This window comes from Esox lucius, chromosome 19 (genome assembly GCF_011004845.1).
Source record: "Esox lucius isolate fEsoLuc1 chromosome 19, fEsoLuc1.pri, whole genome shotgun sequence".
In the NCBI taxonomy this organism is placed as follows: domain Eukaryota; kingdom Metazoa; phylum Chordata; class Actinopteri; order Esociformes; family Esocidae; genus Esox; species Esox lucius.
This window is the reverse complement of record NC_047587.1, coordinates 42,567,398-42,688,779: the sequence shown is the minus strand read 5'-3', so window position 1 is coordinate 42,688,779 and position 121,382 is coordinate 42,567,398. Positions and strand designations below refer to the sequence as shown.

Sequence of the window (121,382 nt, the reverse complement as noted above, 5' to 3'; positions counted from 1 at the left end):
TGCAACTCGATTTGCATTCGCCAGAGAACACCAGAATTGGCAGGTCTGCCATCGGCTTCCTGTTGTCTTCACATATGAGAGCAGGTTCACACTGAACACGTGAAAGACATTAAAGAATATGGAGATGCCAGGAAGGGAAAAGTGTGGTAGGAAAAGATGCACAAGCATCACAGATGTCCGCAGCTATGAGAGGAATGTCAACTAAGGCAGATTCAAGTACTTGGGGGAGCTTCACAAGGATTGGACTGAGGCTTGAGTCAGTGCATCAAGAGCCACCACACACAGACGTGTCCAGGAAATGAGCTACAAGTGTTGCATTCCTAGTGTCAAGCCACTCCCGAACTAGAGACAACATCAGAAGAGTCTTACCTGGTTGAAGGAGAAAAAGAACTGGACAGTTGCTTAGTGGCCCAACGTCCTCTCTTCAGATGAAAGTAAATGTTGCATTTTATTTGAAAATCCCAAAGTCTGGAGGAAGAGTGGAGAGGCACAGAATCAAGTTGCTTGAAGTCCAGTGTGAAGTTTCCACAGTCAGTGATGATTTGGGCTGCCATGTTATCTGCTGGTGTTGGTCCACTGTGTTTTATCAAGTCCAGCATCAATGTAGCCATCTACCAGGAGATTGTAGAGCACTTCATGCTTACATCCACTGAAGCTTTATGGAGATGCTGATTTCCTTTTCCAGCAGGACACCTGCCCACAGTGCCAAAACAACTGGAAACTGGTTTGCTGCCCATTACTGTGCTTGATTGGCCAGCCAACTCACCTGACCTGGTATAGTCAAGAGAGAAATAAGATACAACAGATCAAACAACACAGATGAGATGAATGCCGCTATCAAAGCAACCTGGGCTTCCATATAACACCTCAGCAGTGCCACAGGCTGATTGTCTCCATGCCACGCCGTATTGATGCAGTAATTTGTGCGATAGGAACCCCGACCAAGTATTGAGTGCATAAATAACATACTTAGGAAAACTTAGCAGGTGTTTTGTGTTAATTTGCTGATTAAAGATCTTCTCAGGTCAACATTTCTGTATTATAAATTTTTTATTCTAATATTTTGAGATACTGGATTTTTGATTTCCATGAGCTGTAAGACATAATTAGCAAGATTGAAACAAAAAGTATTGAAATGTTTCATGTTTTATGTTTTAAGTATAATTAATCTATAATATATGAAGGTGTCCCTTTTTGCTCTGAACTTTTCCACAATATTGAAATTTTTGGAGATGCACCTGTATATGTACACTATCTGTCATATCTATATACATTACTTGTCAAAAGTTTAAGAACAACCCATTTTTTCCAGTTTTTATTGAAGTTTAAGCTGTTCAGGGATAAGAGACATAAGTCCAGGGAATAACCTGAAATGGTACAAAGATACACGATAAACTGCCAGAGGTTTTTCAGGGAACAAGTAATAGGTTAACAAATTACAGCTGTTCTGAAGCATTGAAAGTAAATTACACATTGAAAGTTCATGTTAAAAATTCCTACCGGCGTCCCAACTTTTGTTGATCACATACAAACACTGTCTGTATAAAAGCAGAGTTAGAACAAACTGTGTTACTACGCCCTCTTAAGCATTATTTGGACAGTATTGTACTGCAGGAAATAGTATATTTCTATTATAATGGAAAGAAAATGGCATTTAACAAAGGAAGAAAGGCAGACCATAATAACGATTAAAAGTGTAGATCTTTCCTTCAGGGAAATTGCAAAGAAAGAAAGTGTCAGTGAGTACAGTCTCCTACACTGTGAAAAGGCACTTGGAAATTTGGAGAAACTCTGACAGGAAGACCTCTGGAAGACCCAAGGCCACAACAGAATCAGAAATCAAGTTTCGGGGAGTTAACAGCTTGCATGCTAGGTGGCACACAGGACAACAGATTCAAGTGCAGCTGGTCGACACTGGTCGAAGTGAGCAAGTCTCAGTTTCAACTGTGAAGAAAATACTTTGAGCTACAGGTTTGACAGTAAGAAAGCCATTGCTAAAATCACAAAATAAGAAAAAGAAGCTTGCATGTGCCGTGAAGCACCGCCAGTGAACTGCTGAAGACAGGAAGATGGTCTTATGGACTGATTAAATTCTTTTTAAATCTGGTTCATCACACAGGGTTTTTGTAAACCGTCTAGTAGGCGAAAGGATGGTTTGTCTGTGTGTGATAACAACTGCCAAACACAGAGAAGGAACCGTGATGTATGGGGCTCTTTTGTTGTATCCTTCACAGAGTTGATGGCACCCTGAACCAAAACGTCTACCACAGCATTTTGCAGCACCATGCAATACAGTCTGTTGTACGTGTAGATGGTTAGGGGTTAATCCTACAGCAAAATAATGAACCAGAATATACCTGCTAAACTTAGAAGAAAAGTAAGGCTTCAAATTATGGAACTGCTAGCACAGTCTCAAGACTTAAACCGATCAAGCTGGTTTGCAATGAACTTGGCTGAAGTGTGAAAGCATAGCAACCTTTTTGCATTTGTGGGAACTTCTGCAAGTGTGGAGAAGAACTTTCCAAATAAGATTTGACTACTTTTGTAGAAAGAATGCCACAAGTACATTTGTGCTCAAAAGTTTGCATAGGCTTGGTGAATTGGTAATAATATGTACCATTTGGAAAGAAAGTGAGCAGGCAAAACACATCTTTTAGTTCTTATGGGATTCACATTCAACTGTAGGTCATAACAAAATGGCACAATCATAAAACAAAACATGGCAACAAAGAAACAAGGCAAGCCTAGATCAGCCAGCCCGCAATAAAAAGTGTTGCCCTCATGAGATTCAAACCCATGTCACCCACACAAAGGGCTGTGTCATTAACCACTACACCACAGAGCTATACATTTTCTGAGTGTCAGTATAGCCTCTTGTGTCTATCCTGAACATATCCTCTTTTGCATCTGGCCATTTTAACAGTAAATTGGCCATTTGTGAATTACATTGATGCAGTTTCTAACTTAATTTACCTCCACCACAAACAGCGTCTATGCACTGTATGGCGTTTGCCACTGGCCGTTTTAACAGCATATTAGCCAGTAATAAGCTTTACCGGTATCTACTAACTTACTGGAATAGTCATAAGAATTGAGCAATTGCTAGCGAGTCTGCCTAAGCTATTTCATTTTATGGCATAAGAACATATTTCTTTCCATCATGGCATAACAACATACTTTTTTCTTTCATTCGTGAATGACATTGATACAAAAACGATCAATAAAGTTGATGATAACTAACTTTTTCATCAAGTGAAAAGACGAGAGAATCATGAAATCTACCAGAAATAATGTATAAATGTCGTTGCTCTCAATAGATACAAATTTGGGTCTTCCACGTGAGAAGCACTGTCTTTAACCACTACGCCACGGCATTACACGTTTCAGCAGTCACTAGACACCATTGAGGATTGTGTTAAACTGACTAACGTTTCTTCTTAAGTTTACCTCCACCATAGCCTCTATGAACTGTATGGCTTTTACGTTTTAACAGCTTATTAGCCAGTAATAGGCTTACTAGTATCTACTAACTTCTTAGGAATAATCATAAGAATTTAACAATTGCTAACGAGACTGAAGATGAACTTTTCCAGGCCAGAAACAGTCGCAATATAAACGTATACAGTTTCAGTTAAGGCTTACTTTAACATAACTACTGTAGGTGGTAGCCAGCACATGTGTTTGTCTATCCTGACCAAAAACGCATGCGTACTTCGAAAATGCACCAGAAACAGTCACAATATAACCGTAAAATGTTTTATTTAAGGCTTACTATTATGTAGATTTTGAAAGTTTTAGCCAGCGAAGTTTTCGTCTATATGGAATAATTCATAATGCGTACTTCGCTTCACCTGCAAGCAGATACAAACTCAGGACTTATAGTTTACAGGTCCACTTCTTTAACCACTACGCTATTTAACAAGGGGTACTCAGTCAGTCAGTCACTCATTCACTCACTAACTCACTCAATACGAGACATTCGTTTTTCTTGGCCGGCTCCGCTTACGCGGTCCGGCAAACATTTTACTGACCTTTGTTCCAAAGTCAGCATACCCATAGTTTTTACTACCTTGTAATGCCCTCTTTAGCATCAATGACAGCGTGCAGTCTTTTGTAATAGTTGTCTATGAGGCCCTGAATTCTTGCAGGTGGCATAGCTGCCCATTTGTGTTGGCAAAGTCACTCTAGATCATGCAAAGTCATTGGTGATCTTGCATGAACTGCACGTTTGAAATCTCCCCAGAGTGGCTCGATGATATTAAGGTTAGAAGACTGTGATGGCCATTCCAGAACCTTCACCTTTTTCTGCTGTAACCACCTCATGCTGGATTGTCTTTCGTGCCAAATAATGCAAATTGTCTGCCATTATGTTTTGATAACATGCTGCAAGATTCCCCGTGCCTTTAGAGCTCACACACCACCAAAACATCAGTGAGCCACCACCATGCTTCACAGTGGGGATGGTGCAGTAAAGGCTTCTTTCTGGCAACTCGACCATGCAGCAATTTTTTTTTCAAGTATCGTTGTATTGTGCTCCTTGAAACAACCACACTTTCTTTTTCCAGCCTGTATTTCTCCTTAGGTTACCTGTGGGTTTTTCTTTGTATCCCAAACAATTCTTCTGGCAGTTTTGGCTGAAAACTTTCTTGGTGTACCTGAACTTGGCTTGGCTCAGTGCATCCATGCACTCATTGACTATTCAGACACTAATTGGAATTTGAAAACCACAGGTGTGGGAAATTCACCTTTAGTTGCCATTTTTACCTGTGTGTATCACCTTGTGTGTCTATCACAAGGCCAAAAATTCAAGGATATGTAAACTTTGGATCAGGGCCATTTGCGTGATTTCTGTTATCATTATGATTTTAAAAGGAGCCAAACAACTATGTGATAATAAATGGCTTCATATGATCACTATCCTTAAATACAAGTATTTTTTTGCATGATCAGTAATATTTTCAAAATCAATGCCAAATTTCTCAATTTCTGCCAGGGTATGCAAACTTATGAGCACAACTATATTTCAGACAGAAAACACCACTTATGAGTTTAACCATTTATTAGAGAACTTATGTACAGCGCTGTACATGCAAGTCTTGGCATTAGGTTCTGCTCCTTTAGGATAACTCATTGCAATCACATGATCATGTATACAATACTACCACAATAACAAACCTTGTTATAACATTGCAAAACCACAGCCAGACACTACATCGTACAGCGGTGCGCCATCTGATACCCTGTAGATACCGACTGCGCCCGACACTCAGACTTGCGTTCCACTGAGTATTTATTCCCACATGAACCACACAGGGTGCCTCGCAGGGGCAAAATGGACCAGCCATTTTGTCAAGTGAGACATAAACCAACTTAGTGGCGCATCACCCATACAACGCTCTCAGACTGAGTATTTATTCCCACATGAAACACTGTAAGGTGCCTCGCAGGAGCAAAATGGAACAGCCATCGTGTCAGGTGAGAATAAACCTACTGGGCGGCGCATCACTCATGCGAACGCTCACAGACCGAGTATTCATTCTCACATAACACACCGCAAGGTGCCTCGCTGGAGCAAGATGGACCAGCCATCTTGTTAGGGGAGAATAAACCTACTCGGTGGCGCGTCACCCATACATCGCCCTCAGAAACAACACTACCACCTGATGCCACCAAGTGAGAGCCAGAGCAGATGCACCAGCCATCTTGGTAGAATACCCTACTTGATGACCCCGACTGAGTCGGTCCCCCAACACCAGACAAGACCAAACCCTTGCACACGACCTGTCACCACAAGCAACAAACAACCCGGAACAATCAACACACTCCCGCCACCCAATGTAGTCACAGAATGATTCCCACCACAAGGACACAACACAACAGCACATCCGACATAGTGGTCCCAGCATGAGAGATAAAGAAATTGAGCCACTGGGCCCTGAAATCAGCAGTGCACACATTTTTACATACACCCAGACCAAAACCCAGAAGAGAAAGCACAACAAACATGATGCACAGTGGCTAGGAAACACCCTAGGAGTTCAACCTAGGAAGAAACCTAGAGAGGACCTGGACTCCAAGGGGTGGCTAGACCTCCTCAAGCCGTGCTAGGTGATGAGTAGAGAGAACACGCTTTCGGCCACAGCAACAGGGAGCTTGGATGACAATCAGCAGGTTAAGACATGCAGACAGGCATGGCCAGAGTCTTTAGCAGGAATCCAGACTGCACCACCAGCAGATAAACAATAGTATGACCAGGCGGGTCGAAGCGACATAGGAATCGAGCAGCAACCAGCGGAAACGTGAGCCGAACATGGAGTATGAACACGAAGACAACTCCTGACGTCAGCGGAGCAGGAAGATCGGGGATGACAACCAGAACGTGTCATCGGCTTGCCAGCAACAGAGTAGGACAGCGGATCCTGGCCACCAGCCAATGCAATCATTGCAGGGAGAGACATGGAACCAAAAGAACAAAAGCATCAACCAGTAACAGGGAAAGGACTAAATGTGAAATGCAGAAAAGAACGACATGCAGAGCAAGGATAGACCACGATTGCAATAACATCTGTGCAGCCGACAACACCGACACAAACCCAACCTGGATAAGAAGATGAATTCGATCAAGCCAGCATGATGCAACCCCTGCATGATGCAACTTGCATACCATACCGCACGATAACGCAAACCGTGGTAGCAAGACCACCACTTGCAGTAAGTCAATTCCGGAGTAACATGACCCTGGTTCCTGATCGAAACTCCCATCCCTGCAACGTCATAACGTGTCATGAAGTTAGATGTGCCTCAGTATTCGTAAATATATATAGAAAATCTGTGCTTATATTCATCACAACTCACAAATGAGAATAGGATTTGAAAATGTGAAAAAATATCTGTAAATTATCTGTAAATTTGTAATCATGTTTCACAAATATAAATACATTTGTGTTACGGGGGGAGCCGTGTGTGGGCCCAAGGGCGAGGTAGACAGGACACTGGGTAGGCAGAGCAGGTGGCTGACAGGCGGACAGGTGGAAGTGTTTGGAGGCTGGGTAAGGTGGAATCTTGGGAACGATGATAAACAGGATTAGCAGGAAGGAACAACTACAATGTGTACTCAAACTATGGTTTGGAGTGGCCGTGAACATTACTACGTAGTAATGAATAACAACGGTCTAGCGCCGGACGGACGGAAACAAGGGTATTTGAAGGCAGGCTGATGAGGGAATAAATAGCAGGTGCAGAGACTTGAGGGGCAGTGGGGGGAAAGCCCCACATGGACATACAGGAGAGAGAGAAAGCCTGGCCCGGACATTAAGGAGGTGGATGCGGAGGGCCATCCAAAACATGTTTCACAAATAAAAGAGAAATCTGTAAAACATTTACAACTGTTGCTTACATTTACAAACCTTAAGTTTATTTACGGATCTGAATTTTAGATTTACACATTTTAGAAATGTTCCTTTGGTCAACAAGTTCTCGTGTGCATGGTTTCAGTCAGAGGGATTCTGGTAGATTGGAGTCTATAGGTAGCTAGTTTTCGGTTGGGCGGAGCAGAAATCTCCGGGGTCTGGACGTGTTGGTGTGGTCAGACAACTGCACGGCGGTCGCTCACGTGAACAGGCAGGGTGGGGTCAGGTCTCTGCCCCTCCACCTGTTGACGGTGCATATTTAGGAATGGGTGCACCTGCACCTCAGGTCCTTGAGGGCCCTTCACATTCCCGGAGAACTCAATGTGGGTGCGGACTTGCTGTCCCGGGGAGGGCCCTGGGACGACGAGTGGAGTCTTCATCCCGACATTGTGGCCGAAGTCTGGAGACGCTTCGGGAAGGCGCGGTTGGATCTGTTCGCGTCCCGGGGGGATGCGCACCTTCCCCTGTGATATTCTCTTCGAGCGCAAGACAGGCCCCCGTTGCGGGTGGACACAATGGCTCACCGGCCATGGCCGAGAGTACTGTTGTACGCATTTCCCCCTCTACAGTGCATTCTCCCTGTCATGTCTCGGGTGCGATCGGAGGTGCTGTCGCTTATACGGATTGCCCCTTTTCGCCCGGGTGCCCTCTGGTTTGCAGATGCGGTGGACGCCGTGGCCAATCCCTTACCGCCACGGGGCGTTGTCACAGACGAACAGCTTGATAGAGGCGTTCCCCTTTGCTGGGTCAGCCGCTGCGGGCCTGGCTCCTGAGAGGGCGATACTAGCCGTTGGGGTATCTTTGCTCGATGGTGTGAGGACGCGGGGGTTGACCCTCTCTGTTGTGAGGTGGGCAGTGTCCTGTCATTACTGCAGAGTCTATTTGAGCAGCAAAGGTCCCCTGGCATGCTCAAGGTGTACGCATTTGCGATCTCAACGAGTCATGTGGGGTTCAATGGAGTGTCTGTGTTTAGTCACCCCTTGGTTAAACGGTTTCTGGCTGGTGGCTTGACGGACGTTGCCTCAGTGGGATTTTCCTTTGGTTCTGGAGGCGCGGTGTGACCCGCCATTCGAACCGATTGATCAGATACCGTTGAAGATGCTGTCCCTTAAAACTGCGCTTTTGTTGGCTCTGACCTCTTTGTGCGCCATCGACGCAGCCTGGCTGTCTTGCCATCAATGGCGATGGTAGCAGGGCTGTGTTGTTCCCTAACCCGGCCTTTCTGCCCAAGGTGATCAAGGCGTTGTTTCGTTCCATGAAGATGGTGTTGTGGGCGTTTTCTCCTCTTCCCCATGCGGGTGTGAGGGAGGAGAGGTTGCATCGTTTGTCTCCAGTCTGCGCTTTGGCAAAGTATTGGGACCGCACCCCAGCTCTTTGTGTGTCATGGTGGCCCCAAGGCGGGCCAGCCGTTGTTGAAACAGCGTCTGTCTCACTGGTTGTGTGAGGCGATTGATCTTGCCTAGAAGTCACGTGGCACTCCTACACCTAGTGGGTTTGGGGCCCACTCCATGTGTGGGGTGGTGGCCTCGGCCGCCCTGTTTAGGGGCGTGGGGGTGGAGGACATTTGTGCTGCCGCATCTTGGGGGACACCGTCGCCATTTGTCCGGTTTTACTTGCGTGACATAGCTGCAGGCACGTTGGCTCACTCTGTGCTCAGTGCGGCTGAGTCTGGGGTGTGAGTTGGGTCCATTGAGCTACTGGGACGGCGCATTTGACATGGGTCCATCCAGTGCTCCGGTGTGCCCGTGCGATTTTGTGTGTGACGCTCACATTGTATTTGCTTGAGCATCTACTTGTGCGCCGATGTCCGGGTTTCGGCGTGTTCTCTGGGCTGGCCTCGGACGCTCTGATTCAATCGAGACTGATTGAGGTGCCGTGAGTGCATTCGTTTGGGGGCTGTGGGTCAGCGCGCAACCGTATGTGCTTAGTGTGAACCGGATGGAAGTGGCTCTGTGTTGTGGGTTTCCACGCCTGGGCAGTCCTGTTTGGCACTCTTTGGTGAGGTGGGTGAACAGCAGGGAGTACATCTTGGGCCCGCTCACTTTGCCCTAAACCAGTAGGAGCAAAGCCCTTATGGGCAAAGCTTCAGACAATGGTTACTTTCATAACCCCCATAAGGGTCATGCCCTGACCAGTCACTGACTGCTTTTCTGGTGAAGAAAGGTACCAGGAGACAGATTGGGGTGTGACGACCTCTTTTATAGCCATGGGCATAGATGGCCATGAGAGATGTGATTTGCATATTTCAATTTTCAGCGCCTGCCTATTGGCAGAGGGGTAAACCAATAGGAGCGAAGCCCCTATGGGCACGCTCCACTCATAGAACTGGGGTTATGAAAGTAACCATCGATGTAGGCTGACAACTAACTGTGCTTAAGTTAATTGCCTGAAGTCGAAAACACGCTCGGCTTTGTATTACCCATTGATTATGCAGTCAAATATTTTTATACTTACGTTTCAGGAAAAACGTGTCCTGGCTACCTATAGACTCCAATCTACCAGGATCCAGTCCGGATATTCCATAAGTCCCACCAAGCGAAGCTCTGACTGAAACCACGCACACGAGAACTTGTCAACCGAAGGAAAATGTGTCTCAAAATTGTGTAAATATAAAATTCTGATCCGAACTTCCATGTTTTTGGTTAGTTTTATTTGATCTGCTTCTGTTCATTTGCAAGAGTAAATGGTAGACTGTTCTCAGTGAAAAACGATATGAAACAGACAAAACCTTTTGCAACAGAATCGGACTAATGAATACGCCCATTCTACAGCTACTGCTTACACACAAAGGAAATCCTCCTAAATAAATACTAGGCACGAAAGTCAACATATTCATTCATGAACTCATCATGAACTGGGTGCATTGTCAGTTTTTCCTGACCATTGTCTTCTAACCAGGAAACATTTACAAACGTTGTTGTTATTCCCTGTGATAAAAGGAAACTTTATGGAGTACTAAAATGTATACACATGTCTAAATATCCCAAATAGCGTTTTAGATAACGTTTTAGAACGCTGTGCTATCATTTTTATTGGTCATTGTTTTAAACATATATTTCATAATCTCTTTCTATGCAATTATTTCTTTATAGGGCCCTTGGGGTGGGAATTCCCAGTTTATATTGGTGTCTTGCAATTACGATCATTTTAGTTGGTTGTTCGCAAGGTGGTTGTTTGTTATATGTAATTTAATATTCAATATTTCAGAATGGGATTGTGATGTAATATTAGTTGGTGTTTTTGTGCATTTCATTACATGCTTTAGAATTTTTTCATAGTGCATTGTAGTTTATGCAAACTTTTGGCTCCGCCTAAACGTTTTGCAAGATAAGAGAAGTCTCGCATCAGAATCCGAACAAATCCGAGGCTACTAAAGACTTCATTTCCCAGAAGACGCTAGTCTTTGTTGATCACATGACTCATATTTTCACGTGAAAATACAACATGGCTGCAATTTCCGATAAACATTTTTCTGCCTTGCAATTTCTTTTAAAGGTAAGCTATTTCTTTCTAAGGTTAGCAATCGGTCGATTTTTTTAAATGATTAGATTGCATCTAGTTTGCAGATTGGAATAGCCTTGATAAAACTATTCTGATGTTCGCACTAGTTCAGATCTCTAATGGATATGTTCCAGGGATCTAAGTTAGATTTTTCTGATTTAACTATCCTCTAACGTATGTCAACTGTGATATTTTGGGGGAGTCTTTTGACTGATTTACCCATCCATTTTCTTGTCGACTTACAACTGAATGGGTTAAAAGGCTCCATCGAAAGATGCGGTGCGTCTACTGTGTGCCGATAGTTTCCCTGCTGGAGCCCCTGAGTCGCGGCGGCTCGCGGAAAGCACGGCAGGGAACCTGTCTGTATCTGCAATCGAGGCAAAAGAGGTAAGTGATCCGTGGCTGTGAAAAAGGAAAATTATAGTGCTGTTTGTTCAAAATAGCACTCATCTATGCATATCCTGGAACAAAAGAGTTTAGTGGCTTCTACACATTGCAGCCCCCTAACACAACACAACACTGAACTGTCATCAGAGGGCATCCGGTGGAAAGTCAATCCAGTCAGTTTTCAACAACAAACCAGGAGGCAGATACCTCATTCATGTAGACCTAATGTATAGACAGTGGGCACTCATGTATGTTAAAAACCCACATTATACAAGTGCTGTAATTGGCAAAGCTCTGAGTTACAGTCAGTTTTCAGAGTTGTAACAAACCTGTTGCAACACCAAGAAGTATTTTAGTCGTTTTAATGATAATTTTCTGCAATAAGAAATACACCTCACATTTCCTTACTGCACCAATAAGACAGTTTTTGTTATACCAGAAAAAGACACCAATTGATCCTGTTCTCTACTCTTCCAGCTAATCTGTGCTCTGCACAATCTATCACACCACATCCTTTTCCATAACCTGAACGTGCCCGAACAGATCCTTGCACTTTTCCCTGAGTCATTCCACTCCAGCCTCAAGAACCTCATCACTAAGATTATGCTTGAACACAGGTCTGTAGCCATCATTATCACACGTAACCAATGACTTTATGATATTTTTACAATGTGCATATCCTATTTTAGGATATAAAATTGGGTTATTTCTTTGTAAAATAAAAAAAGATGTGTATTTCCTTCCTAGTCCCACATGGAGAAATGAGGTCCTGTCTAATCAAAGTAAGCATATAAATTTACATTCCAATTCCATTTTCCGATGTGTGTCTGCGTGTGTACAAACTCTTACTGTTGGTTGGCTGTATTCTCCAGTCTCGCTTCCGCAGCTAGTGGAGATGGACTGGAGAGTGGACATGAAGACGGCCTCTGACTCAGTCAGTCGCATGGCTGTGCCTACCTGTCTAGTGAACATGAAGGTATGCCATTGTAGGTCATGCACTGTTTACTACTTTTCCCAGGTTTCTTTGTCATGTGCAGACATAGAGACATCATAAGCATTGTATCACCTTTATGAGTAATAACATGTGCACATTGCATTTACACTACAGTTGAGGTTTGGCTTTTGACTTCAGACTGGGATTCTATCACAGGTGGAGGACTCCAGCTGTCCAGGGGTCAATGGTGCTGTCTCGTCAGTCACGGTGGAGTTGAGCAAGGAGACTCTGGACACCATGTTGGATGGCCTGGGTCGAATCCGTGACCAATTGTCAGTGGTGGCAGGAAAATGAGACATAGCCAGAGTAACTACACCTGAGGCCTTGAATGAATACTCTCAATACTCTACAGTGATTATCACTTATTTTTTTAGTTAAACTGCACAAGTAAAATGGTTAAACTGTCTGATATTTACTATTCTGTTGCGGTTTTAGCGTGATTCTCAACCCACTGAGATAGAACTAATACGATTAACATTTTCTCCTACTCAAAACAAGTCTGAAATGATGAAGACAACCACAAGGAAACAACCAACAGTGTAGCAGCCATGAAAATGAAGCCTGACAGAATTGTACATTCCGTTGCATGTGTTTGTGTCAGTTGCATTGAAGAAAAGGAGTAGAAGTCATTTCTTTCGACTCGACTAAAAGATGGAAAATGTAAACTTGCACTCTACCAGAAATCCCAGGAGAGGGAGGGAGACATGCACATAAAAGGAGTGTCACTACATTCCTCATAGGCCTGTCCGTTTTTCTGTCATTTGAGTAAAAAGGGTCTTCGTTCATTTGACTATGTCAATACATTTAGAGATGAGTGTGTTGTCATTTAAATCCAGTGCTAGGACTGGGCAAGTGATGAATTACACGTATCGGGACAAATAGAGTATTGGAGGGGGCTATTGTTATGAGTATGCTTCATTTGGTTAACAATTCAGGAATATAGAATACAAATGTATTGCTATTCTACAGTTGATGTATAACCATGCATTTGTAGACATTCGTATTTGAAAATAGTATTAATCCCTAATTGACAAAGAACTGCATTTTTGGAGAACATTAAAAAAATTAAATAAAAATAGAAGATTTATTATGAAACAGCCAGGTTAAAACAATGGAGGAATCAATAATGGATATTGTGCTGGCAAAATTGATATGGCAATTTAGTGTGAAAGAGAGAAATTCTAATGAAGTAGCTACAATTCAGAGAGTGTAAGTGTTACATGTTCTCATACAATCAGAAGGAAAATAACTGGTTTGCTTTGTTCATCACATTCAGATGATACCCACATCTTTAGACCATTGCAAATGCTTACAATGTATATTATGATCAGATTGTTAATACATTTTTATAGGTGTAAACAGATAAGATCAGGCAGAAGGACACATTGAAGGCATGTAGTGCATTCTACACATTGCCTTTAAAACGGTCCCTCCCTTTAGTGTTCTCTAACCAGTGAATGGAGGTTTGGCAGGAAAGGTGATTTGATGTGAAACATCTTTGTCATCTACTTGGGTGTCTTGGAAACCACATGTCTTGTGTAACAACACTTTATCGTTACAATGTATCTTTTTCTTCAAGTAGTATGCTAAAGCCCCATTTGCTTTATTCAGTTGCAACCATCAAGTACAGCAATGCAGGATACAATCCCTCTCACAGTTTTCCTCCATTGGTTTGGCTCATTTCTTGAAACATAAATTACATTCTCAAAACAACATGGACAAACCTCCAAACCACTTGGCAATTGTTCACAACAGAATTGAATTTCTCATTCATTTCATCAAATTGCAAATGTCTAAGTACATGTCTCAATGTCTCAGTACATATTTGCAAATGATTAAGTACAGGTAGCCTACATTTAGCACAATTTCCAAGTGAATAGATCTTGTTGATCTCAACTGATTGTTGATTCTCAGTCTAATGGTTGTTCGCTCCAAAACGTGTCAGTGTCATTTCATGCACAATAGTCTGTTCAATTGTCAAAATTAGTCAAGAACATAATACCATGAATCCCTTTGGACATTTGATACATTTATTACAGCAATTGAAAGTCAAACTAGAACTTGAATAACAAAGGAGGAGTTTCACACATCTCAGATGACCAATCAAACAGTATATATAGTTACCTGACAGGTGCTGTCCATGACTGTGCATGCTGCCAAACATGCATGGAAAGAGCTTGACCATGCAGGACCAGTACAGTTTCTGAACATGGAGGCACCTGGCCAAGTAAATGAACAAGGGCAACTGCCTGCTCGAGGAAGAGGAGTAAGAAGAAGAGGAGGAGGAGTAAGGGAGCGTGGTGGTGTAATTGGGGGAAGAGGCAGAGGAGCAAGAAGACACCATGCTGTCCCGGATGAAATTCGGCCCACAATTCTAGACCATGTCATCAACCATGGCCTCACAGTGGCGGAGGCAGGTCGCAGAGTGCAGCCTAATGTGCCTCATTCTACGGTCTCCTCCATCAGCAAACCTTTCCCAGGGAAAACAGGTATGTAGTCAGTCAATGATGGAATTATATGTTGTATAGGACAGGACACTGTGCATAGAGCAAGAAATATATTTATTTACTTATTTGCCTATTCATTGTGTGTGTGTGTGTGTGTGTGTGTGTGTGTGTGTGTGTGTGTGTGTGTGTGTGTGTCTCTCTTACCTCAATGGGATGTTATGATACTAAAAATGACAAGAAAAACATTTGAGAAAATTAACTTTGGAATAGTTTATTTTCTACAGTATTGATGATACAGTTTACAGTAGTATTCCAGTCACTGCACAGTGATGCATTAGGATTGTGGTAAAGTTACTGTAAGTAAAACAACAATACAATTACATAGGTAACTCATTCTGTAAGGATTACATAAGGTATACATTACGAATGGAGTGTTGTCCTTTGAATTCTATGTCTAGTATTGGATGACAACCTTGCACGGGTGGCAAAAACAATAGATCTGTAACATGGTGATGGCAAATAATGCCATCACATTGAGACAGATCCGCGCTGCAATCCTACAAGACAATGCCATATTCCAAAATGTCAACTCTATAAGCATCTCCACAATAGACCGGATATTTTACAGGGTACCATTTGAGAGGAACTCTGATAGAGTGAAAAAGCTGCTGTACCAGTATGTACATGTAAGTCAGTTACTGGTTGTCCATCATTATAACCGTTTTACAATTAAGCAATGGTTCCCAAACCTTTTTGGCTTCAGTACCCACTTTACCTGATTTGTGTATCCAGGTAATCCAGGTATGAATGTATTTGATTTATCTGACTTCAACATTTGCCTAAAAACTGCAGCTTACTGTATGATGCAATTATCATTATAATCCTTATTTTGAAGAATATAACATACAATAAGAAAAGGGGTCAAAGAGCTGCAATTAGTGCCTCCCATGTAAATCTATCTAATACTGTGGGTTTCAGTGTAACATTTCAGTAAGTCTAGTCATTGATGATTTTCCCCCTCCCCTTTCTGTCAAATACCCCCTGTAGTACCTCTGCATAGGGGTACATGTACCCCAGGTTTGGAACCACTGGAGTAGTGGCCAGTAGTATATTGAACTTGTGGAGAACATAGAACATTCCTATGTGATTGTCTGTAACTCTAGTGTATGACTCTTCTTTTTTACGCTATTGTAGAGAACAATGGCATTGGAAGGAAACAAGACCCATCACATCCTCGTGTTTGTGGATGAAGCTGGCTTCAACCTGGCCAAGGGCCAAAGACGTGGCCGTAATATTATTGGCCACCGGGCCACGGTGGATGTCCCAGGCCAGCAAGGGGGCAATATAACTATGTGTGCTGCCATATCTGAGAACGGTGTGGCTACTCACATCCCCAGTCTTGAAAATACACAGAAGCTCCTCATCTTCTTGGACCGCCTTCATTTTGATTTGATCCCTGAAAATGAGAGAGATCTCGTAGGGCCTCACCTACCACAATATGTCATTGTATGGGACAATGGGAATTTCCACCGTGGCCCGCTCATCAGGGCCTGGTTCACTACTCATCCAAGGATGGTCACGGTGTTCCTACCACCTTACTCTCCTCAATCCTGTTGAGGAGAATTTCTCCGCTTGGAGGTGGAGAGTGTATGAGCATCGGGCTCAAGATCAGAGGTCCCTGCTCCATGCAATGCGTGCAAGGATATTACAGGAGATCATTGTAGGGGATGGTTCCGTCATGCACGCCGTTTCTTCCCTCGTTGCATCGCAAGGGAGAATATACGCTGTGATGTGGATGAGAATCTGTGGCCAGACAGACAGCAGCGTGTGGATGGCCAGGAGGGTGAGGACGGTGGCCAGGAGAAGGAGGGTGAGGACATTGGCCAGGAGAGGGAGGGTGAGGACGGTGGCCAGGAGAAGGAGGGTGAGGACATTGGCCAGGAGAGGGAGGGTGAGGACAGTGGCCAGGAGAGGGAGGGTGAGGACAGCGACCAGTGAAGAACTGTTAGTTGTGAAACTCCAACTTTATTTACAGCACTGTAGGCTGCAAATCATTTTCATTGTTTTTGTTTGTGTGTTTATATTACAGCATATTAGGCTGTATACATTTTCTTTTTACTCTGATGTATGGAAGTTACTTTATGTGTGTGAATGATAATGGCTACAATTTCCTTGGCACTATGAGTGCAATGAGTGATGTCAAACCTTGGAGGCCACTCTTACCCTGAAATCCTATTTATTTTTTTCAGTTTTATACACAATTGTATTCTGTTAGCTAGACAAAAAACAGTTCAGTAACCATTGTCAATGAAGGACTGGGCTAAGACTGAAAGGTGGACATGAGGGATATTTCAATGGTCCTCTGCCATAGTGACAAAACATCTAAACATTTTGTCTTGCAGTGCTTACACAATGTCAAAGGGACGAAGCATTTTGGGGGCACTGCCTTTTTAAATGAGAAGGAAATGTAGTTTTGACACATGAGTGAACTGTTTTGGGAGATATATGAGCTTTTGCAAGTGAGCTATAGTGTTGTACTGAACTGTAAGACTTTTTGACAAATGAACATTCAACAGCCTGCATCTTAACAATCTTCATCTATTGAGTGTTAGCACACAGTTATTTTTGTAAATGAATAATTCTCAAATACTTGAAAATTCCATACACATATTTTGATCAAGACTGTTGATGAATCTGTTGCATAGGGAGTACCAGTTAGTAGTTTTAAATGAGTGAAAACATGTTTTAGGGTCCAGAAGTTCATCTGTCCGTCTCAGGAATACTTGAGTACTGAGATGCCCTCCATGTCCAGCTCAACTGAATGGACACTAAAGTCTCTGAGTCCCTGTGACACAAAAGCAATTAAGCATAATTTTAATTCTGATTTAAAAAGTGTCCTTTTGGGGAAATCAAAACATTTCAGCAATAGCTAACATTATGGCTCGCACAATTGTTCAATGTGCCAATAAATCAGAATTTTCTTTAGCAAATTGCTGCCATCTTGGAGGTGGAATAGGGATTATCTACAGCTCATACTGAGTGTTGGAGAGCAATTTATAACAAGTCAAACCATTGAAAATTAGGCACCTGTGGTAAATATTTATGTACCATATCCATTACAGTTTTAAACACAAAGGGCTAATTGACCTTCTTTATTCCCCTCCGTTTGAACTAGCCTCCAACCTATCACTACATTCTATTCTGCTCAGTAATGTGGTGCTACAACAAAATGGAGGGTGAACTGTAATCTGCATGAAAAAAGACTCCTTATATCCTCCATAAAAAGAAATCCAACTTACTGGTGTGTTGTCGAGGACCTGACGCACCGCCCCCCCCTGCAGCGGCTGGCGGGTCAGCAGGTAGAGGAAGCCCCCCCCTCCCGCCCCAGCCAGAGTTTGTCCCAGTGCCAATGGCCGCAGGGCATCCATCATAGTCCGGACTGCTGCTGGCTCGCATCCCGGCGCCATCACCTTCTTTTGACCCCAGTAACGCTCCAGACAGGCCCCCAGCCTTGAGAGAGAGCCTGGGGGGTGATGGACAGAAAATGATGAGAGGGGAGGGAGAAATAAAGCAAAGCGTTCGCGACCTTGGTTTAGGTGTGGCAGCAACTGTCATGTGAGCTCAAGATCATAAAAAAAAAAAAGCTTAACTCAAGATTTTAAAAGAGTGAACACTTTGAAGATGCATCTGCACCACTCTTCTCCCTCACCTTCTTTACATGCAAGGGCACACTCCTCAGCGTTCTCCACCAGCTTACCAGCATTCTCCACAATGGAAGGCACGCGGCTATACCAGCGCCGCACTGTGTCCTGAGTAAAAACATTGCATCCATTTTTCAGATGAGACAGTTTTTGAGTCTTCTGTGCTAGTAAATGTAAAATGTACCATAATGTTTATGATGCATATGAAATGAAATAATCCCTGCAGCACTAACAGTAATTGTTCTAGCAGAACTGTAAACAGGAAGTGCTGTGATCTATTAATGTAGAAACAGTAAGTAGAAACAAGAACTGTACTAAATCCCCCAAAATATGTTTTGAACCCTAAACTTTTAGTTTGGAATGTATCTCAGTCTGTCTCGTTATGACCAAGTAGCCCTGCTTTATGGCAACAACTCCATAGCAGGCTCTGGAAAGTTGAAGATTGAGTCATGTGACCTCCGATGCACATCTCGCCAAGCTGTTCAACGTTCTTCTCATCATGAGTTTCGTACAAGGAGCCGCTAGAGTGCCACGAGACAAGGCAGCTCTGTCTGACATCCACCCATCCTGGGTGGCACTGAGACAAGTTCTGTGAGGCCGTCTTGCTAACCTGCAGCAGGTTTCGTGCAAGCCGCGTCTTGCCGGTGTAGACCAACAGAAGGTGCTGTTGCAGTGAAAGAAGAAAGTCTTCAGATAGCGGGAGACACTCCACTTCCACCCGGAGTGGGAGACAAGCTTTGGAGCGCCCTAACTTCACTCCCCCGACCAAGCCTCCGACCTGGTCCTGCCAACCACCACCTGTAGAAGGAGAGAAGCAGAGAGGCATAACAAATAACATCAAATGTTTCAGAAAAGTCCTATGATTAACAAGGAATCAACAGTGATGTCAGTATTTGTGTTTGTAAACTTGTAGAAGCAACCATGTAAAAAATGGAAAATGGCACCATGCAAAAAACACTATGTAAATAAGCACAGAGAAAAGAGGAAACCCAGACAAATCACAGGATTAAGAAATAGAACAAGAAATAGAACATTTTTAATAAAACATTTAAAATCGGAAGGAAGTGTTTAAAGCTTCCAACTTAGTTACAGTAACCAAAGTTACAGTTAAGCCCAGTGGTGGTAGGAAGATGGCGCTAAATAAAACTTGGCTGAAAATCTGCTAATAATCTTATAAATAAAACATTTGATTTCAATACAGTTCTCTTGTCCTCAAACTACAATCTGCAAACATCAATGTGAACCACTTGAAAATAGTATACATTGCTTAGAAGCACTGCAAAGATGAATGGAGTTACTTTGCAAAAATAGGCAAAACAAGATGAAATGCACCAAAAGGATCCCAGTAACTTGACTCTGCCCGCCCTCTTTACTTGTTCTGCCCAACATGCTTAATTTGTTCCCGTTGAAAATGAGACCAATGGCACATCTTGGGTCAGCCAGCCAGTATCTTAACAGTTTGTGTGATCTCACCAGTAGTCAGCATCTGCTCCAAGTGGAGGACAGCGTGGATGAGGGAGTCAGTGTCGTAGGTTTGCCCTGTGCATCTGTAGACTGCTGCCAGTACTGCTCCTGCTAAGATACTGCTGGTACCTGCAGGTGCAATGACACACTGAGAGAGAGAAGGAGAAAGATGGGGGAAACGGGTGAGGGCAAGGAAATTAAGGGGAATGGGAGAGGACGGCTCCTCTTACCCAGTCCTGAACCGTGAGGCAATAGGGACCAGGTCTGGATTTCCACACCTCCTCCCCAGCGCTGCAGGAGCTGCTCCTTCAGGGACTGCTGAGAAGGGTAGGTGACCAGGCCGCTGCAGACACACACCGCTTTCAACAGGGCACCTGGGACACACACATGCACACACACACATGCACACACACACAGAAAACATCTACATTCCATTGAGTTGGATAGCATTGTGTTGGCATTTGCATGTTTTACCACTACATCCTTGATCTTCAAGTCTGTCTGTAATTATTTAGAAAGACAAATGGGATTAAACTGAAGGGAATGAAAAACTGAATCACTCATTAGCGGTTAACATCATCAAGGAGATTCATTATCATGATCATTTTAAATCCAAATGTGAGTAGGCCACACAAGATATGACATTTAACTAAGATAGAGCAGTAGGATGGACTTATGCTTATAGAGCAGTAGGACGGACTCAAACACATGCCAAAGCCGTATATTTGCAATGAAGGCAATTAAAGGGGTTTCTTAAGCAAAAAAAAAAAAGGGGGGGCAGGAAAATTGTCCCCTCTCTCAATTTTCTCACACACACACACATGCTAACAATATTTATAACCATTTCCTACCAGGTGCATGCGGCACACAGTGGTCTTTCAAATCCTCTAGCCTCTCGCAAACCGTCTCCGTGGCAACAGCACCCTCCTGCTCCCCGTTGGAGCTGACCAATAGCAGACGGGGCTCTTTGATGCGACGAGCTCGAGCGCCGATGGGACGCCTCCCATCAACCTTCACTGCCACGTTTACCACTGCACCGCCATGTTCAAAAGCAATGGGTGGTGTGTCGCTCCAGCCACCTGCAGGATGAAGCTGGTTTTGAAGATTATGGGAGCCAAGTGCTCTTTCAGGCGTTTTGGTAGGAGATGACAAACTGATTGGAGAACAGACTAATGACTGCCCATTAGATTACATGTTTAACTTAGTCGCTCCATGATATATATCCTTTTGGTAGTGGTTATGTTCTTCAGAGGTTTTCTGGGCCTTTCTTCCTAGGGGCTAAAGGTCCCGCAGCTTTTACGCATGTGCCTACTTTACCCAAAATGTTTGATCTACTTGTAGGCTACTCTGGCAAATGGTGCTTGTTTAAAAAAGTTAGATTAAAGCTGACTCATTACAGATTGAGAGCAAATGGCTGGCATTTACTTGATGCCGCACAGGCATTTCACCAGTTAATCATGAATCGTTTTTGTTCATGATTAACAGAAATGTTTCGGGAGCTTATTAAAGAAACAGATCTTGATCTTCAAATAATGCGAAGAAGGTCTGTGTTTGTTCCAAGCTAAATGGGTGGGGGTTAACTTATGAAAATAGCTTAGAAATGAGGACCATAGGTGCTAAAATGGAACAGGGCCACTAACTCACCTGAGAAATCCAATCTAGCAGGACACTCCACGTCTTGCCACTCCTCAAGGGGCGGGACCTTGCCTTGACCAATGGAAATAAATCTCTGTGATGACATCACAGCCTGTCGCAGCAGCACCTGCCCAGCCCCTTCATAGTGCCGAGCAGCACGCACCAGCAGATCTGGCCTGAAGGGGGCAGTTATGTAAAAAACATAACTACATACTAGTTAAAGGACTTAAGGATTATGTTTTATTACGGAGATTTATATTGTACAATAATATGAACAAAAACAAGCATTACATGTAACCATCTGTTATTGTAAAGTGTTTCTTACAGTTGCAAAGACCAGGGATACGAATGCCACCACAACTGAACAACGCACTTACATTTGAACCATTTATTGTGAATGACTTGAATGACAATAGTGAGTGCATGCATTTTCATACTGGGCCCCAGTGGGAATCGAACCCACAATCCTTGCATCACACGGGCCTTGCTTTACCAACTGAGCCACACAGGACCTGGGATACAGACCTGCTGAGCCAGTTAGTTCTCTCGGTGGCCAGGGCCTGGACGCCGCCTGACAGGTTCCCCTGTTCCAGCAGGGAGAACGCATGTCGCCAGGAGGGGTTAGCAGCCGGGCCGCTCCTCAAGCCTCCTCTTCCCTCACCAGCCAAGCATCCCAGAACGTCAGCTATACAAGCCAGGCACCGGGCAGCCACTCCCAGGTTCTCCTGGCTGCCAGCTGCAACTGGAGTGCAGGAGACGCCAATGTTGTTTTGGTACACAGTTTACAGTAAGTAAAATGTATGCACTCAAGCACCTCCATGAATTCACGCAAACAGTTAGTAAAATAAACAACAATTCATTCATAATACTGTGAATATATAGTTTCACAGACATACTGTTGCATCTAGTAAGCCATCACTAAATTAAATTAAATTGGGATCGATGCACAATGCACAAAGTGACATGTTATTAAATGCATTGTAGCCTAACTAGACAATATGCTAACCAGGGAGCAAGAGGCCAAAAAAATTCACTTGTGCAACAGATTACACGTGCACACAGTTTTTTCTTCCTGCCTGCTCCTCTCCATAGCGTTTGCTTGCAGGCTTGTTCTCTTGAATAACACACGTTTATTCTTTCCTCTGTTGCAACGCCCTCGAATTTGCTAGAAAATATATTGATGATAGATCCTGTTTTACTAAAGTGGTGATACGTGTAGGCCAAGAAATAGCGAGATACAATATTCCATTGCAAGACAGACTAGCACATGTGACCAACAACCACTAAAACGCCTCAGTGACTGCTGTGGATTAAGGTTTTCTTGAGCCTGTTGCTATCATTCTTAAGTTGTTCATTATTTAGAAATGTTGACGGGACAAAGTTCTGTGTTGCCCAATTGATGGTTCAGCCTTCAGTAAGTTGTAGTGGAGCCTATTTTTGTTGAAGTAAAGTTAATGAGTACTATTAATGTAGATTATCTGCTGGCCTTAAACAAGTCATTGCTCAGTCCCAGTATTTCCTCTAATTTGACCCTCTCTTGTTAACTTGGCAATCTACATTTGTGGAAACAATAGCAATAGGTGTGTTTGTAAATGGGATTTCATGATTATTATCATTTTAACCACAAGAATAGCGACAACTGTGTAAAAAGTGTAAGTTTGATGTTAAGCCCAAATTGCTAATAGTAACATGCTTAAAAGATATCTAACTCCTTTAGCATGCGACTCCTTGTGTAAATACCAATGTGTTCCTACTCTTTCCTACGCTTTCCATCAGCAAATAAAGGGAGATCAACACTCACTGGAGTCCAGTGTGTGGAGGAGCTCCGTATGCTGGCCTCCCAGCACGGCTGCCCTGAAAATGGGCAACATCCCACTGTTGCTCTGGCTCTTCAGGTTGTCCAACACTCTCCTCCTCCCCGCTTGGAAAAACAGCACTTCCTTCCAGCGCAGCTCCCCCTCCTGGTCAGTAAGGTAAAGTACCTCCCGGAGGGATAACCTCCAGGCAGCCCTCCAGTGCTCCAATTCCCCTGCCCCGCCTAGCAGCCAGCATACTCCCATCTCCAGCCCCACAGATCCCCCTCGTGGCCGGAATACCGGGAACAAACGGGCTTCCATGAGGGACTGGGACCTCCCAGAGCCCCACAGATCGTCAGGCCTGGAGAAGGACATAGGGACCAAGTAAAAAAACAAGAAGGGGACAGGTAGGCTATCATTTACAGCACCTGACTAGTAACCATAAGGTTGTTGGGTAAAATCCCTGAAACCGACAACGTGAAAAACTTTTGTTCTCTCTCTGAGCAAGTCAGTCAGCTCCATGTCGTTGCTTTAAACAAGAATGTTCTCAGTTAACACAAATGCCAAAATATGGGTAAGAAATTTGGTACCAAATCATAAGCAAAGCAAGTTCGAAGTACTCAAGTTGGACAACACATACTGTATTCCTGTGCGGCTATAGAGGTCACTCCAACTGTGGTTCAGGAAGGTGGCCCCATCGCCATCGCAGGAAACCTTTGTGACAACAGACATTCCAGTAAGTTTTTTTATTTTTTCATTTCTATGTCAGGCGTTTATAGAGGGTTTTTGCTCAAAGAGCAGCAGACCGGTTTCAAACCCATGTTGTAATGGAAAAGGTGCACAGAGGTGGCGGCTTTGAAAACTGGAACATAAACCCAAACATATTCTAAACAGCCTCTGTCAACAGACAATCGGGGGGGGGGGGGGGGGGGGGGGGTCATCTTGAAAGAAGGTGCAAGGGATGAGTGAGTGACAGATTGAGTGAGTAAGTGACAGATTGAGTGAGTGAATGACAGATTGAGTGAGTGAGTGAAAAGAAAGCCTTGTCACCTTCAGATCATCGTGAGCCCCCAGCACTGTATTAACTGTAATCTTCATCTCTCCCAGTTGTATGCGGTGACTTTGGAGGATGACATCATTGGTTAAGGACAGATGCTGGATCTGCGAAGAGTTCAGTTCTAGGCCTGATAACAGACAACCTGAGTACACCTCCAAAGTGCCCTAAGAGTAAGGTCAAACACGAGGTCATTCATTTGCCGTCTGACATGATAAACCAAAGCATAGTGCCACAGGAAAAGCATTGAAGTTCCACCAGACCTGAAGGCGGCAGTGCTGGATCACTGCTCCTGATGCAACACTGATATCCCCCTCCAGAACGCTGTTGATCACTCTGCTGCCATCACTCACACCCTGGGCATTCTGAGACAACACCAAGAGAGGAAATGGCCAGATATTAGTCACACACATGGAAAATACACATGACTTAGTCCATAGATTGGGTCTACCATTAGGACTGTTTTCCTGACAGGTTTAATATGTGGTTGTATGTGGTTTTATAAGGGTTCACTATACCTGTATGTGTGACAGAGTGTCTCTTGTGCCCATCTTTGTCAGGCGGTTGATGTGCTCTTTACCTAACAGAGTCAGGTAGTCGTAGTGCCCGCCGGGAACGTCAACTGTGAGGAGAAGACCAAGCAGACATCATGTCCTTCTGTCGCATGTAATAACATAGTGAATTTGGAATGTGCATAAAGTGATTTAAAGTGTAATTTAAAGTTCTGTGCTAGATTCTATGAGACATTTTGGATTCTACAGCTAGTAAGTCAGATTCCATAGCCACTCAATTTATTTTTGGATGGATTTAGGTTAACTGTGTGGTCAAGGTTAGGCTTAAGATTAGGGTCAGGTTTAAATTTGAATTTTAAGAACTCAAATTGTGGAAGCAGGTGGGGTTTACGTCTCCGTGGGTATAGACACTAGGGAGCACTTTGTGAGAAAGGGAGAGAGAGATTTACCCATATGGAGAGTGGTGCCTCTGAGTATCCTCCATAACAAAGTCCGTGCGCTTCTCACTACTGCTCCCTGTGGACCGACTGGGGAACTACTGCCCGACCTCTCCCCATTCACAAATTGAGACTCAGTCAGGTCTGAGCAAAGGCACATCAACAAGTCCAGGAAGAGGGAGATCTGCAGAGATTAAATAACCAGAGAATAAAAGTATCGAGTGAGAAGACAATGTTGTACAGCAAAAAAATATATAAAAATAGCATTTTTATTGGGTACAAATTAGAAACATTTGGGTGGCAGTGAAGGCCAGGGGCCTCGATGGACCAGACCCGGGCGGCAGGGGCTGGCTCTGGGGACGTGGAACGTCACCTCTCTGTGAGGGAAGGAGCCAGAACTTGTGAGGGAGGTGGAGCGCTATCAGTTAGATCGCTTACATCCACTCACAGTCTCGGTTCTGGAACCGTACTCCTGGATAGGGGATGGACTTTATTCTTCTCTGGAGTTGCCCAGGGTGTGAGGCGCCGGGCGGGGGTTGGGATACTCACAAGCCCCCGGCTGAGTGCCGCTATGTTGGAGTTTACCCCAGTGGATGAGAGGGTCACCTCCCTACGCCTACGGGTTGTGGGGGGGAATCTCTGACTGTTGTTTGTGCATATGCCCCGAACAGCAGTTCGGAGTATTTGGCCTTCTTGGAGACCCTGAATGGAGTCCTGTATGGGGCTCCAGTAGGGGACTCCATAATTCTGCTGGGGGACACACACGTGGGCAATGATGGAGACACCTGGAGAGGCGTGATAGGGAGGAACGGCCTTCCTGATCTGAACTTGAGTGGTCGTTTGTTGTTAGAGTTCTGTGCTAGTCATGGATTATCTATAACGAACACCATGTTCGAACATAAGGATGCTCATAAGTGTACGTGGTACCAGAGCACCCTAGGCCAAAGGTCGATTATTGATTTTGTGATCCTGTCATCGGACCTGAGACTGCATGTTTTGGACACTCGGGTAAAGAGAGGGGCGGAGCTGTCAACCGATCACCATCTGGTGGTAAGTTAGGTCAGGGGGTGGGGGAAGAGTCTGGACAGACCGGGAGAACCCAAACAGGTAGTGCGGGTGAACTGGGAACGTCTGGAGGAGGCCCCCGTCCAAAAGATCTTCAACTCACACCTCCGGCTGAGATTTTCTGGCATCCCTGTGGAGGTTGGGGGCATTGAACCTGAGTGGTCGATGTTCAAAGCCTCCATTGCTGAAGCTGCTGTGGGGAGCTTTGGTCTAAAGGTCTTAGGTGCATCAAGGGGCGGTAACCCTCGAACACCCTGGTGGACACCGGTGGTCAGGGAAGCCATTCGACTGAAGAAGGAGGCCTTCCGGGATTTGTTATCCTGGAGGACTCCAGAGACGGTTGCAGTGTACCGACAGACCCGAAGGGCTGCGACCTCTGCTGTGAAAGAGGCAAAACAGCAGGTGTTGGAGGAGTTTGGGGAAGCCATGGAGAAGGACTTTTGCTCGGCACCAAGGTGTTTCTGGAAAACCGTCCGCCACCTCAGGAGGGGAAAACGGGGAACTATCCAAGCTGTGTACAGTAAGGATGGGACACTGTTGACCTCAACTGAGGAGGTAATTGGGAGATGGAAGGAACACTTTGAGGAACTCCTAAATCCCACTAACACACCCTCTATAGTGGAGGCAGAGCTGGAGGCTGATGGGGAAGCATCGTCAATCTCCATGGCAGAAGTCACTGAGGTAGTCAAACAACTCCACAGTGGCAAAGCTCCGGGGATTGACGAGATCCGTCCAGAAATGTTGAAAGCTTTGGGTGTGGAGGGGATGTCTTGGATGACACGCCTCTTCAACACTCCGTGGGAGTCGGGAAAAGTGCCTAAGGAGTGGCGGACCGGGGTGGTGGTTCCCCTGTTCAAAAAGGGGGACCAGAGGGTGTGTGCCAATTACAGGGGTATCACACTTCTCAGCCTCCCTGGGAAAGTCTACTCAAAGGTACTGGAAAGGAGGGTTCGGCAGATAGTCAAACCTCAGATTGAAGAGGAACAATGCGGATTCCGTCCTGGTCGTGGAACAACCGACCAGCTCTTTACCCTTGCAAGGATCCTGGAGGGGGCCTGAGAATATGCCCATCCTGTCTACATGTGTTTTGTGGATCTGGAGAAGGCGTATGACCGGGTCCCCCGGGAGATACTGTGGGAGTATGGGGTGAGGAGGTCCCTTCTGAGGGCTATCCAATCCCTGTACGTCCAAAGTGAGAGCTGTGTTTGGGTTCTCGGTAGTAAGTCGGACTCGTTCCAGGTGGGGGTCGGCCTCCGCCAGGGCTGCGCTTTTCACTAATCCTGTTTGTAACTTTTATGGACAGGATATCGAGGCGTAGTCGGGGTGGGGAGGGGTTGCAGTTCAGTGGGCCGGGGATCTCATCGCAGCTTTTTGCGGATGATGTGGTCCTGATGGCATTATTGGTCTGTGACCTTCAGCACTCACTGGACCGGTTCGCAGCCGAGTGCGAAGCGGTTGGGATGAGGATTAGCACCTCTAAATCTGAGGCCATGGTTCTCAGCAGGAAACCGATGGAGTGCCAACTCCGGGTACGGAATGAGGCATTACCCCAAGTAAAGGAGTTCAAGTATCTCAGTGTCTTGTTCGCGAGTGAGGAGACAATGGAGTGGGAGATAGGCCGGAGAATCGGAGCAGCGGGGGCGGTATTGCATTCGCTTTACCGCACCGCTGTGATGAAAAGAGAGCTGAGCCGGAAGGCAAAGCTCTCGATATACCGGTCAATTATCCTTCCTACCCTCACATATGGTCATGAAGGCTGGGTCATGACCGAAAGAACTAGATCGGGAGTACAAGCGGCTGAAATGGGTTTTCTCAGAAGGGTGGCAGGCTTCTCCCTTAGGGATAGGGTGAAAAGCTCAGCCATCCGTGAGGAACTCGGAGTAGAGCCGCTGCTCCTTTTCGTCGAAAGGAGCCAGCTGAGGTGGTTCGGGCATCTGGTAAGGATGCCCCCAGGACGTCTACCTAGGGAGGTGTTCCAGGCACGTCCAGCTGGGAGGAGACCTCGGGGTAGGCCCAGGACTAGGTGGAGAGATTATATTTCGACACTGGCCAGGGAACGCCTGGGGATCCCCCAGCCAGAGCTGGCTAATGTGGCTCGGGAAAGGAAAGTTTGGGGTCCCCTGCTGGAGCTGCTGCCCCCGCGACCCGATACCGGATAAGCGGATGAAGATGAGTGACAAATTAGAAAAAACAGTAGCAGCATTCGAGGACGTATGTTGCAAAAATGTGTAGAGAGCAAATGTCACCCAGAGGTCCAAAAAGAAAGGAGGGGGACAGGAAAAAGAAAAGGACAGATGTCTTTAAATCTTTTGTCCTTTACCTCTGCCTTTTCCCCATTCCCCGCCCTTTCCACTTGATGAAGACTGGATACCTGAAGTGGAGGAGCACCCGAGTCAATGCCCATGTAGGTGCAGCCGTCCAGGGGCGGGGTAACATGGGCCTTCAGCAGTCGTTCTAGAACTCTCCTGCAGAAGAAAACTGGCCCTGACACCTGCGTGGAGATCAATGTGTGATTCGTCACAAACCAACTGTCCCAAAATGGCAGAACCATTTCTGAAATAACTGCCTTCATGTCTTACGGGCATAGCTCTGTAATACGATAAGACATTGGAATATTTGTGACATCTTGGCACCATCTTCTTTTTTAGACTTTTGGACTTACCAGCGGCACCTTCCCATCAGGCTTGGCAGCTTGGCGAATCCTCTCTTCTGACCCCTTGTATATTATGTCACGTACTCTACCCTACATGCAGAGAGAACCCATCATGTGTCTGTGGTCTAGTGGTCTCTGGGAATGTGTCCTGCTCCCTGCTGGAGACCGAGGTTCAAGCCCTGGCCTCACCTTTCATGCAGTGTCTCCCATCTCTCTGTAATCCCTTATGTCTCCTCTAACTCATTACCTGTCAGAATGAAGCAGCCCACCCCCTAAAAAACATTAATTGTTTTTATGACCATCATATGGTTCTATTTGTAAACCTGCATCTTCATGCAGACATGTTCTTACAACACAGAAAGAACATGTGAAGGGTTTCCTGTTTCTCTCTGTCAGTGTTAGATCCTTTGTACCTGATCGTCAGCCAGGTAGACCCCGTGATTGGTGGCGTAAGACACATCACCTGGTAGGGCCAAAACACGGACCCCAAAAAAACCCTCCCATTTCATTTCTGAAAAGCAGCAGGTAAAGAATAAGACAGCAGGAAAACATTATTTCTGTGTGGTTAAAGGGATAGTTCTATGTTTTACAATAAGTCAGTAATACAAAATTTTCCTGTCTCTGCATGCAGTTTAGAGGAAAATGTTGAATGTTATTTGCTCAGTTGCTAAATAGAGTTCACTTAATGACTGGAAGTCCATGGGACCCCTAGACTTTCAGTCATTTTTCTTTTTTCTGATGCAGAGACATGAAAATATATTTGTTTTCACAGTATCAGTGAATGCAGGTGTTAAGAAGATCTTACCGAAGGTAGTTGGGATGGTCAGGATCATGTCAGTGCTGCACAGCCAGACACCAGGGGGAGAGCCAGGACAAACCTGAAAATGGACAACAACAGGACTGAGAAAACAAGCAAATGTGAAGGAGAAAAAAGTTCAGACAACAAGTATAATACAAGTCTATTGTTCAGACCCACTTTCATATGGTGAAAAGCTTTGTGTGATTCGTCACAAACCAACTGTCCCAAAATGGCAGAACCATTTCTGAAATAACAGCGTTTCCTCTTATTGGGGACCCTATAAGTTGACCTTTTTTTTGCCTGAGTTTGTGGATAATTGTTTGTGCTTTGTGTCTCAGTTCATAGGGTACCTTTCCTTTTGTTGATTTTGTTTCTGGAAAAGCACATTAAAGGAGTGATCCCATCCAGGTTCCAGGGTGGCGGCCACGTCGGCAACCCCACGGACAAGCCCAGAAGAACCCCATATGTTTTTTGGCAGGGCTATGTGGATCCTTGCAGGTGCCAGAGATAGAGCCCCTGCTGCCACACACGTGGGGGCTCGTTGGAGAGCCCCTGTACCTCCGGGAGCAGGAGACAGTGGAGGAGATGATGGCCAGCTGGGCCTCCCATTCCTCGCAGTCCCATTCCTCTCTGCTCCAAAGCCCCGTTCTGCTTGAGGGCAGAGCCTTGCTCTTCTCCGGCGCCCTGTCCTGCTTTGGTGGCGGAGCCTCCCTTTTCTGTGGCGCCCCGAACTGCTTCGGGGGCGGAGCCTCCTCACTCCACTCCAGCGTCCAGGCATTTCCCTGTTCTGGGGGCGGAGCATTCACCTGTCCCGGCGCCGTATCCTGCTCTGATGGCCCTGTCCTCCTCCCTTTGGCTGTTTTGGGTCTTGCGGTCGGGAGCCAGTGGGCCGGCGGGGGGGGGATGTGCTGTCATGTCCTGGCTAGGGGCTGTGATGGTAATTCCATCGATTATAACTCTTTAGGATGTAGGTACAGAGACAAAATTCTATTGGCTCAATAAGCAGTTTATTTGCAAATACACTTAGATGCAAGGTCAGTGGTATCACTAAGGCAACTACAGAATCATCAATACTTATACAACAAAGGGGTGGGTATAAAAATCTACATATTCCTCCTGTTAAGAAAACATTGTTCCTTATCCCTTCCCGGAGGGTTGTGTGTTAACTCATCCTGTCCCTAATGTTTACCCAAAGGGGCAAATTGCCCCTACTTCCCCCAAGGGGATAGGGGAACATTGTACAGTGGGGAGAAAAAGTATTTGATACTCTGACGATTTTGCAGGTTTTCCCACTTACAATGCATGTAGAAGTCTGTAATTTTTATCATAGGTACTCTTCAACTGTAAGTGACGGAATCTAAAACAAAGTAATTAATTTGCATTTTATTTCATGACACAAGTATTTGATACATCAAAAAAGCAGAACTAAATATTTGGTACAGAAACCTTTGTTTGCAATTACAGAGATCATACGTTTCCTGTAGTTCTTGACCAGGTTTGCACACACTGCAGCAGGAATTTTGGCCCACTCCTCCATACAGATCTTCTCCAGATCCTTCAGGTTTCGGGGCTGTTGCTGGGCAATATGGACTTTCAGCTCCCTCCAAAGATATTCTATTGGGTTCAGGTCTGGAGACTGGCTAGGCCACTCCAGGACCTTGAGATGCTTCTTACGGAGCCACTCCTTAGTTGCCCTGGCTGTGTGTTTCGGGTCCTTGTCATGCTGGAAGACCCAGCCACGACCCATCTTCAATGCTCTTACTGAGGGAAGGAGGTTGTTGGCCAAGTTCTCGCCATACATGGCCCCATCCATCCTCCCCTCAATACAATGCAGTTGTCCTGTCCCCTTTGCAGAAAAGCATCCCCAAAGAATGATGTTTCCACCTCCATGCTTCACGGTTGGGATGGTGTTCTTGGGGTTGTACTCATCCTTCTTCCTCCAAACACGGCGAGTGGAGTTTAGACCAAAAAGCTCTATTTTTGTCTCATCAGACCACATGACCTTCTCCCATTCCTCCTCTGGATCATCTAGATGGTCATTGGCTGTGTAGCCTGCTGTGTAGTTCTGAGCTGATCCCTCACCTTCCTCACGATCATTGATGCCCCACGAGGTGAGATCTTGCATGGAGCCACAGAGCAAGGGAGACTGGCCGTCATCTTGAACTTCTTCCATTTTCTAATAATTGGGCCAGCAGTTGTTGCCTTCTCACCAAGCTGCTTGCCTATTGTCCTGTAGCCCATCCCAGCCTTGTGCAGGTCTACAATTGTATCCATGATGTCCTTACACAGGTCTCTGGTCTTGGCCATTGTGGAGAGGTTGGAGTCTGTTTGATTGAGTGTGTGGACAGGTGTATTTTATACAGGTAACGAGGTCAAACAGGTGCAGTTAATACAGGTAATGAGTGGAGAACAGGAGGGCTTCTTAAAGAAAAACTAACAGGTCTGTGAGAGCCAGAATTCTTACTGGTTGGTAGGTGATCAAATACTTATGTCATGCAATAAAATGCATATTAATTATTTAAAAATCATACAATATGATTTTCTGGATTTTTGTTTTAGATTCAGTCTCTCACATTTGAAGTTTACCTATGATAAAAATGACAGACCTCTACATGCTTTGTAAGTAGGAAAACCTGCAAACCTGTTCTCCCCACTGTAAATGACAGCCGGCCACATTCCTGAAGAAAAAAGGACAGATACCCTTACTGGTTTAGCCAGATTAACAAATGGTCAGAGGACCCAATGACCTACTGATATCATTGAGACGTGTGTCCTAAAGACCAGGGTCACAAAGACCAGAGTTACATACCAGGGAACAGAAAAGCAAACAATTTCAAAATGTACATTAGTTCAAGAAACTTCCAAATCTGGGCCTCTAGGCATTTCTATGAGCCTGGAGGTAACAGCCTGCGCCTGCCCCCAAAGGTGCCTCCAGGCATCTCTGCGCACCTGTTTTGGATTGTCACCAATTAGAGGCAGCTGGGCTCGTGTTACCTCTAATTGGGGACCCTAATAAAGTTGCGTTTTTTTGCCTGAGTATGTGTAGCATTGTTTGTGCTGTGTGCCTCAGTTTGTGATGTACGGCCCCTTTTGTTGTTTTTGTTTCTGGAAAAACACATTCAAAGGAATGATTCCCTTTACTCACTCTGTGCCTTGTGTCCTGCCTTCACCATGACAGAAAATATTATTCCACGGCTGTTTTGAATGGTTTCATAAAGAATGAGTACTGAGTTACTTTGCTTTGTTGTGAGTGTTCAATGAGTGCTTGTGAAAATACACTGCTAAAAAAAAACACTTAAATCACACATGGGGTTTCCATGAAGGAAATATATTGAAGATCAAAATCTTTACTGTACAATGTGTAATTATTTCACAAAATTACGTAACAACGGCCAATGGAAACCAAAATCACCAACCAATTGAGGTCTGGATTCAAACTCACACTGAAAATCTAAGTAAACTATTGAAATCACAGGCTGTTCAAACCTGTGTGAATTTCATCATGGCAACTTATAATGATACAGACCATCAACTGACCCACTGCCAAACTGGTCATGCTGGGTGATGTTGCAGGCAGCATAATGTTCACCATGGCGTCTCCAGATTCTTTAATGTCTGTCACTGTCACATGTGTTCAGTATGAACCTGCTCTCATCTGTGAAAAGAATGGGGCACCAACGGTGCTGGGCTGTGAGCACAGGTCCCACTTGTAGACGTCGGGCCCTCATGCCACCCACATGGAGTCTGTTTCTGACAGTTTGGTCAGAAGCATGCACACAAGTTGCCCACTGGAGTTCATTTTGAAGGGCTCTGGCAGTGCTCCTCCTGTTCCTCCTCGCACAAAGGAGCAGATACCGGTCCTGCTGCTGGGTTGATACCCATCTACGGCCATGCCCAGCTCTTCTCGTGTAACAGCCCATCTCCTCCTATCTCCTCCATGATCTTGAGACTGTACTGGGAGACACAGCAAACCTTCTTGCAACAGCATGTATGGATGTGCCATCCGGGAGGAGCTGGACTGCCTGTGCCACCTGAATGGGCTGCAGGTACCACCTCAAAAATGCAACTGAAAGAAATGTCTGTCCTCTGTGATTGCCAACAAGGGTTTTGCCAACAACTATTAAATCATGTTTTGCAGAGGGGTCGAATACTTATTTCACTCATTAAAATGCAAATCAATTTATAAAATTTTTGACATGCGTTTTTCTGGATTTTTGTTGTTGTTATTCTATCTCTCACTGTTCCAATAAACCTACCATTAAAATTATAGACTTTGTCAGTGGGCAAACGTACAAAATCAGCAGGGGATAAAAATAATTCACTCACTGTATGAGTATTCCTATATGTAGTGTATGAGTTACTTGCAACTAGGTTACTTGTCAAATTGTAAGTGCTATTATAAAAACATTGATTTTGGTATGTTACTATACATGTTCAAGTGATGGTATTTCATTATTCATTAAAACCTTTCCACTAAATATATAATGCATTGCATTTAGCAGATAAACATTATTACATTACCGTGTTTTGTTAAAAAAGATATCAACACTTTCTCTTATTTAGAGAGTTATTAAATGACCAGTTTCATTACATTAATCGTTGGTTCAAGACTCTACTAAATGTAACACTCAGTTTTTATATTTCTCTTCCTTCCTGGAATTAAGCACTGGCTGGATACCATTGAGATCTAAAATGATTGAAAAAGGTAGGGAAACATGAATGTGTATGTCTTCATTGAGATGGCAGGTAGCCAAGCAGAACAACTGACCAGTAACTGAAAGGTTGCTAGATCATATCTCAGACCAGGCAAGCTGAGCATTTTGCTGCAATCTTCCTGAGCAAGGAAGTTAACCCAAATTGCTCCTACGTTGTTGCTGTAAATGACAATGTGTCCTCATTCAATTTTCCTGGTAATTTTGGGTAAAAACACATACTCATTGAGTGATCTCAAGCAATTTTTTACGAACAACAGTTTTAACGAAAAGTAAAAGTGAGACAAATAAACAGGATTATGGCAAACCTGATTGGAAAGGCTGTCGAGCAGCACATCTAGGCAGCAGACTGGTCCCTGCACAGTTTGAGCACGTTTTTCAATAGGCAGCCAGCAGAAGGCCCGGCCACAGCTATCCCAGGGGAAGTCTCGTCCCTTTAGACAGTCAGGTAAGGGGAGTCAGGGAAAAGAGAAAGAAAATGACAGAAATACATGAAAGAATCTAAACTTTAATATGTCCACGTTAACAATATCTCCCATTTTCATTTCCTATACATTCTGTATATCTGTCCCACATTCTCCTTCTACATTTACACTTGTTCCATTTGAGTACAGAACGACTTACTGCTGCAGTCTTACCATGTGTAGGATCAGGATATGGGCATTGTCCAGGACATCTGCTGTAACTACCTGCAAATAACATTGGATCAGTGCATTGTCCTTAGTCCGGTTAGTCAAAGGGCTTAAATTCATTGTTAAAGCCTTTGTGGGAGCATCATCGGTAAATCTCAGAACTGTTTACTACAACCACAATTTCTTGATGTTTTACTTGAAAAAGTTATTTCCAAAGCTTGCAACCACTTGTAGAAGTGCTACGAGCATTGTTAGATGCTTTCTTCCCCATCTGCATTTCCTTCTACGTATAAGATATTGGCCTTACATAGAATAAATTGTTTTATTCATCCCTCTATGAACAAGCATTGCTGACTACAAACACAGAGTTGCCAATGCCATTGATATTGGGAAAAACTAAAGACGGATACAAATATTCTTCCATAAATGAGATTCTTGAGGCCTACAGGCTACAAACGCTTTTAAGCTAAACTAAATTGTAATCATACTGAAAAATATTTAATATTCAATCAAAAGAGTTCTACTGCTAATGGTAGACAGTCAGTAATGTTGGCATCAACAGGCTTTATTTCATGATAATGATGGGTGTACCATGATTGGTTAAATCTGTGAGTTAGGAGGGTGGTTATGAAATCAGACTTTGCAACACTTGAATACATATGGGTAATACTCCTAGTTCTTCCTCTGTCCAGTGTGTATCTTCTTTTGTTCATCTTAATCTTTTCTTTTTATTGGCTAGATATATGGCTTTTTCTTTGCAACTCTACTTAGAAAGCCATCATCCCAGGGTTGCCTCTTCACTGTTGACATTGAGACTGGTGTTTTGCGGGTACAATTTAATGAAGCTGCCAGTTGAGGACCTTTGAGGTGTCTGTTTCTCAAACTGGACACTCTAATGTATTTGTCCTCTTGCTCAGTTGTGCACTTGGGCCTAATACTTCTCTTTCTATTCCCATTAGAGACAGTTTGCACTCTTCTGTGAACGGAGTACTACACATCATTGTACGAGATCTTCAGTTTCTTGGAAATTTCTTGTGTGGAATAGCCTTCATTTCTCAGAACAAAAACAAAGAAAGTTATTTGTTTCTGGCCATTTTGAGCCTGTAATTTAACCCACAAACACTGATGCTGAAGATACCGAACTAGTTTAACGAAGGACAGTTTCATTGCTTATTTATTGAGCAATTTATTATTATTCTATCTCTCACTGTTCAAATAAACCTAAATAAATTGACTGATCATTTCTTTGTCAGTGGGTTAACGTACAAAATCAGCAGGAGATCAAATACCTTTTTCCCTCACTGTAGATATTCCATAAACAATCTGCCGTTTCCATTAACAATGTCTGCACATGTATTTCTGATCAATTTGATATTATTTTAATAGACAAGTGACCAAACTTTTGAACAATAGAGTACATACTAGTGAGTTTTATTATACACTTGTGCTTATAGGTTTGCATACCCTGGCAGAAATTGGGAAATTTTTACATTGATTTTGAAAATATGACTAATCATGCAAAAAAAAACGGTTTTTTATTGAAGGATAGTGATCATATGAAGCCATTTATTATCACATAGTTGTTTGGCTCCTTTTTAAATCATAATGATAACAGAAATCACCCAAATGGCCCGGATCAAAAGTTTTCACACCTTTGAATGTTTGGCCTTACACACAAGGTGACACACACAGGTTAAAATGGCAATGAAAGGTGAATTTCCCACACCTTTGGCTTTTTAAATTGCAAATTAGCGTCTGTGTATAAATAGTCAATGAGTTTGTTAACTCTCACGTGGATGCACTGAGCAGGCTAGATACTGAGCCATGGGGAGCAGAAAAGAACTGTCAAAAGAGTAACAAGATAACAGAACTTTATAAAGATGGAAAAGGATATAAAACGATATTCAAAGCCTTGCAAATGCCAGTCAGTAATGTTCAATCACTTATTACGTGGATAATTCTGGGATCTCTTGATACCAAGCTAAGGTCATGTAGACCAAGAAGGATTTCAGCCAAAACTGCCAGAAGAATTGTTCGGGATACAAAGAAAAACCCACTGCCTGGAGAAAGACCATGTGGTTGTTTTAAGGAGCAATATATGATGATACATGAACAAAAATGGGCTGCATGGTCAAGTTGCCAGAAAGAAGACTTTACTGCACCAATGCCACGAAAAAGCCTGGTTACAATATCCCGACAACATCTTGACATGCCTCACAGCCTCTGGCACACTGTAATTTGGAGTGATGAGATAGAGCTTTATGGTCATAACCATAAGTGCTATGTTTGGAGAGGGGTCAACAAGGCCTATATTGAACAGAATAACATCCCCACTATGAAGCATGGTGGTGGCTCACTGATGCTTTTGGGGGGTGTGTGAGCTCTAAAGGCACGGGGAATCTTGATGGCATGTTATCAGAAAATACTTGCAGACAATTTGCATTCTTCTGCACGAAAGCTACACATGGGACGCTCTTGGACTTTCCAGCACCACAATGACCCTAAGCACAAGGCCAAGTTGACCCTCCAGTGGTTACAACAGAAAAATGTGAAGGTTCTGGAGTGGCCATCACAGTCTCCTGACTTTAATATCATCAAGCCACCCTGGGGAGATCTCAAATGTGCAGTTCATGCAATATTACCAAAGACTTTGCATGACCTGGAGGCATTTTGCCAAGACGATTGGGCAGCTAAACCACCTGCAAGAATTTGGGGCCTCATAGACAACTATTACGAAAGACTGCACGCTGTCCTTGATGCTAAAGGGGGCAATACACAGTATTTAGAACAAATGTTATGCAGACTTTTGAACAGGGGTCAGTTCATTGTTTTCTTTGTTGCCATGTTTTGTTTTATGATTGTAACATTCTGTTATAACCTACAGTTGAATATGAATCCCATAAGAAATAAGAGTTTTGCCTGCTCACTCATGTTTTCTTTACAAATGGTACATATACAGTCCCTGACAAAAGTCGTGTCGCTTGTGTACAAATTGACCTGAAGTGCCGCTGAAATATATTTCTAATCAAGATGTCTTTACAAGAAATGGCTCATTTTAATCCCAACAGCTTTTGTAATAATGTTTCAGTGCAAAACGAAACTGTCAAAAAGTATTCTAATATTCACAGCTTGGTAAAGCCCATTGAGTCAATTTTTGCAAAGACATAAGTGTTGTCGCCTTGTCATATGAGCTTCACCTGTGACTAATAATGGATCAATTAGGTCTCAGGTGTGTATAAAAACAACCCCAGTACAATAGACCTTCACATCAACTGCAACTAGACCTCTGCAAACATGCCTAAGATTCAACCTGAGACTAAAGTTTTGATTATCAAGAGGCTGAAGATCAGATCCACTGCTGATGTGGCAGACACCTTCAATGTGTCTCAGCGTCAAGTACAGAGGATAAAAAAAACATTTGAAGACACTGGAGACGTTTTTGACAAGCCCAGGTCAGGCAGACCCCGCAAGACAACTGCTCGAGAGGACCGTTTGTTGGCTCGAAAATCCAAGGCCAGCCCCTTTTCCACTGCAGCAGAGCTCCACGAGACCTGGTCACCTGAAGTCCCTGTGTCAACCAGAACAGTTTGTCGGATTCTGTCTCGAAATGGCCTCCATGGTCGAATCAGTGCCCAGAAGCCAGCACTAAACAAAAGACAATTGAAAAACCGTGTGGCATTTGCCAAGGCCCACAGGCTGCTAAAAGCATGGATGCTGGAAAAGTGGAAGAAGGTGGATTTTTCAGATGAATCTTCTGTTGAATTACACCACAGTCGCCGCAAATATTGCAGGAGACCTACTGGAGCCCGCATGGATCCGAGATTCACCCAGAAAACAGTGAAATCTGGTGGTGGAAAAATCATGGTCTGGGGTTACATCCAGTATGGGGGTGTGCGAGAGATCTGCAGGGTGGAAGGCAACATCAATAGTCTAAAATACCAAGAAATCTTAGCTACTTCTTATATTCCCAACCATAAAAGAGGCCAAATTCTGCAGCAGGATGGTGCTCCATCGCATACTTCCATCTCCACATCAAAGTTCCTCAAGGCGAAGAAGATCAAGATGCTCCAGGATTGGCCAGCCCAGTCACCAGACATGAACATCATTGAGCATATGTGGGGTAGGATGAAAGAGGAAGCATGGAAGACAAAACCAAAGAATATTGATGAACTCTGGGAGGCATGCAAGACTGCTTTCTTTGCTATTCCTGATGACTTCATCAATAAATTGTATGAATCCTTGCCAAACCGCATGAATACAGTCCTTCAAGCTCATGGAAGATATTACATTTGGATCTCACAGCACCACTACTTAATTTGCTGACATATTTTTGTATTTGCAGTAAATCTGTTCAATTTCTGTATAGGCGACTAAACTTTTGTCTTGCCAAAATTTGACCTTTCTGTCTTGATTAAATTATAAATCTTTTTTCAGTGAAACTAATTTCAGTGCATTAAACATCATTTGGGAGGGTTTTAGCTTTTCATATGAGCTATTTCTAACACCAATTGATTAATTAAAAGTCAGGTTAATAGCAGGTGTTTCTACAAAATAGATAAGCGACAAGACTTTTGTCAGGGACTGTAGTATCTCCAAGGGGATGCAAACTTTTGAGTACAACTGTAAGTGAGTTGGACAGAATAACATTTATGAATTGAGATCTAATTATTATTTCGGCAATGTTTCATGAATGCTTGTTTCTTTTTCCTCATATTGCACTGTTGTGAAAGAGCTTTGGCAAACAAGTAAAACTGGTGTACATGGCTAGATAGTTTTATTTTCATGTTTACTTTTAGCCAACCAAACCAATGGTGGGTTTGGCGAAGAAAGGACCATGGGACTGGGGAAAAAAATGGTTGTTCTTGGTTTTGTACAGTATTACTATTTTGCCAATTCCTGGTTCTTTCTTAAGGTCAACAAAATCATAAAGCTGAGATTCAAAATGAAGAGGGCAGTCAATGTAAACAGGATCAGAATAGATCTTGCATAAAAAAATGATGTTTTAAAAATAATTATCAGTTTGAAATAATTTGTAAATAATTCAGAATCCTATAATTTGAGGCATAAAATAATGACTTGTTGAATAAAATATATTTCCCAAAGCAATTTTGTTAGTTTAAAATGATATAGCTACAGTATATTTCAACAGGCTATTTTGTCTCACATGCAAAAACAAACTTGCAACACATGCAGTTCAATGTATCTCTTTGAATGATCTCTATATCTCAGATTTAAGGACATTTAATGGGCATAATGTGTGTGTTGGTTTCTTACAGTAAATCCAGCTCTGGCACTCAGATGTTCGGCAGCCACCAACAGTGCATTGAGAGTGGCTCCCCCACTGCCCAGGCCAGGCTCCTGAGGGTCTGATACAGTGAGCAGTAGCGTCCCCTGTAAAAGACCTCCACGCTGCTGCCGGATCTCCAGCTCTGATGTATCCAAGTGCATATACATACGGGTAGACACAAACAGACACACACAAAGACACATTTTCTAATAAAAAGTAACTCAATCTAAAGTCAGTTCTGAATCATATTCTGGATAATGTTTCTATTAAAGATTGAAGTATGGAATAATGGGATAGGAGATTAAACGTTTTTGCAGACATTATCCAGAATCAGATTGAAATGTAATTTTTCAAGTATTTCAAAACATGCTGAGACATGTTATGATAATGTGTTGTAGTCAATGAAAAGTGAAGTGACAAATATTTTTTTTCTAAAACAAAACACAAAAAACGTCTGGAATGCAAAATTATTCCATGGAATTATCAAATGGCAAGGACTTAACATGTAACCCTGAAGAATCTAACAGCGATTATTTGTCGTTGTTTTTGCTACACAACACATGGGTACCCAAATAGTTCAACCATAATATTGTGAACTTGCGTCAGCCGTAAGATTTAGAAACTAAACAAGACATTTCTGTTTAAGACGGAATTACGTCATAATATATAGGCGGGATAGGCCACTAGCAGTGGTGGGCGGATACAGTGATTTATTATCTTAGTAGAATTTTACCACACCACTCATCCCTTTGCATTTAACCCTTAATATATACTCACTGTATAACATACCCCACAATAATCTTTGTTGTATTTATGCTGTATTTTATGTATGACCTGGGTCTATACTTGTTCTTCAAGTGCACCAGTTCACTCATTCAAATACAGATTATTTGTGAATGTATTCTAAGTAGGCTAAGTCGATTGTTGTGATTCTGATTTAGAAGAGGTGCATTAATATCCTTATGCCTCGAGTGCGACTTCAATTTTACACGAATAACAAGAAAGGGCACTTACCTCTTTGAAACGCATAAACACTATCTTTATGTTGACAAGTCAGAACAATGATGGTCCAGCTGAATGCGTGATCGCTCGACATATTCTAATATTTTAAAATGTATTCAAGGTATGCCGGTAAAACGGAACACTGCATTCCAAGCAAATAGTACGTGATTTGTCTATGCAAATAATATAAAACCGTTAGCTACACAAGGCACCCGAGTGACTGTCCTGTGCTGCGCTATTGCAACATTGTCGCTATAGTGAAACTCGCGGAAGAATTGATTGTTTGGAGACAGCCAGCCCGTATTATTAGGCAAAAGTTTATAGACAAGCCTCGTTCTATCATACTTTATAAACTTTACCATACTAAACCATTTTTGGTTTTACTATTGGCTGTGTTATGAATGCTAATTAAGTCTACGTCAAAGATAAAGGATATGATAAGATTTGTATCATTCCTAGATCACAGTAGACGTCGTCCCGGCAGAAAGGTCTGTTTAAAGCCATATTAACGCATTGGGCTTATTATGAACAGATAATGGCGCAAGAAAATACTCTCGTTTCCACCTTAACGTCTCCGATTGCAGGATGTGGGAAATGTTCCTCGTATGCTTCCGTATAGTAGGACGTAACCCCCGCCCCTTCCCCCGGTTCTACAGACATAGATTATGCATAATCCTGGAGTCAACATTATTCCATTTTCCAGATTCCTCGCACTTTGTGGTGTTGGCTTTTCTTTGATTATAATACATATTGACACAAGAGTGTTAAAATAGGAACATGCTGATTTTTCAGTTCGTTATCTCTTCTTTTGATCAATAATAAACACATTTGTAAATGTTGCATGCAGTCAGATGCCATTTGAGCTTGGGTTAAATAAGCAGTAATGTGTATACTTCAGACTTTACTAGCCTAAATTAGTTGTCTCATTGTCATTGTAAAAGAACCCAACCTTTCTGTCTAAACGTTATGATTATTATTATTTTTACAGATAATGTATTACAGTGTCATAACTAGGGTTCTTATAACTCAACAGACAACATATCTGGAAAAACTCTGGGACCCAGGAAAACAATTCTTCCTACCACACACTTCCCATCTAATGCATGTCCTATGAAAACCAATTTAAAATAAATGTTTGAGATTAATTTCCACACAAACTTGTAACACCCACCTCTGTTCAAATCCAGAACAAAAATATTTTTGAGTCATTTGAGTTGAAAGCTTGAATGGGTATGTAAAGCAGTGGATATTAGTTATTTCCACGAAAGCTTATCCAGATATTTCTGTCAGACTCCAAATGAACATTTTCATAAATATTATTATAGAGTCTATGGTATTTATGAACTTAATGATTCAATCACACAAACCATCTCTCCAGTTTTAAGGGTTAAATGTAGAAGTCAAATATCAACTGGATCTAATGTTCAAAGTGACAAATATCTTTGAACATTTTCTTTTAAAAAGAAGACTAGGAAATAAAAGAAGCCTAGGAAGGCCTAAAATTGCCTAGGAAGGCCTAACATTTTTAAGTGTTCCCAGACACTAGATCTATTTCTTTACTTCACAGTACCAACAAGAACTTGGAGGGCCCATACAAGTGACACAATCCCAATACCAACATCAGCAGGTGGCAGTGATCATTTCCTGTAACATCCCTCATCAAAGACCAAAACAGTTCTCAACAAACTAAACGTGTTAAATTGGGCACCTGTGTGTTCTATATGGGAGATCTGTTTGTTGATAATTGTGATCCAAAGACTTCTCCAAAGTCAGTTCCCCAAACAAGGTGTACAGATTTTAAAACATCTAGCCAGTACACAAAAGTTTATATACCTTGGTCATGACTCTGAGTTAACCATGATTGGACCTTGTATTCAAGCAGAACTGGTTAATTTAATCGTCTCTGTTGTTTCTCTTTATCTGCTATCTTAAGTCAGCTGACCTTGGTTTGTGGTGCACCACCTCACGTTTGACAGTCACAAATTCCAGGCCGAAAAATGTTTTATTGGATTTTATTGAAAACATTATAAAATACCATGTGCTACAGCAGCATTTCATTTTTTTTGTTCACCATCCTTTACATCATTCACATTTATTTAAACTGAGTAAAAAATATCTAGCACAGCCCTCTCAGACCAACCTCACAGGTAGTCTGTGACAGAAGAGATCTGCTGCCTCCTTGTGGCTAAAAATGGGAGTTCACTGACCCCACATAATTAAACAAGTCAGCAAAACAAAGATTAATTATTGTAATTCACAAGACTATTATATTGAGAAGATAGAGTGGCCACTCTAACAATGGAAATACATCTCAAAAACAAAAAAGGCAGACGGGAGGAGCTGGGAACAACATTTATATAGTTTGTAGTTGTTTTATAGTTGCCAAAACACCATGCGTCCACTTGTATCAGTGCATTCATAACAACTGAACAATTACGATACGTTCATTTGATCAAATCAGCCTCACACAACAGCACTTAAATTTTTTAACAATCAAATTTCACTCTTCATGGACCGGATACAAAAATGTGTTACTTCATGTGACCTTTATTTCTCGTGGACAAATTTTTGCAGAGTAAAACTTTGCCTCTTCCTCTCTTGGGTTAGGCAACCCTGTTCCCGGGAATACTTAAGCAGGTATGTAGGGTACTGTAGTGGTTCTCAAACCTCTCATAGGGATTCCCAAAATGTCTCACCTGTATATAGGGTTTGATAATTAGTTGAAAAAGTTATTTAGGGGACTATGCTCCCCTAAATTACACCTTATTCGTGGAGGGGCTGGAGAGGTTTAACAACCAGATGCATGATTTGGTCCCAAATAGACATCACACTGAGTTACAGAGCCAATTGATCAGGTCAGTGATTGCCTAACATAACAAACCTGATCTTCCAGATCAGTTAAATAAAAATCACTATGGCACTCCAGGACAGTATTGCCTACCACTTCAGGTTTGCCCATCAATTCCCTTTCATTACTGGCTGCTTGGGAAAACCCATAATTTACAACTGAAATTTACTTCAGGTTCCTGAATTGAAATAAAACCTTCATTTAGTCCTCAAAAGATCCAACCACATTATACAGTAAAAGAAAACTGGTACAGACTTCGATATTTCTAAGGTGAAACTATACTTAATACTAGTTAGTCTACCCCTTCACAATCTTACCATTTTGCTATCTTAAATGTAATATATTTTCTATCAACTGATCTACACAACCTACAACATGTAATGATTGTGTGTACCGCCACACTATAGAGTTAATCATCGGTGAAGTCCCATTTGGCAGCCATTATAGAAAATGATTCTGCCAACCTTGCACAACTCATGGGAGAACAAGTGTGCTAAATCTCAGTGAATCTGGTATAGAATTCACTGGGCGCTCTTTGGGCAAAAAGGCAGCTGAAGGAATGTGTAGACTTTCACTGGGCGCTGTTTGTTGAGACAGTCTAAACATTCAAAGGGGGTCAAATATGGTCAAACCAATTCAAATCCATAATTTGGATACATAAATACCTTCATTATTTCCAGACACAATTCTGCCAGGAAAGGGAAAAATAATTCAATAAAAAAAGGAACCTAAAGCAAAATATATGGTGATGGCAATCAACCCCTCTGCTGTGTTGCTAACACAGCTGTAACCAGCACATAACATGTTAAATCATTGGCATCTAAAGGGAAGCCCTCTACTTTTAAGGTTCTTTGCTGTTGGTTTACATTCACAATAGATTAGAATGTCACTACGCATACTCTATGTCACATCAGGCAATTTGGAGATAGTTCGCACAAGTCTTCTACTCTTCAGCCAGAAACAGACACATCAATACCTTTTCAGACACAAAATGAGTTACTTTACGTTGCATGTTGCTTATAATTACACATGGAATAAAGGTGCCAAAGTTCATGTCCCAGTAGTCAACACTGAGCCCTGAGCAATGCAAAGCAGACGATTTTCTCCTTATCTTTAGGGATGTGCCCTTTTCTCCCTTACAAATTCAGAAGGTAATAACCAACATACATGGGATACATTTTGGTCCCAGCTATCCGTAATGTGGATAGCAACAAAAGTCGTCCCTTCATGGTTGAAGTGCCAACATACTACACATTGTGATGAGGTGCTTTTTTTTTGGAAAGCCCAGACTAATTGTTACTTGACAATTGGATTTTGTCTATTCTGAGACTCATTACCTATGAATACATCAGTGTCATTTATTCACAAGGCTAATTAGAAGGGCTTTTAGGCAAGTTTAAAATGCATACTTTGGATAATTGGACAGTTCATTATGTATGTAAAGCTTCTGCTGAAGTAAAACATAGCTTCACAGCACATCAAATCCTTCATGTAATTTTACAACTGTGATGACCACATTATGGAATCTTATTTTGACAGCATTGACGCTAACGATTTTTGCGGTGCCCAAAAAGCTTGGATTTATTGATGGCATTGCATCTCTATAGTTTTGGGACAGCACAGTCTTTTGTTTTTCTCCTTTGCAACTTGCTTAATTTACAGCAATTAATGAACATTATTCTGTAAGTCAAAGTTATTCTGCAGAGAAGAAAACTAATTTGGATATGTCAAAGCTCAATAATCATAGTAATGCCACTTCTGAGTAAGCAAGTGTGACTGTCCTTCCTCTTCAGTAGGTTAAGTCTGTCTGCCTGACCGTCTGCCCACCCTTGTCTGCCTCCATGTTGGAACACCTACGGTATATGAGTGACAATCATGCATTTATCTCTAAAACTAATTGTGAATAACCACAACATTTGTTTAAAGTTCTTCTCTGTAGAGTTCTTATACTAGTGTTTTTTTTCCCTCAAATGTTTTATAGAACAGATATTTCAACATCCAATTCGGACTGACTGCATATAAAACAGCATATATAACTGCTTACCGTGAGTGTTGCTCTTGAGAAAGCTGCATAGTGGGGGACAGGTTAGCTAGGACTGAGAGGAAATTATCCTCTGACCTAATGCAGGACAACACGAAATAGGTTTTTCGATACGTTTGAAATAGAGAATGAACATGCATTAGGTCGCTTTGTTCCAACTGACAGAAATGTCCCACATCTCCATAAAGGACTTCTATCCCAGTTTTCTGACATGCTGCAATCGGCTGAAAACATGTCACCAGCCATTTTATTGTACATCGTCAATGGACCGTTTCCCAATGAAAACCCCACCCCCGGTCCCTCATATCAGTCTTCCCCTTGCTTCAGTGGCCAATCTGTCTCACCGGTCAGTTCTGATTCATCAGTTTTATTTATTTAGCCACGCCCACCCCGTCTGCCAAGTGCAAGAGTGACCCCTTTGATCTAATTAAATTAACATGACAACAGAAATTTTAAGTCGGCCCTGTAAAGTTCCCAGCCCAATAACACAAATTAGGTAAATCCCTGTAGTATGAGATAGCTAGCGGACACACCAACCCAGAATCCCTGTGAGGAGTTGTGTTCAGTGATTAGTGTTAACAGTGAAAAGCCAGCATTGGAATGAATGTTCAAGTAGGCACAAGAACAACATCCCCCTTTCTCCAAGACACACTATCCTAACACCGCTACACCGGTAACCCAGGTGACTGAGCGTGTGCGGTGCTGCAGCGCTTATAGCGGCTCTCATTTTTTGTCCCTCCCCCCACTCCCTACTGGCAACTTGACTGCAGCCTCCCGACCCCCCATGCCCCACAACTCCTCAGGACTTCCTGTGTCGGAGTGTCTCGGAGCTGCCATTGAGTTTGCTTCGTCCCGACGAGGTTGCCGTGCTACCGTTGCCATGGGGACGGTTGCTGTCCCCCGTGACCTCCTGCTTCCGCCGGCGAGCGTCTTTGTAGCGAAGAGTGATGTCACTGCAGGAAGAGCAGAAGAGGAGAGTCAAGGGGGCCAGTCAGGGAACACACACATGCACGCACACGCACAGACCTTCACCAACCAATATACAAACGACCACAATTCCTTCGAAACTTTGATGTAAAGGCAGCCCTCAAATGATTGGGAATACGATTGATCACCCAATCTTCTCTAAAGAGCGGTGTAAACTTACACAAGATACTGTTTTTATGATTGCACACAAGTGCTTAAAGATAACAAACAGCAGATATAAAAAGTCTACACACCCCTGTTAAAATGCCAGGTTTTTGTAAACAAAAAACCTTACAATAACCTGGTTGCATATGTGTGCACACCCCCTTATAACTGGGGATGTGGCTGTGTTCAGAATTAACCAATCACATTCAAACTCACCTGCCATCATTTAAAGTGACTCTGATTAATCACAAATAAAGATCAGCTGTTCTAGTAGGATTTTCCTGAAATTTACTTAGTTGCATCTCAGAGCAAAAGCCATGGTTCACAGAGAGCTTCCAAAGCATCAGAGGGATTTCATTGTTGAAAGCGATCAGTCAGGAGAAGGGTACAAAAGAATTTCCAAAGCATTAGATGTACCATGGAACACCGTGAAGACAGTCATCATCAAGTGGAGAAAATATAGCACAACAGAGACATTACTAAGAACTGGATGTCCCTCCATTATTGATGAAAAGACGAGAAGAAAACTGGTCAGGGAGGCTTCCAAGAGGCCTACAGCAACATTAAAGGAACTGCAGGAATTTCTGGCAAGTACTGGCTTTGTGCTACATGTGACAACAATCTCCCGTATTGTTCATATGAATGGGCTATGGGGTAGGGTGGCAAGACAGCCTTTTCTTACAAAGAAAAACATCTAAGCCTGGGTGAAGTTTGCAAAAACAAATATCAAGTCCCCCAAAAGCACATGGGAAATGTGTTATGGTCTGATGAAACCAAGGTTGAACTTTTATGCTATAATTCCAAAAGGTATGTTTGGCACAAAAACAACACTGCACATCACGCAAAGAACACAATACCCACAGTGAAGCATGGTGGTGTCTGCATCATGCTTTGGGGCTGTTTTTCTTCAGCTGGAACTGGGGCTTTAGTCAGGGTGGAGGGAATTGTGAACAGTTCCAAATACCAGGCAATTTTGGCACAAAACCTTCAGGCGTCTGTTAGAAAGCGGAAGATGAAGTTCACCTTTCAGCACGATAATGACCCAAAGCACACATCCAAAACCACAAAAGCGTGGCATCACCAGAAGAAGATTAATGTTTTGGAATGGCCCAGCCAGAGCCCAGACCTGAATCCAATTGAACATCTGTGGGGTGATCTGAAAAGGGCTGCACACAGGAGATGTACTCGCAATCTGACAGATTTGGAGTGCTTTTTCAAAGAAGAGTGGGCAAATATTGCCACGTCACAATGTGCCATGCTAATAGACTCCTACCCAAAAAGACTGAGTCCTGTACTAAAATCAAAAGGTGCTTCAACAAAGTACTAGTTTAAGGCTGTGCACACCTATGCAACCAGGTTATTGTGATTATTATAATTTTTTTCTAATAGATCTCCGTTTGTTTTTCAACATAATTTTTCACGTTATAGGTCACATTAATGGTGGAATAAGTTCTGACATGATTTATTTTTGTCTTTTTCTTTTACATCACAAGAACCTGGCAGTTTAACAGGGGTGTGTAGAATTTTTATATCCACTGTACCTGTAGTTAAAAATCTATACTTAATTAAAAGTACTTCTGAAGTAAAAGGGTCTTCTGAAACTACTAAAGTAAGAGTAAAAGTGTCCAGTCAGAAAACTACTTGAGTAGTAGTCACAAATGTAATTTCTATAGGAATACAATTGTCACATCATTATGGCATTCAGATTGCTGGTTCACACTGATTTGTTTACACAGTGGACCCTTTCACATTATTAATCTCTGTCATCAGATGGATAATCAATCAAACAACAAAAACGGAAAAAATAATAACACATTGCCATTTATTTAGCAATCATATAATTCAAGCATGCCAAATGGTTATTCGGTCAGATGTATTGTTCTGATGCATGTCTTGTATCCAAATAAAAATGTACAAGATACACGGTTCGGTACGCTCTGCCAACCGAACAATAAATTAATCATATATTATAGTTTGAAAATATATAAGTTTGAATTTTCGCTAGACACCATTAGGCAGTGTGTTAACCTCACTAATGTTTCTTATTAAGATTACTTCCACCACATCTATGAACTGTATGGCTTTTGCCACAGGTCATTTTAACAGCTTATTAGCCAGTAATAGGTTTACTAGTATCTACTAATTTACTACTTGGAATAGTGAGAAGAATTGAGCAATTGCAAGCGAGACTGAAGTTGAACTTTACACTGCCAAAGCTATTTCATTTCAAGGCACAAAAACCTTTGTTTTTCTTTCATTCGTGAATTACATTGATACAATAACTATCAATATTAGTGAAGAAAACTGACTTTCTCGTCAAGTGAAAAGACGGGAATTGTGGAAACCCCTCCTCTTTTACTGCCCAAATGGTTGTGATCTAGCCTATATTACCCCAAAAAGCATGCATGGATGCGTACTTTGAAAATCCACCAGAAATAGTCACAATATAACCGTAAACAGCTTTATTTAAGGCTTACTATAATGTAGCTACTGAAGGATGTATCCAAGTTTTTGTCTATCCTGAACAAATCCTAATGCATAATTTGCTTTGACTGCAGCAAGTCTACAAACACCGGTCACCCGTGTGGGAGACAGCGTCGCTTACCACTACGCTATTTAACAAGGGGTAGTCACAGTCCATCAGTCAGTAAGAGACATTCGCTCTTCTAGGCCGGCTCTGCTTAAGCGGTCTGGCAAAAATAGTATTGCATAAACTAGTGGAGTATAAATTAACATGGGGAAAATATGCACATGGTAATACATTTGTTTTTCTTATATCTGTATTCAACTCAACTAATTAGTTATGAGACTTTAATAACACACATTTTCTTGTGAAGGAATTAGAAGTTAGCTAATTGCAAAGGAGCAACATGGCAAGCCAGAACTGGAAGACACACCAGTATTATTTAGGTCTGCCACCTGGTAACATTTCGGTTTCCCTGTCAACTATGACGGTGATGTGTATAAACCGCACCATGTATAAACCGCACCATTAATTTTATAGCTGTGTGTATACAAATCCGAATATTAACCGCACCCATATATAGAGAATTATGACTTGTAGCCTACATACATTGTACATTAATACTAAACATCTGTCACAGGGCGCTACCAATATGAATTTGTGGAAGAATAAAATATTTTAGAAAACCCTGTAATGCCAATTGGATCATATTTGCTACATGAGTTTGAGACTTCTATGTTGTCAAGCAATCATTTGTGAAAAAGTTCGCCAGTGGAAACAATATAAAAAATGTAAACTTGTGTATTAGCTGCACACATATATTAATTGCTGTGGTTTAAAATATTTTCAACATCTGGGTATAATCAATCTGTGGTTTATATATGGGAAATTACGGTATATTGTTATACACTGTGGAAGTGACGTGTTTCAAGTGGTCCTATTTTGTGGCACTGCTATGCGACTTCATTTTGATATACAGCTCCGGATTTCTTTTTTCAAAAAGGTCGAAAATGAAAATGTTGAGTGAGGAATGTGATGGCAATTTCATTGATCAGAACTCTTACACAGATTTACTGATTTACGGGTAACCCTCTAATCCGCTGGTGCCGGTCAAGGATGCCAGAACACCAGATCCCTCTCTAACTACATTCCTTTTTTCATCCAAACATGGGGGCTCGGCATCTTTAACTAGTAACCTAGTAACCCATACATGTATAGGACCAAGTATACATCTGTTCAAGAATTTCCACAACAGGAACAGAAGGGTTAAAAATTAGAGACCACTGCAAATTGAACACTTATGTTCCTTACTCAAAACTTTCCTTTCAAACTTTTTTGGAAAAGAAAGAAAAAGGTGCAGGGGTCTCAATTTTTTCCGGAGCTGTATGCTGCTGGACTATGCACTCTGGTTAAAGTTCTGATTTAAATTACTATTCTTTTAATGTTATAAGGAAGACACGGCTGTGTTTTGTTGCCCATTTATTTCCATATGCTCTTGGGAATTCACGCTATCCATGTTAACTATTATAATATATGGATAAGCTAAATTCAAATTACATGTTTCTCAGGAATTTCTTTTTTTTATGTATCGAAACAATACTGAACCGTGACACCACTGTACCACAAAGACCTTCGCCCATACAGTGTTGTCGAAAATTAAGGTTATCACCGAATGCTTCACATTTGAACCTAGATATGTCAAACCTAGTCAGAAATATTTAACTGAAAAAGCCATTCCAGCAATGTATGCAGAGACGACAGCAAAGGTGGAGAATGCACTCCAAACTGCTGAGAGAGTTGCACTCACTTGTGATTAGGGGTGGACGATATGAGAATTTCATACCACGAGTATCCTGGCCAAAATTATCCCGATTTATGATATTATCCCAATTGAAAATTATCGCAATAACAATTCTGGTTTCTAGCTCAAAACGACTGATCAGATATTCTTCCTTTACATAAATCTTGTTCTTGTGCATTTTAAAAGCCATAAAAATTATCTCATAGAAGGTTTTCACTGTATTAATACTAGATCATCTAGAAATATCTACAGGTGCTGGTCATAAAATTTGAATATCATCAAAAAGTTATTCAATTTCAGTAATTCCATTCAAAAAGTGAAACTTGTATGTATTATATTCATTCATTACACACAGACTGATACATTTCAAATGTTTATTTATTTTAATTGTGATGATTATAACTGACAACTAATGAAAATCCCAAATTCAGTATCTCAGAAAATAGATATTTTTGTCTGATTTGTCTGATTTTTGTCTGACAAGTAGGAATACTTCAGTGATTGGCAAGAGCTTTTTCAAGTCACTCATCCGAGGATCGGGGTGAATATAGATTTCATTTCTTATCGGTATTTACCTGTGGGTGCATGATCCTCAGTGCGCATTTTATGTGCCCTATTAGCTAACGATAGGCCTACTTGATGTGTCGATTATCCATAACAACTTCATAATCCATTGTAACAGCTACCCGTTATGTTGTGCCCATGTTGAATTGTGCAGATCATGCAGATAGAGAATGTTATTTAAGCCCGCACAGATTTTATTCTGTGTTAACGATTACAATGTAAACAAAATTATATAAAGAAAATAGAAAAAGATACATGTATAATAACTGATATCCTATTACTAATACTTTCTACAATATGCAGGTTAAGTTTTTTTCTACATGCATCTCTTGTAGCTGCACATCTTCTAGTAATGTTGTATTAGAATTGGAAAACTTTAGTTTATTCATTATATCATTCTCCAATAAAATGCCTGTTGACTATGTGTGAGCAGTAATAAAATAAGAGCACCATAACTCTTAAAAGGACATTCATTTTAATTACTTGCCTACTATCAGACACCCCACACACACATTTATACGGTATGCTACAGTCACGGTTATTCACAACAGTGAAAAAAGATATGCAAAATATACAATTTAATTTATTAGGAAGTTATACATTTTGCCCATTGCCATTATACTTAAAGCTGCACTAGGTTGGATTCTTTCAGTAAAAAAACAATTTTAGCATTTCGCAAATACTCACCTGTGAGAAAGCGGTGCCCCACCAATGCCCAATAGTTAAAGAATGTCTGAATAATATGAAAAATATAATTAACTTTTCTTAAATAAGTGCTGACTCAGAGTTCAATATTATAGTTTGCCTTGCTAATGTTAGCTTAGGGTTCCTGGTTGCAAGCTATTGAAAGCTAGTCTAAGTCTGCTGTAGTAGACGATGGAGGAATTGGCTGTTTTCATCCTGTCATCTTCTAGCTGACATTATAATTTCTTACAGTAAGCAAACTTCGCTCATGTGCTAGGCTAAGTTCCGTCTCTGGGGGATTTTTAGAATGTTAGACTATATTCATTCATTTAGAATGTTAGACTATATTAATTCGGAACAACACGTACTGAACCGAATGTCCTGGACCGAAAGGTATGGTATGGATACGTGTACCATTACACCCCTAGTTTTTCCACAGACTTTGTTTCACTGTTTATAAAAATAAACTGTATAAGGAGTATTTCATTTTTATTATCAATATCCCAGCATGCTTTGCGGCTGTTCATTATGTTAATGTTTGTTGTAAATGATGAGAAGGTAACAGAGTTACAGTGTTAACATTGTTAACATTTGGAATATTTTTGGGGATTATGATCATGTTTATGTATAGAAATGAAGATGATTCCGTTTGGTGTTCTTTGCTGCTTTACTAACTTTTTCATGGTGTCTGACAAAGCAGAGCTTGAGTTCGTTGACTCTTGCATATTTTTGCCAACCTTGTGCATGGTAGATTTCGTACATTGTCAAAAAAATTATAAGTGATGAATACACTCTAAAAAAATATAAAAAGTGGAAAGAAATTGTAGTTTTATGGCACTCTTTTTACAGTGTAGGCTAATTATCCGACAAAATTAAGGTCTGATTATCCCTCATCTTTGGCATTTTTCGGATCTGGCGGACTTTGGATACCAGTCGGACTGGGTATTGATTTTAAAACAAATCGGAGAGATATTGTAGGTGTCGAATAAAAATGTCATGGATACAGTTTGGCTGGGATTTACATTTCGTTATACGATGAAGAACTCCACCATGAGGATACTTTCTTGGCAGACAGTGAAGCACATTCAAGTTGTTCTTAGTCATTTATTCTCACGCTTCCTCCTAGGAGAGAACAACAATAAGCTGATGGAAATAATGGGCATTTTCATAATTTAAGATTGCATTCTTGCAATGCAGAGTTTGGGGAACGTTTTCTAGTAAAATCTATACAATACAAACCCAACTCATGATGCATTTTCAAGTCACTCATGTGAGGATGATCCCGATTTACGATTATCTTGATTATGGAATTTCTCTACAATATCATAATTGTATTTTCCATCGCGATTAGTACTGCCATCATCTATCGTCCCATACCTACCTGGGATTTGTGGACTTCTAGGGCCACCGAGACCAAGTGGGAAATGCACTCTTACATACTTCAAACTAGGGTGATGCACGACAGTCCCACCGGTGCTCATATGGCACCTGTGCCGTAAGTGTTACAGACGGCTACAGAGGAATGGAAGCTTGTGGAAAAAGACCCATTAGACAGTACTGACAACGCATTGAATATGACTGTAGCTGTTGAGCTGACTGGCTATCAACACATTCAATGTTTTGGGCACATACTGAACCTTGAGTCACAGTGTGCTCTGAAACTAACAGCTGTTGTTCGAATGCTTGAGAATTCTGAGAATTTCAGTCTTATTCCACAGAAGCACCATAGCCGCGGATGCACTGAAGAGAAACCAGAGGATGTTGGACCTTCCACCACACAAGCTCATAACAGGTAAGTTGTTTATTGTACAGTGTTACTGATAGTGTAAAATCGATATGATTCAATACAAATAATTTAATTCAAATAATGAGGTGGTGAATGATCTAGCCTACAATATGAATTCATGATTGTTAATTAGTGCTATGCTGCTCTGTTCTTGCATTAAAGCTAAGGTAAGTTGAATTTTAGTAATGACTAAGTGAATTATATAAAATATTTTTATATATTAAGGGGGGTTCAAACCCCCCTTAATGAAGAACAACATTATGAGTACCGTGACGTCGCCCGGTATGGCGCAGCCGGGGCCCCACCCTGGAGCCAGGCCCGGGGTTGGGGCTCGTATGCGAGCGCCTGGTGGCCGGGCCTTCCCCCATGGGGCCCGGCCGGGCTCAGCCCGAACGGGTGACGTGGGGCCGCCCTCCCGTGGGCTCACCACCCACAGGAGGGACCATAAGGGGCCGGTGCGAAGAGGATCGGGCGGCAGTCGAAGGCAGGGGCCTAGACAACCCGATCTCTGGACACAGAAACTAGCTCTAGGGACGTGGAATGTCACCTCGCTGGCGGGGAAGGAGCCTGAGCTAGTGCGTGAGGTTGAGAGGTTCCGATTAGAGGTAGTCGGGATCACCTCTACGCACGGCTTGGGCTCTGGAACCACACTCCTTGAGAGAGGATGGACTCTTCACCACTCTGGAGTTGCCCATGGTGAGAGGCGGCGGGCTGGTGTGGGTTTGCTTATAGCTCCCCAGCTCTGCCGCCATGTGTTGGAGTTTACCCCGGTGAACGAGAGGGTCGTTTCCCTGCGCCTACGGGTCGGGGATAGGTCTCTCACTGTTGTTTGTGCCTACGGGCCGAACGGCAGTGCAGAGTACCCGACCTTCTTGGAGTCTCTGGGAGGGGTGCTGGAAAGTGCTCCGACTGGGGACTCTATTGTTCTACTGGGGGACTTCAACGCCCACGTGGGCAACGACAGTGACACCTGGAGGGGCGTGATTGGGAGGAACGGCCCCCCTGATCTGAACCCGAGTGGTGTTCAGTTATTGGACTTCTGTGCTAGTCACAGTTTGTCCATAACGAACACCATGTTCAAGCATAAGGGTGTCCATCAGTGCACGTGGCACCAGGACACCCTAGGCCGCAGGTCGATGATCGACTTTGTTGTCGTCTCATCTGACCTGCGGCCGTATGTCTTGGACACTCGGGTGAAGAGAGGGGCGGAGCTGTCAACTGATCACCACCTGGTGGTGAGTTGGATCCGATGGCGGGGGAGAAAGCTGGACAGACTCGGCAGGCCCAAGCGAACTGTAAGGGTCTGCTGGGAACGTCTGGCCGAGTCACCTGTCAGAGAGATCTTTAACTCCCACCTCCGGCAGAGCTTCGACTGGATCCCGAGGGAGGTTGGAGATATTGAGTCCGAGTGGACCATGTTCTCCACCGCCATTGTCGAAGCGGCCGCTAGGAGCTGTGGCCGTAAGGTCTCCGGTGCCTGTCGAGGCGGCAATCCCCGAACCCGGTGGTGGACACCGGAAGTAAGGGATGCCGTCAAGCTAAAGAAGGAGTCCTATCAGGCCTGGTTGGCTTGTGGGACTCCTGACGCAGCTGACGGGTACCGACAGGCCAAGCGGGCTGCAGCCCGGGTGGTTGTGGAGGCAAAAACTCGGGCCTGGGAGGAGTTCGGTGAGGCCATGGAGAAGGACTATCGGCTGGCCTCGAAGAGATTCTGGCAAACCATCCGGCGCCTCAGGAGAGGGAAACAGTGCCCTACCAACGCTGTTTACAGTAGAGGTGGGCAGCTGTTGACCTCAACTGAGGATGTCGTTGGGCGGTGGAAGGAATACTTCGAGGATCTCCTCAATCCCGCTGTCACTTCTTCCATTGGAGAAGCAGAGGATGAGGGCTCAGAGGTGGACTCGTCCATCACCCGGGCTGAAGTCACTGAGGTGGTCAAGAAACTCCTCGGTGGCAAGGCACCGGGGGTGGATGAGATCCGCCCTGAGTACCTCAAGTCTCTGGATGTTGTGGGGCTGTCTTGGTTGACACGCCTGTGCAACATCGCGTGGCGGTCGGGGACAGTGCCTCTGGGATGGCAGACCGGTGTGGTGGTCCCTCTTTTTAAGAAGGGGGACCGGAGGGTGTGTTCCAACTATAGGGGGATCACACTTCTCAGCCTCCCCGGGAAAGTCTATGCCAGGGTACTGGAGAGGAGAATACGGCCGATAGTCGAACCTCGGATTCAGGAGGAACAGTGTGGTTTTCGTCCGGGCCGTGGAACACTGGACCAGCTCTATACCCTCTACGGGGTGTTGGAGGGTTCATGGGAGTTTGCCCAACCAATCCACATGTGTTTTGTGGATTTGGAGAAGGCATTCGACTGTGTCCCTCGCGGCATCTTGTGGAGGGTGCTTGGGGAATATGGGGTCCTGGGTCCTTTGCTAAGGGCTGTCAGGTCCCTGTAAACCGAAGCAGGAGCTTGGTCCGCATTGCCGGCAGTAAGTCAGACTTGTTCCCAGTGCATGTTGGACTCCGGCAGGGCTGCCCTTTGTCACCGGTTCTGTTCGTAATTTTTTATGGACAGAATTTCTAGGCGCAGCCAGGGGCCGGAGGGTGTCAGGTTTGGGGACCACACAATTTCGTCTCTGCTTTTTGCAGATGATGTTGTCGTGTTGGCCCCTTCTAACCAGGACCTTCAGCATGCGCTGGGACGGTTTGCAGCCGAGTGTGAAGCGGTGGGGATGAAAATCAGTACCTCCAAATCCGAGGCCATGGTCCTCAGTCGGAAAAGGGTGGCTTGCCCGCTTCAGGTTGGTGGAGAGTGCCTGCATCAAGTGGAGGAGTTTAAGTATCTAGGGGTCTTGTTCACGAGTGAAGGAAGGATGGAACCGGAGATTGACAGACGGATCGGTGCAGCTTCTTCAGTAATGCAGTCGATGTATCGGTCTGTCGTGGTGAAGAAAGAGCTGAGCCGCAAGGCGAAGCTCTCGATTTACCAGTCAATCTACGTTCCTACTCTCACCTATGGTCATGAGCTTTGGGTCATGACCGAAAGGACAAGATCCCGGATACAGGCGGCCGAAATGAGCTTTCTCCGCAGGGTGGCCGGGCGATCCCTTAGAGATAGGGTGAGAAGCTCGGTCACCCGGGAGGAGCTCAGAGTAGAGCCGCTGCTCCTCCACATCGAGAGGGGTCAGCTGAGGTGGCTTGGGCATCTTTTTCGGATGCCTCCGGAACGCCTTCCTGGGAAGGTGTTCCGGTCCCGTCCCACCGGGAGGAGACCCCGGGGAAGACCTAGGACTCGCTGGAGGGACTATGTCTCCCGGCTGGCCTGGGAACGCCTCGGTGTCCCCCCGGAAGAGCTAGAGGAAGTGTCTGGGGAGAGGGAAGTCTGGGCATCCCTGCTTAGACTGCTGCCCCCGCGACCCGGCCCCGGATAAGCGGAAGAAGATGGTATGGTATGGTATGGTATATTAATTCAGTATAGCAATTTAAGTAAACATCACAAATTCCTATTTTACGCAATATCATTCACAAAATAAAAATTTTTGGGCTATTTTACATTCGAATGATGGCACAAATGGACATGGACAAGTGTCAGTCAGTGTGTGTGTGTGTGTTAGAGTCAATAAGCTAAGAATCAATGCACATTTTATAAATTGTTTCCTATCAGATTTCAAATTTTGTGAAACTGACACTACATTGCAGTGAATAAAAACGTAATACCTGCTTTTTGCCTTTATATTATTTTATTCTTCAGTTATACAGATACTGTGATGTATTATAGATTATTGTCTTGCAATGTATCAAGTATCGCAGAATCGCCGTGTGGTGATACCATCGTTATCGCGGGCAAGGTATCGTAACATATCTTATCTTGAGTTACTCTGTGATTCCCACCTCTAGTCCATAGTGCCTTGTCAAACTTGTTAGCAGCTCTGTTCAGTGCTATGTTAACTGCAGTACTCAATGCACTGGTAGAGCAGAAATTACATACAGTGGGGAGAACAAGTATTTGATACACTGCTGATTTTGCAGGTTTTCCTACTTACAAAGCATGTAGAGGTCTGTAATTTATCATAGGTACACTTCAACTGTGAGAGACGGAATCTATAACAAAAATCCAGAAAATCACATTGTATGATTTAGAAAAAATTTATTAGCATTTTATTGCATGGCATAAGTATTTGATCACCTACCAACCAGTAAGAATTCTGGCTCTCACAGACCTGTTACTTTTTCTTTGAGAAGCCCTCCTGTTCTCCACTCATTACCTGTATTAACTGCACCTGCTTGAACTCGTTACCTGTATAAAAGACACCTGTCCACACATTCAATCAAACAGACTCCAAGCTCTCCACAATGGCCAAGTACCAGAGAGCTGTGTAAGGACTTCAGGGATAAAATTGTAGACCTGCACAAGGCTGGGATGGTCTACAGGACAATAGGCAAGTAGCTTGGTGAGAAGGCAACAACTGTTGGCGCAATTATTAGAAAATGGAAGATGTTCAAGATGATGGTCAATCTCCCTCAGTCTGGGACTCCATGCAAGATTTCACCTCGTGGGGCATCAATGATCATGAGGAAGGTGAGGGATCAGCTCAGAACTATACGGCCTGGTCTGTGATCTGAAGAGAGCTGGGACCAAAGAAAACCATTAGTAACACACTTCATGGATTAAAATCCTGCAGCGCACGCAAGGTCGCCCTGCTCAAGCCAGCGCATGTCCAGGCCTGTCTAAAGTTTGCCAATGACCATCTGGATGATCCAGAGGAGGAATGGGAGAAGGTCATGTGGTCTGATGAGACAAAAATAGAGCTTTTTGGTCTAAACTCCACTCGCCGTGTTTGGAGGAAGAAGAAGGATGAGTGCAACCCCAAGAACACCATCCCAACCGTGAAGCATGGAGGTGGAAACATCATTCTTTGGGGATGCTTTTCTGCAAAGGGGACAGGATGACTGCACCGTATTGAGGGGAGGATGGATGGGGCCATGTATCGCGAGATCTTGGCCAACAACCTCCTTCCCTCAGTAAGAGCATTGAAGATGGGTCGTGGCTGGGTCTTCCAGCATGACAAGGACCCGAAACACACAGCCAGGGCAACTAAGGAGTGACTCCGTAAGAAGCATCTCAAGGTCCTGGAGTGGCCTAGCCAGTCTCCAGACCTGAACCCAATAGAAAATCTTTGGAGGGAGCTGAAAGTCCGTATTGCCCAGCGAACCTGAAGGATCTGGAGAAGGTCTGTATGGAGGAGTGGGCCAAAATCCCTGCTGCAGTGTGTGCAAACCTGGTCAAGAACTACAGGAAACATATGATCTCTGTAAACAAAGGTTTCTATATAAGTTCTGCTTTTCTGATGTATCAAATACTTATGTCATGCAATACAATGCAAATTAATTACTTAAAAATCCTACACTGTGATTTTCTGGATTTCAACTGTGAGCTTTAGATGCTGTCACTCACAGTTGAAGTGTACCTATGATAAAAATTACAAACTTCTACATGCGTTGTAAGTGCGAAAACCTGCAAAATCGGCAGTATATGAAATACTTGTTCTCCCCACTGTATACAAGTCAGGATACTCAACATTCATTATTAGGGTAAAAATAATGAATGTAACTGAAGTAATTTGGTCAAATGTAACAGTAAAAAGTTCCTTCCTTCAAATGACTTAAGTAAGAGTACAGCTTATAGAGAGTAACTAGAAAAGTAGTGTAAGCACTTAACCTCCCACTCGTGTCTGTAGCCTGGTGTGCTATAAGAGTCTAAGGTGCTGTCTCTGGAACAAATATACCAGTTTGAGCAAGGTTTTGATATAGCCTACTGCTAATCTAACACACCCTTATGATGTTCATGTTTATATTTTGAAGAGGGACACAGCATGTTCCAGGAAACAGACATTCACACAGCATCTCAAACCAGAAGCCCATGCTTTGTCACCCTTCATAAATCGTGCTGGTGGCTTAAGAACAAATCATAATCGTAGCTTTCTAAATATTCCACAAGACACTTTGAAGTGTGCACACGGGACCACCAGATCTAACACCATTTCTTACTTGAGAAGCCACCCCAGAATGAGAACACCCAAGAAAGAGCCTCAAGTGTAAGGTCATAAATCAAAAGGTGAAGATTATGGTACATGGCATAACGAGCAATACAACATGCATAGTGGATCCATGCTGTGGAAGAAAACACAGATCCATTATGGATCCATTTCGGATCTATAAGTGGCGAGGAGGTGGATAAAAGGATGACAATTATGATTGCACCAAGACTGATCGCAGAAACAAGGACGAAGGCCCAGCCTCACGCCCTGAAACCTACCTTACTGGTTATGAACATTGCTGATGAGCGCCAGAGGGGAAAGGTGGATAAAACAACAGACAAGAAGCTTTAACGTGCAGGGCTGATATAGCCAGACATTCACCAAAGGGTGGGGAGGTGGGTGAATTTGTAAGAAGCACAACAAAAACAATTAGCAAAATTAACGTAAAACAACCACTACAGAATATGAGGCTGAAATGCATGAAAAGAAAATAATCAACAACTAAAATACACATTTAAGAAATGTATGCAGACAATGGGTTCCTTGAATCAACAGGAATTAATGCGAAGCATTCAACCAAAGTATCAGAGATAACTGGCGAACTTACCGGATGAAGAATCGCCACAGTGTCCAGCAGAGGATGAGAAGGATTCCCAGGATCCAGCACTGGGTGACGAAGAAGGGGATGGGCAGCATGATGGTCTCTGGGTCGTATTTCATCACGATGAGGAACTCTGTCACGGTGATGGCCGCCACCATCCACGCCTGCTGCCCCAGCTTCCTATAGAACTTGCTGAACAGGAGAAGGTTTGAGGGGAGAAGAGTGGTAGAAATTAATGCGCTGTTACACGTAACATCATTGCGTGTGTGAAAACTTGTGTCAACAACACTCACGGGTCATCCATGAAGTCGTAGATCTCCCTCATGGCCACACCACCCACGTTGACGAAGAAGACAAGGCGTAGCAGCACGAGGTAGTGCTCTGGGGGCATCCACAGCACAAATTTTAGGTAGAAGGTGTTCAGCTCCGCCAGCAGGAACTGGTAGAAATCAAAAACATAAATATGAAATATCATCATTACCCTCTCTAACATCTACAATCAACATTTTACCCAGGTCATTTCATATTTAAAACATTATCCTTTCATTATCCTTTTCCCCCCCATATCTGTCTACTATTTTATAATTTCCTTCTTATTTTCCACTTGCTTTGGTAATGTAATCAAATGTTTCCCCATGCCAATATAGCCTTTTGAAATTAAATGGAAAGAGAGAATTAAAATAAGATTTTTGAACAAAAGGTTAGAAAGAATAAGCATTTGTCAGAAGAAAGAGAGTTTGAGAGAGCCAACAGAGAGAGATTAGTAAGAAAAGCAAGGTTGAGTCTCACCATGAAGATGATACCCAGGACAGCCAGCCACCTGCGTAGGTTGGATGCTGGCTTCCATTCAAACTTCACCCAACTGTAGGGCGTGAACTGGAAAGCTATGCGCTTGATCTTCCCCCTGTTTGACAAACAGTTAGCTAGTCCCTGGTGAGCAATGGGAAACCTTTAGAACCTACGACTATTACAACACACTTGGACAGGATCATGTCAGCTAGGTAAACAACACATCTGGAACTACTTTGTGTACAAACATAAAGCAAAGGGCCAGAAGGTAGGTATCGTACTTGTATGTGGGAATGTTCCACAGGCCCTGCCACTGGTAGGGCTTCATAGACAGCCAGCCTAAGGTCTTCATCCCAGCGTAGATCCCAAGGCCATTGCACACAAGCACATCCATTATCCACTAGAAGACACAGATAGGCTATTTAGCATTCAAAGAGAAACCTGGCATTCAGATATTACTCAAGCTTTCTGCACATTTGCTGGCTACTGACAGACATTTCACATTTACTGGCAGATATGTAACAATTAATCGGGGCGACAGAGACAAAATTACAACAACTGACAGAAAATGTTAAAATTCAACAACTAGTGACAGATGAAACACTGCAACATCTGCTGATAAGCGACATGACATTACATCTATTGACAAAGTAATAACATTTAACATCTACTGACAAAGACATTCCATTACAGGGCTCCAAAATAACAATTTCCACTGGTGGCACTCAATATTACAATTGGTGGCACCAGCAAGATTTGGTCCCCCCCCCCCCCCCCCCCCGGCATATTAGTTTATCTATATAAAATGTCTACATAAAAGATAAATTCAGTAATTTCACTAGAATGCATGTTTAGACAGTTGTCCCTTACATCTATGATTAGGCTACTAGCATTGGGATATTAGTCTCAATGTTTTTTGTTAGATATGCCAAGAACACATTCTCATTTACCGCAAAGACCTTGTAGAGAACATTCAATTTCTTTCACATTAGATTTTTCTTGGGTTGATTTAGCTATTATGGTCTTACATTTTAGTAAATACCTTGTGCTTTGCATGGTAGATTTAATCATGGGCAATAATGACTAGTGATGGGAAGTTCAACTCTTTATGGATTCAAAAGCTTAAGTGGTTTGTGAAAAGTACTCATTTTTAGACTGACTTCCTTCATTTGAGTCAGTAATTCCCAGAGTACCCTATGACCCACTGCTTGCTTACAATAAACTGAAAACTCAAGTCATGATTCTACATACAAGCCTCTCAGTCAGAATAGGGGGCCATTGCTGACATGTTTCAGACTTATACATATACGTGTGGTTTAAATGAGGTACATTAGTACTAAGCATTCAAAAAAGGGTATTTCTTAATGCATTTAAGCTCAGATTGAAGCTGTGAGGGTGATTAGCACATAGTTCACAAACTTCAGAGCATTTCTAAAAAATAACTGTTCACAAACTGCACACCGGTAATAAGGCCACTGAGAGTTTTCAGGACAAGAAGAATTCACATTACTCTTTCATAAAATCTGGAAAGTTGGAATAAATAAACTTTTTTCAAGGCTGCACTGGTGGAACCCAAATTTTTTTTAAACTAAAAAGCCATAAAAAAAATGCAACCACTTGGTCTTCTGACAGAGACATAACATTAGAACATTTACTGACAGAGATTAGAAATCAGGAACACTGCAAAATCTCCTGACAGGGAAACATAATATAACTTCTACTGACAGTGACACAACAATAAACATCAATATTGGACATAAAAACACAACATCAAAGATCTAATGATAGGGCAACAAGACTATTAAAAAATATCTGTTGTTACAGAGGTGTCTTCATATCAAAACGGATTTCATATCCAGGATAAAGAATGTAATCAATTAAAAATCCACAGCAATATCACAAGTGGATAAAACTATTCTTTTGAAATTGAAGTTGAACTGTGTGTGTCTAATGAAAATATGAAGTACGTACGTGGTCCCACCAGCACTCAGAGAAGTTGGGGAGCTGGTGCTCCAGGCTGTACTCCAGGAACTCAAACATCACGCTGATGATCATGCACATCCACCAGTCTCTGATCACCAGTGTCTGACAGACAGAAAGTGTGAACTAAGAATTTAGTTGTTGCAGAGTTGTGTAAGCAGTTAGACACCACATCGCTAGCCCTACCTTTTAGCCTTTGTTAATTAAAAGAGAAATGTGCAGACTTTCTGCAGAGGAAGCTGGGTGAACGGCAGCAACAATAATTTCCATTCTAATCAACCTCCCCACCCCCAACTTCCTACTCACGCTAATGTTACTTTTCTGTCTGGTTGACCAGCTGTAAAAACCAAAATCTGGCTTCGGATGCCCAATAGAAAGTATGCACCCAAGTCCATGCACCCATAATGAACACTGACATTCTACTACAAACAGATACATTCTGGACATTTTATTTTATAATGAAAAAAAATCGACATATACATTTAAGTATATAATACAGGCTGTAAATAGAGTACATCGACCCACCTTAATATACCAACCGAGAAAGTGAGCTGGGACAAAGCCATCCATCTTGTCCTACAAAGAAACAAAGTATTAAAGCTGCACTAGGCATGATTTTTTCCAGAAAAAAATACAAATGTTGTCCCCTATAAACATGTTGTATAAGCTAATGAGGCCCTCCAAGAGTTGTTTACACGGACAGTTCAGTGCCAGTGTGATGACACAAACGTGTCGCTACTTTCCACCCAATTCTGTTTCAGCAATCCCGTTACAGCCAATCGCCTTCTGCAAGATGGGCCTTCCTCATTGGGTTATTTTGTCAACATGGATTTTACCTGAATGATATATAAAGCATAAGTAGGCCAATGCTTACTGTAAGAAATTACAATGACAGCTAGAGACCAGGAAGACAAACTGCCAATTCTTCCCTTGTCTAGGTCCGGGCGAGGGCAGTTATAAATCTTTCTAATTGCCTGCTTATTGATCTTCTGTGTTTAGAAACCCCCAGCAGAGTGGGCATTCCATAGATGACAAAATTCACATTAGCTACATTGCATTGCATTGCATTAACGGTGGACCTACAATCAATAGCAACTTATAATCAACAGCGGCCTACAATCAACAGTGACATTTGAGATCACCCTTTTACAAAGATGTCAGAGGACTGAGAACTTTCTTTGACTGCAACCACACTGAAATGCTCTGTGGAAATAGCATTGATTAATAAACAGTTTATGGTTAAGAAATGAATAGACCCACTGAAACTCAGCATTCTGGAATTGCAATCCACCAGGGAAGGGCTTCAAAGAGACCAGTAGGAGTCGTGGCATATTTTTATTATATTTTTATCTCTTCACAATTTTAACATGTCCAATTCACTATTATAGCCTCTACCATGGTGTGGTCAACAGGACATTAGCCAACAACCACGAGTGAGCTTGCAGATGCCTAACCTAACACAGTCGCTATAGCACAATGAGATAGTGGCAGCTCCTGTACAACTACCACCCGTCCACACCGTCCAGCGGAGTAGAGCTCATCTGAACAGCCACTTGAAAGGAGGACGGTGCCACAAATACAGTATGTACACTGTGCCATTAGAACACAAAAACACTCTTATTTAGGTCTAAATATCCACAGCTTTTACATGGCTGTCAACAAATTGTGAGACAAAGCAATATAAGCCGGCTATGTGATTTAAGGAAACATTAAGGATAAGGTATTTCCCATCAGTTATTGAACCAATTGCTCTATATAGCGCTGAAGTATGTGGTCCACTCTAAAATAATGAATTTACCAAAAGTCCAATCAAAATACTGCATGCAGTGGCCCGGCTGGTCTGTTGCTAATACAGCAGCCTGTGGCACACAAATAGGCTCCCAGAGGTCCCCATTGACACAGTCCCTCATCCCCCACTGTCATCAAAGTCAGAAAACATTATACTGCATACAGTTTTACAAGTCCAAAAAACGAAAGAACACGTCATTTAACGTGACTGATTTTGTGACAAGATGATTGTGGAAATGCAATGTAAATAGATAGATAGAACTTTATTGATCCCTGAGGGGAAATTACGATGTTGCAGCAGCAAAATTCACTCAGATTACAAAAACTCACAGACTAGACATATATAGACAAACTAACGTGAGGTTAATTGAAATTTACAAACTGTACATATTTACATATCTAAGGTGTGTACACATGTACAACTGTGTGCATATTCAGGATGTGCAAATTAGTATCCCTTTATCAATGCTAGTAATGAGAGTGTTGAGTATGAAAACGATGCTATGTAAATACAGGAAAAACTAGGAACAAGGTTTTTCTATTTATTGGTGGAAGCAACTATGGTGCAGATTTATAGAACGGCCTGTTAGTCAGTTGGTTGGAAACCTAACCATTGGCTGCAAAATATGGAGCCTCCTGTCATGGTGGCATTTATCAAAGTCATCATTGATTTGGAGCATGACATTTGTTCATTTCACTTCTGATGTGCAAAAATGTTCATCATACAAATTAACCCTATTTGAATTGAACAGAGAAATGTATTTAGTGTTGCAGGGCCTTCAGGATCACAATTCATATTGTGTACAAACGCTAAAGTTGAGCTTGTCTCTTACCCATATGTTATGCCAGGGGTCAGTGGTGTTCCCTGGGTCATAGATGAGGCAGTTGCCACCATAGTCCCTCTCAGGCAGGGGCACCCCCAGTTTGGGGTCGATGGACTTCATAAACTGTCTCCCGTCATGCACCGTCTAACGAGTAACACCAAATGAAACTTAACATTGAATTACTTTTACTTTGAACATATCTGCATGTTGAGTAGTGAACTAGAGTCGTTTCTCAAGGATACGTTCTATTTCATTGTCTTCCATTTTCACTTTGAACATAACTTCTCTAGTCACGAAAGTAAAACTGGTGACTTAAAATGAATGCATATTTCAGACAATAATGATCTTCTTAATGTGCATAGCACATTAAATTAGTTTCTAAAAGATGTTACATTTCATGTTATTCAAATATTACAATCAAAAGATCAGTAACCTGATTAGAGGTTACTTAGCCTGTTTTACTTTCGTAACTAAAGAAGTTATGTTCAAAGTGAAAATGGAAGACCGTGAAATAAAACATCTTCAATGAACTAGCTAACTTGTGAATATTTACGTTGTTTTCAACATACAACTTGAAGGGAATGAAACCAAACACCTTTAAGAAACTACCTAACATCTCTATACAAGATAAGTTAACTTAACTTGTTTCCTTCTCATCCATTTAGATCCTTACAGATCCACTCTGCACCTGACCATGTCATAGATTGCATTTGATTGTAACGCTTTATTAAAGAGACCAGGTTGGGTCTCTATATTAAAGCTGACTGGAGTAACTCTCCAGTCCAACAACAGCCCTCCTTGCAGCTGCAAAAGCCCAATCCTTTGATAAGGAGTGTGTCTGTGTGTGTGTGTGTGTGTGTGTGTGTGTGTTGTTGCAACCAACTCACCTGGAACAGAACAAAGATGAGGAAGAGCTCGTAGACAACAGAGACACATAGCCAGAAGCGCCAATATGCTGAAGAAAGAGGAAAAACGGAAGATCATTTAAGCATCTGCTAAGCACTCCTGGAATTGTCCTACATACAGCTCTCCTTATTATCACAGCAGAAAATACTAAAGAACTGGAAAATGGACTTGCTGATGAGGGCCACGCGGTTACATATTACTGCACAGCATGCAATTAGTCTGTTTTCCCCCCACCTGAGTTGCATGATCAAAACAGAAACACTTCCCAAAAAAGGCTTGCAGGAAAGCCTCTGCTATCCTCTCCCTTACTAGGAAACATGCCCTGGTTGTGGTGCCCAGTCACTGTTATTTCACATCCCAAAGGAACCTGGCGCTGAAAGTGCATTAACATTATGCTGCACTTCCTGACTGAAGGAAGTTGACTCTTCCATGGAACTGCTGCTTTTCCATGTCAGGCTGGAAGGCAAGACATTGCTTGCATGTTGAACATTTGCAACAGACCAGAGACTATTTAAACTAAACTATTCTGGTCTGAAGTCGTTTTGCAAGGCTTTTATTGATAGTAGGAATCAGAGGGAGACAGGAAACGTGGATACACTGTGGTGAAAGCTAGAGATGGGTACTGTACCCTGGTCTCCAGGGAGACGCATATGGTATGAAGCCAGGAGTAATGTCAATGGGACCATGGCTGCACATTTAAAAATCTAAGATTGTGTTGTAGAATCTGGATAGTAGTATTGAATATGTTTCTGAGAATCTGAAAGGTTCTGATAAGCATGTGATGTGGTTGGGAAAGCCGCCATTAAATTTAGGATTTTCACTAACAGGCACACACAAGTTCCTTTGTTTCATAACCGCTTCAACATATTTGCAGCTAGTGTTATATCCAGGCCCGAGTCTAATAAGAGAAGCCTGGCATTACTAAACTTTTCAATCTATCTGAAATTAATTTAAACAAGTAATTGTAAGAGTGGGCTCACCACCCACAGGAGGGACCATAAGGGGCCGGTGCAGAGAGGATCGGGCGGCAGTCGAAGGCAGGGGCCTAGACAACCCGATCCCCGGACACGGAAACTAGCTCTAGGGACGTGGAATGTCACCTCGCTGGCGGGGAAGGAGCCTGAGATGGTGCGTGAGGTTGAGAGGTTCCGACTAGAGGTAGTCGGGATCACCTCTACGCACGGCTTGGGCTCTGGAACCACACTCCTTGAGAGAGGATGGACTCTTCACCACTCTGGAGTTGCCCATGGTGAGAGGCGGCGGGCTGGTGTGGGTTTGCTTATAGCTCCCCAGCTCTGCCGCCATGTGTTGGAGTTTACCCCGGTGAACGAGAGGGTCGTTTCCCTGCGCCTACGGGTCGGGGATAGGTCTCTCACTGTTGTTTGTGCCTACGGGCCGAACGGCAGTGCAGAGTACCCGACCTTCTTGGAGTCTCTGGGAGGGGTGCTGGAAAGTGCTCCGACTGGGGACTCTATCGTTCTACTGGGGGACTTCAACGCCCACGTGGGCAACGACAGTGATACCTGGAGGGGCGTGATTGGGAGTGCTAGTCACAGTTTGTCCATAACGAACACCATGTTCAAGCATAAGGATGTCCATCAGTGCACGTGGCACCAGGACACCCTAGGCCGCAGGTCAATGATCGACTTTGTTGTCGTTTCATCTGACCTGCGGCCATATGTCTTGGACACTCGGGTGAAGAGAGGGGCGGAGCTGTCAACTGATCACCACCTGGTTGTGAGTTGGATCCGATGGCGGGGGAGGAAGCTGGACAGACTCGGCAGGCCCAAGCGTACTGTAAGGGTCTGCTGGGAACGTCTGGCCGAGTCTCCTGTCAGAGAGATCTTTAACTCCCACCTCCGGCAGAGCTTTGACTGGATCCCGAGGGAGGTTGGAGATATTGAGTCCGAGTGGACCATGTTCTCCACCGCCATTGTTGAAGCGGCCGCTCGGAGCTGTGGCCGTAAGGTCTCCGGTGCCTGTCGAGGCGGCAATCCCCGAACCCGGTGGTGGACACCGGAAGTAAGGGATGCTGTCAAGCTGAAGAAGGAGTCCTATCAGGCCTGGTTGGCTTGTGGGACTCCAGAGGCAGCTGACGGGTACCGACAGGCCAAGCGGACTGCATCCCGGGTGGTTGTGGAGGCAAAAACTCGGGCCTGGGAGGAGTTCGGTGAGGCCATGGAGAAGGACTATCGGCTGGCCTCGAAGAGATTCTGGCAAACCATCCGCCGCCTCAGGAGAGGGAAACAGTGCCCTACCAACGCTGTTTACAGTAGAGGTGGGCAGCTGTTGACCTCAACTGGGGATGTCGTCGGGCGGTGGAAGGAGTACTTCGAGGATCTCCTCAATCCCGCCGTCACGTCTTCCATTGAGGAAGCAGAGGATGAAGGCTCAGAGGTGGACTCGTCCATCACCCGGGCTGAAGTCACCGAGGTGGTTAAGAAACTCCTCGGTGGCAAGGCACCGGGGGTGGATGAGATCCGCCCTGAGTACCTTAAGTCTCTGGATGTTGTGGGGCTGTCTTGGCTGACACGCCTGTGCAACATCGCGGGGCAGTCGGGGACAGTGCCTCTGGGATGGCAGACCGGGGTGGTGGTCCCTCTTTATAAGAAGGGGGACCGGAGGGTGTGTTCCAACTATAGGGGGATCACACTTCTCAGCCTCCCCGGGAAAGTCTATGCCAGGGTTCTGGAGAGGAGAATACGGCCGATAGTAGAACCTCGGATTCAGGAGGAACAGTGTGGTTTTCGTCCAGGCCGTGGAACACTGGACCAGCTCTATACCCTCTACAGGGTGATGGAGGGTTCATGGGAGTTTGCCCAACCAGTCCACATGTGTTTTGTGGATTTGGAGAAGGCATTCGACTGTGTCCCTCGCGGCATCCTGTGGAGAGTGCTTCGGGAATATGGGGTCCTGGGTCCTTTGCTAAGGGCTGTCAGGTCCCTGTACGACCGAAGCAGGAGCTTGGTCCGCATTGCCGGCAGTAAGTCAGACTTGTTCCCTGTGCATGTTGGACTCCGGCAGGGCTGCCCTTTGTCACCGGTTCTGTTCGTAATTTTTATGGACAGAATTTCTAGGCGCAGCCAGGGGCCGGAGGGTGTCAGGTTTGGGGACCACACGATTTCGTCTCTGCTCTTTGTGGATGATGTTGTCGTGTTGGCCCCTTCAAGCCAGGACCTTCAGCATGCACTTGGACGGTTTGCAGCCGAGTGTGAAGCGGTGGGGATGAAAATCAGTACCTCCAAATCCGAGGCCATGGTCCTCAGTCGGAAAAGGGTGGCTTGCCCGCTTCAGGTTGGTGGAGAGTGCCTGCCTCAAGTGGAGGAGTTTAAGTATCTAGGGGTCCTGTTCACGAGTGAGGGAAGGATGGAACGGGAGATTGACAGACGGATCGGTGCAGCTTCTGCAGTAATGCGGTCGATGTATCGGTCTGTCGTGGTGAAGAAAGAGCTGAGCCGCAAGGCGAAGCTCTCGATTTACCGGTCAATCTACGTTCCTACTCTCACCTATGGTCATGAGCTTTGGGTCATGACCGAAAGGACAAGATCCCGGATACAGGCGGCCGAAATGAGCTTTCTCCGCAGGGTGGCTGGGCGATCCCTTAGAGATAGGGTGAGAAGCTCGGTCACCCGGGAGGAGCTCAGAGTAGAGCCGCTGCTCCTCCACATTGAGAGGGGTCAGCTGAGGTGGCTTGGGCATCTGTTTCGGATGCCTCCGGAACGCCTTCCTGGGAAGGTGTTCCGGTCCCGTCCCACCGGGAAGAGACCCCGGGGAAGACCTAGGACACGCTGGAGGGACTATGTCTCCCGGCTGGCCTGGGAACGCCTCGGTGTCCCCCCGGAAGAGCTGGAGGAAGTGTCTGGGGAGAGGGAAGTCTGGGCATCCCTGCTTAGACTGCTGCCCCCGCGACCCGGCCCCGGATAAGCGGAAGATGATGCAATGCAATTGTAAGAGTCAATTACCAAAAATTGGTGAGATGATCGTAGATTTGGAATCCAAAATTTATATTTTCCATAAAACAAATTTTTATGGAATTTTGGGTTTAAAACAAGTAGAACCTTTCATTTATTTTGGTAAACAGTACTGATTTCTGGAATGAAGTCATTTTTACAGGTACCCATATTTGTAAGGTGAACAATATTACTCTGGAAAGTGTCTGACTATAAATCAATAAATTGACATAAACATCTTAAATATTTTATCACATTCCTACTTTTTTCTCTTTAAATGTCAACTTGTTCATCCCTAATTTTGTGATATCCAGTTTGTTATTAAGGCCCTGACACCTAGCCGCAATGCACAGCGGACATGAACATTTGAGGTTGAAATACATGTCCACAATTTGGCTAGAGCATACTGAAATAAGTACATCATAAGTTGTCCTGCCTCACGGTCTTCTTAGCCTCTCCTTCCAAATAAAAACCCCACCTCCAAAATAATATTAACAGCAAAAAATATGTATGCACTGAAAATCTGAATCACCTACTCTTAAGTCTGAATAAATATGTATGCTACATGAACTAAACATGAAAGTAGGCAATGTTTGAGTTAAGTGGGTGGTGTAATGTGGCTCAAACAGGCTTGCTGAAAATGTAAAACAACAGGGAGACACTCAAAATAAGGGCATTTAGGAACATTGCAGATAGGCCCAAAGCCAACATCCACCAAAATCGTTACACAGGGCCGAAATGTTATCTTTATCCCACTTCATGTTTATAGCTAAAAGGGACAAGTTGTAAAAAGCTGATTTCCAGTTCCCACTGTTCCAAACAGTCGTTAATTACGTCCTGAAAAGTAAAAAAATATAATAAATATGATGTGTTGTTGAAATGAAAATACCTAACTGGCTCTGCGGGCTCAACAGGTCCGAGGACGTGGTTGTCGGCTGACGTGTTGCTCTGCCACACCAGAGATTTTGCGAAACCAAAGGAGAGGCAACAGAGGACCCACTAATGGGTGTTGCAATACCGGTCCAAATTCCTACCCTGTCTATCTCTCCCAGCCTGTCTCTCTCCACCCCTGATTTTCCATTAGAGGTCTGATGTGAACTGAATGCCCCAGTTTCGGTCAAACTGTCCTGGGCTCAGCAGTACCAAAGTAGGCCAAATTATGAGGACACGGCGTCCCATCAGTCTTTCACCAAACTTTGCATCTGCTGTGTTTTGAAATGAAATGTGTTTTTGTCAAACAGTATTGACGTGGCCTAAGGTGGCCCAGAGGTACTGTATATCCCTTTCCTGTCCGATGAATCAGAAAATGCAGGACAAAATATATTAAAAAAATATAGTTGGCCAAGGCATTTTTAATTTTATTTTATGAGAACGAGTTGATTATTTAATTAAAAGAGATTCCATGACTAATTACAGACTACTGACAAAGCCTTCAGCCATTGCATTTTTTTATATATAAGGATACCTTTACTAACCAAGTGTGCAATCCACCTTATCTAACATCAGTACGCCTGTTGGCCAGAATTTAAGCAGACTATTCATAATTAAAATGACTAAAGGCTGGCAGAATGGCAATGTGACTAAAGGCTTCTTCTGAATGGCAATGTGTTAGTAGGTCACTAATTCAGTTGACATTCAAGGCGAAATACTGTATGTATATTTGAGAACACTTATGCAAGTGACACAACATATTCAAATGTGTTTTCCTTCAGGTGATTGTTCCCAATAAGAAAAGTGTATTGACAGAAAATGAAGTAGAGGCTCCACAGCTTAGGTATTGGGCTCATAGCAACGCTAAACAAGTGAATGGCAAATAGAGCATAAGTCAACCCAGGACTAGGGGTGGGACAATATGAGAATGTCATGCCACAATTATCCTGGCCAAAAATATTCTGATTTACGATTTTATCCCGATTAATAACAATCCCAATATCAACTCTGGTTTCTAGCTCAAAACGGCTCGCATATTCTTCCAATACATAAATATTTTTCTTGTGCATTTAAAAAGCCATTACAATAAAATAATATCAAAGAAGCTTTTTAATAATTAAATAATACTATAATAACGTGTAAATCTCTAAATGTAAATGGTTGCCAGCTTCATTGCCAAACATTGCAGAGGATGTTTAGTGGCATTTGTACTGCATTTGCCTTCATTGCACATCTACACATTGCACATCTGTATGTCACATCTGTAATATACATTATATTTAATACAAGTAAATGTTCTGCCCTCTTCTCTTCGCACACCTTGTTAGATGCTAACTGCATTTCGTTGTACTGTACTTGTACTCTGTGACAATACAGTACTCTGTGACAATACAGTTGTCACAAAAAAAATATTGAGATATGTGCTTCACCAGTTAAATAAAAGTAGTAGTCAGGAACACTTCAGTGACTGGCAAGAGATTTTTCAAGTCATTTATCAGAGAATCAGGGGTGAAAATAGATAAAATATCTTACCGGTACTGACCTGTGGGTGCATGTACTTCTTTGTGCATTTTTTGTGCCTTATTAGCTAAGGATAGGCCTATTTGATGTGTCGATTCTTTATAATAACTTCATAATTCATTATAACAGCTCCTCGTTATGTTATGCGCATCATTGTGCAGATCCACGAAAACGATATTCTATTTCTCTTCTCTTGTCATTTTCAGTATGAAAGCGTTAACAATTAGCCTACAATATAAACAAAATTATTTTTAGAAATAGAGATGAATAATAATGTATATCCTTTTCATATTCATAACTAGTTCATTTTTATATCATTACAATACAATCCCATCTCAATAACGACATTTAAGAATAATTTTTATTGTAATTGACAATATTCTTCTATTTATGCTAGCAGAGCCATTTGATTTCCTTGACCATATATTGCAGAGGATGTTTAGTGGCGTAGTACAACGTGAGATGAAATGTGTGCTCCACTTGTAAAATAAAACAAGCAGTCAGGGAAAATTCAGCAATTGGCACAACTTTTTCAAGTCACTCGTGAGGATTATCCCCATTTACGATCTAAAAATCGTCTATAATCCCATCCCTTGCCAGGACATAGTGAAACATTGATGCCACTTTTCCCACAAAGCACATAGCTGAACATTAAACCAAATACTTTGGCATCCTTGATAGGAAATTAGTACTGATATACTGTAAGTGCCTATTGACACTATACCGGTCGGGTTATGTTAGGTGCCTGAACAACTTGGCTTCAGTTTAATGTTATTTTTTTGTTTGCAGTCTTTAATGATGCTTTATGGGACCAGAATGTTACAAGCACACAATGTGTTTGTAAAACTAAACATCTCTGAACAAATTTTTATGAAGTGGACATTCATATTATAATTTTTTTACTGTAAGGCTTTTACTGACAGAAGAAATCAGAGGGGGGCAGAGATGAAGGGTATGGGCAGGTATTGAACCCTGATCTCCGGTTGCATACGCGCATCTACCTATGAGTGTTACCACTGGACCACGGCTCAGCGATCAATACAGAGTATAGAATCTGTATGCCTTTCCTAAGACATAAGACTATTCACAGCCTACTCCACTGCTATGCGTCCAAACATCTATATTGATCATAAGGCAAAGACCGACATTGTTCCTCCCTCCAGGAAAGCCATTTCCAAAGGAAGAGGATGTGAGAAAATCAATACCCCATTACAGAGCTGGACTTAATGCAATTACTTGTCTCGGCAGTTGACAAAATGTATGTACGCTGTGTATCATCCCTAGCATAGCGGTGCTGCGGGAGCACAACCTTCGAAAGAGGCGATTCACTGTAGGGTCACATCGTGGAAGGAATTCTGATGGACACGCTGCTTTTCAGGTTCCCGAATGCTTCACTTCCCTCTGTTTGTCTCACGAGATGAATGAGACTGGGGAAGGAATCCTCTAATGTTTAACATGGACAGCGTCTTTTCTTTGGATGGTATATCGTTTTGCTGAGCATGTCAGAAATCATGTCTCAGCAATATACTGAAGCCTACATAGCAAAAGGCATCCACAACTTCTGAAGACTGGCAGGTTTGTGTTAATCTCAAGTACTGGAGCAGGAAATGTTTATGGGGTGGTCGAACTGTGTGTTACCTGGGTGTGGCCTGGTGAATGGGCCGTCCTTGGCTTGTGTCACTCCAAAGCAGAGAAACACTAGAATGCTGGCCACAATCCCTCTGGAACAAAACAAATGCACACTTCACATCAGTGTCCTTTATAGATACTCTAAAACAAATACATGTGGCTGACTAGAGGTTGTTTTCTGATGTGTTTTTATGTAATTTTTTCCACTAGATTAGATGAATGGGAGGATGGTAAATCATTTGAAGAGAGATGGAAATAAAAGGGTGGTGGATATATTGATTTGGGGGTTGGGCTTTTATCGAGTGGAGAGAATGCAAGAGAAAATATAAGGGGGAAATGTAAGGGGTATTCAAAAGGATACAAGAAAAGTTGCCTGGTCAATAACACCCAGCAAAAATATCGACCCAGTATTAAATAAGGTCTGCAGCTGTCAATTATTTCAATAATTATAATAACTATGCATTAAATTCTTGAAAAATTTGAATAAGAATAATTTTTTCTCAAAACATGTCTATGTGGTGTTTTTACAATTAATCAAAATATAAATAAAATGTAGTCTTGGTCTAATGTTTCATGAACTAAAATGAATTATTTTCAATTTCAGAAATTTTATTTATATTTTGGTATATATTTATTTATTTTTTTGTGGTATTACCAGTCGGTATTACCAGTCATGTAAAATCCATAGATTAGGGTCTAATGAATATGTTAGTTGACACATTTTCTTTTATGAAATGCAAGACGGTAACATATCAGAAATTGTTGCATATTGTATTAATATTACTCTATACTATACTGTGATGAAAAACAAATAAGTAGGAAACCCATTTTTCAGACTGGCACAAGCCTATGCTGTAATGACCACTATGGTACAATACATAGTTAATTGGTACATTATAAATGTTCACTGCCATTCTGTAAGGACAGTTTGCACCCCGGCCCGGAGTCACCACGCTATGCCAGTGTATGCCAGTGTATAGTATAACAGGTACGAATGCAGCAGGAATATTTAAATCCTGATGGGTCAATAACTGTATTTGACATGTAAAACTGTTATTTGATGTATAATGAAAAAATGAAGAGACCACTGCAAAATTATCAGTTTCTCTAGTTTTACTATTTATAGGTGTGTTTGAATAAAATGAACATTTTTGTTTTATTCTATAAACTACTGACAACATAACACCCAAATTCCAAATAAACATATTGTCATTTAGTGTATTTATTTGTAGAAAATAACAACTGGTCAAAATAACCCAAAACATGCATGGTTTTCAAATATGCATTGTCTTTTAAAACTTTTTGCACTGTGGAGTCTCATTTGTGCCAGCATGTTCAGACGTTCAGATGTTTCAGTAATGCGCCTGAGACCTTCCTCACACAGTAGGCCGCAACATATGTTGACAGATTTTAATAGTCAAATAAGTTGACTTGGTCGAATAACCTTTCATGCCTAAAACATTTGTAACAAATACATGTACAACCATAAGAAAATGCCATTTGAAAAGTGGACTGAAATGAAGGTGAAATTCATGTGAAAAAAGTGATTGTTCAGGATTGATTTAAGAACATAGATTAAATTATTTTGGCCGAAGAGCATTCATCAGGGTGTGAGAAAATGACATACCATTCAAAATGCAATACTTGACATTCACCCCAATCCCCTTGCAGGATTCGAAACCATTGTCTCCCAGTGACGCAGCTAACTGCGAGGCAATGACTGCATCAATGCTGCACCATTCAGAGACCCAAGGGTGGCAACGTAATAAGAATGGACACAAAGCCTTTCCTTCAAAAGACACCAGTCTGAGAGACCTGGGTCGACAAAAGCAACACGGCAGACGGCTTGGGCACATTTGTTTTCACTACTTCCATCCTTATAGATTAGGGCAGATGACAGACATGGAGAGGTGCAATCCCCTTCCACCCTAGAGGATTAGTACTGTCAGGTGAAGGAGTACAGCCAGGCAGGCAGTAAGGCAGTACCATCTGCTGTGACCATGTGGGGGTGGGGGCCTAATACTCTACGTATCTCCAGGTGAGCTGGGCCTGGCTGACAACACCAAATCCTTTAATGAATGTCATGCAGACAACCCCCAACCCACCACTCCCATACAGCTATTCCCAGAAACACCTTCCTATGTAATGCGTGCGTGCATTTCCTCCCCAATGGTGCCAAATTATTCTGTCCTCGCTAAAAAGCACAGAAGTGGCTTAAACACGTGCCAAGGAGCCAAATCGTTCTCTGAATGAATTTTGGAATTCTTATGAGGCAGGGAACTGTCCTCAGCTATCCAAAGCAACCACTAGCCAAAGGCTGACTTTTGTTCTACATAATCTGTGCCTGGCACTCGTGGATTTATTCACAATCAACAGATAACACTTAAGTATGACGCGCTAACATCTTGATCATAACATTAAGAGTACTACTGGAAAACATAACACCTTTTATTGTGTGATATAAACTGCTCAAAACAATTAAGGGAAAACTTAGATCACATGTTGTGTCACCTCCCGATGATGTTGCAGGCAGCATAATGTTCACCACGGCGTCTCCTGACAATTCCACGTCTGTCATGTGCTAAGTGTGAACCTGCTCTCATCTGTGAAGAGAATGGGGCGCCAGATCTGATGTTCTCTGGCGAATGCCAATCCAGCTGCGCGGTGCTGGGCTGTGAGCACAGGTCCCACTAGAGGACGCCGGGCCCTCATGCCACCCTCTTGGAGTCTGTTTCTGACATTCTGGTCAGAAACATGCACACAAGTTGCCAGCTGGAGGTCATTTTATAAGGTTCCTACTGTTCATCTTCGCACAAAGGAGCAGATACCGGTCCTGCTGCTGGGTTGATGCCCTTCTACTGCCCTGTCCAGCTCTCCTCGTGTTATGGCCCGTCTTCTGGTGCTCGAGACTTTACTGGGAGACACAGCAAACCTTCTTGCGATGGCAAGTATGGATGTGCCATCCTGGAGGAGCAGGACTACCTGTGCAACCTGAATGGGCTGCAGGTACTGCCTCATGCTACCAGTAATGACAAGGACACTAGCAAAACGCAAAACTAGATAAGATTCAGACAGAAAGGATAAGAAGAGAGCAATTGTCTGTGGCCACCACCCACACAACCATTCCCTTTTTGGGGGTTGTCTTGCTGTTGCCTCTCCAGTGCACCTGGTGTCACTTTTTCATTGGTACTAAAACAGGTGACATTGATTCACAATCGCTTATGCTTCCTAACTGGACAGACTGATATCCTGGAAGTGTTATACTGTGATGATTTCGTGTTCCCTTCATTTTTATTGAGTAGTGTATATTTAATTACTATTTTATACTACTCAAGAATTGAATCAAATAGGAACATGACAGTCTATGTCCTTGCTGTATGGCATGCCAACTGGGCTGAAAGTGACCGGCTGTTGAAGTTGAATTACCCACCAGCTAGGAAGATACGTGAGGCTGTGCTGCATGAACGTACAAAAGCGAATATCTCTGTGCGTGTGGGTTTGACAAAATGGCTGACCTTTTAGTGTTGTACGTCGTATCCTGGGGGGTCTCCTCCAATAGCGTGACGTAGACCAACACACAGGTGAGTATGAACAGCACAGTCACTGTATGGGCTCTCCTGCAATGACAAGGTGACAGAGTGATACAGTGGGGAGAGAAGGCAGAAAGAGCAATGGGGGGGCGAGACAGTGACAGGAGAAAAGGGCAGAAGTAAGTGAAAGACGTGTGAGAAAGAGAATAGCAGTCAATGACAGTGTGGCAAAAGGAGCAGACAACGTTGGCCGGCCGCACCACCGCGTTCACTTCGTGAACGTGACAGAAAAAGGGTTTTGAGAAAGAAAGCTTGGCGAACTGTGTGCCTCTCAGGCAACTGCAGTTTGATGCACTTTGCCACGCGTGCGCTTATAGTGGGCTGTTGGTTGGTTTATCCGTCCAATACCCAGTCGGAGTACATTTAACTGGACCCAATGGCGCCTGAGTGAGATTTCCTTTCCACCCCATGAGTACAGGGTCAGTACCCAGTGTATCGACTGATACTGACTGAAGGGTTACTTCTGGCCTTTATACAAAATCAGTGGGTTAATCTGACTGTGGAGAGGTAAAGGAATGGTGTGGTTGGAAACACCTTGAAGTATCACTTCAACCAAACTGACCAGGAGGAATGTGAAGGAGAATGCATGAGTTTTATTTGGTCCCCTGAAATGGGGGGACTATGTATAAAATAGGCCTGTGATTCCTACATGGTTCATGGATGTAAATACCCTCAAATTGAAAGCAGTCTGCACTTTCACCTCTTAGTTGCAGTTCTATTACAAATCCAACATGCTGAAGTACAGTGCCAAATTAACAACACTTGCTGGACTGCAATGTAACTACCACAAAGAAGAGGATTGTGACTGACATGTTACAGGAGGGAGAGAGGGGCATGTTCAATAGAGTGAGTGGAGAGAGAGAGAGAGAGGGAGAAAGACAAAGGAGAGAGAGGAGGATATTGAGTGCAAAGGTCACAGTGGAAGCCTGTCTGCCAGCGTGCTTGAATGAGGAGACGAGCTAGCGAGCGAGACACAAACAAACAGAAACAAGTTGGTGATATTTATCAAGAATGTCAGGTCACTAGAGATTCCTTGAATTAGAAATGTAAAGGAGGCGACATAGGGTGGTCAGAGCCACTGACTCTGTACACACATATACCGCATTCTGCTCTTTCAGCAAAAAACTCATTAGCCACCTTCCTAGGCATAAATTGAAAAAAAAAACAATTTAATAAAAATATAATTTAAAAAAAACAGGTGGACGTGAAGGAGATACAGATTAACAGACAAATAATTTAAGGGGTATTGAGAGAGACAGAGAGCACTGTGCCAAAGAAAGGGGGGTGGGGTTATATGTGGACTGCATAGTGCTAATATGACACACACTCTGCATGGTGTTGAGTCATGAAGCTGTTGTTCTGTTTTTGTTTTTTTCTCCAGCTGTAACCCGTTTGGCACGAAAGCCCCTTGGAAGACTCCAGCCTGACAATGAAGAGAACGGGGTGGAAAAATACCCACTGAGAAATCCAGTCCACCAAGACTGGGACACAAAGTTTGATTATGCTTAGAGGCCTAGCTAATCATGCCATTTGCTCTTACCTTGGTATCGTTTGGCGTTTCCATGGCAATTTACCTACTAACTAGCCAAGTCTTAGGTTTCTTAAGAATTTGTTGAATTGTGTGGAATTCTTTAAATAGGACAAGAGTAGCCAATTATTTCTACATACACAGGTTTATCATTAAGGCCACTCCAGCTTTTGGTTTTGGATTTTGCCTTCCCTCAAGAGGACTAATTGCTCTTATCATAGGCCCTTTAAAAAGGATGACGTAAAAGTGACAAACATTAACAAATGTGTACATACTGACTTCAAGGTAGTCTAGTTGTAGATAATTTCCAGTGCTACAATGGTGCGCATTTACCCCACATTCATTTATAGCTAATATACAAATTACATTTTGGCCTTTTATCTAGTGGAGGGCAATGATTTTAGGGGCCATATTCAGGTATTTTTATTCAGCTGCAGATCACGGCAATAAAAGTTTCCTTATAATTCGCACATGCTTTCTGTCCTATTTCTGACATTCAATAGTGACCTGCAATTTTGTTTTGAACTTCAAAAAGAAGAAATAACATACAATATTTCCTCAGGTTGTGTAGGTTTAGTCCACCCCCTTCCTTTGGGCATAGTAACAGGTTATATCTTGTACTTGCTCTCTTTTTTGCCATGTAAAAAGTTTGCTATAATTTAATCTAGTAGTTTGACTTTATGACAGGGTCTCTCTGGTTTTAGGGATTGGAATCGAAAGAGTAGTTGTGGCAGTAGATTCATTCTTATAATTTCCACTCTGGGCATAAGATTCAGATGAAGGACTTCCCAAATAATTAAGTCTATTTAGTTAATTAGTTTCCCATAGTAGGCTTTAAATAGTTATGGGGATGATTGTGTAGTCATAATGTCGAGGAACTTAAAACCTTGTTTGGGCCACCCGACTCTACCGGAAAACCTTGGTTTTTTCCTCTAACTCTACCGGAAATTCTCCCGTTACCATCCTAGATTCCCATTTAGTTTAATTTATTAGATATCCTGATATTTCCCCATATTCAGCAAGGGATTTCATTAAGGTTGGGATAGACAAGGTCTGCTTATGTTAATATGTGATCTGTAAAGAGTGAGAGCTTGTGTTCCCTCCCCACTTCATCCTTGATGCCACTGATTTTGTGATTTTGTCTTATCTACTCCGCATGATGTTCAACACTTATGGCAAAGAGCAGTGGGCTAATGGAATCTCCTTGTCTCATGTCCCATTTAAGGCTACATTTTGGTTCTGTGTATACTACTTTTACCCAGTCAATAAAACTTATTTTAAAATAGTTTTCCCTATATTATATAAGTAAGCCCATTTCACCCTGTTAAATGCTTTCTAAGCATCCAAACTAAGCAGCATAGATTGCTGGGGGCTTCCTCTGGCACAGTCTATGACATTCAAGGTCCTCCTTATATTATCGGATGCATGTCTGTACTGTATGAATCCTGTTTGGTTTGTTTAATCAGTTTTGTTGTTCTGTATGTTTTTGTACTCTTTTTGCCAAGATTGCGGTCAGTAATTTTAGGTCATTACATAGTAAGCAAATCGGTCTATACCCATCACAAGAGGTATGGTCTTTACCATATCTGTGTACTACAGAAATAATGACCTCTGACCAGGTTCTTGCAGCATTCGCTTCTGAGATTGTATAATTAAAGACATTGGTTAAGATTGGAGTTAATTCATGTACGAAACATTTATAGAACTCTCCTGGTAGGCCATCTGTCCCAGGTGATTTGTTGATTTTTAAATCCCTAATTCCATCTTTCAATGCCCTTTTGGTAATTGGTCTAACCCTTTGGTGGCTTCATCTTCTGATAAGGTGGGTAGGTAGATTTTTTTAGAAGAAATCCTGGGTCTTCCTCGCTGTTAACCTATATAATGACAATGACTATATTTTCATAGAATGATGCAAATCCATCTGCAATGTCCTTGGGTTGTGTCAATATTTTGCATTACTTTGATAATAACTCTGTTCGATTGGACCTTACAGATTTGAAATGCAAGTATTCGACTGGCACGGCTACCGCCCTCATCAGCATAGGAATTTCATGACGGGCCACTGCGGCCATGGCCATTGTTGCCCTTCGCTCAGACTGTGTTGCCCCGAAAATCAATGTACGCCCTATTGCCACTTTAGCCTTTGTGCCCCTGCTACTGTCAAAATCTCACAGTCAGCCGTTTGTAAGTTTGTTAGTAGTTTGCAACTGAGAACAACCACAAGAATGGGCAGCGTTTGTTGTGAAAATTTAAAACCACATACTTTCTCCACGCACAAGTAAGTCGCGATATTTGTTTATTTTGGTCGTACTCTTTTGTACAGTTGATTGTGATGTTAAATATACTTCACAGTTTTCATTTGGGTAACTGAGGTAATGTTTTCCTTCTGGCTAGCTAGCCTTAACGTTTCTTAACTCTCAATACCATTGCATGTTTGTTGTTGTCAAGGGAATGCTCTCAACTAAAACGTCTGAAATGAAACAGATTCCAGAATCTATAACATTTTTGAGGGAGGAGTAGATGTAATTTAAAGGATTAAAACATGATAATTTAAATGTATGTTATGTATTACTTATAACATATCAGTTATAAGTAATTATTCAAAATATAATATAAAAAAAGTGAATAATGTATGTTTTTATGTCATACATGTTTTTTTCTTATCAACTATTCAAGTTGTTTATTTGTAAGCTCAAATCCTCTTATTTCACTCAATGGCCTTTGTGCCCTGGCATGTGCTCTTTGTGCCCTAAACATTTTTGTGACACCAAAGGCCAAATGGCTCTAAAATGATGACATTCTAAGCCCAGTATTTCTGATTGGAGAAGCACAGGGCGCCCTCAGTCTTATATATTAAGAGAGAATCCAGGTTTTGTGTTTCCTTCTGAGGTCTGAAAGTGATCAGAGTTGCTTTTAGTATCTAGATCTTTTAGTATCTTTTGTTCTTCCAGTCACGCTTTTTTTTGTCTTGATTATCGTTCTATACATTTTACTCTAATAACTGCGTCACCTCTCAATTGTCATTAAAATCAAAGTATGCCACTAAGCTCTGTTTTATGTGTAGCATGGCATCTGGGTTAGAAAGTGGTGAGAAGTTTAGTCTCAAGTATTTGAAAAAAATTCCCTTCTCTAAATTATATTGTTAGTGAGACTGGAGCATGGTCACTGATTGTTTTAGATCCAATGCGGCACTCCATGACCTTGAACATATATTGCCGCGGTATACAAAATAAGTCTATTCGGGAGTAACTATCATGGGGGTTTGGAATAGATAGGAAAATCTTTGCCCTTGGGATTGTTATGTCTCCAGGGGTCAGTGAGACCCATTTCCTCTAGGATATTGTTCAGCATCCATGTTTTCTGAAGTGGTTGTCCCGGCTCAGGTGGTTGTCTGTTATCCCATCTTGATTAGCAAAGCCTTACTATTAGAGGTGATAACTTTGTTTGAGGCATACACATTTAGAATAGAGCTATCAAAAGTACCCGATTTTCCCAATTAGCCTGATAGATATTTGGGTATATCTTTTCATGTGACAACACTGAAGAAATTATAATTTGCTACAATGTAAAGTAGTGAGTGTACAGCTTGTATAACAGTGTAAATTTGATGTCCCCTCAAAATAACTTAACACACAGTAATTAATGTCTAAACCACTGGCAACAAAAGTGTACACTCATAAGTGAAAATGTCCAAATTGGGCCCAATTAGCTATTTTCCCTCCCCGGTGTCATGTGACTCGTTAGTGTTACAAGGTCTCAGGTGTGAATGTGGAGCAGGTGTGTTAAATTTGGTGTCATCGCTCTCACACTCCTTCATACTGGTCACTGGAAGTTCAACATGGTACCTCATGGCAAAGAACTCTCTGAGGATCTGAAAAAAAGTACTGTTGCTCTACATAAAGATGGCCTAGGCTATAAGAATATTGCCAAGACCCTGAAACTGAGCTGCAGCACGGTGGCCAAGACCATACAGCAGTTTAACTGGACAGGTTCCACTTAGAACAGGCCTCGTCATGGTCGACCAAAGAAGTTGGTGGTCGACCAAAATAATAATAACATATTTTATTAAGTCCTGTGTGACGTTTTTTTTCACGACTGATCTAGCCTTATGTTTAATGAAATTGACGATGTCAAACAAAAAAAATCATACCTGAAAGGTCCTCTAACTACTGTTCCCAGAGACAGGGGACATCGCTAGGTCAATAAGCCCTACAACATCTAACGATCTGTCACGTGGACTCTCCTAACTCACACAAGTCCTTCCGGCTGTACGTTTGAGGCACAGGCTTTAATGTCTGCAGGTCAATGTTATGTCCAGAATAGACACATCACACTTAAGCTTATGTCCCTTGCAAGGCAGCTAGCATTGTACTGATGTGTTTAAAGAGGAGTCTGAAAACCAGACAGGGGAATCTGTGTTGCCGCTATCATTTACCAGATGCATAAATCCACACTCCCCTCCCCAGCCCCCTTGGGCATCTGTCTTGGCTTAAAGACTTTCATGGAGCTCTTAGTGCTTTTTGTTATTAAGGAAACAGAGATGGAGATACCTTGTAAATAAAGCTTTCTGCTGGACATGAATGCAGGCTTGTGTTGTGGTACTAATAATCCCCATACAAAAACAAAAGAAATCTACACACAAGCTCTAGTTTTGGCCTTTGTGGACATTATTGCTTCTAAACTACTAGTGTTACGAATACAACAACTTAAAAAATGCTCTCTCATTATCCTGTCCAGGGCTCAACAATAACGATAGCCTGATGGCCCCGGGCCAGTAAAAAGTGTTAGGAATAATAAAACTAACAAGCCACCGTATCGATGAAAAAATATAATAATCACATTATTAACATCCTCCAGTTGTTTTGTAATCTGGCACATGCAAAAATAACTACATTGCAGTTCTTTTGTGCGCGAACCATGGCTGTATTGTATTGTTTTTCAATAAAACATTAAAACCTCAATTGAAAAAAGCAGCGAAGGATAACTATGAGCTCAAACGCAACTGAAATTTATTTACCTGTTTTGATAGAACTCAGATGCACTGTGTCATTTGTCGTAAGTTCCTGGCTAGAGCGGACAAATGTGGGTCTTTTAACAAAGGCACTGACAACTTTTGCAAACAATCCCTGACCAGCCATGCCAATAGAAAACAGCACCTGGTCTGCATGACAGCCAAGCAGGTGGCTGACAATCCGTCCTCAGGGCCCTTGGTCGTACTGATCAGGAATTTAAATGCAGATGCCCATTGGGTGATTGCACCACATATAACAACCACATACCTAGTAACTAAGAAGGACCAACCGGGTGCCCTGTTACCTGTGGATGAATGAGTTAGTGTTTTGTCTCAAATCAAATGTTTTGTTGATTTCTCTTTCATTAAAGTCAAATATTGTTTATGTTTTCCATATCCAGAATGCATTTCATGAAGGATTAAACATGTTAAGTAACAAAAGTATTTGGTTATATGATATAACTGATAAATTACAACTTTTGGAATGAGGGAAAGTAAAAACATTTTGGGGGCCAGTGAGTTTCAAACACACAGGCCCCAGTGGGTTATGTTAACGTTGTGCCCTGCAGTCAGATTTGAACTTCAGCATAAACCTTATTTGTGGGTATGGGGAAAACCCTTAGCCCTGGTGAGAAGCCAATACCACAAAGGTGATGTCTTATAAATGTCCAGACAGTTGAGTCAATTGACAAATCAGACTACATTCATTATCTCCCTAGATGTGACAAGTGAAATACGGAATGTGGGCAAGCCTGAGCTTGCATTCCAGTGCCATGCCACTAATTTACAGTAAACGTTAACTTCACACAGCTGGAAAACTTAGAGCTGTCACTTTCCCCGGGGGGCAACTGCCTGTCACATGTCTGTAACTAAGGCAAACAGCCTACAGATTGGGAAAGAGAAGCCCCAACTCACCAGAAAAAGGTGTTGGTCCCATCGTCGAACACTTCCGTCTCTGTGTTTCGTCTTGAAAGGTTCTCTCGGGAGACTTGCTTCGCCGATTTGGGTTTGGTTGGAGTCGCCGGGGCTGCGCCGTGGTGGGAGGAGTCAGAAACCGACCGGTCAGAGGAGCAGTTAATGACCTGCTCCTCCGCTGCATTGGAAGGTCTGCCAGTAATAAGAGCCATGCTGCTCCTCTTCGGGTCGGGCTTGGTCATTGCTTTCCAGATGCCTAGGTCCTTTAGCTATAGATTGTGCGGAAAATGACTTCTGGTCTTCACTTCGTGTCATCCGAAACAACCCTGTCCAAGTTCGTCAGCATCTGCAGTGGATTGGCATAATGTTAATTAGGCATAATGTTAACTACACCGAAAATGTCAAAATACTTGCGGTAAAGTTGCAGTAAGCTTGATGTGATTTGTGAGAGTAACTGTGTAGGTGCATTTGTCACATGCCATTTCACCCAGTCATAATTCTTAACAAACATTAACATTTATAACAAAAGGTAAATTTCCACTTGTTTTATTTTTCGCTTAGGTGAAGAGGCCTGACTCTTGGGCTGCTCATTGAAAGTCATCACTTGAGGTAGATGTGAGATAAAAAAAAAATAATTACTATACACTTTGCAACCATCTGTGCCAATTAACAGGGCGCCTTGGGTGTGTTTTCATTCTGCTGATTCTCTTGAAAACCGTTTCACTAAACAAGGAAGTTTATCCAATTTTAACATTTGCACTTGCTTGTTGTGGGAACAGACACCTCACAGGTCCACCACTGGCAGCTTAATTAAATAATACCTGCAAAACACCAGTCTCAACGGCAACAGTAAAGAGACAACCTTGTGCTGGCCTTTTAGGCAGAGTTGCAAAGAAAAAACTGTATCTCAGACTGGCCAATAAAAATAAAAGATTAAGATGGGCAAAAGAACAGACACTGGACAGAGGAACATTGGAAAAAGTGTCATGGACAGACAAATCTATGGTTCACAAGGACCACAAAAAATAAGATTTGTGAGATGCAGACCAAATGAAAAGATGCTGGAGGAGTGCTTGATGCCATCTGCCAAGCATGGTGGAGGCAATGTAATGCTCTGGGTGTGCTTTGGTGGTGGTAATGTGGAAGATTTGTACAGGGTAAATGGAATCTTGAAGAAGGACCTGTGAGGGGTCCTCCTAATGTAGACACTAATGAATTTGTCCTTTTGGTCAGTTGTGCCTCCCACTCTTTATATTCTGGTTAGAGGCCAGTTTGCGGTGTTCTTTGAAGGGAGTAGTATTTTCAGTTTCTTAGCAATGTCTCAAAAGGAATAGCCTTCACTTCTCAGAACAAGAATAGACAAGTTTCAGAAGAAAGTTTCTGGCCATTTGAGCCAGTAAATAACCCCCCACCTCCCCCCCGAGGTTGTCGCTATCCTTGCCCATCTGGTCATGCTTCTGACCTGGATTAGGTTTTATAGACCCTGGACACAGCCCACATGCATGTATTAATTATTACAACTTGTACTCTTAAAATGTTCACCTAGCACAACCAGAAGAGGACTGGTCACCACTCAGTGCATGGTTCCTCTCTAGGTTTCTTCCTAGATTTCAGCCCCTTTTATGGGGTTTTTCCTGTTTTTCCTAGCCACTGAGCTTCAACACTGTTGTTACTTGCTCCTTGGGGTTTCATGTTGGGTGTTTTGTAAAAGCACTTTATGACAACTGCTGATGTAAAAAGCGCTTTATAAATAAATGTGATTGATTGATATTCCATTCAATATCAGCAGTTTCCAGCAACAAGTAATTCACAACATTAACAATATTTACACTGTATTTCTGATAAATGTTGTGTTATTTCAATGGACAAAAATGTGCTTTGAAAACAAGGACATTCCTAAGTGACCTCAAACATTTGAATGGCAGTGCATATTTGGTATTTTTTTATGTGATGTGAACATATAAGGCTTTGTGATTACAAAACGGTATTGTTAGTGCAAATCATTAACATTTTTAAACAATACAACAGAGTGTTGGGATTGCAGTTCAAATGGAGCCAGTGTTGGCCAATACATTCCACTGAGAATCAAAAAGGGGAAAATGGTCATGGGTTCTTGTGGGTTACTATTGCAGAGCTATTGCAGAGCTATTGCAGGCCATGTAGTAAAGAAAATGTCTCTTCACTATTGCAAGATGTAAAGAGACTACTGGCGAAGTTGTTAGTTAATGTGGGGGGATTAAATTGAAGACAAGGACGCTTCTTGTTGTGCTTAAGTATGAATGTTCTAAGAGTCACCTTCATGATAGCTAAGCCCCTAAACTCATTCCTTCAGTTACAGTGGTTCTCAAAATTATTCACCTCCTTGGACTTTTCCACATTTCAATTTTGTTACAATATTAAACCAAAATGAATTGAATTAGCTTTTTTTGCAATGGATCAACAAGTCTATAATGACAAACTAGGTGAAACATAAAATCGACAAATTGCTTTACATTTAATTACAAAACAAAAAAATAATTGATTGCATGAGAATTCACTGCCTTTAGTCAATATTTAGTAGAAGCACCTTTGGCAGCAGTTACAACAAAGTCTCTACCAGATATACACATCTGGACACAGCAATTTCTGCCCCACTGTCTTTGCAAAATTGCACTCCAGAGTGGCTTTGGTTTTAAGTTTGGGGTCATTGTCCTGCTGGAAGATTCATCGTCTCCCAAGTCCCTGGTTTCTTGCAGACTTCAGCAGGATTTCTTCCCAAATTTTGCGCACTTTGCTGCACCCATTTTGCAATCTAGCTTCACAAGCTTTTCCTGCCCGCACGCACAAAAGCATTCCCATTGCATGATGCAGCAACCACTGCTTTATGGTTTTCTCAGGGTGATTCAAAACATAGCACTTAACGTTTAGGCCAAATATCTATATTTTGGTCTCATCAGACCACAGAATCTTTGTCCACTTGGTCTCAGAATCTGACATGCCTTCTGGCAAATTATGGCTAAGATTTTTTTCAACAATGTTTTTTCCCCCTCACTCTCCCATAAAGGTTACTTTTATGAAGCACCAAGGCTATTGCTGTAGTGTGCAAAGTGTCTCCCAGCTCTGCCGTGGAAGACTAACTTATTTATTTATCATAGGCCTCTTGGTGGCCTTCCTGACTAGTGAAATTCATGCCCAGATACTAAATTTGTGACGACAGCCTGATCTAGGAAAATTAACAGTTGGGCCATATTCTCTCTATATCCTATATATATTGTCTATATCCTACCCCTGGTTCTCGCTTTTGAAGAACCTCATTCCGGATTCGATTTGAATGTTCCTTTGTCTTCATGATGTAGTTTTTATTAAGAATTGCACTAACCAACTGTGGGACCTCCCAGAGACAGGTGCCCTGTATTTAACATGACATTATTTCAAACACCTAAACTTCCCACAGGTGAGCTCAATTCAACCAAATGCATGACTTAATTGCATGAGGGTAATTGGTCGTACCACAACTCAGTCAGGTGTGTCATGGCAAAGGGGGTGAATACTTACGATATATCTTGAGATATGTGACACACAGGTAAGGGTGCAACAACCAAAATACTGTGTAAAATGTATGCTAATTATAACTTTTATAGGACTGTATGTGTAGTGATCTACGTGTTGTTTTGATTCAGAACACTTTAAAAAGGCTCAACTGACTTGATAGGAATAGCCAGGGTGAAAAAAGCGATATAATAAGGACAGTTTTTTCGTTATTACTTCAAAACAAATCCAAGCAGCTATGTATTAATATAATACAGGCCTTCGTTAAGAATGCAATTAACAAAATGTATCAGGGGGGAAAAAATGATCTGCCCTGCCTAAAAATACTACTTATTTGTTGTAGGCTATCAATAAAATGTATTGCACTAAGAAATATCACTTTATACATTTATTTTGTGATCCAGGACTCAAGTGTATCAAATACCAGCGCAATTTTGGAAATGCTAGCATACCTATGCTATGGCAACATCAGTTTTTTGGGGTCAGCGGTGTCGTGACATATCGCACACGTATGTACGCAAGGATGTACGCACACGCGGACAGATAATTTATCAAGTCCTCTCCCCGAATTTCAGCTTTGGAGATGTTACCTTCATGAATGACAGGTTGTTAGAACAGCGTGATAGCGTGAGCTGTTTCAGTGACTTGACCTTGCCTAGGCTAGACAGCCCGTATCAATGTGATAAGTAAACGAGGCAAGGTATACATTTCATGTTACACATTATACAAGCTGAAGTCAACGCAGTGGTTTGCTGAAGTACCAATATTTAAGTTTGTACACTACTAAACAATGATAACGTGGTATTGATACATTGTTTCAAAAGCATAACATTAGCTAGGTAGACAGTTCTCCCCGAACACAAATCAAAGCAACTCACCAGTTATTGCTGTCCATACTCCGTCGATGTCATAGCACTGTAAAAATAATAAAAAATAAAAATCAGGCTGACATTGAACTGAAGTAACTAGGTATCAGTCGCTAACTGCCTCGCTACATGAATTATAGTCATTCTGCAATTAGGCAAAAAATTATAACAGCCTACAAAGTCAGACTCAGTACATAGCTCGCTAAAGACTATAGCGACCTAACCCAACATAAAACAGAAGATAGGCTACATAAGCGGACACATGGGTATTCCCTATCAACCTGGCGGGATGATTCCCACACCAAGAAATAAGTGTGAGATTAGCAAATAACTGTATTGAGAAAGACTGGTTAACGATACAAAACGACCTCCTCTTTAAGTGGTACTACATAGATACTCTATCCACGCAACGTCCTACTTGAGGACGAGCTCCAACAGCCACCTACATGTACCTCGAAAATAATTTCAGTTGATGCGAAGCTGAGAACGTTGTGGTGGCCAATCTTGTCGTCACTTCCTTGTTGATCAGCATACACAAAATGTTCTTGCGTCACCAAACCTGTGGTTTTCGTCATTATATGTTCTACAGAACATTTAATAAGAATATATGACCCGAAAATCCTTTTGCCCATAGTTTGCCTTTTGAACATTTTAAAAGGGTGGTCAGATTTTATATTCTAAAGAAAATAAATTTTGAAGGTAGCATAGGTTTCTCTTTATTTCGTGTGAATATAATTAAACTAGGAGTCTGGGACAATACGCTGGTATTGACTTTGATTCAACGTTTACAAAAATAAACTGTATAAATAATGAGTATTTATTTTCTATTATCGATATCCCAGCATGCTTTGCGGCTGTTCATTTTGTTAATGTTTATGTTTGTTGTAATTGATAAGACGGTGACAGAGCTTAGTTTTTGTGCCATGTTTATGTACAGTGTTATCCTTTGGAATGTTTTGGGGGGATAATGGTCGTGTTTGTGTGCCAACCATAGAGATGAAGATAATTCTCTTTGGTGTGTTACTCTGCTTCACATTAAATATTCAGTCGTATTTCACGTAGCGGAACTGCGTTTTTTGCATGTATCCCCCAACCTTGGCTGTTAAGTCGTCAAAATGCGAGATATCGTATTCAAAGGCTGGCGTTGAAATTATCTCGTTAGCTTCACTCGAAACCCCGGGCGATGAACTCGATATCTCCACGATAACCCGCAGGGAGAGATCTGTAAAGAAGTGACTCTTTGAGAGGGTGTTGTATTTTTCCCAAAACTCATTTCGGTTTATCTATAGCTTATTCGTGTCACTTATAGACAAATGAGGCGTTGAAAACTGAGAAATCTGTGGCTATAAGGTTGCATCGAAATGAACTCGTTAGCCCCACTAGAACCCCAGGCCTATTCACTTGCAGAAAATGACATTGTATTTTACCCAAACTCATCTTGAAGGGCGTAGGAACCGAGGAGGGCGGAGGGGACATGTCCCCCTCAATATTAGAAACGAAAATTGTCCCCCTCAATGAATTTTGAAAAAATAACACGTTGGAACCAGTCTATGGTTGGAACTTGTCACGTCGGTGGATGACTAAATTGATTACTATAGCTATACGTTTTGCTTTCACAATACGTACGTGTATAAACGTCAGTACATTTTCGTAGCTATATAACGAAGGAAGGTGAAACAATATCAACTTTCTTCTGGCTAAAAAACTATTGTTATATAGTTGCTAGCTAGCTTTATTTTCAAGGTTTTATCTAACAAACGTTACAATAGCACGCTTGCTAGATAACACTTAGTAGTTCCTACAGCTGTGTGAAAAAGTGATAGTTAATGATTTGAAAGAACGCCTGCCAAGATTATTTGCACAATCTCTGTCTTAGTCTTCACCACAGGAACCGCAAGTAGCTGGCTAATGGGCGATCCACCACCAGGCAAGAATAGATGTGTTAAGTATATAGCTACGGTTCTTGGGAACAATCTCCACACCGCAGCTTTTTTTTCTTCAGTTTAGATATTTTGAGTAATCTAGATATAGCCAGCGGTCCTAAAGGTGTGATCATTGCAGGAAAGTGAGACATGAACAAACAGGCAAGGAGGGAGATAGAGGGGACAAACAAACAGGTAATTAATTGAAAAGTGCCACGCCAAGATAGACTGTTGATCTGTCATGTAAATCAATCAGTCATTGAAAAAGTTCTCTGATAAAAGGACAGCATCTAAATTTAATGTACGGTATAGGTTTACTTTATGCAGTCACTGGTCAGAAAGAAAGGCAGGCAAAGCAAGGGAAAGAGGCCACAAATCAAATAGGTAAGATTGTGAAAAGTATTAATTCAAGGTGGTCTATAGGAGCAGACTGGAAAACAGATGAACTAACATGCCTGACTGAGATGTTGCCTGCATCCTTGTAGTATTAGTCATTTTAAAAATGCACTCTGGTTACGTTATCATCTATCTGAAATGCCTTTCCAGCTGAAAAGTCCCAACATGCAAAAAAGCACACGTGGTATAATTTACCAATGCTCATTAGGACTAGTGCATGTTCAGTAATTGCTACTTTCTCAAACTGATTGGAATATTCACACTGAACGCTTGAGTCCAATCATAACACAGAACTACATATTAAATAGACATTTTATTGAAAACATTAACATTCACACTGTTGTCAAATGTCCCCCCCCCCCCAATATCAGAGTCACTCTTTTGCCCTTGTGTTAGGCCTTGTGGATCTTTTGTTCATCAATTAATCTTGTTGCCTTTTCACTATCAATTAAGTGTAATTGTTCTTTTTGTGGACTTTCATTATTTTATTTGTACAGATATGGTTGCAGAATCTCTCTCCAGCTTATAACTGGTGACCTATTTCACTATACTTGCCATATAGAAAGACCCAGTCCCATTGTTGCTTGCAACTGTATTTATTTCTGTTTTTATAAAATAGAAATGTGGGTCTTCATAATGTTATAATATTTGTCCCTTTCACTTGCAATTGGGGAGGAAAGCAGAAAGCAAACTTTGCAAACATCATTCCTAACCCACAGGCCTAGCACTGCAAGCCCCATTTTTCACTACATGGGATTGTGTGGGAAGTGTTCTCTGAGAAAAGTAGATTATTTTTTTGAGTTGAATTTAAATATGTTTTTCCAGAAGGAACCTGAGATCTGTTTGGTGCTATATTAAAACATTTTAATGGGTCTTTATAGCAGTGGTTCACAACCTTAAATCATCCATGGCATACCTTGACCGCATATAAACTTTGGCAGCACATTAAACATTTTGTGATTAATTTATTTTGTATAAATGACCTCCACCTATCCTCACTAATATAAGCTATATTCTGTTATAAACTTCCCTTTTAGATTAAATAGGATTCATATGAACACTTTCATAGCATTATGCATCATTTCTTACCCATGATGATTACATTTGTGTATGCACAGAGTGCAGTACAGGAAAAAAGTATGAAAATCTAAACAAAATTGCTTGGCAAGTTGTGCATCTGATGAAACCTCCTAAACTTCAAGTATTTGAAATTGGGAAATTAGAAAAATGGGATGTTAAATAAATAAATATAAATACTTTACTTGTGCCACTCAAATTATACTTTTCAAACTATGATAACAGGCTTTCCTAAAACCAAAAAGGAGATGTGACATAGTTTTGGATGTAGGACTACTGAAACTGATACTGATAACCATTTAAATGTATTATCTGAAGTGACCCAAGTGCTCTGAAGTCAACATTTCAGGTGAGTTGCACAAGTCCCATTTTTGTTTCTTTAAAATTCTATCAAGATGTTTTACGAGAGTTCCTCAAGGCATACCAGTTGAAAATCTCTGCTTGTTGCCTAGGTTAGTCCAGTCTAAACCACTTGCTATGGTGCACATGTACTGCTGCAGTGTTGAATCCTACCTCCTGCTATTTCAAAAAAGCTTTTCAACAGATTCCTGTCCAATAAAGGATAAAATTCCAGAAAACATATCTTTAAAGAAAAACACTGCTATGTTGTTCTTTAAGGAAAAAAAATATAATCTTATCATTATGGTTACTTATAGAACATTCCAAAAAGGTTTATACTGTTATAAAAAATATAAAGTGGTAAAAAGCAAGAGTCTGGCACAATTTGGAACCTTATTTTGTGTGTGTGCTTATAAGAAGATGCCTTTTCCCCTATTTATCCTAGACATATCAGCTTGTTACATATGTTACCCAACCTGCTCAGCTTTGTCAACATACAGAGTGCACTGTCAACTTGCCTTTCTCTGTGGCTTTCTATTTTCTCTTTTTATTTTGAGATCATGTGTCCCCTTTTAGGGTCTCTACTGATTCAGACCTCTAATCTTGTCTTCCTGATCTCCTTACTTTTCTTTCTCTAAGGAAATTGATGTACCCTTAATGTAGTTTCCCGGTTTCAGTTTTGATTGTTATTGTTTTGCTAATCACACTCCTGCATTGTTAATGCCAGATAATCACATCTGAGAGAGATTCTCTAATCAAAAACTAAGCGCTTAAATGCAATGGCTGAGAAAATTGTTGGTGTCTGGTTAGGTGTGTCAAAGCGGAGACATTTCTCCGGATGAGTTGAGGAAGACTTGATGCTATTTTACAGTGGTAAAACTGGTTGGCCAATTCCCTGGTATGTGCCATAGCATAATCATGCTTCATAAGACTTGGTCATTCAGGTGAGTAGCATAACTGCGCCACAAGCTGGAAATAATGTCATAACACAGTTGAAAAGTGGAAATGCCACTCGAAAATACAGAACAACATGTAAAGTCTGTATGCAAGTGTCATTCACATTCAGTCACATTTGCAAAAGAAGGACATTTTTATTTGTACTAAACCTTTCTTTGGGGCAGTCTACATAGCTTTATTAAAACGGTCATTTAAAATGTCCTTATTGATCTATAGAAAACAGATGTCTGTACACCCCTACTCTCACTTGTCACCGAAATGCTGGCCTGCTAAAGGAGGTATAAAAAGTCAGAAAGAAGTTGGTTAAAATGGGCCTTTTAAAAAGGTATGGGGTCAAATAAATATTGCCCATATTTTAAATCTAATGTTAAGACTAAGTGAGGACTGTCTGTCAGCTGTCTGTCTGCATGCATGTCTTTTGTATTCTATACCTGCTGTACCACTTACCAAATTAAACTGAAGAGGTCACAAGGTACAACCGCAAATACTAACCCATGATCAACCATTTTCTTTGATTGATTTACTTATTTGTCTGATCAATCCATGATAACCCTTAAGACAGGGGGATTGGTCAGACTCACAGGCTGACGATGTCTCATAATGATTTTTGTGAAAGCCTATGACCCTGCAATTGGAAAATGTGTGATAGCCACTCAAGCCTTTATCATGGGATTCTAAGATTGTTTCAAACAATCTAATGTTGCTACACCCTAATAATAATCCTGTCATAATGATGTTGTGAAGTAGTAATACCATGTGCTAATGATGCTTCAAAATGTCCTTTGCATTTGTAGAGGTGCAATCTGGAGTCTGTGTATACACTGTGTTCATAAATGCTTTGTGTGTGGTTGAGGGTAGTTATTAACACTGCTTTTAATAACAATTGTTCTTTGCAATCTTTTAGAAAGTTTATTTTTTTTATGCTGTAGGAGCAACTAAAAGTTTGTTAGATATCACTCCAGCCCAACATGAAAATGTAACGTTTGTCCCGGTCCTCCCCTAGACTTGACGTCTGCATGAAAAACTGTCCAGTTATATAATTAGACACAAATTATGCTATTATTTTGTCATACTTGAGTCTTTAAGTCTACGCCTTATTTTTTTGGACCTGCCTTAAATAAATATTTGTTTACTTTGTAATGGTCTATATTCAATGGATTTATTAAATGAGATGCCCACTCACACTGCATACACTATTCCCACAGGTCACCTCTATGCTGCATGGTACAGGAGATAGAAATGTCTTACTGCCAGCAAGACGTTTGTGAATATAGGCTTTATATATAGGAATATATAAACGTCATCCAATTTAATTCATCATGCAACGTATTATAAATCTTATGTCTGTACACTTAACAGGATGGTTGCTCAATGTCCCAAAAGCACAGCCTCAAAAATAAATGGTGCAAGGAGCACAAAAACTTGGAGCCCTGAGCATTGGAAAAAAGTGATATGGTCTGACGAGTCAACTTTCACCCTATTTTATACATTGTGACAGATTTACATTTGAAGAAAGACAAAGGATGCCCACAATATCTACAACCAACTGTTAAAAAAGGTGGGGGATCTGTAATGGTACGGGCAACTATCTAGTGGGAGTCATTGGGTCCAATGATTGATCTACATAGTGATATAACAACCAAGGAATATGAGGCCACTTTACAGGACCAGGTGCACCATAAATATTGATCCCCCATGATGTTCCAATATTCCAGGTTGATAGTGCCTCCACATACACTGCTAAATGAATTCAAGAGTGGTTTTATGAACCCCCGGGTCACATCAAACGCCTTCAATGGCCTCCCTAATCACCAGATGTGAACATCACTGAACCTTTATGGTGAATTCTGGAGTGCAGCACTAGTGTGACGTCAATTTCAATGTAGGCCTACTTCATCACTAAACGATTTGGAAGTTTTGCTTCTTGAAGGTGGTGGCCCTACTCCTTATTAGGTCCTTGATATTGATATATTGTTAGATATTTCCATTATTTTGCTCACTACTGTATATTTAGTTATTTTCATGAGCTGAAGTTTGATCAGAATAGAATGACAGTTCAAGTAACTTGGATTCAAAGCAATCCTAAGAAAATAAAAAAATAGATGAAATCGGTTGAAAGATTTATTTTTACTGAACGATTCGAAAAATCTGATAAGTGAGTAGAACTTCCCATCACTAGCCACAAAGTTATAAATTCTATAGCTTTTTAACCATGTGGCTTAGAAACCTCAAAACATGTTCAGATTGTTCAGAGAGCACACCCACATGTTTACACAGGCTTTGGGTTTTGCAAAAAAAGTTAGGATTTGTTTTATAAACATTTGTAAATTGAAAAATGTAACAGCTTTTTTGACTTAGAAACACCAAACCACTTTAAAATTGTACAGAGAGGACACTCTCACGTTGCACATCCTTTGGTTTTTGCAAAAAAATAAACATAAAAAAAAAGAAGTCATTTTAAAGTTGTTTGCAAAAAACAAAGGCTGTGCAACACATGGGTGTCCTCTCTGACCAATAAGGGAGTGGTTTGGTGTTTCTAAGCCATTCAACAAAAACGCTATTACATTTTTCAATTTTCAAATGTTTATAAAAAAAACTAAAAAAACAAAGGCTGTTCAACATGTGGGGGTGCTCTATTATCAATTTGAAAGTGGTTTGGGGTTTCTAAGCCACTTGGTTAAAACGCTATTGAATTAATAACTTCGGGGCATGTTACTTATTGACGTCGTTCGTCAGGTTATAGTGTGGCTGAGTCGAGGTAGACCTGATCTCGGGTTTCGTATATCCGTTGAATATCCAATATCGAATATCAAAACAATTTTACCTCGGTGTATCAAACCATTAAAATGATTCAATTTAAAAATATAGCGTCCACTCACCTTTGCACCCGCTATTACATTTTGTCACCAGCTTGCTGTCATGTTTCTAGAGGTAGAAAATGTTTATGCTTGTAAAGTGATGAAAGTATGGGGTAATTACTGGAAACACTGTAAATCCCATGGATACATACTAAAGCAGGTCAAAGTTATGTTGACTAGAACATTGTGAAAATTGGTCAGATGTAGGCCTTATATCTCTGAAAATGTATAGTATGGAGAGATTTGGCAGAAAGATTGATACAAAAAAAAAGACCCAGAAAGGTACCATTGCTGGACTGCTATCGTCGAACTGTAGGGACAACGAAAGTAGAAATCGCAATTGGGCTACTGATGACGCTTATATTTTATAATCGAGAGCCACAAGAGGGCACCACTTCATAGCAAATACAAGTGTCACAACGGCTGCAATCTTCTCAATCCAACAAACCAAAGCCCTTCCCTTCAAATCAGGGTAGCCATTCACAATGCAACATCGCAGGCCCTTCCTTGAAATGTATTTGGTCTCTATTTTCTTAGTAGAGAGTATCTGTAGAATTAACAAAAAAAACTAATCAACTACCGTATAAAACAACATTGTGCATGGCTCCTTGGAGAATAATGTTTCAAATTCTCCAATTCGTAATTTACACATTATGGAATTTACAATAAGATAATAATATCATCGTTAACAACAAAAAATAAACTGACAAACAAAAAACATTTAAATATTGAAAGCCCATCACCTGAAAAATCTAGGCTATTTGTATTGGCTACTCACATAAAAAGGGATTTATTCAGAATTACTTTTTAAGGATCAAACATTTTAAGGATCCATGTATAACAATGTTGGGTTCCTCAGAGAGGCTGTGAAAAGGCTACATTGTGGAACCAACCAATTGGAACATCTTCAACTCCCCGTTTTCTTGGTTCTACCTAGAATCGTTATTGATTCCTGGTCTAACTTATCGGGTGTAGGCCCTATCCTGTTCACTTCATTAAATTTAACCACATAGCCGCAGCAATAAAACGCCGGACATCTTACTATAACTTTAAATAGCCTTTTGCACTATATAATTATATATTGAGAACAAAATAATTAAAAATGATCTAGGATAGGCTATCGTACTTCGGCAACGACCTCTACTCATTGGTTTGCGTTTTAACACAGTTATTCGATCTCTACAGCGGAGATTAAGACGTAGCTGTGGAATTGTGATCCAGAAAGGGCCGGGCATGTTAGGTGAAATACATGATAAACAATCTGTAGGCAGAAACCGGTTTTTACATTGACTTTCGAAACATCCAATACTGACACTTGAGGCACAAATCAAAAGCTATTTCTGGCGTATCTCCAACTCCTCGTATTAGCCAATCGAAGGCATATTGAGGCGTGTTTTGGGTAGAAGGGGTTGAGCGTAAACTAACCAATGGGATCTTCGGGCGAACTGGTTACAAAAACCTACTACTATTTGGGACTTTAAAAACCGTGCTGCACTTTACTGCTGTACATTTAAACAGAACCGTGTAGCACGACCTGACAGTAACACGAGGGCACAGGCAAACCAAAATATTTACGGACACTCAATCCAGGGATTTTATTTTGCTTGCATCTTATTGTATATATTTGTTTTCATTCGTGCTGGATTTTGCGAAGACACAATGTCCAACGTTCAGCTATCATGCAGTGCTCTAGAGAGGTTGGCCGCAAGGAGGACATTTCCTCTCCACGCGCGCACCGGCGCCTGTCGTGCCCTTTTTGGACCGGTGGATCACGACGAACTGAACCGGGAGATGAAATCTAAGATGCGGGAGATTTCCGATAGGGACCAGCGGATATGGAACTTTAATTTCGAGACCGACGTGCCACTGTCTGGGGACTACGAGTGGGAGGAAGCCCCGGTGGATACAACCCCCGTCTTCTACCAGGACTCTGTACAAGTTGGGCGGACCAGGATTGTTGTAGCACCGGTTAACGTAAACTCTTGCGTGGACTTTATCCCACTAGACCCCTCGTCTCAGGATGCATCGTCTCTTTGTGAGGACCGTTTGGTCAGCACCGAAAGTAGGACTCCCTGCGCCTCCGAAGTCAACCAGGAGAACTGTGCAGTGAAGCTAAACTCAGGGAAGCCTACTCGGAAGCCAGTATCGTGCGTTAGACGCAAAAGAACGTCTACTACTGATACCACAACAACCACACATATTACAGGTAAATTGCGGATATGTAAGCCTGTTGTGTTTTTCGCATTCATTGTTAATATTAACGTGGAGCTAATAGTAATCCTTTTTTTGGACATATTGTGCCATAGGTTACGTGTTTTCCCCTAATCGGTCTTTTCTTTCCAGACTTCTACGGGAAACGAAAAAGGACAACGACCGAGACAAAGATGAATGAAAGTACTTTCCAGCATCCTTCGTCCTCAGTTCCGTTAGAACAAACTCCACGCAAGAGAATTCGTTGAAGGTTTGTTACCTACTGCTTATAGTTAGACTAGATTAACGGTGTATATGATGTCATATGGATAAAGCACTGACGTAATAGTTGACACAATAGTTCGTTTAAAAACTAAAAAGTTAAACGATATTTTCTGGCGGATGGTAAAACAAATCCAAATTACGAATACACACTTGCACTGATTGTGGAAGCTGATAGCGATCTTGGCTTGCAGTTGAGTCATTTGTGGTTGGGGGAGGGGAATCTGCGTCACTGTGGCGGGAAAAGGGCCAGGCAAATGGTAAACGTCTGCTAAGATTACATCTGAGATTTTCTTTAGCGAAAGCTGACTCACGGTTTTTATCATCAGTGTCTGTGTTTTAATTTGATTATAATTATCTTGGTCAGTGAACACTAATATTGCTTTTCTTTAATTTCAGGAGTTGCACTATTTTGTGATTACGGTTTCCCCTACCGACCTGAAGAAGAGGACGGTAAACTAGGGTCGTAGAACCCGCCTCTCGACCGTCCGTCGACTTGGTGCGTCTCCAAGTGGAGCTGTATGGAACGTAGCCTACAGTCCGTGGACTCTCAGGATTGAACGGTCGGCAGAGAGAATTTGCTGAAGGACTCAGACAAAATGTAGCATTCATGGTTGCTTTGCATACAGCCACTTGACAGTGTTAATTATTTAACAACTGTGCAATCGTAATTACTTTAAATTGTCTACACTGGTCAAAAGTGTATAGCTTTATAAAGACATTATACATGTTTATTTCTGTTTATTATATCTGATTTGTGTAAATATAGGCTATATTTTTTAAGTCTATTCTAACTTATAATTAATTTATGTTTCTTTATATTGACAAATACCTTTGTGATTTAGCCAAACGGCAACTTTTAATTTTATTTACAAAGTTTTTTATTGTGATGTGTTGCAATCATGTAGCTTTTTATAGTACACTTGGAAAGTAGACTTCATTGTGTTTCTGAGCCGTTTTCTATATTATTGCCCAGATTTTCTGTTTTGCAATAGATGCAAATAAAATATTTTAATTACATTGATCAGTGAGTTTGTTTTGTATAGGCTTATACTCCGAAAGTTTTCTTTCAGCAAGGTTTTATTTTTTTGTGTGAATGAATCATGTGAATTACCTTTAACAAGACACTGCGGCCAGAGTCTGTCATCTCTTACCTAACAAAATCTGTTGTCCATCCCAGTCATGGCACCAGACACAAGAAAAACAGGATTTGCACCCCCGTGCATTAAAATCTATTCTCTATGCACAACAACTTCTGATATCAAATTACTCTATGGTATTAACTAAGCATTTTAAATAAATATAGAGTAGACAATTTTCCAAATCACTTGCGTTTCAAATAGCCTAGTTGTATTAAAAGTAAAAAAACAAAAAAACAAATGTAGACTACAATTATGACGGATTATGACTTGAAATATGAAAACAACCAGATAAAAACCAAATATAAAATCATAACAGTACTATATGAAAGGGTGTGGGCATACACACAAGCAAACATATAGCAAGACAGAAGTCAACACTGAATGGGAAGGCCAACACAAATCCAAAAGTCATACTGTAAATTCCCCGGTGCCAAAAAGGCAATGACTTGGCAGTGAAAAAGACAGTCAAATAATTGATTATCCAAACAGTTCACATTTTTAAGTTATATTTTTTTGCATACAAATTCTCCAATTTTAATACGAAAGTGTGCCTCAATTGGTTGTAGAAATTATGCTTTTAAGTGGGGGAAAAAGAATAAGCTTCGCTGACTCGCATGGATGGCGCATTCAAACGTGCATCCATGGGCAGCACGGCAGCTGCGGGATATAGTCTGGGATTTAAAGGCCCTTTCGCCCTTCTAAAGAACGGCAGCAGCTGCCTTTGGAACCCCGCATTGTCCACACGGACACCCCCACATTCACCCGCACTCGACAACTCGTCTAAAGAACCTCTCACCCACACTGTTTACTCCGTGGAAACACCGCGCGACACCACCTCGGCCGTGGAGGCCACCTGCCCGAATAAGAGAAAAATAAGAAAAAAACGACTAGTCTTTGTAATTGTCCTGGTCTATTGAAACAAACCATTCAGTTTGCCATACTTGCAATTTTACCCTTAATTGATAGCTATCCACACACGCACTAGGACTTCGCTAAATGCGTGGGCATACACCGATGCATCCTTCTCAATAAAGTTATAATTCACCTATCCTTGTCTTAACCAATTCATATGAACAGTGTTATGCTATATAATACCTACACAACCAATACTTTGTGAAATTGGAACTCTTTTGATTGCGAGAATGACTTTGCCAGCTCTATGCAGACACGCGTACCTCCGACGGCCTTGTACTCATTTCCAACACAATGAGCTCCCCATCTCCATTCTTTCCTTTTTGTTGCCATATGGCAAATCCATGTAGACATAGCCAAAACCCATTAATTCAGCCACATAATGTTCTGCATTGGAGAACAAAAGGAACGTTTTTGCCTCCTCTATATTGACACGAACGGCTATAAAAAGTATAATTAAACTATGGTGATATCAGCTAATTAAGGTCCATATGTCCAGGAAGGAGTGAGGGTCAATAAACTTTAACATTCTCAAGAAATTAAATTCAAAAGATATTGGATGTTTACCTGTCACTCTAAATAAATTCGGTCCGTGTTAGACATTCAGGCCCAATTCTCCAATACTTGAAGGAGTCCATTTTGTCATGTGTCAGTAGGCTGGTCGATTTTGATTTGAACAATTAATATGTGTCATTTTTTATTCTATTCGATTTTATTAAAGATGGGACTTATCACAGAGGTTACTGTGCAAAACTGAGCAAAGACCTTGACCGACCTTATCGTTGCCTATTTATTTTCCATCAAATGTATTTCCCCTAAATACAAAGTAAACCAGATAACACATACACATTTGAGATACTCTTGTTTAGTTAATGACAAATAAATGTTGATGATTTAAGGATGTTAAAGGCCTTAATGTCTTACTAATTTAAGTAACATGTATTGCTTTCTTCAGGGCAATACAGCTTTATCTTAACTAAATCTACAAATACACCTTAAACGATACTAACTAGACTTGTTTGATAAATACTTGTTTATCAATTATATAGCATACACGTTTTAAAATGAACAATGGCATGCGCCATTTGAAAAGAAATACCAAAAGTTCTTCACAAACGAAATTTTATACAAAAATATTATGGATATATGGAAAATGAATCCCATACCAAGAACTACAGGCCAATTTTTCGAATTTGTAATGTTCCCTAATGGTGACAAATCTAGGCCCAGGCCGTTAAATTACTGGATATCAGCAGGTTGCGCATTTAAAGTCAGATAATATATTGTAGTCGAGGCAAGAGTATTTACGTTTTTCTATTTTATGAAAATGTTCGATTTTACACGATAGGCATATAGGCCTATAATAAAACCTAAATATATGTGCCGTTTCCTTATAAGACTGAACAATTTATTTTTTTATATCTAAAAGTTGAAACGAAACGCAATATTATTTTACCATGTGTAGCACTATGTAGTGGTTTATCAAAACATGCCCTTGAGGTGCCAAACCCGTTGACAAATACCCCGCAAGGTAAGAAACGTTTCTCTAAACATTCAAACTTTCAAAACGTAAATCCCGTTTAAAAACACACACATACAATTAACAGAGCCCGTATGCAAAGATGGCAATTAAATCTAGAAAGGAAGAAAATGCAGCCAACGCGAATTAACATTTTCCATGGCCATCTGGCATCGGCGCAGGCGATGGGGAACAAAGGCCAGTTGGATTGAGAGAAGAGGCGAGTGTGCCATCTCATTGACCTGCAAATGAGGCTTTGTCACCAAATTAAAGCTCCCTGACCCCCGCATCCCCACCCAACCACCCCAACGCTCGATATTTTTTTAAACCTAGCGTGACGAAAGGACGGGTGAATTCATGTCTATACGTTTTTTTTTTATATATTTGCAGTATAGGCTTATTGCCAGGAACCAAAACATTGGCTTTGAGGAATATCGTTCGTCACTATGTGGTAATAATCAATATTCTAACATACCCTATAGACCGACTAGGCGATGCACATCATTCTAGGCCTCGGCTACAATCCCCATTATTCTAGAAGCCCCATTATTCTAGAAGCCATAATACTATCATAATGATGACAACACAACCACTTATATTATTATTAATACAAATAATAATAATAATGCTTAATTGGTAGAGCGGATTTAGCCTGGTCTAACAACGTGAGTTTGGGTGGGTCCTGGCCCTAAAACATCTCTTTGAACACGTTGGATGGGTATAACCTTTGGTGTAAGCTAGATTTCTGCTTCAGATTTCAACTTAAGTCACAGACAGATCTCAACATGTTGCACATTATGTTAATGTTTTTGCCTTTTTGTCAATGTGCCTAATGGGACACATCTCCAACTGCGAGGAATTGTTTATCCTTGTAGGCCTATGTCTAACTTTTTGTGTCCATAATCTTTGAGTTTTGGCGCTGATGCCTTGCACAGTTGACTGTGGGTACGCACCCTCGTGAAATGAACGGATGAATGACAGAGAAAGAAAGATGAGCGCCGTGCTTTTCGTCTCCAGATGCCTGCTCCTCTCTTTTTTGGCCTATCTCCACTCAATATTCATGCGTATGTGCAACAATGGCCACAGCTCAATTCACGCAGCCACGCAGAAGGACGGCTGACAGGGAACTCGTGGCAGCCTTTCAGATATCTTCTTTCTGTCTTCTCCTTTCTTTGCATCCCAAGTCTGGTCGCGGTTGGGGGCCCTAATCACCTACCCACATCAATCTCTAATTCACTTTGCTCTCCCCACGCATCAAGGGGATCAGATTTTCAAACTGAAAAGCAAAGCAGCTCTTTTACAATGTTTCACAACTTGGTGGAGCGAATCTCAAATTAATTTTGCTTTCCACCCTCCTGTATTTGTCCTACAGCTAATGCAAGCGACCACATTTGCAATCAACATCATGTAGCCTAGTCTATAGTCTACATTTTGATTGTGTTATACTATTGAAGGCTAAAATAGCTATTGAACGGATGTAAATTATCTGCGAAAAACAAGGACAACAGTACGACCGAGGTAGGCCTATTGGAACGCAAATACTCACGTATTGGCCTTCACATCAGTCAAAGTTGTCAGTGCCTTACAATGCACTTCATTCCCCGCCTGAACAGGGTCAAAGGGGCAGGTATCGATTTTGCGCGCATTCACATTCTGAATCCTATGGTTCGAATTCCTCAATAGGCCATAGAGCTGGCCCTCCACCAAAATATCAACCCGTTAAATGTGGACTACTAGGCTTATTAATAAAAAGGGAATTTGCTTTAATGTTATTGAAACAACTAAAGCAGCCAATAGGTAATGTATTAGGCACTAGTGGACATTCATATCTAGTTTGCAAGTTTGCAACACCTCAGTCAGTGGATTTTGGATATGACAGATCTTTATGGAAAGATCTATCATTACCCACATTTTAGTTAGGTATGAAAGCAGGGCTGCGATTATTTCGTTACAGACCTAACGATTATGTTTTTACAAACCCAAATAAAGAGTTTGTGGGGATGCACGTTTGGCAGCCACGACAGCTGTTAATCATTTTGAACAATATTCGAACTTTGCACTTCTGCATGTTGCAAATACAGTGAGTACATTGCTTCGGTCAAAATTGCTCAAGCTCAGTCAATTTGGTTTGGAATCATTGGTGGACAACAATATTCAAACCTTGTGTAAATCTTGTATAACCTTGAATTCCAAACACATCTCAGACTACGACTGAAAAACACAAACCTCTTGCGGAAAACCCGAGTGTGTAATTATATAAAGAAAATCGGCATTAAATGTGTGTAATTGTCTAACTTATAAATAGTTCTGCAAGAAATTGCATTGGAAATGTCTTAATGCACAAATATTATTAAACTAACCATCATATGGAAAAAACGTTTTTAGTCACACGATATATTTCGAGGTCCTCTTACACAATGTATGCGTTTTATAACGCTACTGATGAAATAAGTTATGGTGGACTTCACAGCGTAGTTGAAAGTGCATGGGAATAAGGTTGATGTTCCTTTTATATATAATCAAGGGTCTAATTCTGGTGACCTGATGATTAACGCGTGGTTGCCAATTGAAAATAATTGAAATTATCTTACTCCTAACCATAATAATCTCATAATTCAAACTAGGGTAGCCTATAACTGTGCTGTATATGTGAGCAACGTGCTGGAAAACAGAGACCAAGACCAGAGTGCTTTGATTTGTGACATGACCGTTAACATTTGCTTTTTAAAACAAACTGTTATGACAAAACTATGTGTAGAGATGAAAATGCAATGAAAGCATGATAACTTGATCTGCAAAAAGTCTGACAAAAACACCCCACATATTGGAATATCTGCATATTTTCTTTATGCATATTTTGTGAATGCTTGATTGGATTTCTGTCACTAATTGAATGGCTGCAGATTAGGTAAGCTAAGAGTCTTCTTTTCAGTTTTTATATAGGCCATTAATGTGAATTTAATGCAATGTTGTTGATACTTTTACATTTTGAAGTATTTTCATGGCAGCATCATGTTATGAGTATGCTTGTCATCTTCAATGACTAGGGAGTTTCTTAAGATCAAAAGAAACATGAAAGGAAAAAATCCCATGTGAAATTTCAGAACAAAACCTGTCTCAGACATCTGAAATCCTAACTGTTACAGTTACATTTTCTCACAACAGAGTTGCTCTCTAAGACACGTTCCTGGATAGTCCAGTCTCATTTCTTAAAAATAATCATAGACAAAATGTCAGAGGCAAAGTTTCTTGATTGCAACAAAAAACTATGAATATGCACACATGTTGTCTTAAGAGTTCTACATGGTTTGCAATTCTACACCTTGTAAAATAAAAATATGTTTTGCAAGGGGTGAACACTTACACTACCTATTGCAATTTACACGCAAATCCATTTTTTATAAATTGAAAATACACCACAAGTGGATGTAAACAGCTTGTTATGGCGTTCTGGTCCCTGATCAAGAGATTTAACTTCAATTGCTCCTCCTCTCCCTGTAACATTCTCTCCAGGTCATTGCTGTGAATAATAATTAGTTCTTAATCAACTTGCCTGGATAAATAATGGTCCTTTAAAAGGTATGCCATTTATCTGTCATTGGCATTATGGTGTATTGGTATGCAGCATCTATGTCAAATCACATCAGGTGAAATATTTACCCCTAAACAGTCCAGATGGGCAGTCTGTTCAGATTTCTGTATGATGATGGGGTCCCTTTTGCTTCAGAGGTGACCTCCGCCCTACAATGTTGACCCTTCTCCTGTCTCTGCATGAGAGACTCAAATGAACCTCTATCAAAAGCTTTTCACCCAAGAAATTGGTATTCACAACAGCCTAATGAATTAAAGACATATGGTGCGTGTGTGTATGTATGAGTACGTCATAATCGATTATGGACATACATTCATGGTAGTTCATAGACAGCAAGACATTTGTGGAGTTGCTGAGAGAATATCCTGAGTTTTATAAAGTTGCTCTGGTTACTACTGGCTTCTTGTGAACAAATATCCAGTAGTAATTTGTGGCTATTAATTATCCTTTCATAACAGCTTTCAGATTGAGTGCAAACGTTGATGTTGAAACATAACACATTTTGGAAACAAAATCAAATTCAACAGAAAATCTCACTTCCTAGTCTTGCAATACCTGACATTTATAGAATTGTATTGCACATTGCCTACATGTGCACGTGTGACAAATTAAGCAAGCATACATAAAGTCCTATAGTTAGACTGCAATATGTGTGACATCCTCAGTAGATGCATGTAAACCTTCTTTTAGTTGTAATTGGTTAGATAGAGAGAGGCGAGAGATGACAATTGAGAAATGAGATCTAACTCTAACTCAGTGCCAGTCCTGACAGCTCGAGTCCTCCATCTCTTTTCAGCTGAAATGTCCCTTTGTCTCATGTCTTTTCTCTTCCTCTGAGCAAAACCTGTTCCCCCTTTACATCCTGTCTCGCTGTGATGCGAGCATTCTGTTCAACGGCTGCTGTCTCTTTATCTGTCTGTCCATCCATCTCTCAAAACGCTACTCTTCTCAGTGTCTTTCTCCAGGCCTGTAGTTTCTTCTCCCTCGATCATTTTGGCCCGTAAAACTCCAGGAGTGCTAGCGGGCTGCGTTTTCAGGGCTGGCTACACCCCTATGGATGCACTGACTCGGACTAATTCTATTCGCGACTCAGATTTGCTCGGCGGGGCCTATGAAAGAGGCGGCGACGGTATCTTTTATGAGACACAACAATGGGCCATCATTCATCAGAGGAACGGCCGACCAAGGACCAGGGTGTGTTTGGGAGCCAAATTCCAGTTCGGGGAGTTTTTGCCCACTAGACCAGGCCGAGCCCTGGCTCTCCTGCTGGCAGTTCAGCCTCTGCTCTTCTGCTCTTGCAATATCTTTTTTATTTATTGATTTTTTTTTACTTTGTCTGCTCAGCTGAAAGCATAACACATAGCAGTCTGGCTTCCTGTGCACGGATATCAACTGAAACATAAGTCCACCAACGTGGCTATTATTAACATGCATGTCAGGAGGCAGTTTGGCAGAACCAGGAGCAGTCCTGAAGACACAACCTAAAACAGTGTGTATCAAATCATAACTCGCTGTCACGTCCTGGCTGTGCCCCTAGCCATCTCTGCGCTGGGCTCTGGCCATAGCCAGGACAGGACAGGAGGTGGCATCTAGCCACCTCTAATCCTTTTTGGTTTCCCCAATTGGAGGCAGGTGTTGGTTATTGCCTCCAATTGGGGACCCTATTTAAGTTCAGTGTGTTGGCCATGTGGGTGTGGTTCATTTTGGTTTTGTCCTGCTGAAGATAACCCCTGTCACTGGTTGCTGCGGTTTGTTTGAATTTTGCTTTTCATTGAAAGATGGATTATCTACATTATCTATACTCTGCGCCTGTGTCCTTCTCCTACCATGACCGTGACACTCGCACACTCATGTTTAGCATAGTGTGCCTGTCGTACTTTGTATGTGTGTTTGTGTGTGTGTGTGTGAGGGTTCCCTGGGAGAAAGAGTGCAGCTGGCAGCAGTAGATTTATGACCACTGGTATCAGGTCAGCCCGGAGATTATACATCTTCACCTCTGCCTGGTTGGGCTCTTCACGCAGGGCCATGGGCTTAGAGGCCCCTCACAGTGCACACAATGCCGCCAGTGCCGCCGGCCCTGTCAGCTCCTCCTAATTTGTGGCCGTGATTTTGAGGTTGAATTCTGCCGTCCTGGCTGCTTGACCCGCTTCATTCTTCAGCAGGATTAGCTACATCTTTTCCTACCCGCACGGGGGAACTCCCCGGCTATGCCCTGTGGACCCACCAATTACACCACATAACAAATGGTGATTTGTGTGAAAAGCATGGATGGAGAGAGGAATGAAAGAGGAATAGACAGAGAGGGAGTGTCAGGTGTTGAGGGGGACAGTCTGATGTTTAGCTAGTTGTTGGTTTAGGTGTCTGTCTGTGCCTTGAACATATAACCCCTAGTTGTTTGTACGTGTGTGCATTCAGTGTCATAAAAAACTTGCAAAAGAAACAAACCAATGTCCAAATGCACTGAATGCCAGCACTTTAGCAGTAGAAGCCTTCTTTATGATGTATGCCTCCCCAAAATCCCAGAGAACTATAAACAATAGCACCTAAACAGATGGCTTGTTTTTGGCATCGGCTAAAAACATGCTCATAGCACACACCACAATGAGAAGTCAGTAGTTGCTGTATAGTGAAATTGGCACACCCCGATTCCCACTAGATGGCCCCTCCCCTGCATTAAAAGCATGCCTCCCTCCTCCCCTCTTACAACAGATGCTGTGTTTCATAAAGACACTGTCTACCAGCTGCGTAAGAAAATAACAAAATTTGTTGACAATGCTTCTGGGGGCCGGGGGACGAAAATGTCTAAGGAAAGAAAAGATTGTAGGAGAGAAAAAAATGCTCTCCAAGTCACTATCTGAGAAGTTGGTGCATTCAGGGAGGGGGTCGGGTTAACAATGACAGAGACGGACCTAGAGAGGGTGTTTATTTTGATTTTTTTGGTGGGAGGTGGGGGGGTGGATTGTACGGCTGGGAGGGAACAGACCTCTCTCCAGGAACAAGGACCTGTAGCTATGGAAACACTCGCATACAACACCCCCAACCCCTTCACACAACCATATACATATATATATACACACACACACACACACACACTTCGTTTTCAGCTGCACCCAGACAGAGTCCATGCCCAGATGGTCCTATGCTGCGTAACTCACTTATCTGTCGGAGCACTCTAAAGGAATGCTTAAAGGGGTCCTGAATTCCCTATGGACATCAGCAAAGTAGAGGGAAACCATCTGCTCCCAGACACCGTGGGCACCCTTCCTGTCCACCGACAAATTCTCCTCCTCCTCTTGATACTTCAGTCCCTCGCTGGCTGCCCCCTGGTTCGATTCCTATAACTTGAAGGGGAGTCTTTAAAGCCATTGTGATGTCAGGGGCATAGGCACCATGGAGGCTTATTGGGTTTGTGCGTTCCAACCCAGCTATCGCCAAAGGCTCCTGAAATGTCTTCATTGTTTGGCTCCCAGTTTGGTGTTATTCCACCATCCAAGAATCTTTCAATCTAACCATTGAGATTTCTGAAAATATAAATGCTTGTTTGACTTAATTTTCATAATCAAGTGTGCTTTCATAATAAACAGTGAACAAACCCAGGGTCACAGTACAACTGATAGGTTCCACAATCCAGAGATACATAGATCGACCAAAATTTTGAAACAATAATCACCACTAGTAAACATTTGACCGTTTCATATTTGAAAGTTTAATTTATCACAATGTAACCGTTATATATATATATATATATATATATATATATATATATATATATATTCAGTAATGTTAAGCTTGATTAAATAGAGACAGCGGGGGTAAAATATGAGGGAGAGAGTTTTAGTAGGAAGAGTGCTTCAGTCATGCTTTAGTGGTGTATGTGCAAGCCACTAGACAACCCTTGACCACACATTTAACAAAGTAGTAGAGTGCTGAAAATCCATACTTAAGTAAAAGTACTGTCACTTAACTTGTAATTTGCTTAGGTGAAGATAAAAGTAACCCACTTCAGAAATGATTTAATAGTAAGTGTAAAAAAGTATCTGTTTAAAAGAAAACACTAAAGTACTAGTTTAAAATGTTATTTCATAGGGGAACAAGTCACATGATCAAATGGCTCCTTCAAAAACTCAATGATGTGTTTGCACAGTGGGATTTTACACATTTATAATGGAAAACAATTTACCCATTTATGGTCAAATAAAACTCATTGCACATTATTTAGCAATCATATAATTTAAGACAGATTGTAATTCTGCAAGATTGATTGTTCTGTTGTATTTTACCCAGATAAATTGAATTCCCTTGTTGACATTATACCACATTGTCATGTGTACAGTATGTAATTATTACACTGACAAAAGTGTTTAAGCAAAATATGTCTCTCATTCTATTTATCGTCCCTCATCTAAAAATAAACATACATTTTATGGTTCATTGTCTGTTTATTAGATTCATTTCCTAAGTTTCCCTGTCAAACTTCCCTGTAGATGTACAGTAAGTTCTTCTGTAATTTCTCTATCACAGCAGCCCCACTACTTTAGCTGATGAAATGCCAATCACCAAACGACCATGCTACAGTGTGGAATAAATGGAGTTCAATAAGCAATGGCTAAAATGTCAAATGTAGATTAAAAGATCAAACTGATAAATATAATTAATTGTTGTCTTATTTGTTCTTATTTACCTACAACCCTGTTTCCAAAAAGGTTGAGATGCTTCGTAATTATTTAATTGAAAATAGTAGAAAGACAACATATCAAATGTTGAAATTGATAAGATTGATTGTTTTTGGAAAAATACATGCCCATTTTGAATTTGATGCCAGCAACACATGGTCAAAAAAGTTGGGACAGGGGCATGTTAACCATTGTGCTGCAACACCTTTTAACAATACTCTGTAAGAGTTTGGGAACTGAGGAGACTAATTACTGTAGTTTTGAAAGTGAAATGTATTTCCATTATTGCTCGATATAGAATTTCAGCTTTTCAACATTTCGGATCCCCTTTGTTGTATAATGCCCCAAATGTATTCAGTGGGTGACAGGTTTGGACTGCAGGCAGTTAGCACCCAGACTTTTTTACTACGGAGCCATGCTGATGTACTGTAATACGTGCAGAATGTGGGTTGGGATTCTCTTGCTGAAATAAGCAAGGCCTTCACTGAAAAAGACGTGGTCTGGACGGCAGCATATGTTTCTCCAAAACCTGTATATATTGTTCAGTCACCCATTGCATGTGCATTAATGCACCCCCATACCATCACACATACTGGCTTTTAAACTGTGCGATGATAAGAAACCAGATGGTCCCTCTCCTCTTTAGTCCTAAATAATTTCACATTTGTCAGACAAAAGGACAGTTTTCCACTTCGCCTCAGTCCATCTTAAATGTTTAACTTGCATTTGTGGATGCAGTGACATACTGTGTTCACAGACAAAAAAAAATAGAGGTTTCCTGAACCCATGCAGTAAATTCTACTGCAGAATCTGTTTTTAATGCAGTGCCACCTGAGGGCCTAAAGATCACAGCCATCCACTACTGGTTTTTGGCCTTGTCCCTTGCATACAGAGATTTCTAAAGATTCTCTGAATGTTTTAATGATATTATGAGATAATGAGAAGCATTATTCTTAAATTGTTACACTGTTTGCCTGCGCAGCCTTTCACAGAGTGGTGAACCCCTCTTCATCTTTACTTCTGAAAGACTAATCTTCTCTAGGATGCTTTTTTAAAAACCCAATCATGTTACTGATTTGTTGCCAATACAACCTACTTAGTTGTGAGATGTTCCTCCAGGTTTATATTTTAGCATTACACAACTTTTCTTTGTCTTTTGTTGCCCCTGTCCCAACTTTTTAAAAACGTGTTGCTGGCATCAAATTCAAAGTCTGCATATATTTTTCAAGAAACAATAAAATGTCTCAGTTTCAACATTTGAACCATTTGTACCATTTTCTACTGAATATCGTGTTTTAGAGATTTGCACATCATTGCATTGTGTCTTTACATTTTACACAGCATCCCAAATTTTTTGGAAATTAGGTTATAGGAACAAATAAGACAAGAACAATTCTGGAGTGCACTATAAGATAATGTTAAGATACAACTGAAGGAATGGATGAATGGATGAATATGAATGAATATTTTCAAGGTTGTAAAATGTTCCCAAGGTATCATGTTAGTTTTAAAGCTATTTAGTGTATTACTATAGAGTTTAAGAACTCTATAATACTACTTCTACTGTAGAACAGCAAAAGGAAGAATACTATTGTATGACATTTGAGAATAGATTCACAAAGACACATACAGTTGTGCTCAAAAGTTTGCATACCCTTTGAGAATTGGTAATATATGTACCAATTGTAAAGAAAACATGAGTGAGCAGGCATGTTTTTTATATCTTATGAGATTCACATTCAACTGCAGATCATAACAGAATGACACAATCATAAAACAAAACATGGAAACAGAATTTTTTTTACTGACCCCTGTTCAAATCCTTAGTTCTTAATACTACCTATTGCCCACTTTAGCATCAATGAAAGTGTGCAGTCTTTTGTAATAGTTATCTATGAGGCCCCAAATTCTTGCAGGTGGTGTAGCTGCCCATTCGACTTGGCAGAATGCCTCCAGGTCATGCAAAGTCTTTGGTCGTCTTGCACTCCCCAGAGTGTCTCGATGATATTAAGGTCAGGAGACTGTGATGGCTACTCCAGAACCTTCACCTTTTTCTGTTATAACCACTGGAGTGTCAACTTGGCCTTGGCCATTGTTGTGCTGGAAAGTCCAAGAGCATCCCATGCGCAGCTTTCGTACAGAAGAATGCAAATTATCTACCAGTATTTTCTGATAACATGTTGCATTAATCTTGCCATACATTTTTTCAAGATTACCCGTGCCTTTAGACCTCCAAAACATCAGTGAGTCATCACCATGTTTCACAGTAGGGAAGGTATTCTGTTCACTATAGGTCTTGCTGTACCCTTTCCAAACATAGCGCTTATGGTTGTGACCATAACGCTCTATTTTGGTCTTGTCACTCCAAATTACAGTGTGCCAGAGGCTGTGAGGCGTTTCAAGGTGTTGTTGGGCATATTGTAATTAGACTTTTTTTGTGGCGCAGTAAAGGCTTCTTTCTGGCAACTCGACCTTGCAGCTCAGTTTTGTTCAAGTATCGTCGTATTGTGCTCATTGAAACAACCATACCATATTTTTCCAGAGCAGCCTGTATTTCTTCTGGGGTTAGCTGTAGGTTTTTCTTTGTATCCCGAACAATTCTTCTGGCAGATTTGGCTGAAATCTTTTTTGGTCTACCTGACCTTGGCTTGATATCAAGAGATCCCTGAATTTTCTTAAAGAGCAACTTGCAGGTTGGACACCCCTATACAGCATAGTGTATATTAATTATAAAAAACTAGATTTTCAAAAACTGGAGGAATATATAACCGCCATAAATCTATCACTGGCCAGAAGTGACGTAACGCGAGGGAGTCTGGTCAAGTTCATGCTTAAATTACAATGGACGTGGATGAAGAAACCGAGCTCTCCAACTTCGGCGAGCATGCCTATGATTAGCCTCCTAGGCGAGATAGAGGTCAGGGGGAGATCAGGGGGAGGAACAATGGGCAGAGGAGAGAAGTAGAGTTGTGGTGTCAACAAAACCAGTGGCGAATAGGGCAAGTGACTTGGTGAGTTACTGTGTTGCACGGTGGCTAACTCTGGTTCGTCTAGGCTAGTACCTGCCAACAGCTCATAGCTATAACTTTGTGCAAACTGCATTGATGTCAAGGCAGACAATTGCATAAACCTGTTCTAAAGCTCAGTCTCTCCCTCTCTCTCTCTCTGTATACTGAAGTCCTGATGCTAGGAACTTGTAGTCAGCGCATTTTTTATCCAGATGAGGGAATTGTTTCAGACGCAATTTTAGCTACTCCTGTCATCAAAGCAACAGCTACCAAATGTTTGCTAATGCAATAGCCAAGCTAACATGTAGCTATGTTACTAGTTAGATGGTGGATTGCCCAATACATACACGCTCAAATCACTTCTTTATTCTGAAATTATTAGACTAAAACATTACAAAATCAGCCAAATTAAGAGTTAAGACAATTAAAAGTAAGACTTACTCTGCTAAGAGTAAGTCTTTTCGGTGCATGGAATTTCTGCAAGTGCTAGCACTTGTTCCTCCAGTCCTGCCCACGCCAGGTTCAGGTGAAAGCTTTGATGGTGGTGGACGTGATTCCATCGAGTGCACCGAGGGAACAGCATCGGTAATCAGCCTCACAAGGTCCTTACTCCGAAATCCCATCCGAGATTCAAACAAATCTCCAGGTCTATAACTCTCCGGAGTGAAATGAGCGCCACAAACGACAGAGTGTGTGGTGACAGACGCGGCAGTGAAGTCTGCTCTCTTCACCTGCACAAAACGCACCCAAAAACGAAAGACCTTGCTTTTCCTAGAAGGAAAATGATGTACATGATTTCCAGACAGGCTGGAATTCATGTACTGAAACACAATAATTTACCATTATGACTTGACTTCTCTAAAACTTTCTCTATATCTCGCTCTCTCTCACCACTGTATTGTGAGAAGCGGAGCGGGAGCACAACCTATTGTTTGCCTCTGCCTACGTCATATGATGCGTTGCTAGCAGGAAAGGCATATTTCAGAGTCTAGCTCAAAATGGGCACATCTTTCATCCAAATTTCTGCTTTAGGGTTTGTGTAACGTAACAATTTCTACTTGTGTTTTTAAAAGACCTCTTCAGACAACATTAAGTATTAATTCAATTATGAATTCAACCTGCACGTTGCCCTTTAAGGGATTGAACAGTACTGACTGGCATTTACAAGACGTTGGATATCTTTTTATATCCTTTACCATCTTTATAAAGTTCTTTATAAAGTTCCATTACCTTGTTACGCCGGTCTTTAGACAGTTCTTTTCTGTTCCCCATGGCTCAGTATCTAGCCTGCTCAATGCATCCAAGTGAGAGCTAACAAACTCATTGACTATTTATACAGACACTAATTGCAATTTAAAAAGCCACAGATGTGGAAAATTCACCTTTAATTGTCATTTTCTCCTGTTTGTGTCACCTTGTGTGTCTGTACCAAGGCCAAACATTCAAGGGTATGTAAACTTTTGATCAGGGCCATTGGGTGATTTCTGTTATCATTATTATTTAAAAAGGAGCCAAACAACTATGTGGTAATAAATGGCTTTATCAATGCGATTTTGGAAAAATGCTGTAAGCAACATCTCTCACCTCAGGCCTTCAGTGATGGTTGTTACTTCCTGTTTGGATAACACAAGCTTCAACTGCAACTACAGTAGCTATTCTATAACTAATCTATAGTTGCAAAATGTCAGGAAGCATGACAGAAAAGTTGATTACATTTACAATCATTAAGTGTGTGCAGAAACATGTTTCTCGTCAACAAATGCATGCGTGTAATCTCTATGGACTCTACTTACACCGATCAGCCATAACATTATGACCACGGACAGGTGAAGTGATTAACACTGATAATTTCGTTATCATGGCACCTGTCAGTAGGTGGAATATATTAGGCAGCAAGTGAACATTCTGTTCACTCATAATTGAAGTGTTAGAAGCAGGAAAAATGGGCAAGCATAAGGATCTAAGCGGCTTTGACAAGAGCCAAATTGTGATGGCTAGACGACTGGGTCAGAGCATCTCCAAAACTGCAGCCCTTGTGAGGTGTTCCTGGTCTGCAGTGGTCACTACCTATCAAACGCAGGGTCATGGACTGCCAAGGCTCATTGATGCACATGGGGAGTGAAGGCTGGCCCATATGTTCTGATCCAACAGACAAGATACTGTAGCTCAAATTGCTGAAAAAGTTAACCCTGGAACTGATAGAAAGGTGTCAGAACACACAATGTATCGCAATTTGTTGCGTACGGGGTTGTGCAGCCGCAGATCAGTCGGGGTGCCCCTGCTGACCCCTGTCCACTGCCGAAAGCGCCTACAATGGGCACGTGAGCATCAGAACTGGACCTTGGAACAATGGAAGAAGGTGGCCTGGTCTGATGAATCACATTTTCTTTTACATCACATGGATGGCCAGGTGCGTGTGTGTCGCTTACCTGGAGAACACATGGCACCAGGATGCACTATGGGAAGGCAAGCCGGCGGAGGCAGTGTGATGCTTTGGGCAATGTTCTGCTGGGAAACCTTGGGTCCTGCCATTCATGTGGATGTTACTTTGACAGGTACCACCTACCTGAGCATTGTTGCAGACCATGTGCACCCTTTCATGGCAACGGTATTCCCTGATGGCACTGGCCTCTTTCAGCAGGATAATGCGCCCTGCTACAAAGCAAAAATGGTTCAGGACTGGTTTGAGGAACACAACAACAAGTTCAAGGTGTTGACAAACAGTTCTGATCCATGGAGGCCCCACCTCGCAACTTACAGGACTTAAAGGATCTGCTGCCCACATGGTGCCAGATGCCACAGCACACTTTCAGGGGTCTACTAGAATCCATGGGTCAGGGCTGTTTTGGTGGCAAATGTGGACCTACACAATATTAGCCAGGTGGTCATAATGTAATGGTTGAATGGTGTATATTCCAGGGGGTTGAATATAGCACTAACTAGTGATCTGCGGGATGACTCATAACCTGCCTGCCCTGTGGATATGTATATGAGGGGCAGGCTGTTAGGGTAATAAAATAGTTTTGGGAGGAAGGGCGACTAGGTTAGTTATATACAGTATGCTATATTTAAGTGTCTTTTTCTGAGAATTCTGTTTATTCATTATTTGTTGGTTGCAGAAATATTTATATCCACGTTTGCACTAATGATATTTGGATGAAACAGTCAGAGGTTACAAAGAAGAACATATTTACATCACAACTACCTCGCAACACATCTCCAGCTGACTTAAAACGCTCAGCCTACTGCAGTTGTTAGAGTTTGTAAATAACTGGTTCTCTTTCTGGGACTCATCCAGAAAAACAGCCAAGTCTGTCCTGCTAAAGAATGGACTCCATCCTAGCTGGAATGGAGATCTTCTTTCATCCAGGAACTCTTTTAGCCTCACCCTGAAATTGGTGCAAGTCAGGCAGGAGGATCTTAGCCACCATGCTAGCTTAGTGGAGTTACTAGAATAGTCAGAGTTGTCAGCTTAGTTTTCTCCATTGAGACTGTGACTGTGGCTTGATCTAGGTCACTGGTCATAATCTGGATGTGTCTGGCATGTGTGAAACCTTGCTTAAAGGTCCAGTGAACCTTAGAGACAAATCCATAGAAACAAATGCAGGGAATCCATGTTTTTTAGGTGGGTTTTAAACATGCACCTATATATGCAAAAGGCGTTGCTTAGCAATTCAAAGATTTTGCTGGTCTACCCTCTAGCCCAAGCCGGGGCAGGAATCGTCTTGCCGGCTGAGCTGCCCTTTGTCTTTGGACCAATACTTAGGATTACCAGGCCTAAGTATTGTGTGATGGGTGAAGTCCACATGGTTTTGCAGCTGATCTGGATTGCCTAAAGACACTGGACAGAGCTTACTTGTATCTATTGACGCGCTGGTCACCTGGACATGCAAAAATATTGATGTGGCCCAATATACTCCTATAATTTTCACCCAGCACAGCCAAAAGAGGACTGATCACCTCTCCGAGTCCAGTTCCTCTCTAGGTTTCTTCCTAGGGTCCAACCCTACTAGGTAGTTTTTCCTTGCCACTGTACATCCATTTTTCATTGTTCCTTGCTCTCCGGGGTTTTAGGTTAGGCATCTGTATGTGCTTTCTTGCTACTGCTAATGTAAAAAGGGTTTTATAAAATAAGTGTTATTGATTACAGATTCATGTCTGGTCTTAATTTTGCAAGGCCCCACATAACTAGGGGCTACCCAAGCCCCAGCATAACCTTTTATTTGACTAATTACAAATAAATAATACAAAATAATAGAATTTTGTGCAAATAAATAAAATGCTTCCTAATTTTTGTTAGCCTATCTAAGGGTTGTTGTAGAGTAAAGGATTAGGCATCATAGGCAAAGCATTACGCCCACTGTATCAGTCAACTAGGAAAGTTTCAACCATTTCAATGGAAGGTTGACATTGCATATGCCTATCTCCTGAGGTTTTTATGCAGCTCTAGTAATTTTTGGGATTATGAGTACAGAACCAACCAGAATGATATATCAAATGTTTAATGTCCATAACAGCTATTTTGTTATATCACAGGGAAAGCACTACATTCCTTTACTAAACTTAACTGGCATGCAAATTGCCTAGACATACATACTATATAAAGACATAATTTACAACCAAGAAGGTGAACTTGTCTGCAAACTTTGTAATCTCTTTTAATGGCACTTTTGTCCATATTTATGAAAAGATTAAGCTGGAGCCTCTGTGGTCTTTTTCCCTTGCCTGCACGTTTACTGCTTTCCGTGGTGTTTGCTGGAATCTGTCTCACCAGCACAATACAACCTCCTACAGAGCAATGCGTGGCATACGTGTGTGTGGCGCATGTGTAAGTGTGTGTGGTCCATCAAACAGAATCAGATGTGCTCTGTGTCCTGCTGGGTGTGTGTGTGTGTATACAGAGTGTGTCCACCTGTGGAACTTACTGTGGGCAAACTGGGGTATCCCTTGACTAACGAGCTTTCAAAGATTTACTTGACTCAACCAGATGTGACATTGGATAGAGAAATGCCTATAAAACAGGTACACCCATACACCCACCACACAAAGAGAGATAGATTTAGGTTTCCCTATTCTTCTGGGGACTAAAAAAATATTCCTATCAAAGTCCTTTTTTTCCGAACTCTTAAACCTGACCCAAACTTCTATCCCTAATTTTTACAGTACCAACAATTATGAAACTGTATGCATTACTACCGTCTGCTAATGACTTAAATACTTAACATATACTCTAAACCTAAAATAGCCATTTCCCTCATGATGAAAGAGTTTTTTGTTCTCCACACAGCCAAAACTGAAAACCGGCCATTTACATACGTTTCAAC

General features: G+C 41.8%; 4 protein-coding genes across 9 annotated transcripts; 2 read left to right on the top strand and 2 right to left on the bottom strand.

Moving 5' to 3' along the window:
- The first annotated feature begins 10,807 nt into the window (after positions 1 to 10,807).
- Positions 10,808 to 13,093, top strand: commd9 (COMM domain containing 9). The gene is given in 6 exon segments (NM_001310880.1): positions 10,808 to 10,904; positions 11,172 to 11,297; positions 11,775 to 11,914; positions 12,045 to 12,079; positions 12,170 to 12,273; positions 12,448 to 13,093. Coding segments are annotated over 6 exon segments (594 nt in total). The 5' UTR covers positions 10,808 to 10,853; the 3' UTR covers positions 12,586 to 13,093.
- A 1,900-nt stretch (positions 13,094 to 14,993) lies between these two features.
- fcsk (fucose kinase) lies at positions 14,994 to 42,085 on the bottom strand. Of its 4 annotated transcripts, none has more exons than XM_010898167.5 (23): positions 41,500 to 42,085; positions 40,473 to 40,627; positions 35,205 to 35,255; positions 34,875 to 35,000; positions 29,861 to 29,933; positions 29,469 to 29,566; positions 29,065 to 29,145; positions 28,723 to 28,893; positions 25,350 to 25,521; positions 24,907 to 25,010; positions 24,652 to 24,753; positions 24,385 to 24,555; positions 23,975 to 24,048; positions 23,340 to 23,695; positions 22,064 to 22,280; positions 21,548 to 21,714; positions 20,755 to 20,982; positions 20,134 to 20,277; positions 19,913 to 20,032; positions 19,050 to 19,237; positions 18,448 to 18,547; positions 18,038 to 18,261; positions 14,994 to 17,583 (listed from the first exon to the last, which is right to left on the bottom strand). In XM_010898167.5, exons 1-23 carry the CDS (start codon positions 41,579 to 41,581, stop codon positions 17,512 to 17,514), a joined length of 3,276 nt encoding a protein of 1,091 aa, XP_010896469.1. In that variant the 5' UTR covers positions 41,582 to 42,085; the 3' UTR covers positions 14,994 to 17,511. The 4 variants fall into 4 exon arrangements, with proteins under 4 accessions (XP_010896469.1, XP_010896470.1, XP_019896042.1 ...); XM_010898168.5 differs by having other exon boundaries at positions 28,774 to 28,893; XM_020040483.3 differs by having other exon boundaries at positions 29,469 to 29,518.
- A 2,586-nt stretch (positions 42,086 to 44,671) lies between these two features.
- Positions 44,672 to 98,779, bottom strand: ptdss2 (phosphatidylserine synthase 2). 3 transcript variants are annotated; one of them, XM_010898166.5, is made up of 14 exons: positions 98,762 to 98,779; positions 91,204 to 91,240; positions 86,798 to 87,143; positions 79,269 to 79,370; positions 75,763 to 75,845; positions 67,705 to 67,772; positions 66,827 to 66,961; positions 64,731 to 64,781; positions 64,197 to 64,310; positions 62,507 to 62,625; positions 62,226 to 62,340; positions 61,730 to 61,875; positions 61,443 to 61,628; positions 47,176 to 47,329 (listed from the first exon to the last, which is right to left on the bottom strand). In XM_010898166.5, the coding sequence occupies exons 3-14, from the start codon at positions 87,037 to 87,039 to the stop codon at positions 47,176 to 47,178; spliced, it is 1,515 nt and encodes a 504-aa protein (XP_010896468.1). In that variant the 5' UTR covers positions 87,040 to 87,143; positions 91,204 to 91,240; positions 98,762 to 98,779. The 3 variants fall into 3 exon arrangements, with proteins under 3 accessions (XP_010896466.1, XP_010896468.1, XP_010896467.1); XM_010898165.5 differs by lacking the exon at positions 98,762 to 98,779 and adding an exon at positions 91,644 to 91,703; XM_010898164.5 differs by lacking the exon at positions 98,762 to 98,779 and having other exon boundaries at positions 44,672 to 47,329; positions 91,204 to 91,679.
- A 1,467-nt stretch (positions 98,780 to 100,246) lies between these two features.
- On the top strand, positions 100,247 to 102,229 carry cdkn1cb (cyclin-dependent kinase inhibitor 1Cb). The gene is given in 3 exon segments (NM_001303750.1): positions 100,247 to 100,946; positions 101,084 to 101,201; positions 101,612 to 102,229. Coding segments are annotated over 2 exon segments (663 nt in total). The 5' UTR covers positions 100,247 to 100,399; the 3' UTR covers positions 101,200 to 101,201; positions 101,612 to 102,229.
- Positions 102,230 to 121,382: the final 19,153 nt, after the last annotated feature.

Excerpts from the sequence above, each read along its gene's own strand:
- ptdss2 (XM_010898166.5), bottom strand. The coding sequence starts at position 87,039 with ATGACCAAGCCCGACCCGAAGAGGAGCAGCATGGCTCTTATTACTGGC. Across the intron at positions 64,311-64,730 it reads TTCTCGGTTGGTATATTAAG|ACACTGGTGATCAGAGACTG; the intron begins GTGGGTCGATGT and ends TCTGTCTGTCAG. Across the intron at positions 61,876-62,225 it reads TCCTGGGTATCATCTTCATG|TTCCTGCTGGCGGAGCTGAA; the intron begins GTGAGACTCAAC and ends GATTTCTACCAG.
- fcsk (XM_010898167.5), bottom strand. The coding sequence starts at position 41,581 with ATGTCGAGCGATCACGCATTCAGCTGGACCATCATTGTTCTGACTTGT. Across the intron at positions 25,522-28,722 it reads GGAATGGGGAAAAGGCAGAG|ATCTCCCTCTTCCTGGACTT; the intron begins GTAAAGGACAAA and ends TAATCTCTGCAG. Across the intron at positions 24,049-24,384 it reads GGGCTCACGATGATCTGAAG|GTTTCCTGCGATGGCGATGG; the intron begins GTGACAAGGCTT and ends GTTGTCACAAAG.